Source organism: Pseudophryne corroboree, chromosome 1, assembly GCF_028390025.1.
Source record: "Pseudophryne corroboree isolate aPseCor3 chromosome 1, aPseCor3.hap2, whole genome shotgun sequence".
Classification (NCBI taxonomy): Eukaryota; Metazoa; Chordata; class Amphibia; order Anura; family Myobatrachidae; genus Pseudophryne; species Pseudophryne corroboree.
Window position 1 is genome coordinate 52419380 of NC_086444.1, and position 121896 is coordinate 52541275.

General features: G+C 45.1%; 2 protein-coding genes across 2 annotated transcripts in view; both read left to right on the top strand.

Annotated features, from left to right (window-relative positions):
• The window catches only part of LOC135055485 (phospholipid-transporting ATPase IC-like), a 119526-nt gene extending 113134 nt beyond the window's left edge, over positions 1-6392 (top strand). The window contains exons 25-28 of the mRNA XM_063959615.1: positions 671-916; positions 2378-2516; positions 3940-4070; positions 5554-6392. Of these exons, the coding sequence (XP_063815685.1) occupies positions 671-916; positions 2378-2516; positions 3940-4070; positions 5554-5784 (747 nt within the window). The 3' untranslated portion in view covers positions 5785-6392. The remainder of the gene's footprint in view (positions 1-670; positions 917-2377; positions 2517-3939; positions 4071-5553) is intronic.
• Positions 6393-55190: 48798 nt separating this feature from the next.
• On the top strand, positions 55191-120517 carry LOC135055279 (phospholipid-transporting ATPase IC-like). Its single transcript, XM_063959170.1, has 27 exons — positions 55191-55356; positions 56898-56995; positions 58447-58560; positions 59502-59600; positions 60657-60718; positions 70200-70272; positions 71634-71704; positions 73297-73379; positions 77373-77531; positions 81016-81104; positions 81210-81406; positions 92092-92339; positions 95954-95958; positions 96646-96802; positions 96887-97075; positions 97559-97671; positions 98004-98168; positions 98548-98659; positions 101599-101674; positions 108725-108845; positions 109372-109660; positions 111456-111679; positions 112859-112942; positions 113536-113781; positions 115750-115888; positions 118244-118374; positions 119384-120517. Exons 1-27 carry the CDS (start codon positions 55194-55196, stop codon positions 119612-119614), a joined length of 3738 nt encoding a protein of 1245 aa, XP_063815240.1. The 5' UTR covers positions 55191-55193; the 3' UTR covers positions 119615-120517.
• The last annotated feature ends 1379 nt before the right edge of the window (positions 120518-121896 follow it).

A 121896-nucleotide genomic window follows, 5' to 3' on the forward strand; every position in this document is an offset into this window, starting at 1 on the left:
CAGGCATGTCCAAACTGCGGCCCTCCAGCTGTTGAGAAACTACACATCCCAGCATTCCCTGACACAGCTTCAGCATTCTCTGACAGCAAAACTGTGTCAGGGCATGCTGGGATATGTAGTTTCACAACAGCTGGAGGGCCGCAGTTTGGACACGCCTGCGTTTTTCCGAACACTCCCTGAAAACGGTAAGTTGCCACCCAGAAACGCCCACTCCATGTCAATCACTCTGCGGTCAGCATTGCGACTGAAAAGCTTCGCTAGACCCTGTGTGAAACTACATCGGCCGTTGTAATAGTACGTCGCGCGTGCGCATTGCGCCGCATACGCATGTACAGAAGTTCCCTTTTTTGCCTCATCGCTGTACAGCGAACGAATGCAGCTAGTGATCAACTCGGAATGACCCCCTATAAGTGCCGGACAGAGATATACGAGTGTTGCATAGCAAATTAATCAGCACAGTTTCCTTGTGCGTCCTAGTCAGATTGTGTTTCAACTAAAACAAATTAACTTGCAAACTAAATTTGGCAATCATCTTGCTTAGAGTTCATGGCTACTTAACCCCAGTTGTGATAGAATTCTGGTAGACTTTCCACAATATATAGAGTCTACTAGGTATTTCATCTTTATGATCTAAAACTTTAGCAGAACCGCTGACTCTTCTGTGTTTCAGGATGTCAGTGACAAGCTGAGTCTGCGCTTCCCGCGCTTGTACATCCCCGGGCAAAAAGATCTACTGTTCAACTACAAGAAGTTTTTCCTGAGTTTGTTTCATGGCATAGTGACGTCACTAGTGGTCTTCTTCATACCATACGGTGCGTTCTTGTTAACAATGGGGCAGGACGGAGAGGCCCCTTCGGATTACCAGTCTTTTGCAGTCACGACGGCCACTGCGCTCATAATAACGGTCAATTTCCAGGTAAGACTAACCGCGTTAAAGGGACCAGGCAACCCTATTTGTTTTACATTGTGTTTGTTAAATGCAAAATTTAAGAGATTAATTTATAAAAGAAGAATTCACCTAGTTTATACGGTGGAGCTAGTAGATCTGCATGCAGAGCTCAGCTGTCAGTAGAGTTGCCCTATTTGCATTCCCTTCCCCATAATCCCTTCATCTCCCGGAAACCTTCTGTCAGTTGAAATGAAGTATGAAAAATGAAAATTCTCTCACAATACAGTAGTTTTGCAGTGTGGCTTATTAAAGGCAAGTGATGTGGGACATAATTTGGTCCTCCTGATGGTGGGCGTGCCCTTACCAGAAGCTTGGAACTATACCTGTATGGTATCATTAAGTTTTTGTCGGCGCACGGGATCCTGGCGGTTGTAATACAGACGCCGGGATCCCGGTGTTTGAAAAGCCAATAGGGGTGAGTAAGGAGTGTGTGTCCCCTCCCCCCCCTTCCCAACCCCCTAACCCTCTCTACCCGCAGCCTAACCCTAACCTTCCCCCTTTTGCCTAACCCTAACCAACCCTGTAGGTGTCTAAGCCTAACCCTCCAAGGAGGGTGCCTAACCCTAACACCCCACCCCCGGAACGCAGCCTTACCCTAACCCTCCCCCCTGCAGCCTAAACCTAATCCCTCCCCCCCCGCGGCTTACTTGACTTGTCAGTGTCTGCAATCAGAATTGGGTCTGTATTCTGTTTTTTCTTCATTGAAGCATGAATACACAATATATCAAAAACAAATGAGAACTCTATGCAGTAATGTATTAAATACGAAAAGTATGTGTGTGTATATATATATATATATGTGTGTGTGTGTGTATGTATATATATATATATATGTGTGTGTGTGTGTGTGTGTGTGTGTGTATGTGTGTGTGTATATATATATATATATATATATATATATATTATATATAGAGAGAGAGAGAGTGAGTGTGTGTGTTGTGGCTGAATACATCTTACGGAAGCAACCTGCTTCATGTTAACATTTTAGTTTTATGGGGGGAAATGTATCGAACCTTGGAGAAAGATAAAATACCAGCCATGTAACAGGCTGTTTGAAAAATAACAGGAGCTGATTGGTTGGTACTCTTATCCCTCTCCAAGGTTTGATACATCTCCCCCTCAATGTGAAATTACTTCTGCAAATGATAGTGACGTTTGTTGGCAGTGCCGTTCCCCAGGGCACCTGATGTTATGACATTCCAGAAGAGGAGGCTGGGAACAGAAAGGTGGGGCGCCCAGCACCCCACATGCTGGACGTAGTAGCTGTTCCCTCCCCCTGCACCCTGGGTGGCAGCCGCCAGTTTGTGGAGCGTCTCTGTATTTCCGTATTATGCTGTCTGAAGAAAAGATTTCTCACTTTGTGTCCTTTGTGGGTTTCAGTATTTACTTTCCTTTGCACTAACCAAAAATGTATTCTATTGTGACCAGATCGGGCTGGACACGTCGTACTGGACGTTCGTGAATGCCTTTTCCGTCTTCGGAAGCATTGCTATCTACTTTGGGATAATGTTTGACCTCCACAGCGCTGGGATTCACGTTCTTTTCCCATCCAAGTTCATATTCACAGGTAAATATTCCTCTTTTTGTGCCGGACACTTGGTACACGTAGAGTATAAACCCCATAGACCGATACGTCTGTGCTATGCTGCATGTGTACAGAATATGAGGGTTAGTGCTTCTGAGTACTCTCTGTATGGTTCTGAACCTGCATCATACCATGGCCGCAACTAGGGGGGGGCTAAGGGGGCATGTGCCCCAGGTGCAGAATCTGAGAGGGCGCAGAGATGGGTACTCTGCCTCCCCTCCTTTCTCTCAGCCCTTCTGCCAGGTCCAAGAACCCTCGCTGCATGTGTACAGAATGAGGGTTAGTACTTCTGAGTACTCTCTGTACAGTTCAGAACCTGCATCATGCAAACTGCTCAGTAGAATAAGGTGCCGGCCAATAGTTTTGTTTATCATTAACCAATCGGGTGCTCCTTAAGCAATTTGTTGCCTGTCTGGAATGTACTTGGTGTGAGTGACAAAGATATCTCAGGATATAGCAGGTATGCAACAACGTTTCGAAGTTTTAATACACCTCGTCCTCCATTTACGAAGTGTATTAAAACTTTGAAATGTTGTTGCATACCTGCTGTATCGTGAGAGTTTTTACTGAGTGCCGCCTACATTGTTCTCTTCATATTGGCCCCGCGGCTGCCCCCCTCCTCTGATCCATTCATTTACTAAGCCTACATATGTTAGCAAAGTGCATTGCACACAAGATACAAACACCAAATTACATACATACAGGGCGCAAGAGATTCTGTATCTCTTATAAACCAGAGCGGAAAGGGGAGAACATGGCAGTGGTTAGAAAGTCCACCTTAACAAAAAAACAACAAAAAAACAACTTAAGTTACAAATTTTAAATAAATTAAAAAAAATTAAGTCTAGTACAGTAAGCAACGTTCTCCCAAATTTGCTTTTGGGGGCGGAGTGTACAATACAACTAGAGTTTTGCATATGTATCAAAGCATGGATAGAGAGAAAGTACCAACCAATCAGCTCTTGCTATGTTTATAGTTAGAAAAATGACAAGAGCTGATTGGCTGATACATACGGTTGGTTAATTGTCAAATGCTGTGTGACATTTACACAAGCTTTGGCATGTATAAAAGCAGATAACGTAGAGAGAAACCACTTATCTCTACGGTATCTGCAAACCTCAAACTATTTCACTGTCACCATACAATTGTATGGCGACTGAAACTCATTCAGATGTACTAAAACACGACAAGCACATTTTTGCTGCTTATTGTTTTTCACATTCCGGCACATGTTACCTGACGTTATGTGTTCCTAACTGCAGCGGCTGCTGGGGTTCCGTGCTGAATGCGGGAGATCTTGCAATGGTTGTCTTTATAATCTATTCAGGCATGCTGGCGAGTTTCTTATTGTATAGTTGCAGTAATTATTAATCATGGCACGTTACTCTTGTTTTCACATTTTAGGGGCCGCTCCAAATGCTCTGAGGCAGCCCTATCTCTGGCTCACCATAGTCATAACAGTCGCTATTTGTCTGCTGCCCGTTGTTGCCCTGAGGTTCTTGAGCAAGATGATGCACCCGTCAGCGAGTGATAAAGTAAGTGCTCAATATATTTAAATAATAATGATTTCCACCTGCTGTTTCTATGTGTTGCATCCGTTCTGAAGTGGGCGTGGTTAGAACCACCATCAGCCATATAGAGCGCCAGAATGGTCACAGCAGTAGGAGACGGATGTACTGACTTTGCAGGTGGTGGTGACCTGTGCACTAATGTGTCTGACTGGGCGGCAAATGTAGAAAACGGTGATTAATGTAAAAAAAAGTCTGATAATAGGCAGATTCTTGCAGCCAGATGTATTAAAGAGATTGCTGTGAATAAATCTGAGATCTCTCCAGTGGTGGGCGGCATATTGTAAGATTTTGCTGCTTCTATAGCCCTCTATATAGCCTTCCAAGGCAGTGATCTTGTAGCAGAAATTACTAAGCGGGAAAGCTACTTGTTTTTTTAAATTTCACCACTTGAGAGCCAGTGTCACAGCTGCAGTGATTCGCAGCTCGCTTACGGTGGAACAGGAGACGCAATATGTGGCTAAAGCAGGGATGGGGAACCTTTGGCCCTCCAGCTGTTGAACTACATATACCAGCATGCCCTGCTACAGTTTTGCTATGTGCCCATGCTAAAACTGTTGCAGGGCATGCTGGGATGTGTAGTTCAACAACAGCTGGAGGGCCAAAGGTTCTGCACCCCTGGGCTAAAGTGAAGAACTTGTGCAGTGCTGTGCAATCCTGATTTTTCGCTATATTATATATATATATATATATATATATATATATATATATATATATATATATATATATATATATACTCACACACTCTCGATCTATATCCGTGTATCACCAACTGTCACATTTTAAAAATCTACAGGTGACCTGCAAAAGATGGACCGTGTGGGTTCCTGAGGACCGAGTTTGAGAATGTGTGCCCTAGAGTATCAGAATTTTTTCATGACACCCCTAGGCCAAAAGTTTACTCAGAAAAAATCTTACATTAAATAAGTTGTGCTTATATGCCATTCTTAGGCACGGTTATGTGATGAGGGACAGGATTCGCTCTGGGTTTTCCCACATATTTTATGATTGGAAGTCACAAGCACTGGTTTTGCCTATTATATTGACCATAAGTAATTTGAATTGGCCCTGGACCAACAACCCAGGACACCCCTGCAAGTGCCCCAAGGCACCCCAGTTTGGGAACCACTGCCTTAACCTATGACATCTTTGTTAGATCTTTTTAACATCTATTTGGTGTAATGTTAGACCGCAGTCCACGGATGCTTTAAGGACTTTGCTATGGGATCCAGTAGTTCCGTGTTATGCCCCAGTGTGGTTAGTAAAGTCTTTGAGACTTTGGTTTCAGGTGAAAAGACCCAGGGGGAGATGTTTAAAAGTTTGTAGAGCGCTAAAATACCAACCGCTTGTTCACTCACTGAGCGTGGATACACCCACACCCACCGGGGAAAATTTAGTAGGTGTTACCTATAACAAGTGATGCCAAATATATCAAATCTCTTCTCCTCAGATTCTAAAGAACCTTAAGAAATTCAAAACAGAAGAAGCTCAGTGGAAGCCTCGGGCCAGCACGATGAGGCGTGGCGCATCCAAGAGACGCTCGGCCTATGCCTTCTCCCACCAGCGAGGATATGCAGATCTCATCTCCACAGGGCGCAATATCGCTAAGAAAAGGGCTCCACTGGACGCTGTACTGGGCGCCAATGCAGCAGAGATTATCCAATCGGCAGTAAATGACTGATTTGCAGTCGTTTTTCAATGTTTTTTTTTTTTTTTTAACTCCATCTTGCACATGGAATTTGTGTAGAGAGATATATTTTTATTAAAACCGTTTCCCTCTCAGGATTGTTTTTATACAAATGTAAATTTAACCTGGAGATTTTACAAATGCCCCTTGGCTTTGTAAGAACGTCGTATACAAGACTAATTTATTTTTCCGTATCCATTGTTCTGCAATGATGTCTGCATACTTTTTGCTTTTGGGACGATTAGAGGGAGCCAATCACAGACCTGCGTATATACGAGCTTTACATGATAATGAGGACAGTAGAAGAAAAGACATTAAGAGATTGGCGGCTGTCAGACTAATTGCGCAGTTTAGCTCTCCGTTACTCGTGGTCAAGCATCTTAAACGAAATTATGTTCCAAACAAATTTTTTTTTCTTTATAGAAGATCCTTTTTATTTGGAGCACAGGAACCTGTGAAATTGTTGTTTACGTTTTTAGCCTTTGCATTATTTAATGTTAATAAACTGTAGTAAAGGTTTATTTTTGGCATTCCTTAATAAATGGTCAGTATACAGCAGGGTTCACTTTGGCCGGAAATGTATACTTGTCATCTTGGTGGAAGGAGCTGTATGTGATGGCTTTTTCTTTTTATTTGATCAGTGGAATGTAGCATCTATCTAGTATAGGGGTGCAGTATGATTGACCGCTTTCCGGGATGCCGGCAGTCAAAATACCGACACTAGAATGCCGAAGTGTGAAATACTGACTGTGGTGAGGTAAGTATGTTCCCCATCTCCCCTAACCCTTCCCGCAGCCTAACCCTAACCTCCCCCCCTTAGTGCCTAAACCTAACCCCCCCATCCCTGCAGCCTAAACCTAACCTATTTCTATGCATAGCCACTTGGATCCTTAAAGGGCCATCACCCTTTTTCTCTGTCTGCAGCATACATGGTAGATCAGACTTTGGGGTACATTTTCTAAGCGGTGATAAGAGCGGAGAAGTGAGACAGTGGAGAAGTTGCCCCATCAACCAAACAGCAGCTCTGTATCATTTTATAGTATGCAAATTATAGATGTTACTTCAGTGCTGATTGGTTGCCATGGGCAACTTCTTCACTGGCTCACTTCTCCGCTCTTATCACTGCTTAGTAAATGTTCCCCTTTATCACTGTATTATACTTTGGGGGGAATTCAGTTAGCCGCAATAACCTGTTTTCACAGTAAAAACTGGGCTTTTATTCTGACCCGCGATACGCCACTATTCAGTTGTCCGCAATAAATTACCAGCGATAATTCTCTATAGATTTACCACAAATTTCACTTCACCACCTCTGAGCAGTTGATAACTTTGGGGAAAATCCCTATTTTAAGGTAAAATTGTCAGGATTTGGTTCAGAACCGCTGGGACACCCCCCACCTCCTGAATGACCAACTAGGCACTTTGAAGTCTTTAACTATGTTAATTGGCCAATAATGACCTGTCATTTTTGAGGTAAAAAAATGCCAAATGATGGAAATTGGAGTACAAGGTATGGGATCAGGTATATATATCGGGGTGCTTAATGAGTGGGACAAGTGTTTCTAGGCTTGCAGGTGGGAGTCATTTTTTTGAGGGGATGTTTTTTTAAATGGACTTAAAATGACCCAAATACAGTATTTACTGATATACATTTCTATGTAGCCCCAATTTAATTTTGAGCACTTGCTGAAAAACACTTGCCTTATATAATTTTTTGACTACTTAGAAAAATGCATATAACAGCCATTAGACACCATTTAAGTAAACCAAGGAGTAAATGTAATGAGTCTGAGTTTCCGGAGGTGCAGGACTTCGAGCGAGATTGCACATATTTTTAAAGCAGCAATCATTCACTTTATGGGGCAAAACCAACCTGATTTTACCTTGTAAACAGTGACGGCTCCAGGGGTGGGACTGCAGCACAAAGGTGTAAATAATTGCCACTTTAAATATATAGACCTTCTTGCCCAAAGTCCCGCACCTCCGGCAACTCGGACCCTATTACGTTTACCCCCAAATCTCTTTATTACGACCACTTATAGACTTCTATAATGTTGTCCTATCTTAGTTTGACTTTATTTTAGTTTCACCATTTTCTCCTACACTTTTCTCTGGTTTTAACGGCAAGAATTATCGCACGAATCCAGTTTTCTCAATTGAATAGGGTGAATCGCGGTAGCACGCAAGCCCACAATAAGCCTGTTTTTTTTTTTTTTTCGCTGGCATTTTTTGGCATTGTCCGCAAAAATTCCGATTTGTGGTACTTTACCACATTATTGCAGCTAATTGAATTCTGCCCCTATTCTTTCATTTACTATGCATTGAGATTATAAATAATAATTCGGATTCTGGGATCACAGATTCTGGGGAGAGCACCAGAGAGAGTAGGCTAGGGGATGGACATTTATTGTTGATGTTTGCAGACCATCAATGGTTTTTCTTATTGGGCACTATTTTTACCATTTGATGGCGTCGTTCTGATGCTTTCCGCCATCAAATGGCAATGAATCAATGAGTGTCCGTTGATAACAAATTTTTATTAAATCCTGACAGCTGTGCCACCCCTGGCTCCCTCCTGGCTGCAGCTTGTGTGTCCGACCTGGCCGCAGCTTCGCTCAACCTCAAATCACAGGAGGGGAGTCTCCTACACATCCTTCAGTGACAGACTGTAATCTCTGCCTCCAGCCGGCTGCGCTCTGAGGGCATTATGCATGCACAAATCCGGATAACTGCAAATGTGCTAACCATCGCAATGGCATTACCAGTGAATGCTTTTGATCAGGGCTGGACTGGCCCACAGGGGTAAAGGGAAAACCCCCGATGGGCCCCAGTGCCCAGGGACTCACCTACTCCTCTAAGGATCAGGTTCTAGGCTTTGCACTTGAATTACACATAATAGATATGTTACTTTATACTGCACAGGACTGTGGTGTATTTTCTACAGTGCGTTAATCTTATTAATCTGGTATATTGCATGTGCTATTAGTAATAGTATTACTATTTACTATATATATTTATCAAGGGACCAAGATCATGAACTTTCTAATGGTTATCCAAACCTCTGTGGAGACTGACCACACCCCTACACATGGACCATACTACTGCATTTCCCCCGGTGGGCCTTTTAAACCCCAGTCCGACACTGCTTTTGATGCAATGGTTAGCTACCATCTCATCACAACATTCAATGTAGCAAGGGCTCCACCAGCAGGCTCCACTAGAGGGAGCTTTTACTCCATTTTAAATATTGTGGGTGAGACTGATTCAACTTGGAGAGAAAGTGGAGAGATATGAAGTACCAACCAGCCAGCATTTTCCAATGTGGCCTGTAAAATGACAGAAGCTGATTGGTTGGTACTTTTTTTTTTTTTTAAGTTATTTTATAAGGAACAGCAAGGCCGGTCCTGTCACATAGATTCAGGAAGGCCGCGCGCAACTTCCCAACCCCCCCCCCCCCCCCCCCCCCCACACCTGTCTCCATGGAAATGGAGTGGTGCTGCAAGTCCATGCCCCCCCCTCGGTAGTGTCTGCGTGCCCCCTTTCACGTGCGTATTCCAGCGCGTGCACGCAAATACCGAGGCCGATTTTCGGCCGCACTCTGTCCTTGGGAAACAGTGAACCCTGGGATACAGAGTTTACTTCAGAACGTTCACAATTTATTTAAAGTATTTACAATTAGAAGAAATGAAACTGATCCGTTCATTTAATTAAAATGGGTATTTTTGGGTGAAACGCATAGATATTCACAGTTTTATGGTTCCCCATGATCAGCCGAAGTGAAGACTAGGACACATTGGAGAATTAAGCCATGGGTTTTGATTGGAGCACAGAACTTTCAACACAAGGTTCACACAGCTACAAATCTACTCTTCTGATTAAAGTGAAACGCGTTGTTTAATGAATTACTGTGACATTCAGCTATGTTTAGCTACCAGTGGTCTGTACATACAGCAGAGGCTTGGGGAGCAGAAGCTATGTGGTGGATTATTAACCAAGGTGCGTTTGGAGTCACTGTGGAACTGCACGTGTTTACTTTGGAGGGGTGAGATTAAATTTAGCAGGTGATTAGCAGTTGGAGGGACAAGAATAATCTTTCATAGTCCCTATACGTGTACTGTGCACATTTTTCTCCATCACGCTTCAGTGTCTAACACTGACCACCACTTATATTGTTTAAAGCTGTTTGCTATTAAGCTCCTTTCTATTCCATATTGTGCTATTTTGCTAGAGCCGTGTCTAAATTGTGTTTGGATACAGTAAATTATTTATTAAACTCTATTGTTTTATTTATGTTCATACATCATTCCAGAAAAATAAAAGTAAACACTACTTGCTTGTTCTTTTCTGTATGTTAAGCAGGGGCCCCCCATCCAATGACATAACTGTTTTGGTATTCTCCTTTATCTGTTGACATGGAGGAGGTGAAGGTAACCCAATTAAGGGTAAATAATATGTTAATGTTTTCTATACAAAATATTTTTTTATTTTTAAAGTGTCGTATGATTGCTCAATCTATCTGTAATGTGGTCTTTGTGCAAATCCCCACTGAGCTCTAGAGAGCTGCAGAAGTGTGTCTTTACTATTAGCAGTCATACTGCACAATGGCTGCAGAGGCACTTCCTGTATAACAAAATGGATGGCAGTTATGTACACTGCTCAAAAAAATAAAGGGAACACTTAAACAACACAATGTAACTCCAAGTCAATCACACTTCTGTGAAATCAAACTGTCCACTTAGGAAGCAACACTGATTGACAATCAATTTCACATGCTGTTGTGCAAATGGAATAGACAACAGGTGGAAATTATAGGCAATTAGCAAGACACCCCCAATAAAGGAGTTGTTCTGCAGGTGGTGACCACAGACCACTTCTCAGCTCCGATGCTTTCTGGCTGATGATTTGGTCACTTTTGAAAGCTGGCGGTGCTTTCGCTCTAGTGGTAGCATGAGACGGAGTCTACAACCCACACAAGTGGCTCAGGTAGTACAGCTCATCCAGCATGGCACATCAGTGCGAGCTGTGGCAAGAAGGTTTGCTATGTCTGTCAGCGTAGTGTCCAGAGCATGGAGGCGCTACCAGGAGACAGGCCAGTACATCAGGAGACGTGGAGGAGGCTGTAGGAGGGCAACAACCCAGCAGCAGGACCGCTACCTCCGCCTTTGTGCAAGGAGGAACAGGAGGAGCACTGCCAGAGCCCTGCAAAATGACTTCCAGCAAGCCACAAATGTGCATGTGTCTACTCAAACGATCAGAAACAGACTCTATGAGGGCCCGACGTCCACAGGTGGGGGTTGTGCTTACAGCCCAACACCGTGCAGGACGTTTGGCATTTGCCAGAGAACACCAAGATTGGCAAATTCGCCACTGACGCCATATGCTCTTCACAGATGAAAGCAGGTTCTCACTGAGCACATGTGACAGATGTGACAGAGTCTGGAGACGCCAAGGAGAACGTTCTGCTGCCTGCAACATCCTCCAGCATGACCGGTTTGGCAGTGGGTCAGTATTGGTGTGGGGTGGCATTTCTTTGGGGGGCCGCACAGCCCTCCCATGTGCTCGCCAGAGGTAGCCTGACTGCCATTAGTTACCGAGATGAGATCCGCAGACCCCTTGTGAGAACATATGCTGGTCCGGTTGGACCTGGGTTCCTCCTAATGCAAGACAATGCTAGGCCTCATGTGGCTGGAGTGTGTCAGCAGTTCCTGCAAGACGAAGGCATTGATGCTATGGACTGGCCCGCCCGTTCCCCAGACCTGAATCCAATTGAGCACATCTGGGACATCATGTCTCGCTCCATCCACCAACGCCACGTTGCACCACAGACTGTCCAGGAGTTGGCGGATGCTTTAGTCCAGGTCTGGGAGGAGATCCCTCAGGAGACCATCCGCCACCTCATCAGGAGCATGCCCAGGCATTGTAGAGAGGTCATACAGGCACGTGGAGGCCACACACACACTACTTAGCCTCATTTTGACTTGTTTTAAGGACATTACATCAAAGTTGGATCAGCCTGTAGTGTGTTTTTCCACTTTAATTTTGAGTGTGACTCCAAATCCAGACCTCCATGGGTTAATAAATTTGATTACCATTGATAATTTTTGTGTGATTTTGTGTCAGCACATTCAACTATGTAAAGAACAAAGTATTTAATAAGAATATTTCATTCATTCAGATATAGGATGTGTTATTTTAGTGTTCACTTTATTTTTTTGAGCAGTGTAATTTATGGGATCTGGTCCTTAGGTCGACATGGAAAAAGGTCGACTTGAGTTTTTCACAATTCTTTTCTTTTTTTTGAACCTTTTCATACTCTACGATCCACGTGGACTACAATTGGGAAAGGTAATCTTGCCCGTACATGGCGAGCGAAGCAACACGGTGCACTAATTGGGTTTACGGTCACTTTACGAAGAATACGACACCAAAAAATAAAAACTCATGTCAACCTTTTTCCATGTCTACCTAGTCACTGGTGTCGACCTAATGAATGTTGACCTAGATACAGTCGACCCTATGATCCACACCCATAATTTGTATGTGTATATCTTTTCCTGTCCCTCTTTCTCCCGGTATCCGTTTGGATGGTCGACAGTCATTAGGTCGACCACTATTGGTTGACATGGACATATGGTCGACATATGAAAATGATTGACACATGACAGGTCGACATGTTTTTTTTTATTTTATTTTTTTAGATTTTTTACTTTTTCATACTTTATCATCCACTTGGACTACTATTGGGAACGGTAACCTGCGCGAGACACCTTGCCTGCAGCTGCTCGCCATGCAAGGGGACGCGGTACACTAATTGGGGTTCCTGGTCACGTTACGGAAAAAAATGACACCGAAAACAGTTTAAAAATCCATGTCGATATGTCACGTGTCAACCATTTTCATGTGTCGACTAGTAGTCTATGTCGACCTAATGAATGTCAACCTTAACATGGTCGACCATTCATACCGGAACCCTTTCTCCATGTGTGTATTTCTCACTGCTTCCATTTTGTCTGTGGGTGTAAAAAAGTTGAATGAATAAACACATTCACCCCAAAAAATTATTTTAATAAAGCATGATTTTTGTTATGACACCAATCTAATTGAATAGGTGTTGTGGCCTTCTGTTTTCTGAAGCATTTTTTTCTTCAATAACGGACTTTTAAAAGAAAAGGTATTGCTGCACAATTGGTTACCGCCTGTAGAAATCTTGCATTCTTGCACCGGGTGTGGTATGCATGAGCGGTGGTCAGGAGACCGCCGGTCAGCATACAGACGCCGGTATTCCGGCGGGGAAGGGGGGGAGGTGAGCGCAACAAGCCACGGGTTCTGTTCCCACTCTGAATGTCGTTGAATAGTCCCTGCTGGTCGGCGTGCCGACCGTTGGGATTGTGAGGGGGCGGGATGTAGGGGGAGGTATTGTGACTGGCGGTCTACTGACAGCCCTCATTATAATTCAAAGATCTACTCATGCCTTAAGCCGGGTACTCATTAGACGAATTATAGGACAATCTATCGTTCCAACGCAGATCGAAACGTTATATCGACCACATCACTCAATGTGTACCCGCAATCATGCGCTCCCGGGGGGTCATTCCATAGGTCATTCTATCGGGCGTGCTGAATGCCCAACGGGATGACCCAGGGAACGACGACATGCATTTTAAATGCGGCAGCTAACGATACACTGCATCATGCAGTGTGTATAGATGGCGCCTGTGTGCAATGCTTACATGCCTCCATTATAGATACACTATTGCCTATCCATATCTATGTATTTCATTTGCCTTGAATCATTTCCATAGCTGTATCCAACAACTATTGATAGTGGTGCCATAATCGGAACCCACTCTCCGTATTACACCCCCCTTCCCCCTCTATGCCCCTGACTAGAGTGGGCGACCCTAGATGCTGACCTCAGGGAACAGGTTGACTGGTTAGCCCTGCTGCTAGTGTAGGTGCACAGATGCTTATTGGGTGTAAATGGTCAGTATTCTATAGTAACATGGAATAAAGAGTTTCTGATATACACGTATTTATTTGTGTGATCGTTTAATGAGCATATTGTTTACACAATTCTCAGTATTTTCATTGACCAAATTATCGAAAGATATTGTTCATGGAGAATGTTACCATTTAATGAGGGTTCAAGTATTTATGTTGATGACTTTAGTAATTGTCGTTGTAGTCAGCAGCTATGAAGTGGTTGTACAACATAAGTAGGATGCTTAATTGCCCTACAAATCACACTAAAGGTTTAATATGAGATAATTGCTCTGAGTCAGCGATGCTTTGAGCCTGACTGAGTATTTACTAGAGATGAGCGGGTTTGGTTCCTCGGGATCCGAACCCCCCCCCCCCCCCCCCCGAACTTCACCCATTTTACACGGTTCCGTGGCAGCCTCGGATCTTCCCGCCTTGCTCTGTTAACCAGAACGCGCCCGAACCTCCTCATGCCGCTGTCGGATTCTCGCGAGATTCGTATTCTATATAAGGAGCCGCGCGTCGCCGCCATTTTCACGCGTGCATTGGAGATTGAACGGAGAAGACGTGCAGCGTTCTCTCCCTGAAAAACTCCGTACTCTGTGCTAAGTGTGCTGAAAATATCTGTGCTCAGTGTGCTGCAAATATCTGTGCTCAGTGTGCTGAAAATATCTACGTTCTCTGCCTGAAAACGCTCCATATCTGTGCTCAGTGTGCTGAAAATCTCTGTGCTCAGTGTGCTGCATTGTGGGGACTGGGGACCACCAGTATAATAATATATACTATTCTATAGCTTCTATACTGTATACTATTCTATAGCTTCTATACTGCTTGTCAGGAGGACACGTGTCACAGTTACACCGCTCTGTACTGATATATATAATATATACTATTCTATAGCTTCTATACTGCTTGTCAGGAGGACAAGTGTCACAGTTACAGTCTGTACTCATATTTATATATATATATATATATATATATATATATATATATATATACACACTATTCTATAGCTTCTATACTGCGTGTCAGGAGGACACGTGTCACAGTTACACATTTTCTTCCAGTGATTTGGACCAATAATACCATTGATTAGAATGAATAATTCCTGTAATTTTGTCATTTTCTTCCAGTGATTTGATTTTGGACCAATAATACCATTGATTAGAATGAATAATTCCTGTAATTTTGTCATTTTCTTCCAGTGATTTGGACCAATAATACCATTGATTAGAACGAATAATTCCTGTGATATTGAGGTGTTTGTGTTGCTTAGCTTAGCCACCCAGCGACCATAGTGCACCTCTTTTTCTCTTTTCTTTGCATCATGTGCTGTTTGGGGACTATTTTTTTAAGTGCCTTCCTGTCTGACACTTCCGTATATGTCCAGTGGTACTGCCATTTGATATAATTCCCGACATTACTGCCATTTAATTCCAGTGATTTTGTCATTTTCTTCCAGTGATTTGGACCAATAATACCATTGTCAAAGTCAGAAAAATGTCTCAATGCACGTTGCCATATTTGCACCGCACACTGGTCCGCGCTGCGCGTGCGTACGCTCTCCCGTGGAGGCGCATACCCGCAATAGCGTGCACTCGCAGGCGCGGTATGCGTATTTACGGTAGAGTTTATGTAGTCGTAGCGTGCGACTCATTCGTTACAAATGTTCACAATTAATGTAGTTTATAGATCATGGTCCCTTTGATAGATTCTGAAAGTTTGGTTAAAATACAATGTCCCAGAGCTGAGGAATCCCTCTTTATATCGTACGAAGGGTCTAACAGGAATCATACAGCAGTGTTTGGTACCCATCGGAAGAGTATTTAATTAGCAATATTCCGGTGTTGGTTTGGAGCGTATTAATCGCTCGTGCGAATAGTTATGGACATAAGAAGTTTATGTCCATTTCTATTATTTACACATACTCAGGTATGCGGCGGGAAACCCAGTTTCCCACCCACCTGAGCTGTTGGAAATCGTCACAGCCCACCTGTATGAATCACCCTATGACCTTTTGTTATGATGCAGGGCCGAATTCCTTCGGCCAATGGACAATGGGATTGTAGGACCAGGAGATTGCATTGTGTGTGGGGCATAAATAGGCAGGCCGACCACATCCAGCACTCACTCTTCAACGGTTCTCATTGCTGAAAATCGGGTGCTGGATGTCCAGGCGCATGCGATCGTTTCCCCTTGTGCGTAAGTTTCTCTCCGTAATCATTGTCTTTCTGTGAGCCAATTTCTCTCTATCTCTCTCTCTCTCTCTCTCTCTCCCTCTCTCTCCTCTTTTCTCTTATATCTCCCATAGTATTATAGTATTGTATTGTATTTCATTTAGGTCAGAGTAGTATTGTCTTTTTTTTGTATTTTAGTTTCTGTGGTTAGGAAGTCTCTGTTATATTGTAGTGTATCATTTGTACTGTTATCCCCTTTTACAAGTATATTAGATATAATACAGTTAATAGGCTTTGGAACCTAAACCAGTATCTGTGTGTTTTCTATAGTGTTAAGTGTTCACTTGAGCGTCGGTGACGCTCAAGCAGCTTTGTAGTTAGTCAGGTTACACAAGGTTGCACTTACACCCTGTACTCACATTAAGGTATTCTTTGTATTTCTTTGGTATAAGGTTTAAACATTAAGGTATAGCGTTGTGAGCGTCTGCGCCGCTGGTGATCTCCTCGTGGTCTCGAGCGTCCGCTACGCCATAGCGAATCATTACTCTAGTCATAGCCAATAACGTGTCCTGTGATCACTGGGCCGTGAGCGAACGTGACGCTTGAGCGTCTCGCCTACGGCTGAGCGATCGCTACGCCAATAGCGTACCATTACGGTACTTCTTAAGCAAACAGCGTACAGTGTTCTTAGCTTCATAAAGGGTTGTTATACGACAAAGGAATTTAGCATTGTCAATTGGGGACTCGTCCTATCCTTCTCATATCTGCACTAGGTAGATCAGCAGACATTATCCCTCCAGCAAAGGGTGGGAGGTTGTCTCACAGTGCTGACGGGATAAGCGTCTGCTTCGCTTAGATAAAGAGTGCTGAAGGAATCCGGGAACCGGAAGTAAGAACAAAACGCTTGTGTCTTTTAAAACTGTTTATTTCTCTTCTGTCTTGCGTATACACGCACGCATACATATATCTGCATTTTCTGTTTCATTTTCGTATATCACTATTCCTGCTTGCCAAATTTTATAGTTGATAGAAAGTGCTAAAAAGAGATTTGCTGTTATTTCATAGTAGAGGTGATAGTTAAAGTATAGAACAAACACACGGTTTGTCTGAGATACAAGGCAGTCAGTGTGGATTGCGGTAGATGATCAGGGATCATTTACATTGATAAAAATAGAAATTGTGTTACGGTGGATCTTTATATTGCGTACACGTGTCGCTAACAAAGACTAGCGTACGCAATCCAAAGGCAGACGCACGCAGCGTTCATTACGCAACGTAGCGTCCGGTTACGCCCACGTAGCTCAAGCTGTGATAAAGTGAAGTAACGCAAAGGCGATAATTAACGCAACGCGGTAAATAACGCAAATCTATTTTTGGAAAAATCTGAAATTTAGTATAACAGATCCTGCTCCTAATTGGTAACACTTTTGGCCTAAAGACAATTTCTGCGCAGAAATAGATATAGAAACAAAAGTGTACATGTGTTGAGTGAGTGTGGTTTTGTATACAAAAGTTTATATAACTTTAAGGTGGAACCAAAAGGAAAGCCGGGTACTCGTCAAGGGACATACGTGTAAGTGACATATACGGTGGCTAGGGAGGCATCCCTGGTTAAATAATATTTGAGCATTAGAGTATAGCGGACCATAAGGTAACAAGACCAGGAGGTCATAAGGTAACAAGACCAGGAGGTCATAAGGTAACAGACCAGGAGGTCATAAGGTAACAGGTAAAATAGACAAAGAGGTCCGCTATAAAAGTCCAGTGGCACAACGCCTGGGGTGTTGGTGCAGAACCCATATAGGCCATACAAGCTCTTGCTGAAGGAATCGCGGCCGGAAACATCGATTCCATTGATCTTTCAGTACATGACAAGTAGTGCTCGTGTACTGAACGATTGGACCGCACGTAATTGTGTGCAGTAGTTAGTAATCTGACCTAATACCATTAGAGTAAAGTGGTCACAAACGCTATTTGTACATTCTGACGTGATTTGTGTAATTTTTTATTTTTGGAAGGGAAGTTCGCTGGTCACTCAGGAACTATCCAACAACCGATACTTGCTGGGGAACGCGCCCCAGTAAATAAAAGGTTCACAGGGGCCCTAGGTTGGGTACAGCAGCTCTGGTTACAGTGATTGCAGTACTGGCCAACGTGGGCGAGAAGTAAGTGGGGTACTTGATAAACCACCACCGCCGGCCTGCCCAAGGACATCTTGGTTTGTTTGTAAGGGTTCGCTGAAAACCTTGAGATAAAGATCCAAGGAGGAATAAGCAACGCCTGCAGATTATGGGGGCCATTTGTTCAGGTAGGGGGCGATCAACCTCGGTTCGGGTTGATTCAGAGAACCGACCAGTTGGGTCGGCACGATATGTAATGTGTGAAAAATACGGTAGTCACACAGAGGTTTTATGTGATGAATGGGAGAGAATGACTGTACAAGACAGGGACAAATTCCCAAGAATGGGTAGCTTCAGTCCAGAAGTGTTACAAAATTTAAGGAGGAGGATATGTCTCGTAAAATCAACAAAGAGACGAATTCAACATCATGATTGTTTACAGTTATGGCACCAGGAAGGTGAGATACAGAGAGGTTTGGCTCTGGCGGCAGGATCTGGGGCAGTCAGGAAGCTGATAGCCACAGCTCCTCCTCCACCATACATTGCAGGAGAGAAGTTGATTGCGGAGAGAAACGCACTGGGTTGTAAAACACAAACTCTTAGTAACCCTGTAAATGTTAATGATGTTAACCAAATAACTCATGCAAGTATTAACCCGTGCAAGATGTACCCTGTTTTGAACCTTCCTCAGGAGTGTGATCAAGAAGACGATTCAGCAACAATTTCAGCTCTCTCTCTTGCAGCCACCATAGCAGAGACCACAGTAGGCACAGCGACACCCACGAGATTAGTGAAAGCCCCTAGCGGAGGGATAGGTGAGGTCGTGTCAACGGGTAAGTACGGCACCATGCACTACACTGAAACAATTGTACCACAACAAGCTGTAGAATCTACACAGGAAGAGGCTGTTAGAATTGCTCCTGTAAGGGTAATAGCAGTTCCCAATGGAAAAACAGATGTGTCTGGAGCCACTCCCATAAGGAACATTGCCATGTACACTCCATTTTCCAGAATGGAATTAAGAACAATAGTGTCCGAATTTCCTGACCCCAGAAAGGACTTAGTTGCTAGCCAAAAATACATCAGGGATCTAGGTAACACTGTAGAACCCAACAACAAGGATTGGCAGATACTGCTAAGAGCTTGTTTACCTTCCAATGTTGACGCAACTCAATTTTTAGCTGATTGTGCATTGGATAAAGATGTACCGCTTACAGACGTGTACAACAAGGATAATGTAAAAAGGATAAATTTACAGCTAAAAGAGTATTTCCCAGCCGTTGTTAAATGGAATAAAATATTTTCCATTAAGCAAAAGGAGTCCGAAACGGCAATAGAATATTTTCACCGGGCACTATTAGAAATGGCAAAGTACACGGGTATAGAAGACATAAAGACCAACCCAAACCATCGGGAAGTAGCAGTATCTGTACTGATGGATGGTTTAAAGGAAACATTAAAGACTAGGGTTCAGACCACGCAACCATGCTGGCGAGGTCTGTCAGTGTCCGGCTTGAGAGAGGCTGCTATTGATCACGACAGAAACATCACTAGGCACAGAGAGTCGCAAAGTGATAAGTTGATGTCCGTAAGTATACAGGCGCTGACCACAAGGCAGCCTGCGTATGTACCACCGAATCCTGTGGGTAAGGCAAGTGTAATAACATGTTTTTCTTGTAACAGACCGGGACACTATGCACGAGAATGTAGAACAAAGAATGTACAAAGATCTTTTCAACCCCCTAGACAACAACACAACACACGACATTGGGAGCAGGGTCCACAGAGGCGGAGTTTTGAGCCACATACAGGGGAAACAAAAAGATATCCCCCGAACAGAGATTGGCATGCCTCTGGTAGTTCCCAGCTAACTCCCCCACAAGTAGTTGCTGCCAATGGGATTCAGGGAGGTCAGCATACCCAATAGGGGTGTGGCCATACCTGTAATCTGCACCCAGTTAGGTTGATTGCTAGTCTTGGAAGCGAACCAGAGATTGCAATCAATGTAGCTGGTAAAACTTTAAACTTTCTTGTAGACACAGGGGCGGCCAAGTCAGTGATAAATTCGACAGTGGGCATGAGAACCACTGGTAGGACAATTCCAGCCATGGGAGTAACAGGAGTAGTCCAGCACTACCCTGTTAGCAAACCAGCCGAGATTACAATAGGGCCTTTGCATACCAAGCATTCCTTTTTGCTGGCTACATCTGCACCAACTAATCTCCTGGGAAGAGACTTACTATGTAAAATGGGTTGCGTCATTTATTGTACTCCTGAAGGTGTATTCTTGGACATTCCTGAGAATCACGCTCAGGAAGTACGAGACATGCTAGACTCCCCATCAAAATTAATGTCACATTCCATTATGACAAATAGGAATCCATCCCAAGTAGAAGAGATGACATCTCAGATACCAGAGTCGCTTTGGACAAAAGATGGACAGGACACTGGATTAATGGCAAACGTAGCTCCAGTAGTTGTGCAAGTAAAAGATGGTAGGATAGCTCCAAAAATCCCACAGTATCCTCTGAAGCCAGAGGTGGAGCTAGGAGTTTTTCCCGTAATAGAGCGCTTGCTACAACAGGGCATTCTAGTAAGAACGTCCAGCACCGCAAATAGTCCCATCTTCCCTGTTAAAAAGAGTGGGGGGAGGGGTTACAGGCTAGTGCAGGATCTAAGGGGGATTAACAAAATAGTTGAGAGTCAGTTCCCCGTAGTGCCTAATCCAGCTGTCATCCTAATGCAAATTCCTCCCACTGCCAAATTTTTCACTGTTATTGACCTCTGCTCCGCTTTCTTTTCGGTACCTCTGCACCCTGACAGCCAATATTTGTTTGCATTCACATACAGAGGAGTCCAATACACGTGGACTCGGTTACCCCAAGGTTTCATAGACAGTCCAAGTATATTTTCTCAGGCTTTGCATGATTGTTTACAGTCTTTCCAACCGGAGAGTGGATCAGTGTTGATACAGTACGTGGATGATCTACTACTGTGTTCTGATTCATTGGAAGCTTCCCTGAAGGATACGAAACAGCTCCTGTTTCATCTTTCAGACACAGGTCACAAGGTTTCCAAAGACAAGTTGCAATTATGCCAAGCTAAGGTAAAATATTTGGGACACTGTCTAACACAAGGACTGAGACACCTGACCGCTGATAGAATCCAAGCCATTAGAGACATGACACTGCCACAAACCCAACAACAGATCAGGACGTTTCTAGGAATGTGTGGGTATTGCCGTAATTGGATCCCAGGGTTTTCCATATTGGCGCTACCTCTGCAGGAAATGGTCTCTTCAAACAAACCTGATCGGATTTCGCATACAGACGAATCCGAAACAGCATTTGAGAGACTCAAACAGTGCCTAACGCAGGCACCAGCACTAGGTATGCCAGACTATGGGAAACCCTTTGAACTATACGGAACAGAAAGTGCTGGGTGCGCAGCAGGTGTACTAACACAAAAACACGGTGACGCCAGCAGGCCAATTGCATACTACAGCGCCCAGCTAGATACGGTAGCGCGATCCCTCCCCACATGCTTGCGTAGCGTTGCGGCGATAGCATTGCTAGTGACAAAAAGCGAAGATGTCGTGCTAGGCCACAACCTCACAATCCATACACCGCATGCGGTATCTGCCTTATTGAATTCTGCCCAAACCAGACACGTCTCATCAGCAAGGTTTACGAGATGGGAATTGGCATTAATGGCCCCAGTAAACATCACCATAAGGAGATGCAGTGCATTAAACCCTGCAACATTTCTCCCAGGTGTGCCTGGTCAGACACAAAGGGTGGAAGGTGAGAGTGATGGGGAAGGAGGATTTAATGCAAAGGAAGATACACATGATTGTATGGAATATTTGACCCAAAATTTTACCGCAAGGCCTGACATCAGTGACAATCCACTGGAAGATGCAGAACTCACGTTCTACACGGACGGTAGTTGTCACAGACAGTCAGACTCGGGAGACTTGTGTACTGGATACGCAGTCGTAGATGACCAAGACACCATAGAAGCGGAACCGCTAGGCCCACCTCACTCAGCCCAGGTTGCTGAACTGGTCGCCCTAACCAGAGCATGTGAATTGGCTAAGGGTAAGTCAGCCAATATCTACACCGATTCCAGATACGCGTTCGGGGTAGTCCATGATTTCGGAGCGCTATGGCGGCTCAGAAATTTCATGACGGCGGCTGGTACACCGATAGCGCATGCAGCTTATATAAAAAGGCTTCTAACAGCGATACAGGAACCCGACAGAGTGGCTGTTATCAAATGTAAAGCACATACATATAGCCAAGACCCAGTATCCCTTGGTAACAGCCGAGCAGACGAAGCCGCAAAGCTTGCAGCTGCTACCCCCATACAGACAGACACCACACAACTGATGGTATTTAATACCATCAACACACAAAAGTTGTGTGAGATGCAGAATTTGTGTTCCACACAGGAGAGAGCAGTCTGGAAGGCAAAGGGATATGGCCAGGAGTCCTCAGGGCTCTGGACGGATGGACATGGTAAACCAGTGGCCCCCAGGGCATACCTTCCATGTCTGGCTGAAGCAGCTCACGGGCTGACTCATCTAGGCAAGGAGGGGATGTGCAAATTGGTAAGAGCATACTGGTGCGCCCCAGGATTCTCCTCTCATGCGGGTAAAAGAGCAATGTCATGCCTTACCTGTCTGAGAAAGAATATTGGAAAAGCAATACCTACAGAACCATCCCATATCCCACCTGCCGGCGGCCCTTTCCAGGTAATACAAATTGACTTCATTCAATTACCCCCATGTAGAAATTTGAAATATGTACTTGTCTGTATAGATGTTTTCTCGAATTGGGTCGAAGCTTTTCCAGCAGCTACAAATACCGCTATGTTTACAGCTAAGAAAATTGTGCAGGAATTTGTATGTAGATATGGTATCCCTAGAATCATTGAAAGTGATAGGGGTACCCATTTTACAGGTGATGTCTTTCAAGGAATGTGTAAGTTGATGGGAATTGATAGTAAGCTGCACACTCCGTACCGTCCACAGGCGAGTGCGAAGGTCGAAAGAGTGAACAGCACTATTAAAAATAAATTGAGTAAAGTAATGGCAGAGACAGGATTGACGTGGCCAGAAGCTTTACCCATTGTTTTGTATAGCATCAGAACCACTCCCAGGTCCCCTCTTAACCTGTCCCCTTTTGAAATTCTGTTTGGTCGACAACCGCATGTCATGATTAACCCTCAGGATGATTTGAAATGTAACAATGAAGTAACTGTAAAATACTTGATTAACATGAGTAAACAGTTGAGGAATCAAAATGATAATCTGAAGTTGGTGATTCCTGATTTACCAGATAGTAATTGTCATGACATTGAACCTGGGGATTATGTAATGATACGAAATTTTCTACGCTCAGGTTGTCTTATTGATAGATGGGAAGGACCATACCAGGTCTTATTGACTAGCACCACAGCATTGAAGGTTGCTGAGAGAGAGACTTGGGTCCATTCATCCCACTGCAAAAAGGTTGCCGATCCAGAGAAGTCCCGTGATAAGGAACAGACGGTAGAGGTTGTATCACTGGAGTGTCTGTTCCAGGAGGACTGAGGCGGCACCTGAGCCTTGAAGACCGAAAGCAGTTGTCGACTCCCTTCTCCCTTTTATTGTTTTTCTCCACTTCCCAGCCCCTCTCCCTTAAAATTTCTTTTTCCCCCTTCTCATTCTTCTCTATTTCCTCCTCAAAGATGGACTTGCCCCAAGAGACTGTGATCCGGATTTTGATGTTAACCATGATGTTGACCAGAGCAGTCTGTTCCGGCGAGAGTACCATAGAGGTCGAAAGAGGTTCTGGAATGGGTTCCGATTATGATGATGGAGGCGTAGTTTTCCAAGATCAACCAAACCAACAAGCAAAGGCGAGTATCAGAAAACGATCCGATAGAAGAAATTGTGATGGATTGTTAGCTGAAGAAAATTGTATCTGTAGGCTCTGTGATAATCTGGTTGAAGATGGATGCATAAAGAAATGCCAATCTAGTTTTAATATCCATATGGACCGGCATCCATTGAGTGACTATCACTCTCTAGTGGGTAACGTGTTAAACCAAACAGATTGTTGGGTATGCTCTCAAGTACCTCAGGGTCACAGTAAATCAGGGCTAGTACCATTTCCTTTAACGTTAGGGGAGGTACTTGAGCTAAGTGGTGGGAGACCGGTGGACCGGAGGTTTAACATCTCCAGCCCTCCTAGTTTGAAGCTCCACCAATACCATGTGGATAGGTCCCTCTTATGTTTTAACATCTCCAATCCCAGAAAACCGGGAAATTGGGAAGTGTCATGGAGCAACCTTACCATGACCTTTTCACACAGAGCAGATAGAATGCCTACAGATACAGAGCTGGTACGCCACATAGCCAGTAGAGGAAAATCTTTCCGGTATCGATATACCTTAGGAAATAGGATTACTAGAGTTGGAGAGGTATCACCAGGATACTGTGCACATATCGTACAAACCGATACGTGCATTAGGCAGATGGAAGAATTAGGGTCAGGAGATTTCACCTGGAAGGTTTGTAACATGGTCATGTCCTTCTCCGTCCCCTATGTTCTCCCCGATGATGCATATTTCATATGTGGGAGAAAGGCGTACAAGTGGCTTGCCCCAAACTCTGAAGGATTGTGTTATATTGGAAAAGTATTGCCTGAAGTGATGACTGTTACACATGACAAAATGAAGGACATACACCGTGGTGCCCAAGCTCCTTATACTCACACTCATTACGAGCACCGAGTTAAAAGACAACTGTCAGAAAGGTTAGAGCATCCGGCCTCTGATCTTATCCATGAATCCACCGGGATTCAGGTCCTGGTCGCGTTAGATTTCACTCGCACCGCTCGGGGAGTGATGAATTATAGATACATTTCCGCACTCGCCAATTTGTTAGATAATATCACTGAAATGTATGATGACACGTTTAGATACACTGGAAGAGAACTTCAAGCTTACAAAACAGAACTAGTTCAGCATAGGATGGTTCTTAATTATCTTACAGCAGTAACAGGCGGATATTGTGTTACATTGGCAACACAGTACGGCATAAAGTGTTGCACTTATATCACCAATAGCACCGAGGATCCGGTAGAGGTCATAGACCAAAAGATGGATGATATTCTCCAATTGAAGTGGGAATTTCGTCGAAAACACAATCTCACCCTTGCTGCTGTAGGTAATGAGCTGACTGGTTGGGTGTCATGGTTGAACCCGCGAAATTGGTTCTCCGGTTTGGGAGACTGGGCTCAAGGAGTCATAATGGATGTTGGAAAGTTTCTACTATGTATCTTGGGTGTCGTTATATCGATTGGATTGATATCTAGATGCGGGCAGGCTTTAATGAGGTGCAAACAAAGTACAAAAGTGATGAGCTTGAGGAGTGAGGAAACCGTAATTAACCTGGATTTGATTTATGACCCAATGATAGAAACCAGAATGTGATGAAAATGCGATTATACGGTCCGTTTCTTTCACCTGTTTTTCTGCTTTTCTCCAAGATACAAAGACCCCCTTGGACGGGGAAGTTGACGAGACGCTATACAGACAACAGACAAGCACCAAAGAAGAAGATTTGACAACTTTAAATATGGACACTTGATGAACTTTGCCATGGATCCCCAGTTTCCCTAGTATCTTTAAACTCACGCTAGCCCAACATTTTTTGTAAATCTGATGGCTCAGACAAAGCTATTTGCTCATGCCCAAGGAGCAATACAGCGCAAAGAAGACGACTCTCAACAGATACCGAACACAACTTCGACGACAGATGTACATTTCCCTGACATAGAATATCATTGCATTTTCCATAAGTGTTCTTTATCTTCATCTCTACAACCCTCAGGTAATGACACACATAGACGATAGGGAATACAGGCACAGATATCAGCAACCACATACCTCCCCCATTCATGTATCATCAACTAAAATGTGCTCCCCATTTTGTTCAAAATCCGAAAAGAGCTCGGTAAAGTTTGACAGCCCATCCACAGACCTGTACCACAGGATAAGAAGGAATTCAAATGTATACTTCGCAATACCTCGAAGCTTGATTTACAACACGTACGGCACGATGATACATGACCCCCCAAACATGGATTCATACACACATGCTTCTGCTATCTCACTAGGTCATACCCTCTTCACACCTTCTCCTCTCTCCTCCCCTACCCAACCATGGAAATCAATTAACCCCTGACTTACATTTTTCTCCTTAAATGTTTTGTGGCAGTTATTATTGACTGCCAAAGGGTGGACTGTCAAAGTCAGAAAAATGTCTCAATGCACGTTGCCATATTTGCACCGCACACTGGTCCGCGCTGCGCGTGCGTACGCTCTCCCGTGGAGGCGCATACCCGCAATAGCGTGCAGGCGCGGTATGCGTATTTACGGTAGAGTTTATGTAGTCGTAGCGTGCGACTCATTCGTTACAAATGTTCACAATTAATGTAGTTTATAGATCATGGTCCCTTTGATAGATTCTGAAAGTTTGGTTAAAATACAATGTCCCAGAGCTGAGGAATCCCTCTTTATATCGTACGAAGGGTCTAACAGGAATCATACAGCAGTGTTTGGTACCCATCGGAAGAGTATTTAATTAGTAATATTCCGGTGTTGGTTTGGAGCGTATTAATCGCTCGTGCGAATAGTTATGGACATAAGAAGTTTATGTCCATTTCTATTATTTACACATACTCAGGTATGCGGCGGGAAACCCAGTTTCCCACCCACCTGAGCTGTTGGAAATCGTCACAGCCCACCTGTATGAATCACCCTATGACCTTTTGTTATGATGCAGGGCCGAATTCCTTCGGCCAATGGACAATGGGATTGTAGGACCAGGAGATTGCATTGTGTGTGGGGCATAAATAGGCAGGCCGACCACATCCAGCACTCACTCTTCAACGGTTCTCATTGCTGAAAATCGGGTGCTGGATGTCCAGGCGCATGCGATCGTTTCCCCTTGTGCGTAAGTTTCTCTCCGTAATCATTGTCTTTCTGTGAGCCAATTTCTCTCTATCTCTCTCTCTCTCTCTCCCTCTCTCTCCTCTTTTCTCTTATATCTCCCATAGTATTATAGTATTGTATTGTATTTCATTTAGGTCAGAGTAGTATTGTCTTTTTTTTGTATTTTAGTTTCTGTGGTTAGGAAGTCTCTGTTATATTGTAGTGTATCATTTGTACTGTTATCCCCTTTTACAAGTATATTAGATATAATACAGTTAATAGGCTTTGGAACCTAAACCAGTATCTGTGTGTTTTCTATAGTGTTAAGTGTTCACTTGAGCGTCGGTGACGCTCAAGCAGCTTTGTAGTTAGTCAGGTTACACAAGGTTGCACTTACACCCTGTACTCACATTAAGGTATTCTTTGTATTTCTTTGGTATAAGGTTTAAACATTAAGGTATAGCGTTGTGAGCGTCTGCGCCGCTGGTGATCTCCTCGTGGTCTCGAGCGTCCGCTACGCCATAGCGAATCATTACTCTAGTCATAGCCAATAACGTGTCCTGTGATCACTGGGCCGTGAGCGAACGTGACGCTTGAGCGTCTCGCCTACGGCTGAGCGATCGCTACGCCAATAGCGTACCATTACGGTACTTCTTAAGCAAACAGCGTACAGTGTTCTTAGCTTCATAAAGGGTTGTTATACGACAAAGGAATTTAGCATTGTCACCATTGATTAGAACAAATAATTCCTGTGATATTGAGGTGTTTGTGTTGCTTAGCTTTGCCGTCCAGCGACCACAGTGCACCTCTTTTTCTCTTTTCTTTGCATCATGTGCTGTTTGGGGTCAATTTTTTTAGTGCCATCCTGTCTGACACTGCAGTGCCACTCCTAGATGGGCCAGGTGTTTGTGTCGGCCACTTGGGTCGCTTAGCTTAGTCATCCAGCGACCTCGGTGCAAATTTTAGGACTAAAAATAATATTGTGAGGTGTTCAGAATAGACTGGAAATTATGGTTATTGAGGTTAATAATACTATAGGATCAAAATTACCCTCAAATTCTATGATTTAAGCTGTTTTTGAGGGTTTTTTTAAAAAATAACACCCGAATCCAAAACACACCCGAATCCGACAAAAAAAATTTCAGGGCTGTTTTACCAAAACGCGTCTGAATCCAAAAAAACACGGCCGCGGAACCGAATCCAAAACCAAAACACAAAACCCGAAAAATGTCCGGTGCACATCTCTAGTATTTACGCATATAAGCGTACCGCCTGAGCCACCATTGCGCTGTCAGTACGTTGTATTTGTCCGTACACGCTGCTCTGCATACTGAACTTTGCTTTGATTTCTTTGGTCCTAATTTCAAGATATGTTTTGCTAAATTTCACATTCTGAAACCAATTTGATAGACTGGTTTGAGAACTGAAACACGGCCAGTTAGGTCATCTCTACGTCCAGTATAACCGTGGCCATACAAATGGGGCATCCTGACGTCGGCGCGGCTTCCCTTGGAAATGTATTCTTGGAGAATCACGTGTGAGAACTTGATGAACACCTGCATGCTTACACTACCTATCGGCACGCTCTGGATTAGTCTGCCTGTTATTTGTCGGCGAGCAGAGTTGCACTGCAACATACTTAATTCAAGCACTCCAAGGCCACAAACTAGTCGTACAACATTTTTTAAATATTGTAAATACTTACAGGAGTGTCGCTGTAATACTGTAGCTTATAATGGCAAATAGTCAAAATGGGCTAAGCCTCACGTGTCAAAACATACGGAGATTACGTAAAAATATCCACTCTCCAATAATAATAATAATAATAAAAATATGTGATGCTCCCTGCGCTATTAGGACAGCTCTGTAGTCAGCGCCTGGAGGCGGATCGGCAGTTACCAGGCCAGCTAAGGGGCCAAGACGATGTAACTACATTGGGGCTAATTCAGACCTGATCGTAGATGTGTAAATTTAGCACATCTACCATCAGCTTCCCTGACATGTGACGACGCCCAGCACAGGGCTAGTCCGCCCCACATGTCAGTCCCTGCCACGTCGCACAAGTACAAAAGCACTGCGGCAATGCTTTTGTACTTGAAGAGTAGCTTCCTGGCAGTTAGCTACTTGTCGCTGTGTGGGTCGTAGCGGCTGCGTGTGACATCACGTAGCTGCCGCGGCCCGCCCTCCCCAACAGACCAGGCACGCCTGAGTTGCCCGGACCGTGCCCCCTAAACGGCGGCCAAATGCCAACCGGCCCGCCCAGTGACCGCCTCTGCCTGTCAATCAGGTAGAGGCGATCGCAAGCCTGAGACAGCCGTCGGCTGTCTGGCATGCGCCGGCGCACTGTGGCGCCGGTGCATGCGCAGTTTAGACCTGATTGTAAAACGCACAGCAGCGATCAGCTCTGAATTAGCCCCATTGTGCGTTGCCCTCAGTGGACACTGGAGGGAGGAGAGGTGTTGACTTCAGAGACAAAGAACAGGCTGCAGGCCAGGGATCAAACAGCTGAGGTGAGCTAACTTCAGTGGGGAGAGGGGAGGAGGTAATGAATATAAAATGAGTTTATTCAGGTGGAATGTTGGTGAGAAAAGAATACTGTGGGGGAGATTTAACAAAGCTTGGAGAGAGATATAATACCAACCAATCAGCTCCTAACAGTAATTTTTCAAACACGGCCTTTACACTATACCTACATTGACAATTTCCACTCTCCGGGAGAGGCCCGGAGAGGAGATACAGGTGGGCGGTGATGGAGGTGGGGTGGGCTAATTGTGTGATTAGGCCCTGCCCCCTTACAGGGAAGGTGGTGCATATTTGCATAGGAGGTGGGGCCAAGTGACGGGATTACCATAGAAACACATTATTAGCCCCCCCCCCCCCTCATCGTATTCCCATATTACTCCCCCCATACTGCCCAAGTCTCTAGGAAATGGGTGGGATGCGGCAGGGGTGCCTACTCTTCCATGGGTGCGAGGGACTTTCTGCAAAAATCACGTGTCTCCCACAGGAACCGGGAGAGTAGGCAAGTATCCTGTAAACTGACAGGAGCTGTTTGGTTGGTACTGTGGGTGAGAGATACTAAGGCCTTGGAGAGTGATAAAAGTGGAGAGAGATAAAGTACCAGCCAATCAACTCCTAACTGCCATGTTACAGGCTGTGTTTGAAAAATGACAGAAGCTAGTTGGTAGTTTGTCTCTCTCTACTTTATCTGTCTCCAAGCTTTGATGAATCTTCCCCTGTGTCACAGGCTGACACTGTCATGAAGTGCAACATTTAGCTTTGAGAAAGGAAAAAAATAAGAGAGAAGCCCATAGGCTTCTATGGGATATTGCCAGCAAAAACTGGCGAACCCCGCAGCGGTGCTGATCTGCTGGCAGGGGGTTAGTACATTAGGAGAATGCAGTAAACGGGAGTTTACCGCATTTTCTGTTTTAGTACATCCCACCCAGTATGAGTTACACCCAGCGCAATTAGGGCCGCAATCAGAAATATTGACCTCGGCGCGCAGGGGTGTGGCCATGCCATGTAGGAATTGCAGTTATGTCAGATTTTGAATTTCACACTCCATTAGTAAATGCTTCACTACCTGAAGGGCGCATAACTTGTTGGGGCTCTCCATGCCCCTGGTACCTTGTATTCTTGCTGAGACTGACCAGAGATCACTTTCCAAATCTATAAACAAAATGATTATTTTGCAAAGTTCGGTGAGAGTGGTTGCCTCTCACCTGAATTACCCACACTCCTGTGAGATCAGCTCCCTCCAAGAGAGAATAAAGCAAAGCCTGTGCAGTCTGCAATAGCAGTGGGGGTTTGGAATTCAGGGTTTTCTAGGTTGCACTTATCCAGCTGGAACTCATCACTGAAGGACAGGAAGGGTTTAAAGTCTCATGCACCCTGTTCTCTGGGCACTGATGCCGCATATCAGCCAGCAAGTAGGCCGGAGTCTACTTAGTGCCAGGGACTTATGATATTAGCTGTTCCAGAGAGCCATAGCAGATTGTGGATGCATGCTATTGCAATAGACTGAACATCAGCACTTTAGTGCTGGGACATTAAGTTTCACCTGTCAGTCTAATTAATGTGCCTGTTTGTCCAGGCTTATGTGTTTGAATGTTAAAGTGCAGTATATGTTATATTTTTTTTTTTTACAATCAGTTTTTATTGAAAAATTTAAATATTTGCATTACACGGAGCAAAATGGAATACAACTTGAATAGCATAACACAAAAAGAAGAAATACAGACACTTGGCAATACAAGAGAAAATACGGCCACATACCAATGAATAAATAAGAACGTAAACATTATGGCCAGGCTGAAGTACAATACCTCATATAAAGTTGCGGTGTCTCAGAAAGACATAGGAAATATTCCAAACAAGGTGAATAATAAGAACATGGGGGGAACGGGAAAGGGGGGTCAGAAAGAGAGAAGTAAGAGGAAGAAAAGAGAAAGAATAGTAAAGTACTTTGGGCGGGATGTATTAACATACATCGCCGCCCCTCGCCGGTTACCGCAGCGATGTTGATCGCATATGTACTAACATATGCGATCAACATCGCGATGCGGTGACGGAGGCCCCCCGCGATACCTGTTAGGTGGTCTGCGGGGGGTCTCCGTCACCTCCCCGGGGTCCCCACACTGGCTAGATGCTGGGAAGCAGCAGCAGGCTGCCCCCGGCACCTCCTCCTCCCCCCTGCAGCCGGAAGGACGTCCGGCTGCGTTGCTAGGGGGAGGAGGACACTACCTTCCGGGTCCAGGGCAGCCTGGAGGAAGGTAAGCCAGGGGGAAGGGGGGTCGGCGTCTGCGGCGGGGGTCGACGGTGTCGGCGGGTTGCGGCGGTCGGCGAAAAGAAGCCCATAGGCTTCTATAGGGTTTCGCCATCCAGAGATGGCGAAACCCTGGACGCCGAAAACGCTGCGGTAGGGTCTTAGTAAATATGAAAATGCGGTAAAACCCCCGTTTTCGGGGGTTTTACCGCATTTTTGCTTTAGTACATCCCGCCCTTTGAGAGCTATAGGGGGTCATTCCGAGTTGTTCGCTCGTTATTTTTTTCTCGCAACGGAGCGATTAGTCGCTAATGCGCATGCGCAATGTCCGCAATGCGACTGCGCCAAGTAAATTTGCTATGCAGTTAGGAATTTTACTCACGGCATTACGAGGTTTTTTCTTCGTTCTGGTGATCGTAGTGTGATTGACAGGAAGTGGGTGTTTCTGGGTGGAAACTGGCCGTTTTATGGGAGTGTGTGAAAAAACGCTACCGTTTCTGGGAAAAACGCGGGAGTGGCTGGAGAAACGGGGGAGTGCCTGCGCGAACGCTGGGTGTGTTTGTGACGTCAAACCAGGAACGAAACTGACTGAACTGATCGCAGATGCCGAGTAAGTCTGAAGCTACTCAGAAACTGCTAAGAAGTGTCTATTCGCAATTCTGCTAATCTTTCGTTCGCAATTTTGATAAGCTAAGATTCACTCCCAGTACGCGGCGGCTTAGCGTGTGCAAAGCTGCTAAAAGCAGCTTGCGAGCGAACAACTCGGAATGACCCCCATAATCGGGATCGGTCGCAAAAACCTTCTAGTAAACATAGTTAAATCTTAGCTGTTCGGACTCGCAATAGAATCTTTATATGCTCTGGAAGCCTTATGTTCCATCCAGGGAGACCAAATCGTCAGGAATTCCGACAGTTTATTCACAGAGGTCAGGAGAATTTCTTCCATAGTCTGGAAGTAATCCAATCTGGTAAACCAAGTATTACGGGTGGGTGGGAGAGAGGATCTCCATAAAATAGGTATAGATGCACGGGCAGCATTGCTCAGATGGCGGAGTAGTGAGTATTTGTAGTGAGACAAAGTAGTAGAGGAATGATTTAGTAGCCAAAAAGCAGGAGCCCTGGGAATCTCTATATCTAGTATCGCAGAAAAGACCGCTATAACATCCTCCCAAAAAGTGCGAATGAGCGGACAATCCCACCATATATGTAGTAGTGTCCCCGTCGTGGCCTGACATCTCCAACAGTTAGCGGACACTGAAGGGTACATAGCATGCAAAAGGGAGGGGTGTCTATACCACCGCATTAAGACTTTGTATTGGGTCTCCCTCACCTGGACACACACCGAGCTCCTGTAAGTTTTAAGGAAAATAAGTTCCCACTCTTTGTGGGATCGCGACAGCCACAGGTCTTTCTCCCAGGCACAGGCCGAGGGAGGGAGAGATAGGGAATCAGTGTTTTGGAAAAGTTTATACAGGGTAGACACAGTATGGCTGGGGTCATGAGGGCCAACACACAATCTTTCAAACGCTGACAATTCCCGAGACGCCAGGCGGATTCTGCCACTTGAAGTTAAATAATGCCTAATTTGTAAGCATTTCCAAAAATCTTTCTGAGGTATACCCCATTTCGCCTGAATCTCAGTGAAAAGTTTCACACCAGAGGTCGTCGTCATCTGTCGAACCCTAAAAAGACCCTCCAATGCCCACCCAGAGAAATGAGACAATATAAAACCTGGTAGAAATTCGTCATTCGCCAAGAAGGAAGTCAAGGGACCAAAGTCGGAGGAAATATGAGGCTGGCGACGTAAGACCTTCCAAACAGAAAGAGTGGGGGAAATGGTCGGATGGGGAAGGGGAGGTTTAGGTAAGGCGGGGAGCCAAGGAAAAATGTTGGGGTATTGCTGCATAGATACACCTTCCAAAGCCACCCACTGCTTCGTTTCCCGACACCTGATCCAGTCCAAAATCCTATCCATCAATATTGCATGATAATAAAGTTTTATATCATGTAGCTGAAGACCTCCACAACTTACAGGACGCGTCAGTATGGTTCGTTTGAGCCATGGCCTCTTGCGAGACCACAAAAATTGCTGAGTCAGGAGTTGTATGGACCGGAAGTATATGTTATAATTAAAAGGACACTGCTTCACCGTGAACCTGATTGTCATCAGTCCTAATTTCTTCAACCCTGTTACAAAAAGCTTGGGGTGAATTCAATTGCAGGCGAAGATATCCTCCTGACCGAATCAGTGCGGCAACAGCAGCACTTTACGGCAGCCCAAACTCGCACAAAACTGCTCGCTGCCCCATAGGGTAACGGCACTTTTGTGCGAATTTGGGATTCCGCTAGGTGGGCAAGGGGTGCGAGATGTGGTGTTATTCCCAGCATTTAAATGCTGCTGCAACGGCCATTCGCACCTTTCGCCCGCAATTTAATTCCTCCCATAATCTTATGATATCGCAGAGTTATATAGGCATACACCAGCGGATGACTATGAACAGCCCAGTTACTTATTATTTTATTGTTAGATAGCAGGTACAGCTGTACTCACTATTACATGCACACTGCTGAAGGAACAGAGTGGGGTTTCATACAGCTCCCCAGCCGGTAAGTGTATACTCCAAACAGGTAGCGGTGCAGGAATGCTGGAACAGCTTTATAGCAGGTGTTAACCAGGTCTCTAATTGGAGCTAAGTAGGATCCTCTGTCTCCCACCATCTCACTATACACGGTAAAGACAAAATGTGCCCAGCACATGCTCAACAAAGATCTCGGTAATGACATGTACAGTAAGCTACACATACTTTTATGTTTTACCTCTGATCCTGTTATGAACAATTGTAAAGATTTGCCTCTGTGACTTCCTTAACTTTGTCATATTTCTTGACCTTCCCCGCCCAACTTGGCCACGCCTCCATTGGCAACAACCTTTGCCCCAAAGACTTCACACATATCCCTTGCCCCCATGCCATGCCACCAAAGTATTGAGATATTACTGTATATCTCATGTACACTGACCGGAGAGTTCATGCAGAAAATGAAATTACTGTGAACAGAACGGACTTAATGAAACGGTCTTGAAAGGTGAGCTGTGTAGGTGGACATACTAGTATAGTAGCAACAGCATAGAAACTACATGTTGTCTACAGAAGAGCAGATAAGATGCACCCCAGCGTGGTTATTACATTAATTTAAATTAATATTCTTGCTAAGCAGAAGTGCGGCACTCAGGTCACATGAGCAAATGACAGAAGGCTGAACACCTCTGATCAGTGGCCAATAATACAATTATACAGTATATGGCAGTGTCATGAGGTGCCGGACCTTTGAGCAAGCCTTTACTGTCTGTACCATTATTTCCTATTTTTTGGCTCACAGAATTTCTCTGGTAAAGAGGACATTTGACATTATTAATAATAATTAGAGCTGAGCGGATTCGGTTTTACTCGGATTTACTCGGTTCTCAAAACGGCATCTTATTGGCTATTCAAAACACGTGACATCCGTGAGCCAATAAAATGCCGTTTTGAGAACCGAGTAAATCCGAGTAAAACCGAATCCGCTCATCTCTAATAATAATAATTTGATATATCTAGTGCTTTTCTCCAGCAGAACTCCAAAGGGATTATCCAATTAGCTGTGATAATGCGATTCGCAATCCCAGCTAAAGTTACTGCACCTATCTCCGGAAAAATCAGCTTATTGCAGAATGCGCGCTCATGCTTTTTGCACCTATCCTATTCCAAAATGGCGATAACTGGATTTGTGTGATAATTCTAGCCAACAAAACCAGAGATAAGTAAAGTAGAAGATTGGGAAATCTGCCTGTACCCCCCAAATAGCCAAACTAATATAGAAAAACATTATAGAAATCTATTAGTGCCCATAATAAAACTATTTGATGTCATTAAATTGGATCAAATATTATTGTTATATGCATTTTTTTGTAAGAATGTGAAAAAATGATAGAAAGCTATTTTTTCAGCAAAATAAGTGCTGGGGTATATAAAAATGGGTATAAGTATATATATATATATATATATGGGTCATTTTAGGGGACGTAAAAACAAAGGTGGAAACGGACCAATTACTCCCATCTGCAAGTCTATTAACGTTAGTCCCACTGATAAAGATCCCCACTATACCTGTCCCATACCTTGTGCCCCAATGTCCATCACTTTGCATTTTTTGACCCCCCAAAATGACGTCATTATTGGCCAATTAAAAATAATTAAAAACATCTAAGTGCCTAATTAGTCATTCAGCAGGTGTCCCAGGGGTTCTGAACCAAATCCCGACATTTTTAAATTAAAATAGGATGTTGCACTACTTATCACCTGCTCAGAGATGGTGAAGTGAAATTTGCGATAAACTCTATGGACTCTTTTCGCAGCTAACTGGATACCGAGTTGTCGCAAATGCGATAGAATATTGCGAAACCGCATTATCACAGCTAATTGGATACCCCCCAAGTCGTTTTACAAGCGCCAAAAACAGCACAGAGGTATACAGGGGTGTATCTTCCTATTGGCCAGGATGGCACTTGCCAGGGGCGCCGGCCAAGAGGGGGGCGCCGCCCGGCAGTGCCACCCGCGCCAGGGGGTAGAATTACATAGTAGTTCTCACTGAGTACATCCCTTAGCAGTGCTCATTCCCTGCCGGACTCTCAGAAGCGTATTGCACTCTGACACTCTCTGTGACTACAGTCACAATGATGGTGAATATAGCCGGGGAGCGGGGCACTTCCAGGTATGGGGAGGGGCGAGGCACCTCCTCTTCCTCATCCACTCCCCTTCTCATTGGTCCCACGCGGTCTGTCACTAAACACCAGCCAATACAATCAGCACCAGTCAGCAGTACAGTATGAGCATACAGTACCTGTACAATTTCTGCGGTACCACAGCTGCACTGCATGGTCTATCCTGGCAGTCTGGATCACAGCTTACAAAGAGCTCTGTATGGAGAGGTATCTAGACCAGTGACTGCCTGTCCAGCTGTGTTGAGAGACTACAAGTCCCAGCACACCTTGTCAGTTGGATTTGCTGGGACACGTATTGCAATCACACCTAGAGAGGGGTTTTTAACTGTATGTATGTGTGCATATATCCCCTCGGTGCCCCTGTCCACACCCTCCTTGTAATTCCCCCTTAGTGTCACTGCCCGCACCATCCCTGTAACTGCCGCCTCAGTGACCCTGCTCATACACTCCTGCAATTCCCTCTCAGTGTCCCTGCCTGCACCCTTCCCATAATTCCCCCTCAGTATCCCTGCTCACACCCTCCACGTAATTCCCTCTCAGTGTCCCTTCCCGCACCCTAACCGTAATTCCCACTCAGTCTCCCTGCCTGCCCCCTCCCCGTAATTCCCCCTCAGTCTCCCTGCCTGCCCCCTCCCCGTAATTCCCCCTCAGTCTCCCTGCCTGCACCCTCCCCGTAATTCCCCCTCAGTCTCCCTGCCCGCACCCTCCTCGTAATTCCTCCTCAGTGTCGCTGCTGGCACCCTCCCCGTAATTCCATCTCAGTGTCCCTGCCCGCACCCTCCTCGTAATTCCTCCTCAGCAGGGCTGTAACTAGGTGTGTGCCAGCAGTGCATGGCACACAGCGCACATACACTATGGGCGCAGTACCGCTGGTAACACCCGTAGTTCCGCAATGCAATGTGAGCCTCCGGTAGTTAAAGCCCTGCCCCCACCCTCGGAAACATGAGCTTACAGTACAGCCAGACCACTCGCCCCCCCTCCACCAGAGGTTATAATGAGCCGCGGCAATACTGCCCGATCCCCTCCGCCGCCGCCACCACCGAAGGTTAAAGTGAGCTGCGGGTTGCTGTAGTGCCCGATCCTCCCCTCACCTCGCACCCGCTCCTGCCAGAGTTACAATGCAGTGCATACAACGGCAACCAGGCAGTCATGTCCTCCCCCTCCTGCCTGGAGGTTACAGTGACGATCTTCTGCACTCCTGTAGACCTGTACTCCCAGGGGACATGCCAGCTGAAAATCTCTATTTCTACAACCACACACAGCGGCAGTGAGCGGCCAGCGAGCTCCAGGACTGCACCTAAGCAGCACCTCTGCCCCAGCCTGTGCTTGTCAGTGAGCGGCCTGGTCTCCGGGCAACGGATTGACAGTGTCCCATGAGATCAGGATCATGCAGCAGCCACACAACTACAACTGGGTGAGCAGAACAGCAGCAAGTGGTAGGGACTCTTCATGCCAGCCCTTAGAAAGGTGAGAGGAGTGTCTGGGTCCTGATGCTGTGGAACCACAAGTCCCATCATGCCCTGACAGACATTACATGATAGAGCATGCTTGGACTTGTGGTTCCACCATAGCTGGAGAGCAGACATTGCCTACCTCTGAGTTCTCATGATTTTTGTATAGGGCCGTAGCTAGGTGTGTGCCGAGTGTTCTCGGTAGAGATGAGCGCCTGAAATTTTTCGGGTTTTGTGTTTTGGTTTTGGGTTCGGTTCCGCGGCCGTGTTTTGGGTTCGAACGCGTTTTGGCAAAACCTCACCGAATTTTTTTTGTCGGATTCGGGTGTGTTTTGGATTCGGGTGTTTTTTTCAAAAAACACTAAAAAACAGCTTAAATCATAGAATTTGGGGGTCATTTTGATCCCAAAGTATTATTAACCTCAAAAACCATAATTTACACTCATTTTCAGTCTATTCTGAATACCTCACACCTCACAATATTATTTTTAGTCCTAAAATTTGCACCGAGGTCGCTGTGTGAGTAAGATAAGCGACCCTAGTGGCCGACACAAACACCGGGCCCATCTAGGAGTGGCACTGCAGTGTCACGCAGGATGTCCCTTCCAAAAAACCCTCCCCAAACAGCACATGACGCAAAGAAAAAAAGAGGCGCAATGAGGTAGCTGTGTGAGTAAGATTAGCGACCCTAGTGGCCGACACAAACACCGGGCCCATCTAGGAGTGGCACTGCAGTGTCACGCAGGATGTCCCTTCCAAAAAACCCTCCCCAAACAGCACATGACGCAAAGAAAAAAAGAGGCGCAATGAGGTAGCTGTGTGAGTAAGATTAGCGACCCTAGTGGCCGACACAAACACCGGGCCCATCTAGGAGTGGCACTGCAGTGTCACGCAGGATGTCCCTTCCAAAAAACCCTCCCCAAACAGCACATGACGCAAAGAAAAAAAGAGGCGCAATGAGGTAGCTGTGTGAGTAAGATTAGCGACCCTAGTGGCCGACACAAACACCGGGCCCATCTAGGAGTGGCACTGCAGTGTCACGCAGGATGTCCCTTCCAAAAAACCCTCCCCAAACAGCACATGACGCAAAGAAAAAAAGAGGCGCAATGAGGTAGCTGACTGTGTGAGTAAGATTAGCGACCCTAGTGGCCGACACAAACACCGGGCCCATCTAGGAGTGGCACTGCAGTGTCACGCAGGATGTCCCTTCCAAAAAAACCCTCCCCAATCAGCACATGATGCAAAGAAAAAGAAAAGAAAAAAGAGGTGCAAGATGGAATTGTCCTTGGGCCCTCCCACCCACCCTTATGTTGTATAAACAAAACAGGACATGCACACTTTAACCAACCCATCATTTCAGTGACAGGGTCTGCCACACGACTGTGACTGATATGACGGGTTGGTTTGGACCCCCCCAAAAAAAGAAGCAATTAATCTCTCCTTGCACAAACTGGCTCTACAGAGGCAAGATGTCCACCTCATCTTCACCCTCCGATATATCACCGTGTACATCCCCCTCCTCACAGATTATCAATTCGTCCCCACTGGAATCCACCATCTCAGCTCCCTGTGTACTTTGTGGAGGCAATTGCTGCTGGTCAATGTCTCCGCGGAGGAATTGATTATAATTCATTTTAATGAACATCATCTTCTCCACATTTTCTGGATGTAACCTCGTACGCCGATTGCTGACAAGGTGAGCGGCGGCACTAAACACTCTTTCGGAGTACACACTTGTGGGAGGGCAACTTAGGTAGAATAAAGCCAGTTTGTGCAAGGGCCTCCAAATTGCCTCTTTTTCCTGCCAGTATAAGTACGGACTGTGTGACGTGCCTACTTGGATGCGGTCACTCATATAATCCTCCACCATTCTATCAATGTTGAGAGAATCATATGCAGTGACAGTAGACGACATGTCCGTAATCGTTGTCAGGTCCTTCAGTCCGGACCAGATGTCAGCATCAGCAGTCACTCCAGACTGCCCTGCATCACCGCCAGCGGGTGGGCTCGGAATTCTGAGCCTTTTCCTCGCACCCCCAGTTGCGGGAGAATGTGAAGGAGGAGATGTTGACAGGTCGCGTTCCGCTTGACTTGACAATTTTGTCACCAGCAGGTCTTTCAACCCCAGCAGACCTGTGTCTGCCGGAAAGAGAGATCCAAGGTAGGCTTTAAATTTAGGATCGAGCACGGTGGCCAAAATGTAGTGCTCTGATTTCAACAGATTGACCACCCGTGAATCCTTGTTAAGCGAATTAAGGGCTGCATCCACAAGTCCCACATGCCTAGCGGAATCGCTCCCTTTTAGCTCCTTCTTCAATGCCTCCAGCTTCTTCTGCAAAAGCCTGATGAGGGGAATGACCTGACTCAGGCTGGCAGTGTCTGAACTGACTTCACGTGTGGCAAGTTCAAAGGGCATCAGAACCTTGCACAACGTTGAAATCATTCTCCACTGCACTTGAGACAGGTGCATTCCACCTACTATATCGTGCTCAATTGTATAGGCTTGAATGGCCTTTTGCTGCTCCTCCAACCTCTGAAGCATATAGAGGGTTGAATTCCACCTCGTTACCACTTCTTGCTTCAGATGATGGCAGGGCAGGTTTAGTAGTTTTTGGTGGTGCTCCAGTCTTCTGTACGTGGTGCCTGTACGCCGAAAGTGTCCCGCAATTTTTCTGGCCACCGACAGCATCTCTTGCACGCCCCTGTCGTTTTTTTAAAAATTCTGCACCACCAAATTCAAGGTATGTGCAAAACATGGGACGTGCTGGAATTTGCCCATATTTAATGCACACACAATATTGCTGGCGTTGTCCGATGCCACAAATCCACAGGAGAGTCCAATTGGGGTAAGCCATTCCGCGATGATCTTCCTCAGTTGCCGTAAGAGGTTTTCAGCTGTGTGCGTATTCTGGAAAGCGGTGATACAAAGCGTAGCCTGCCTAGGAAAGAGTTGGCGTTTGCGAGATGCTGCTACTGGTGCCGCCGCTGCTGTTCTTGCGGCGGGAGTCCATACATCTACCCAGTGGGCTGTCACAGTCATATAGTCCTGACCCTGCCCTGCTCCACTTGTCCACATGTCCGTGGTTAAGTGGACATTGGGTACAACTGCATTTTTTAGGAGACTGGTGAGTCTTTTTCTGACGTCCGTGTACATTCTCGGTATCGCCTGCCTAGAGAAGTGGAACCTAGATGGTATTTGGTAACGGGGGCACACTGCCTCAATAAATTGTCTAGTTCCCTGTGAACTAACGGCGGATACCGGACGCACGTCTAACACCAACATAGTTGTCAAGGACTCAGTTATCCGCTTTGCAGTAGGATGACTGCTGTGATATTTCATCTTCCTCGCAAAGGACTGTTGAACAGTCAATTGCTTACTGGAAGTAGTACAAGTGGGCTTACGACTTCCCCTCTGGGATGACCATCGACTCCCAGCGGCAACAACAGCAGCGCCAGCAGCAGTAGGCGTTACACGCAAGGATGCATCGGAGGAATCCCAGGCAGGAGAGGACTCGTCAGACTTGCCAGTGACATGGCCTGCAGGACTATTGGCATTCCTGGGGAAGGAGGAAATTGACACTGAGGGAGTTGGTGGGGTGGTTTGCGTGAGCTTGGTTACAAGAGGAAGGGATTTACTGGTCAGTGGACTGCTTCCGCTGTCACCCAAAGTTTTTGAACTTGTCACTGACTTATTATGAATGCGCTGCAGGTGACGTATAAGGGAGGATGTTCCGAGGTGGTTAATGTCCTTACCCCTACTTATTACAGCTTGACAAAGGGAACACATGGCTTGACACCTGTTGTCCGCATTTCTGGTGAAATACCTCCACACCGAAGAGCTGATTTTTTTGGTATTTTCACCTGGCATGTCAACGGCCATATTCCTCCCACGGACAACAGGTGTCTCCCCGGGTGCCTGACTTAAACAAACCACCTCACCATCAGAATCCTCCTGGTCAATTTCCTCCCCAGCGCCAGCAACACCCATATCCTCCTCATCCTGGTGTACTTCAACACTGACATCTTCAATCTGACTATCAGGAACTGGACTGCGGGTGCTCCTTCCAGCACTTGCAGGGGGCGTGCAAATGGTGGAAGGCGCATGCTCTTCACGTCCAGTGTTGGGAAGGTCAGGCATCGCAACCGACACAATTGGACTCTCCTTGTGGATTTGGGATTTCAAAGAACGCACAGTTCTTTGCGGTGCTTTTGCCAGCTTGAGTCTTTTCAGTTTTCTAGCGAGAGGCTGAGTGCTTCCATCCTCATGTGAAGCTGAACCACTAGCCATGAACATAGGCCAGGGCCTCAGCCGTTCCTTGCCACTCCGTGTGGTAAATGGCATATTGGCAAGTTTACGCTTCTCCTCCGACAATTTTATTTTAGGTTTTGGAGTCCTTTTTTTACTGATATTTGGTGTTTTGGTTTTGACATGCTCTGTACTATGCCATTGGGCATCGGCCTTGGCAGACGACGTTGCTGGCATTTCATCGTCTCGGCCATGACTAGTGGCAGCAGCTTCAGCACGAGGTGGAAGTGGATCTTGATCTTTCCCTAATTTTGGAACCTCAACATTTTTGTTCTCCATATTTTAATAGGCACAACTAAAAGGCACCTCAGGTAAACAATGGAGATGGATGGATTGGATACTAGTATACAATTATGGACGGGCTGCCGAGTGCCGACACAGAGGTAGCCACAGCCGTGAACTACCGCACTGTACTGTGTCTGCTGCTAATATATAGACTGGTTGATAAAGAGATAGTATACTCGTAACTAGTATGTATGTATAAAGAAAGAAAAAAAACCACGGTTAGGTGGTATATACAATTATGGACGGGCTGCCGAGTGCCGACACAGAGGTAGCCACAGCCGTGAACTACCGCACTGTACTGTGTCTGCTGCTAATATATAGACTGGTTGATAAAGAGATAGTATACTCGTAACTAGTATGTATGTATAAAGAAAGAAAAAAAAACCACGGTTAGGTGGTATATACAATTATGGACGGGCTGCCGAGTGCCGACACAGAGGTAGCCACAGCCGTGAACTACCGCACTGTACTGTGTCTGCTGCTAATATATAGACTGGTTGATAAAGAGATAGTATACTCGTAACTAGTATGTATGTATAAAGAAAGAAAAAAAAACCACGGTTAGGTGGTATATACAATTATGGACGGGCTGCCGAGTGCCGACACAGAGGTAGCCACAGCCGTGAACTACCGCACTGTACTGTGTCTGCTGCTAATATATAGACTGGTTGATAAAGAGATAGTATACTCGTAACTAGTATGTATGTATAAAGAAAGAAAAAAAAACCACGGTTAGGTGGTATATACAATTATGGACGGGCTGCCGAGTGCCGACACAGAGGTAGCCACAGCCGTGAACTACCGCACTGTACTGTGTCTGCTGCTAATATATAGACTGGTTGATAAAGAGATAGTATACTCGTAACTAGTATGTATGTATAAAGAAAGAAAAAAAAACCACGGTTAGGTGGTATATACAATTATGGACGGGCTGCCGAGTGCCGACACAGAGGTAGCCACAGCCGTGAACTACCGCACTGTACTGTGTCTGCTGCTAATATATAGACTGGTTGATAAAGAGATAGTATACTCGTAACTAGTATGTATGTATAAAGAAAGAAAAAAAAACCACGGTTAGGTGGTATATACAATTATGGACGGGCTGCCGAGTGCCGACACAGAGGTAGCCACAGCCGTGAACTACCGCACTGTACTGTGTCTGCTGCTAATATATAGACTGGTTGATAAAGAGATAGTATACTCGTAACTAGTATGTATGTATAAAGAAAGAAAAAAAAACCACGGTTAGGTGGTATATACAATTATGGACGGGCTGCCGAGTGCCGACACAGAGGTAGCCACAGCCGTGAACTACCGCACTGTACTGTGTCTGCTGCTAATATATAGACTGGTTGATAAAGAGATAGTATACTCGTAACTAGTATGTATGTATAAAGAAAGAAAAAAAAACCACGGTTAGGTGGTATATACAATTATGGACGGGCTGCCGAGTGCCGACACAGAGGTAGCCACAGCCGTGAACTACCGCACTGTACTGTGTCTGCTGCTAATATAGACTGGTTGATAAAGAGATAGTATACTCGTAACTAGTATGTATGTATAAAGAAAGAAAAAAAAACCACGGTTAGGTGGTATATACAATTATGGACGGGCTGCCGAGTGCCGACACAGAGGTAGCCACAGCCGTGAACTACCGCACTGTACTGTGTCTGCTGCTAATATATAGACTGGTTGATAAAGAGATAGTATACTCGTAACTAGTATGTATGTATAAAGAAAGAAAAAAAAACCACGGTTAGGTGGTATATACAATTATGGACGGGCTGCCGAGTGCCGACACAGAGGTAGCCACAGCCGTGAACTACCGCACTGTACTGTGTCTGCTGCTAATATATAGACTGGTTGATAAAGAGATAGTATACTCGTAACTAGTATGTATGTATAAAGAAAGAAAAAAAAACCACGGTTAGGTGGTATATACAATTATGGACGGGCTGCCGAGTGCCGACACAGAGGTAGCCACAGCCGTGAACTACCGCACTGTACTGTGTCTGCTGCTAATATAGACTGGTTGATAAAGAGATAGTATACTACTAATATTATATACTGGTGGTCAGGTCACTGGTCACTAGTCACACTGGCAGTGGCACTCCTGCAGCAAAAGTGTGCACTGTTTAATTTTAATATAATATTATGTACTCCTGGCTCCTGCTATAACCTATAACTGGCACTGCAGTAGTGCTCCCCAGTCTCCCCCACAATTATAAGCTGTGTGAGCTGAGCAGTCAGACAGATATATAATATATATAGATGATGCAGCACACTGGCCTGAGCCTGAGCAGTGCACACAGATATGGTATGTGACTGACTGAGTCACTGTGTGTATCGCTTTTTTCAGGCAGAGAACGGATATATTAAATAAACTGCACTGTGTGTCTGGTGGTCACTCACTATATAATATATTATGTACTCCTGGCTCCTGCTATAACCTATAACTGGCACTGCAGTAGTGCTCCCCAGTCTCCCCCACAATTATAAGCTGTGTGAGCTGAGCAGTCAGACAGATATATATAATATTATATATAGATAGATAATAGATGATGCAGCACACTGGCCTGAGCCTGAGCAGTGCACACAGATATGGTATGTGACTGAGTCACTGTGTGCTGTGTATCGCTTTTTTCAGGCAGAGAACGGATTATAAATAAAAGTGGTGGTCACTGGTCACTATCAGCAAAACTCTGCACTGTACACTACTGAGTACTCCTAATGCTCCCCAAAATTAGTAAATCAAGTGTCTCTCTAATCTATTCTAATTCTAAACGGAGAGGACGCCAGCCACGTCCTCTCCCTATCAATCTCAATGCACGTGTGAAAATGGCGGCGACGCGCGGCTCCTTATATAGAATCCGAGTCTCGCGATAGAATCCGAGCCTCGCGAGAATCCGACAGCGTCATGATGACGTTCGGGCGCGCTCGGGTTAACCGAGCAAGGCGGGAAGATCCGAGTCGCTCGGACCCGTGAAAAAAAACATGAAGTTCTGGCGGGTTCGGATTCAGAGAAACCGAACCCGCTCATCTCTAGTTCTCGGCCCACAGTACATAGGCACTGAGGACAGAGAACCGCAAGTAATGTGTAAAAGGGAGCTCTGCCTGCTGTAACGTGTAAAAGGGAGCTCTGCCTGCCGTAATGTGTAATAGGGGCTCTACCTGGAGTAATGTGTAAAATGGGGCTCTACCTGGCGTAATGTGTGTAAGTGGCGTCATTTGATTAATGAAGGACACTGTGCAGCGTAATATGAATTGGTATTATTTTGTTGCTACGCCCCTAACACATAAAGCCACACCCCTATAGTTTTGGCGCACACATACAGCGCGCACTGGCGCTATTTTAAATATGGTGGGGGCGCTGAGGCTGTTTCTTGCAAACAGTGCTAAAATGTCTAGTTACGGCACTGCTCCTCAGTGTCCCTGCCTGCACCCTCCCCATAATTCCATCTCAGTGTCCCTGCCCGCACCCTCCTCGTAATTCCTCCTCAGTGTCCCTTCCCGCACCCTCTTTGTAATTGCCCCTCAGTGTCCCTGACCTCAGCCACCCTGTAGCCCCTCCCTCTCATTTTCCCTAACCAAACCCACCTTGTAATTCCCCCTTAGTGTCCCTGACCTCCTTCTTCCTGTGACTCCCTGCTCAGTGTCCCTGCCCACACCCTCCTGTAATTCCACCTCAGTGTCCCTGACCTCAGCTTCTCTGTAACTCCCCCCTCTGTGTCCCTGGGTGGGGGAGGTGGGGGGCGCCAGTTCCTTACTTTGCTAGGGGCGCTCAGACCCCTAGATACACCCCTGGAGGTATAGTATTACAGTAAGAAGAAACAAACAGAAAGACAATGGACATCTTGTAAGCAGCTTTGAATTTCCATCCGATCTCTAGGAGGGCACGCAGGAGATGTCTCAGTAGAAGAGACGCCTCCTGTATTTAGCAGCGGTTCCAGCACTGCAATTGGCGTTGCGAACTGGGATCCAACATCGCAACCACCGATAAGCCTCAGCTTGTGCCGTTGGCCAGAGTAAACGGGGGCTGCGAGTCCAGGAAGTCTGCGTGGTGACACACTCCTGTTTCTAGGAACACAGCCCTCCCTCTGACCCCTCCCCACCCGCTCAATGCCACTGCCTGTCAATAAGGCAGCAGTAGAAGGGAACTACGGGGTGACATTGCAAGACCATCACTGAATCAGGCTCATAGTGTACATAATGAACTTATTAATGCAGGGTTGGTGTGGCCATTCTGGGTAATAAATGCCACAGGTTACATAACCCACCCATGAAAAGTACCTGACTAGACAGCCATTTTGGACCTGCAACATAGGTTACCCTGGGTGGAATAGGCAATATGTAGAAGAGATTACCCAAATTGGGAAGTTGCAGTGTACTAAAGCTAAACCGCAACTTAACTAAACAGAACCACTCTGCAGAATATAATGTAAATGTTCTACCAACAGAACTCATCAAATCACTTTACATCATACAAAGGGTGAGGCAGCCATCTTGTACACACTCAGTTGTTATTGTAATTAATCATTCACCTCAGACCCTGCCCCATGAATTCCCTAACACTCGCACAACACCCTAAGCTCCATTTTCCCAGAAGCCAATTAACATACTAATAATTTTCGGGACTTTGGGCCTTATTCAGGTTTGTTTGCAAACCAAAAAAACAAAACACACAAATGGGCCAAACCATGCTGCACTGCAGGTGGGGCAGATATAACATGTGCAAAAACATTAAATTTGGGTGGGGTGTGTTCAAACTGTAATCTAAATTGCAGTGTAAAAATAAAGCAGCCAGTATTTACCCTGCACAGAAACAATATAACCCACCCAAGTCTAAATCTCTGCACATGTTATATCTGCCCCCCTGCAGTGTCACATGGTTTTGCCCATTTGTGTGCTTTAATGGTTTGCTAACAAACCTGAATAACCCCCTTTGTTGGGAGGAGACCTAAGCACATTAAAACCCACAAAATACAGAGAGAACAAACAAACTCCACACCTATCAGGCATTGATGGAGAATCAAAATCATAAATCCAGTGCTGTGAGGCAGCAATGTTAACCATTGTGCCACCATTCTGCTCCAATGACTAGCACACTAGTAGCAAATGGATACACTTCACCTCTGCTCTCTTCTACCCATAAGTATTTGTACTCTCTAGCAAGTGCAATGTAAAGGGGAAAAAGAACACAGATATTTTTATATGCACTATTGCAGATTTTACAGCCCCCAGTCTTCTAACAGTGCATGTTTTCCAGATCTCCTAGCTGATGCAGAGGTGTATTCACTGCTGGTTGACACATTTTAAAAGGTCCACAGACGGTGCTAATTTTTTCACTTGTGGTACTGAGGAGATCTGGAAAACATGCAGTGATGGGGATCCCTGAGGACTGGAGATGGTAAACACTACACTACAGTACATTGTGAATACACACTAGGCACTTAAGAATCACTGCCTAGCTGGCACTTCTGGCTACACAGAACCTGAAGGGATCGCAGTATTACCTTAGCAGAAGAATGCTCCCTTACCTGTTGAAGTGGAATCATCTCTGCATTTCAGTCACTAAGAATGACTCCGTAGAACTTGTTTGTGTCAATGTAATCACCTACTACCATCCAATCACTGAGATAGACAGGTCACACTTTACAGACACACCTTCCACTGTAGTTATGACTATACGTTATTTATCCCTGGCTGTTGACGCCTGAACACACACAAGGTAAGAGAAGAGGGACTCCTGTGTATATGGTGGGCTGTTAGACATCTATTTAACATAGAGAGTGGCGATTACCTACAGTATGTATATGTGTGAGGTGTTTTAATGGAGAAAATAAATATTAGAGTACCACTCGGTAGGTACAATTATTATCCCCTTACCTTCTCTATCAAATGTACCCCACACCTCTTAGATTGTAAGCTCATGTGGTCAGTGCCATTTTTTAAGCTTTTGTTTCATGTCATTGTGTGTAATTTGTCGCTGTTATTATTAGCCTCTCAGTGTACAGTACTGTGTAGCCGATCAGCACTTTATAAATAGACAATGACTCATTAGAGAATATAAGCAGAGGTGCGATACGTGGTAATTAGCAGCCAGCGCAATCCCAGGAGAGATTATAATGGGGTATAATGCTCATATGGGCGGTCTGGTGGTCTGTAAACCGGCCAGGACCATTTAGGGGTCAGTCTGTCACTATAATGATCGGAAACAAATAAAGTGACTAAGATATAATGTACAAAGATTAGATACAGTTCTTGGTTTATACCAGTAGTTCTCAAACTCGGTCCTCAAGACCCCACACAGGTCACATTATCCAGGTCACCCGGCAGCTGCTCTGTGTGTCACCAACTGTCACAATTTAAAAATCCACAGGTGACCTGGTAAACATGAACCGTGTGGGGTTCTGAGGACAGAGTTTGAGATCCTGTGATTAATACCATTAAAATAGTGCGTGCTGCGTATCTGCCAGAGAATGGGACATATTCTGTGTTATTAAATTACAGATCAACTAATATAAATGGTCATATATCATGATATATCTTTGATGCTTAGCTGTAGAAACTGTAGACATAAAAGAAATGGAATAATAAAAAAAGAAAAGAATAAAGAACATTAAACAGTAGAGATTACAGACTGGAACAACATGAACTGTGGGGACTGTGAAGTCCTGATTTTTCTAATCATTGTCGTCTGTGAAGGCTTGGCTCGTATTTCTCGCTCGCTGTAGGAGGATCCCAGTCTTGGTCAATCATTATCCCGGATGTTTTTTTACTGCTGGTTTTAGATTTAGTTTTAGTTCTAAATTATCAGTTACTGTACATCTGACTATTTGTTTTACTCTACATAGATTTGCTAAGATGCTTTATCATCTTTTCTTTTTATCATGAACATTCGTGAATCATAGAAGGACTAGTTATCCCTTAGTGACACCACATAGACTGCCAGCATTTAATACCAAATGTGTCTACATGACTGTGAACGTCAAACCAAAAAGGGAATATTGTGATTCTCCTCTTCACCCACTGTCCTAAAGTTACGGCTATTGGGGGTCATTCTGAGTTGATCGCTCGCTAGCAGTTTTTAGCAGCCGTGCAAACGTTATGCCGCCGTCCACTGGGAGTGTATTTTAGCTTAGCAGAAGTGCGAACGAAAGGATCGCAGAGCGGCGGCAAAGTTTTTTTGTGCAGTTTTAGAGTAGCTCAAAACCTACTCAGCGCTTGCGATCACTTCAGACTGTTCAGTTCCTGTTTTGACGTCACAAACACGCCCTGCGTTCGCCCAGCCACGCCTGCGTTTTTCCTGGCACGCCTGCATTTTTACGAACACTCCCTGAAAACGGTCAGTTGACACCCAGAAACGCCCTCTTCCTGTCAATCACTCTGCGGCCAGCAGTGCGACTGAAAAGCTTTGCTAGACCCTGTGTGAAACTACATAGTTCATTGTAATAGTACGTCGCGCGTGTGCATTGCGCCGCATGCGCAGAAGTGCCATTTTTTTGCCTCATCGCTGCACAGCGAACGAATGCAGCTAGCGATCAACTCGGAATGACCACCATTGTACTTTAAACTACAAGAATGCTTGCTGAATCTGTCTCCACCCAGTCTGAAAAACTTGTTGGGGGGTTGGGGCAGTGTCGGACTGAGGCATGAAGGGCTTACCGGGGAATGCTGTGGTAGGGGCCCATTTTTAGGGGTGTTTCCAGTCTCCAAAGGGGGTGTGGCCAGCCAATAAATTGGTTTGCCTAAGTAGCCATTAGAGAGTACATGGTCTGGGCCCCATGATAAATAGATAACTACTGCTAGTGCATGCATGATATTGCACCAGATTAATACCAGCAATGCACTGTAGAGAATACACCATAGTCCTGTGCAGTATAATGTAACACATGTATACTGTATAATTCAATTGCACAGTCTGGTACCTGATCCCTAGAGGAGGAGGAGCGCTGCCAGGCAGTGGGGCCCACCGGGGGTTTCCCCTGTACCTCTGTGGGCCAGTACAACCCTGGGTTGGGGTGAGTGGTGAGGTGGACTGCGTCATCACTCAATGGCAATGCCTTCATTTGTGGTATCATGCAAGGGATACCACAATGTACATTGCGTCATTAATCACCCCCTGGACCACCCATTTTACTGGCGAAGTGAGCAGGTCCGGGAACCTGACCCACTCCCCGAGGAACTTGAGGGAGCTTAGACCAAACCCCATTCCAGTAGCATTACTGTTTAGGTAATAATTGTCATGTGAGAAAAAGAGGATGGGTTAATCGCACGGGTCAGTACGGAATGTTGTCAGAATGTAGCTACGTACAGTACATAGGTGGTCATTCCGAGTTGTTCGCTCGCTGCTATTTTTAGCAGATTTGCTAATAGGCTAAAATCCGCGCTAAGTAATTTCACACAAAACTATGCTATTTTACGCACGGGTGAACAAGCTTTTCAGTCGCTCTGTTGATCGGAGAATGATTGACAGGAAGTGGGTGTTTCTGGGTGGTAACTGAGCGTTTTCCGGGCGTGTGCTAAAAAACGCAGGCGTGCCAGCAGAAAACGCAGGAGTGGCTGGGAAAATGGGGGAGTGGCTGGCCGGACGCAGGGCGTGTTTGTGACGTCAAACCAGGAACTAAATGGACTGAGGTGATCGCAATCTAGGAGTAGGTCTGGAGCTACTCAGAAACTGCAACAAATTATTTAGTAGCAATTCTGCTAATCTTTCGTTAGCAATTCTGCTATGCTAAGATACACTCCCAGAGGGTGGCGGCTTTGTGTTTGCATTTCTGCTAAAAGTAGCTAGCGAGTGATCAACTCGGAATGACAACCATTGAGGGGTGCTGCACCCTACGAGAAGATAAACACGAAACAAGATAATATTTAAGGTGCATTAATTCTCTGAGTCAGGTACTGTACCAAGATATAAATTAAATATAAACTTTTAATAGTCACATTAAAATCCCAAAAGCGATGTTTTAAAAAGTGAAATAAAATATACATAGAAAGTGAAAACAGAATATGTAAATAAAAAGTTACTGGGTATAAAACTCAGAATGTCGTGCAATGAATGTCTGTTATAATTGTCCATAGAGCTGTTATATAATTGTACACAATATTATCATGTGAGGGGCAATCATAAATCACCAGTAATAAGGTGATGTAAGAAATGAGTTCTAATGGGGATTAGGTTATAGTTCACTCAATGTATTATTATAATACTAAATTTCCTAATAATGAATTATTATAGCTAGTTGGGTCACCAATTAAATGTAGAGCTAATTATTCCCCCTGTCTTAATATAATTGGTATAGCTGACAGCTAATTAAGAGCTGAATCAGACCACCATATTATGTCATCTGCGATGTGAGAACAGAAGAAAGATCCTCATAAGAGGGAAGAATTAGATCTTCGTGTAATTGTGACCGAACGTGGTATATACATACATATAACTTATTTCATAGTGGTTTCTAGGAGCCTAAACTGATCCTGGAAAGCTGAAAGACAAAAACAAATATCATTTTTAAAAAGTTAAGTAAACGGTTTACATTGGGAATATTATTAAAATATTATTTTTGGCAGAATTTTTTTTTTTTTTCATTTAATTGTTGACCTTTATATATAATTATTTGCTGGAACTTAGGGGTCTATTTACTAAGCCTCTGGTGGAGATAAAGTGGCCGGAGATAAAGTATCAACCAGTCGGCTACTAACTGGGTTTTAAAAATTACAGTTAGGAGGGGATTAGTTGGTACCTTAACTCCAGCCACTTTTGGGGGTCATTCCGAGTTGTTCGCTCGCTAGCTGCTTTTAGCAGCTTTGCACACGCTAAGCCGCCGCCTACTGGGAGTGAATCTTAGCTTATCAAAATTGCGAACGAAAGATTAGCAGAATTGCGAATAGACACTTCTTAGCAGTTTCTGAGTAGCTCCAGACTTACTCGGCAACTGCGATCAGTTCAGTCAGTTTCGTTCCTGGTTTGACGTCACAAACACACCCAGCGTTCGCCCAGACACTCCTCCGTTTCTCCAGCCACTCCCGCGTTTTTACCAGAAACGGTAGCGTTTTTTCACACACACCCATAAAACGGCCAGTTTCCGCCCAGAAACACCCACTTCCTGTCAATCACATTACGATCACCAGAACGAAGAAAAAACCTTGTAATGCCGTGAGTAAAATACCTAACTGCATAGCAAATTTACTTGGTGCAGTCGCACTGCGGACATTGCGCATGCGCATTAGCGACTATTCGCTCCGTTGCGAGAAAAAAGTAACGAGCGAACAACTCAGAATGACCCCCTTTATCTCCACCTGAGGCTTAGTAAATAGACCCCTTAGGGGGTACATTTACTAAGTAGTGATAAGAGCGGAGAAGTGAGCCAGTGGATAAGTTGCCCATGGCAACCAATCAGCACTGAAGAAACATCTATAATTTGCATACTATAAAATGATACAGAGCTGCTGATTGGTTGATGGAGAAATTTCTCCACTGGCTCACTTCTCTGTTTTATCACTGCTTAGCAAGTGTACCCCTTAATCTGTTATAATACATTTCTGCGGTCTGTTATATCCATTATTTAGAAGTACTGAAAAAAAAAACACAACAAAATAACTCACTGCTGGTATCACACTTAAATAAATCTGATCGCTGGACATTTTCTCCCACGTCACTGCGAGGAGCACTGCTCCAAATCACGGGAAACCCCTTATTGAGAAGAACACCCAAGTTCTCAAGCATTCCAGTTAATATATTTGTACTTTAAAGTTATAATAAACCCCCAAAAATATATTATTATATTTTAAAACTCCATATAAGAGGCATTTATCCGCATGAGTGATATCTGATTGTGATGCATTTGGTGAAAAAGAAAATGGAATAGAAGGAAATGTTTCTGCCATATGATCATGTAAAAGGAGCTAACAAATAAAATTGCCTCGCTATATATCATTGTGTGTTAAACGTTTATTGTTGTTTGTCCCGTCTCTCAATCTATGACGTAGAATATTGAAACACGTACAAGAGCCTTAAGTCAATTTTAACAACCAGTATTTCTTGTTTCCCCGGTATAGATTGCGAACAAAGTTCATTTTCTATAGTTCTTGTGCAAAAATAACAACTGCTTTAACCTCAAATGTAAATAATATGATAAACTGAGACTCTGGATGCGATGTAGACAATGTCAACTCAGCTGCTGCTTGCTCTTTTTTTTCCATCAAGCGCACTATAGGAATATTACGTACTAGAAACCTCCAAACCAACCGAAACACCCCTCTCATACACCCTCCCCCCCCCCATCATGTTATCTCTCCTCCAAGGCTCAAGCCTGACCTACGATATATTAATATGTTCAAATCAAAATCACTCTGCCTGATAATGTGGTGTTGGTGTGTCGGATCCATATTCGATAGTAGAGTAATCCCAACACAAAATAAAATGAAGAGCTTTATATGTACTAGTGCTTTGTAACTGTGTCCTCCAGAAGGGGAGGGCTTAGGTGGGATGTGCGCAGAGGCGTCACAAGGGGAGTACTGGGGGTGTCGACTGCACCCGGGTGTCAACCGTCCAGGGAATGACACCGAAATGCCAGCTCCTCCGCAGTGACAGGGAGCCAGCATCTCCTACTGGAACGCAGGCCACGCCCCCGGAGTGATGTAACGGGGACTTCCAGTGAGGACACACCCTTGGGATGTAGCGAATGCAGGCTTACCGCGAGGTCACGACCCGATACTCCCCCTGTATGTGCGTGGTGTTTTGGATGGCATTATTACAGCCGTGTCCATTTGGATGGTCGACCATGTTATGGTCGACCACTATTGGTCAACATTGACATGGTCGACATGGACACATTGTCGACACATGAAAAGGTCGACATCAGTTTTTCACATTTTTTTTGGGGGGGGGGACTTTTCCATACTTTACGATCCATGTGGATTACAATTGGGAACGGTAATCTGTGCCGAGCGCAACGGTAGCTGAGTGAGGCACCTTGCCCGAAGCATGGCGAGCGAAGCGAGCCATGCGTGGGGATGCGGTGCACTAATTGGGGTTCCCCGTCACTTTCCGCAGAAAACGACACCAAAAAAGTAAAAAAAAAACCTAATGTCGACCTTTTCATGTGTCGACCATTTTCAAGTGCCAACGGTTTGTCCATGTCGACCATGCCAATGTCGACCAATAGTGGTCGACCTAATGACTGTCATGGTCGACCATTCATACCGGAACCATTACAGCCCACCCCTTAAGCCTGAGGGGAATATTTATCCCCATTTTTTCGGTCAGTCCCCCACACCCACAGTAGAGTGGCTTCATCTCCCACCTGCTTCCTAGTGCAGCGGGCAGGATAAGGAGATTAACATGTGAACCCCGTCACCAAATGGAGGGGGCCGGGCTAATGAACACAAATTTGCATAATTTAGAACAAGCAAGTCACGCTCCGCAAACAGCCCCATTGTGTATAAGAACGCCCCAAACCCTGTTGATTAGACACATTGCAAAAAGTAATTTTCGTTTTAAAAATGTATACCGAAGTGTAAAAGCAGACCCTGGTAACCACTGGTATCGTTTTGTTTTGCAAGTCCGCTGTATGGCTGACAACTGGCAGACAGCGAGTGATGACGCAGAGAGTCACGATGACGAGGTGCTGCCGTACAGTGATGATGAAACGGACGATGAGCTGGACAGATCGCAGTCTCCTGAGCCAGAAGGAAATGACATCGACACCAGCGCAGAACAGCAGGCACCCAAAGGTCAATGTAAACCAATATTTACAGATCATTTTAATGAAATGTGGCAGTGTAAAAAATAATAATGTTAATATAGCCCATGAATGAAAGCTTGGGCGCTGTATGGCAGCTGTTATCTTATCATTTAAAGAATAGTCTTTTTTTTTTACATTATTATTTTGTGAAGGAAATATCTATGGCAGATGCTGTTTGTCCGCGGGGAGTGATGGGCGCGTTACAGCCCCACCCCCCCATAACATATTGCACACGCAGCAGCATTTATTGGCGCTCACCCGCCTGCAACTTCATCTCTAACCATCAGGTTAATAGAGGCGAACCTTGTGGTTAACATCATAGGATACAATGTAGTCGTTCCCACCACAGATTTCAAAGGCGCCATTGAAGTCTATGGGGAAAGTTTGAGTGTCACTGCAGCCACTCACAGCCAATTACTGGGCAGCTTTTACAGAGGTGCCTTCTAAATTTGCTGGTGGATCTTCTAGTGACAGAAGTCGTCCAGGTCCCGCTCATTCGCGTACAGGAAGTGTATTCGTTAATACCTACACTTCCTGATGTCCGTCTGGTTCAGGCCTTGCGCTTTGTTATTTTTTTAACCCCTGGGATGCCTACTTGGACTGAAGAGGACCTGATCTACATTAGGAATAGGAGAGTATGGATTTTTTTTTACAGGTTACATAGATGCTACAGTGATTTAGAGGGGGGCTATAGGTACCAAAGGGCCATTAATACACTGAATACTTGTGGTTTTCCAAGTAACAGCATGCGGGGGAGGGTTGCTGGGACCCGTAGTGGTGCAAATAATTTTTTACAACCAAAACTAATGGACAGTCAACTCGGCTCCAACTGCCCAGTGGTGCAGAGGATAGCCAAGGGCTTCTACCCTGGCCTTGGGTGCCTTGAGGGGGGGGGGGACCCCTTAATTGGGGCAGCCCCCACTCCCCCAGGAAACCCAGGCCAAGGCTGACTAGTTAAGGGGGGGGGTTAATATTACGGCCAGGGGACCAATATAAACGTGTCCCCCGCCTGTGCCATTATCTCCTTGGCTAGTGGAGCCTGGTGCTGGTTTAAAAAATACGGGGGACCCTTACGTCTATTTCCCCCATATTTCTGGAACCAGGATCGATCCAAGAGCCCGGTGCTGATTCTTAAAATACAGGGGACACCACGCATTATTTCACCTGTATTTTTTTAAACCTGGACCAGTTTAATGAGTCCAGAGCTGGTTATGCTTGTGGGGGGACGGGACCCCACACCTTTTTTCTCTATTTTTTTTTTAGACTTTGTTACACATTTACATACAGGACACGGACACATACACCATCGGGAACGACGAATAACCAAAACACGGGAACATAGTAAATTCACTCATGTCTAATCGATCTCACCCGTGTTTAATCTTGGGCAAACATGAGTGGGATATGATTCTTAATCAATTTACTCTAAGACTCTCGTTGTGTGAGAATAAATAAATTAAGCTCTGGAGAACTCAGTAATTTTAAACACTTATCCTAAAATGTATCTAAATCTCTTCTTTTCCATCTCAGAAAGCAACTGGCAGGTGAAAGCCAATGATCCAAGCTTCTACAAACAGCCGCAATTCATGAAGAAGTCATATTTCTGCCTTAAGAAAAGCAAATATGCCGTATGTATTGTGTTTGTTCTTCCATGGTAAAAGCAATAGGCTTTCTTCTATAGAAGCTTTTATAGAGCACACAGGTGTAACACTAGGTCAGAGTTACTTCCCCACAATAAAAGAATGTGATCAGGACAATAAATGGTTTATAGACGGGAAATGGGATCTGCATATGATCCAGTGCTACAGACATCTGCAGTGCATTAGGGTATGGCCGCAGAAGCATGCCATATACAATATGAAACAGCAATAGGGAACAATAATTCTCTGAGAATTGCATCATCGCATCTTCTGTCCCGACTCCCGCCCAATTCAAGTGCTCTTCCAGGAGTCTGGGTGTCTCCCAAAAATTCTGGAGCCCACCTGACATTCCAGAGAGTACGGCTTGAGGAATTGACCCTTCAGGGCGGTCTGGAAGCTTAATTGTGCCTCACAATTGCACCGCACACAAAAATAATTTTTTTTTTTTTTTTTGCATGATGAGATAGTTACACAGATTCAATGGATGGAAAAGGTGGATTTATGAACTTGTTTCCCGGTCAGCAGGTGTCAGCAGATTTTGCTTTTATTTGTTTTTACAGGAACTTTTGGGGCGTTGGTAGTCATGAGTCAACCTTTACTTTCTAGGGCACAGCTACAACACAATCCAGATGTGATGTGGATGAGCACATTAATATGCACTTAAATAATGTACCCACGAAAGTGACATGCATGAAAGTTACCCATATGTACTTACTCGCATACATAATTTTAGTCATAAATGAGGCTGCGACTAGCTGTGTTTTAAAATATTAGATGGACACATAAATCACCCTGGTATGCTATAAGAGCTAACCTGTTAATAATATTTTGTTCCTAAAGTTGCTTCTTCAGGCTGCTGTTAATGTGTCACATGACTACCATGGTAACCACAGGAACATGACCCATGAAGTAGTGAGCAGAGGGAGGAGCTTATGAATGCTCCTCAGAGTTCCATGTGCACTGTAAAATTATCCCCTCCATCCCTGTCATCACATAACCACAGAGGCACACAGTACACAACACTGAGACGTCACAAATGTGTTCCAACTAAGGAACTGTAGTCAGATGTCCCGAGAGGGCTTGAGGCCTGTACAAAGAATCCAGGTCAGGGCTCTTTGGTGGTCCCCAAGAGGGTGTAGCTCCTCCTCCTCTGCACAGTTCCTGATAGAGGGAATACAATACAACTAATACAAATTAGGAGAGATAAACTACCAACCAATCAGCTCCTGTCATTTTTCAAGCACAGCCTGTAACATTGCAGCTTGGAGCTGATAGGCTGGTAGTTTATCTCTCTCCACTTTATCACACTCCAAGGTTGAGTACTTCTCCCTCATAGAGATTTGGGGTTGCAATATTTTAATGTGATATATTCTGTTTAATGTTTAAACAATGAAGTGTATCTTGTTACAGAATTTATTTTGCATTTAAACTTTATACAGAAAAATGAAATCAAGACGTCCAAGTATAACATAATCACTTTCCTACCGCTGAACTTGTGGGAGCAGTTCCAGAGAATCGCAAACGTCTACTTCCTCTTCCTGCTGATTATTCAGGTAAGAGACTGGAGAGGGTGCTAGTGGTCATTATCAGAGAACGAATCAAACGGAATGTAATAATATTTCCCGTGACAGGGGCAGGGTTCAGAGATGGATGGCATTGCACAGCTGCTATGTCTTAGTATGCACCAGCGGCTGTGTGACATTATGTAACAGCAGCAGGAGGCGTCTTGAGCAGAAGGACAGCCACTGCCGGGTTTTGTGGTCAGCCGCTGCTCCCAAAGACGCAGCATCATATCCCTCTACGTGAACATCGGTTACTCAGGATAGCCGGTGTTTATGCGCTGCCGGGATGAAGCTGTGCTGGGCTGACACCCGGTGTCGGACTGGGGCATGTAAGGCCCACCGGGGGAATGCAGTGGTAGGTGCTCATGTTTAGATGTGTGGCCAGTCTGCAGAGAGGGTGTGGCCTGCCACCTCATTGGTTTGACCAACGATTAGAGAGTGCAATGTCTGGGCCCTTTCATTAATATATACAGTAAATTCAGCTGCTGCATGCATGATAATGTACCAGATTAATAACAGCAATGCACTCTAGAAAATGCACTATAGTCCAGTATAAGGTAACATATGTATAATGTATAATTCAAGTGCACAGTCTGGAACCTGATCCTTAGAGCAGGAGGAGGGCCCCCAGGCAGTGGTTTCCCCTGTTCCCCTGTGGGCCAGTTCAAGTCTGCTGACACCCCTCAGTTTTCAAGACTGCTGTCCGTCACTGCGCCGTCCACCGCCCCCAAACAGCCACAGCAGGTCAATCATCCTGCGGCTCGCGGGGCACTGCAATCTCTCAGAATGGGATCTGCACACACGCCCACACTGCGGCAACTGCGCAGTCGCAGATCTCACACCCTGGGGAATGCGTACATCTCTGAATTAGGCCCACAATATGATTACACAAAATATTAATAATATCTGTGTTTTCTGCTGTCTCATTCCAGACAATCCCCGCTATATCCACTGTCTCGTGGTACACTACCTTCGTGCCGCTGGTGATCGTGCTGGGAATCACCGCAGTGAAAGATATGGCGGATGATATTGTAAGTGTTTTATCTAAAGTCAATGTTGTATTCTAGATATCATCTCGGCTGAAGTTCAATGTGTTCTGTTCATGTATTGTGTAATATGTATTATCAGTAACTGCAAAAGTCAGAGCTGCGTACCAACTCTTAAAGTTTAAAAACCTTTAGAATGTAAGCTCTCACGAGCAGGGCCCTCTTCCTTCATGTGCTTATCCTTTTCTTACTTTAATAATCTTCAACTGCACCAAATCCAGCCGTTGTCTGCCACCCTGATACTTATTTCAGAGTTGTCTGCTGATTTAGTTAGTTTATTTACCCTGTACTTGGCCTATATTGTCTTGTACTGTAAGTCACTGTTTTCCTGTTTTGATTATTTTTTTATGTACTGTGTAATGGGCGCTGCGGATCCCTTGTGGCGCCATATAAATAAAGGATAATAATAATAAAAAACTCAATAATTATCATAATACTCCTGAACAAGTCTTTTTGGGTAAGATGCTGCCTAGAGTTGGGGTAAGTTACAGGGTCAGTTCGTCACATTTGGATGAAAACTTTGATGTTTAAACTGTTTTTGCTCTGGTGAGTGCCCTGTTTTCTCTTCTATGTGAATCTGGACTCCCTATGAGATTTTCAGCTGCGAGAACCCATGGTGTTTGATTGATTATGAAGATGCGAGTGTGGACATCTCTGTATTTACATATATATATATATATATATATATATATATATATATTGTCCTCGCCCCTCCCTATTGAGCCGCAAATCACTGCATTTTGCTGCCAGGGAATGGGGCCTAATAACATGGCCTTTGTAAAAAAAAAAAAAAAAAAGTATGTTTTCGGGTGCTTAGAAACCCTCCCTGCGTGTGCCACTGAGTGCCTAGTTTTATATTTAGCGAGTCCATGTTAATGTTAATATGATCTATTACAATAACAAAGCATTGAATCTACAAAATAATAAAAAGAGAGGTGTAACCATAAAATCTAATGTATAAACGTATTAAATTACAAATATTTGTAACGAACATTGAACCTGTATTTATATTCCACAATGACGCCTGTTTTATTTTTTTAGGCCCGACACAGATTGGACAATACGATAAATAACCGGACGTGTGAAGTTATAAGGGATGGAAGGTAAAAAAAAAAAAATACATATTTCTATTGTTTTTCAGCAATTAAATTTGCACTAGCCCGATGGCAAATAAACGGGTGTGGTTCATAGGGTCGACAGTTTCTAGGTTGACCATGTTTAGGTCGACCACTATTGGTCGACAGTAACAAGGTCGACAGGGTCTCTATGTCGACATGGTCTAGGTCGATAGGTCAACAGGTCGACATGCGTTTTTAATGTTTTTTTGGTGTCGTTTTCTCCGTACAGTGACCGGGAACCCCAATTAGTGCACTTTGTTCGCTCGCCATGCTTCGGGCAAGATGCCTCGCTGCGTTCGGCACAGGTTACTATTCCCAATCGTAGTCCGCGTGGATCGTTAAGTATGAAAAAGTTAAAAAAACACATTTTTAAAAACATGTCGACCTTTTGACCTGTCAACCTAGAGACCCTGTCGACCTTGAAACCCTGTCGATCTAGTTATTGTCGACCAGTAGTGGTCGACCTAAACATTTGTCGACCTAGTTACTATTTTCCCCTTGATCTCTCATAGTCAAACTGGGAATTAATATTATGTCATCTTCCTTCTTGAAACTTTCCATATAGAAGTGACTACAGAAACTTGCACATAAGAGGAGCCAAGTGGGAAGAGGAAAGTAGGATACAAATTTAATGGGCACAATAATAACCGGGGACCCCAAACCAATACCAGGCATACCAAGGAGACTCAGTCATACCCACAAAATTGTTGAGATACAACAGACTGAGACTTTATCAGTATTGAGTAATTACACTGGAGGGACAGCAGGTGGAGCTGTTGTTTATGTGCCCATGTGGCTGCACAGTCATGTCCTCGCTTAGATTACCATAATATTCACAATGGTCCCAAATGTGTAGCTACACCCCAATAATGTACTTGGGCCCACAATGTGTCATGGCAGCCCTGCTCACACACAAGTCAGCTGTGCAAGCAATGGCCTCTGTAAGCCAAAATGTACTTCATTGTCCCCAAGCTCTGTGATGTTTCCAGGCAGCAAATAAAAGGGGGGAATTCAATGCAATTCAATGCATTGGACATGTCCGCCCACACCGCAAGTTTTGCCTCGTCACCCATTGAGGTGCGCAGGAAAACTTGCAATGACAATAATACCATAACTAACAGACATATGTGCAGCCGAGCTTTATGGAGATGTAATTTGATGCTTTCTAATGGGCACAGATGCCGTATACAGTCACGTACATGCATGGGACAGGTAGCAGGATTGCAAAAATTCCAGTAACAATGGGAAACAAAAAGCATTTAAAGATAATCACAGGAGAACAATCTCAAGTTTCACTGTTTAAGCCAAGTCATTAAAAGCAATTATTGGTCTAACCGTCACCTTGAGAAAATATGGAAATTGGTTGATGCTCGCTAAGAATGTTGGTAGGAACGGGTGGTCTTCTGTTTGCCGGCGGTCGGGCTCCCGGCGCTCAGTATACCGGCGCCGGGAGCCCGACAGCCGGCATACCGACACTTATTTTCCCTCATGGGGGTCCACGACCCCCATAGAGGGAGAATAAAATAGTGTGGCGCGCGTAGCGCGCCACCGTGCCCGTAGCGTGGCAAGCGCAGCGAGCCCGCAAGGGGCTCATTTGCGCTCGCCAAGCTGTCGGTAAGCCGGCGGTCGGGCTCCCGGCGCCGGGATGCTGGTCGCCGGGAGCCCGACCGCCGGCCAGCCGTAGTGAACCTTTAGGAACAGGATTGTTAACCACACGTTGCTATCCAATCAGGATGAATAACTGAGATATTGAGGAAATTGGGTTAGAATTATTATTTTTATTGTTTTATTTTATATATTTTACTCAATTGTCATGTCATTGTATATATATATATATATATATATATATATATACACAAGGTTTTCCTCTGTATGTGTGAGAAGGACCTGCTGGCCAACTCGCCAAACAGCAGTTCAACACAGCACTCACTTGAGGCAGTAATGGTGTCTCTCTCTCTGCAAGCAAGCAGCTTGTTCCCCAGGCAATGAGCAATTTCCTGTCCAGTCTGACAGGCTTTTATTATATCCATGCAGGTTTAAGCATTAATTAGCCTTCTCTAATTAAGTCTGCTTTGCAGAAACAGACCTTTTCCTGGTATTTTAAATAGAGATGAGCGCCTGAAATTTTTCGGGTTTTGTGTTTTGGTTTTGGGTTCGGTTCCGCGGCCGTGTTTTGGGTTCGAACGCGTTTTGGCAAAACCTCACCGAATTTTTTTTGTCGGATTCGGGTGTGTTTTGGATTCGGGTGTTTTTTTTAAAAAACAGCTTAAATCATAGAATTTGGGGGTCATTTTGATCCCAAAGTATTATTAACCTCAAAAACCATAATTTACACTCATTTTCAGTCTATTCTGAATACCTCACACCTCACAATATTATTTTTAGTCCTAAAATTTGCACCGAGGTCGCTGTGTGAGTAAGATAAGCGACCCTAGTGGCCGACACAAACACCGGGCCCATCTAGGAGTGGCACTGCAGTGTCACGCAGGATGTCCCTTCCAAAAAACCCTCCCCAAACAGCACATGACGCAAAGAAAAAAAGAGGCGCAATGAGGTAGCTGTGTGAGTAAGATTAGCGACCCTAGTGGCCGACACAAACACCGGGCCCATCTAGGAGTGGCACTGCAGTGTCACGCAGGATGTCCCTTCCAAAAAACCCTCCCCAAACAGCACATGACGCAAAGAAAAAAAGAGGCGCAATGAGGTAGCTGTGTGAGTAAGATTAGCGACCCTAGTGGCCGACACAAACACCGGGCCCATCTAGGAGTGGCACTGCAGTGTCACGCAGGATGTCCCTTCCAAAAAACCCTCCCCAAACAGCACATGACGCAAAGAAAAAAAGAGGCGCAATGAGGTAGCTGTGTGAGTAAGATTAGCGACCCTAGTGGCCGACACAAACACCGGGCCCATCTAGGAGTGTCACTGCAGTGTCACGCAGGATGTCCCTTCCAAAAAACCCTCCCCAAACAGCACATGACGCAAAGAAAAAAAGAGGCGCAATGAGGTAGCTGACTGTGTGAGTAAGATTAGCGACCCTAGTGGCCGACACAAACACCGGGCCCATCTAGGAGTGGCACTGCAGTGTCACGCAGGATGTCCCTTCCAAAAAACCCTCCCCAATCAGCACATGATGCAAAGAAAAAGAAAAGAAAAAAGAGGTGCAAGATGGAATTGTCCTTGGGCCCTCCCACCCACCCTTATGTTGTATAAACAAAACAGGACATGCACACTTTAACCAACCCATCATTTCAGTGACAGGGTCTGCCACACGACTGTGACTGATATGACGGGTTGGTTTGGACCCCCCCCAAAAAAGAAGCAATTAATCTCTCCTTGCACAAACTGGCTCTACAGAGGCAAGATGTCCACCTCATCTTCACCCTCCGATATATCACCGTGTACATCCCCCTCCTCACGGATTATCAATTCGTCCCCACTGGAATCCACCATCTCAGCTCCCTGTGTACTTTGTGGAGGCAATTGCTGCTGGTCAATGTCTCCGCGGAGGAATTGATTATAATTCATTTTAATGAACATCATCTTCTCCACATTTTCTGGATGTAACCTCGTACGCCGATTGCTGACAAGGTGAGCGGCGGCACTAAACACTCTTTCGGAGTACACACTTGTGGGAGGGCAACTTAGGTAGAATAAAGCCAGTTTGTGCAAGGGCCTCCAAATTGCCTCTTTTTCCTGCCAGTATAAGTACGGACTGTGTGACGTGCCTACTTGGATGCGGTCACTCATATAATCCTCCACCATTCTATCAATGTTGAGAGAATCATATGCAGTGACAGTAGACGACATGTCCGTAATCGTTGTCAGGTCCTTCAGTCCGGACCAGATGTCAGCATCAGCAGTCGCTCCAGACTGCCCTGCATCACCGCCAGCGGGTGGGCTCGGAATTCTGAGCCTTTTCCTCGCACCCCCAGTTGCGGGAGAATGTGAAGGAGGAGATGTTGACAGGTCGCGTTCCGCTTGACTTGACAATTTTGTCACCAGCAGGTCTTTCAACCCCAGCAGACTTGTGTCTGCCGGAAAGAGAGATCCAAGGTAGGCTTTAAATCTAGGATCGAGCACGGTGGCCAAAATGTAGTGCTCTGATTTCAACAGATTGACCACCCGTGAATCCTTGTTAAGCGAATTAAGGGCTGCATCCACAAGTCCCACATGCCTAGCGGAATCGCTCCCTTTTAGCTCCTTCTTCAATGCCTCCAGCTTCTTCTGCAAAAGCCTGATGAGGGGAATGACCTGACTCAGGCTGGCAGTGTCTGAACTGACTTCACGTGTGGCAAGTTCAAAGGGCATCAGAACCTTGCACAACGTTGAAATCATTCTCCACTGCACTTGAGACAGGTGCATTCCACCTCCTATATCGTGCTCAATTGTATAGGCTTGAATGGCCTTTTGCTGCTCCTCCAACCTCTGAAGCATATAGAGGGTTGAATTCCACCTCGTTACCACTTCTTGCTTCAGATGATGGCAGGGCAGGTTCAGTAGTTTTTGGTGGTGCTCCAGTCTTCTGTACGTGGTGCCTGTACGCCGAAAGTGTCCCGCAATTCTTCTGGCCACCGACAGCATCTCTTGCACGCCCCTGTCGTTTTTTTAAAAATTCTGCACCACCAAATTCAAGGTATGTGCAAAACATGGGACGTGCTGGAATTTGCCCATATTTAATGCACACACAATATTGCTGGCGTTGTCCGATGCCACAAATCCACAGGAGAGTCCAATTGGGGTAAGCCATTCCGCGATGATCTTCCTCAGTTGCCGTAAGAGGTTTTCAGCTGTGTGCGTATTCTGGAAAGCGGTGATACAAAGCGTAGCCTGCCTAGGAAAGAGTTGGCGTTTGCGAGATGCTGCTACTGGTGCCGCCGCTGCTGTTCTTGCGGCGGGAGTCCATACATCTACCCAGTGGGCTGTCACAGTCATATAGTCCTGACCCTGCCCTGCTCCACTTGTCCACATGTCCGTGGTTAAGTGGACATTGGGTACAACTGCATTTTTTAGGACACTGGTGAGTCTTTTTCTGACGTCCGTGTACATTCTCGGTATCGCCTGCCTAGAGAAGTGGAACCTAGATGGTATTTGGTAACGGGGGCACACTGCCTCAATAAATTGTCTAGTTCCCTGTGAACTAACGGCGGATACCGGACGCACGTCTAACACCAACATAGTTGTCAAGGCCTCAGTTATCCGCTTTGCAGTAGGATGACTGCTGTGATATTTCATGTTCCTCGCAAAGGACTGTTGAACAGTCAATTGCTTACTGGAAGTAGTACAAGTGGGCTTACGACTTCCCCTCTGGGATGATCATCGACTCCCAGCGGCAACAACAGCAGCGCCAGCAGCAGTAGGCGTTACACGCAAGGATGCATCGGAGGAATCCCAGGCAGGAGAGGACTCGTCAGAATTGCCAGTGACATGGCCTGCAGGACTATTGGCATTCCTGGGGAAGGAGGAAATTGACACTGAGGGAGTTGGTGGGGTGGTTTGCGTGAGCTTGGTTACAAGAGGAAGGGATTTACTGGTCAGTGGACTGCTTCCGCTGTCACCCAAAGTTTTTGAACTTGTCACTGACTTATTATGAATGCGCTGCAGGTGACGTATAAGGGAGGATGTTCCGAGGTGGTTAACGTCCTTACCCCTACTTATTACAGCTTGACAAAGGGAACACACGGCTTGACACCTGTTGTCCGCATTTCTGGTGAAATACCTCCACACCGAAGAGCTGATTTTTTTGGTATTTTCACCTGGCATGTCAACGGCCATATTCCTCCCACGGACAACAGGTGTCTCCCCGGGTGCCTGACTTAAACAAACCACCTCACCATCAGAATCCTCCTGGTCAATTTCCTCCCCAGCGCCAGCAACACCCATATCCTCCTCATCCTGGTGTACTTCAACACTGACATCTTCAATCTGACTATCAGGAACTGGACTGCGGGTGCTCCTTCCAGCACTTGCAGGGGGCGTGCAAATGGTGGAAGGCGCATGCTCTTCACGTCCAGTGTTGGGAAGGTCAGGCATCGCAACCGACACAATTGGACTCTCCTTGTGGATTTGGGATTTCGAAGAATGCACAGTTCTTTGCTGTGCTGCTTTTGCCAGCTTGAGTCTTTTCATTTTTCTAGCGAGAGGCTGAGTGCTTCCATCCTCATGTGAAGCTGAACCACTAGCCATGAACATAGGCCAGGGCCTCAGCCGTTCCTTGCCACTCCGTGTGGTAAATGGCATATTGGCAAGTTTACGCTTCTCCTCCGACAATTTTATTTTAGGTTTTGGAGTCCTTTTTTTTCTGATATTTGGTGTTTTGGATTTGACATGCTCTGTACTATGACATTGGGCATCGGCCTTGGCAGACGACGTTGCTGGCATTTCATCGTCTCGGCCATGACTAGTGGCAGCAGCTTCAGCACGAGGTGGAAGTGGATCTTGATCTTTCCCTAATTTTGGAACCTCAACATTTTTGTTCTCCATATTTTAATAGGCACAACTAAAAGGCACCTCAGGTAAACAATGGAGATGGATACTAGTATACAATTATGGACTGCCTGCCGACTGCAGACACAGAGGTAGCCACAGCCGTGAACTACCGTACTGTACTGTGTCTGCAGCTAATATAGACTGGTTGATAAAGAGAAGATGTCTATGTAACTATGTATGTATAAAGAAGACTGAAAAAAATCCACGGTTAGGTGGTATACAATTATGGACGGACTGCCTGCCGAGTGCAGACACAGAGGTAGCCACAGCCGTGAACTACCGTACTGTACTGTGTCTGCAGCTAATATAGACTGGTTGATAAAGAGAAGATGTCTATGTAACTATGTATGTATAAAGAAGAATGAAAAAAAACCACGGTTAGGTGGTATACAATTATGGACGGACTGCCTGCCGAGTGCAGACACAGAGGTAGCCACAGCCGTGAACTACCGTACTGTACTGTGTCTGCAGCTAATATAGACTGGTTGATAAAGAGAAGATGTCTATGTAACTATGTATGTATAAAGAAGAATGAAAAAAATCCACGGTTAGGTGGTATTACAATTATGGACGGACTGCCTGCCGAGTGCAGAGACACAGAGGTAGCCACAGCCGTGAACTACCGTACTGTGTCTGCTGCGACTGGATGATAAATGATATAAAAAATATATATATATCACTACTGCAGCCGGACAGGTATATATTATTTATTATATAATGACGGACCTGCTGGACACTGTCTGTCAGCAGAATGAGTTTTATTTTTATAGAATAAAAAAAAAAAAACACACAAGTGAAGTCACACGACGAGTGTTTAACTTTTTCAGGCAATCACAATATAAGTATACTACTAACTATACTGGTGGTCAGTGTGGTCAGGTCACTGGTCAGTCACACTGGCAGTGGCACTCCTGCAGCAAAAGTGTGCACTGTTTAATTTTAATATAATATGTACTCCTGGCTCCTGCTATAACCTATAACTGGCACTGCAGTAGTGCTCCCCAGTCTCCCCCACAATTATAAGCTGTGTGAGCTGAGCAGTCAGACAGATATATAATATATATAGATGATGCAGCACACTGGCCTGAGCCTGAGCAGTGCACACAGATATGGTATGTGACTGACTGAGTCACTGTGTGTATCGCTTTTTTCAGGCAGAGAACGGATATATTAAATAAACTGCACTGTGTGTCTGGTGGTCACTCACTATATAATATATTATGTACTCCTGGCTCCTGCTATAACCTATAACTGGCACTGCAGTAGTGCTCCCCAGTCTCCCCCACAATTATAAGCTGTGTGAGCTGAGCAGTCAGACAGATATATATAATATTATATATAGATAATAGATGATGCAGCACACTGGCCTGAGCCTGAGCAGTGCACACAGATATGGTATGTGACTGACTGAGTCACTGTGTGTATCGCTTTTTTCAGGCAGAGAACGGATATATTAAATAAACTGCACTGTGTGTCTGGTGGTCACTCACTATATAATATATTATGTACTCCTGGCTCCTGCTATAACCTATAACTGGCACTGCAGTAGTGCTCCCCAGTCTCCCCCACAATTATAAGCTGTGTGAGCTGAGCAGTCAGACAGATATATATAATATTATATATAGATAATAGATGATGCAGCACACTGGCCTGAGCCTGAGCAGTGCACACAGATATGGTATGTGACTGACTGAGTCACTGTGTGTATCGCTTTTTTCAGGCAGAGAACGGATATATTAAATAAACTGCACTGTGTGTCTGGTGGTCACTCACTATATAATATATTATGTACTCCTGGCTCCTGCTATAACCTATAACTGGCACTGCAGTAGTGCTCCCCAGTCTCCCCCACAATTATAAGCTGTGTGAGCTGAGCAGTCAGACAGATATATATAATATTATATATAGATAATAGATGATGCAGCACACTGGCCTGAGCCTGAGCAGTGCACACAGATATGGTATGTGACTGAGTCACTGTGTGCTGTGTATCGCTTTTTTCAGGCAGAGAACGGATTATAAAGTAAACTGCACTGTCCTCACTAGTAAACTCTCTCCACTCAGTCTCTACACTTCTACAGTAACAGTACTCCTCCTAGTCAGCTCCAGTAAATCTCTCTCAGTCTCTTATAATCTAAATGGAGAGGACGCCAGCCACGTCCTCTCCCTATCAATCTCAATGCACGTGTGAAAATGGCGGCGACGCGCGGCTCCTTATATAGAATCCGAGTCTCGCGATAGAATCCGAGCCTCGCGAGAATCCGACAGCGTCATGATGACGTTCGGGCGCGCTCGGGTTAACCGAGCAAGGCGGGAAGATCCGAGTCGCTCGGACCCGTGAAAAAAAACATGAAGTTCTGGCGGGTTCGGATTCAGAGAAACCGAACCCGCTCATCTCTAATTTTAAATCTTGGACATATATACCTGTCCTCAAACACAATTCCACTGCTTTTATCACAATATATATTAAATACGGGTGTTGAAAAACTATTCCATCTGGTAAATGAGATGAATGATTCTTTCCACAAAATCGTTGTTTATTGTTGGTAAACCCGCTGGTCATAATTGTCTGTAGAACTGAGGGTAAATAAAAGTCTGCTATGGCCGTCTTTTTACCATACTGGTTCCTACTTTGTATGTCCAAAAGGTTAGTTTACCTTCCAATTATCCTGGTCTGTACCACACATTCTACTCTGGTCTATAATAGACGTCTTGGGAATACTCATATTCCCTTAATTTATTGGCATGTGTAGCTTGAAACTTACCTTACTGTAGTCTACATAATTCAACCAATCTGTGACGTAGGATAGTGCAACAGGCTGAGTGTCCTAATACATTACTATACAGAACGCCTTACTAATATACAGGAGTTCTCACATCATCTGTGTTTCCTTTCCTCTTGGTTACTGGTAAAGACGATGCATTGTTGTTTCCACGCACAGACCTAACACTGATACTCATCACTTTCACTTATATCAAGGTTTAAGAAAAGCAAATGGAAAGACCTTGGTGTCGGGGACATCATACGAATTAGCAGGGATGAGTTTGTTCCGGTTAGTATCATTTAATAATTATTATTACAGTCCTTCTGCAAAAGCAATTCATGTAAAGAACTCTGACATTCACTGCTATATACATATTGCCTACAAACGCCATGGTGTGGTACAATCAGGGAAAACTATTCAGACAGATTGGGGCTGATGCAGAGCAGAATAGCCAGTCCGCTTGCAGAGCATATTTGACGTGTTTTCGCACTGCGGATGCTCTGGAACCAAATGTATGCAACTACAGCCGTTGCAGGAATGGATTTCATATGCATCTAAAGCACATCCTTACTGGGCTGTAGCAGGGAGTACGGGTGCCCCCTGAGTACGTTTGGATGGAACTGCAGGCTAGGTGAGTTGTGCGGAATTTTAAATACACAATTTTCCAGATAGGGCTGGTGCAAGTGCACACTGACGATGTTAACAGGTATCCACTATCCATTAAAGTGAACATATAGGAGCGGCCAAGGTGTAGATACCATACCCTCCAACTGTACCTTTTTGACAAGTACAGTACCTTTTTTTTATGGTCTGTACCGATTTTTGGCTCTCCAAACTTCCATTGAAAGTACAGGAAAAGGGGCGTGGCCATTCACTCGTGGCCACGCCCTCTTTTCTAATTTGTACCGATTTTTATGTTTAAAATGTTGGAGGGTATGAGATACTTGTAGCACTCAGTATACCCAATACACAAATTTGGTTCCAAGAAGCAATTACAGCCATCTTCTGTTCAACTTTCCATCAGCCCCGTTATGGTTAACGATACAGTCACTATGAAACCGTCTCGCTGCAGCGCAGCCAACACCCACACAAACTAGAGGAAAACGTCCATGTTGTGTCCAGCTAGCGGTCAATACGCCTGGTACTGATGCCTGGACACTTCAGTCCTCGGTGTCGAAAGTTATTTACCACAGTGTCAACTTTAAATGCTAGACGAACCATGGATATAGTAGGCTTGTTTTTTGCCGGGTGACATTGTCAAGAGGTACTGGGGTCTATTCATGAAGCAGTGATAAGAGTGTAGAAGTGAACCAGTGGAGAAGTTGCCCATGGCAACCAATCAGCTCTTAAGTAACACTTAGCAAGTGCTTTCCATCAAATTATACGGAGCAGCTGATTGGTTGCCATGGACAACTTCTCCATTGGCTCACTTCACTGCTTCATGAATAGCCCCCACTATTGGTACTGATGCTTGTATTAGTCAATGGGTCGCTACTTTGACGATCGATCTATAAAAGGCTATTACATTCTGGTGATTATAATGATCGGAAAATAGAGTCCTGATTCCTATTTATATAACTACAAATGCTCCTGGGTCCTGTTGCCACTCAGTTATTAAGCTTTTCTCATGCTGTCCTTCCATGTTACAGGCTGACGTTCTGCTGCTGTCCAGCTCTGAACCCAACAGCCTGTGCTACGTGGAGACAGCGGAACTGGACGGGTAGGAAACACTATAATATTGTAACGTAATATTAGTAACCTTGGAAACACATACCATTGTCTGCCAGAAGGAAAACAAAGGATGTAATTTAGAGTTTACAGTATGTAACTAATGAGCCTTTTTTTAAAATAACTTGCTACTTTCTTAAAACATACACCTGTACAAACTGTACCTGCCCGACCTCCCATGTGTCCAGATTTTGGAGTGAGTGTGGAACCCTCCTACATCGTGCCCACTCCCTAGAGAAATTACAGGATTTGCAGAATTGCATAGATGGAGTGGGTCCCCTCACATCCAGCAGCCATCACCAGCTTGCCCGCAGGTAGTCTCCCTGGGGCTGAATAATAACATTTGGCAAGTGTGGTACAAACTCCAAAGTGTAGACAATCAAGCTGAAGTAGTTCCCCAGTTGGGTCTATCCGTCCACATTTACTTAGGGCCTGGACAGATCATGTAATGATAATATATCATTATTTATATTCACTGTAATTTTTGTAATAAGTGTCTGATGGACTGTTAGGGGTATATTCAATACCTGTCGGATCCTTTCCGACAGAAAGAATCCGAAAGGTCAGTATTCAGTGCCACGGCCAAACCCGACAGGTTTGGCCCGTTCCCGACACTGCCAATCCGACTTTTTTTAAAGTCGGATTGACATTGTCGGAAACGGGGCTAAAATCTGTCGGGTTTGGGCGCGCTCCCGACAATACACGCGGCTCGGCGGATGAAGCCTCCAATCCGAGTGTATTCCGTCAGGCTTCCGACGAGTCGGAATAAACTGGGCCCTAATAAATAGGTCAGAACCCCTTCCGACCTAACTTTCTGACAGGATGGCAGCTTCCGACACTTATTGTATACAGCCCTAAGTCCTAATAGTGCAGTGGTGTTGCTTTAGGCCTCTTGGCCCGGGCACAAGATCTAAATCCCTGTAACCTGCCAGCGCTGTCTCCATTACCCCCGATATAATGCAGCCCTTAGCGTTAGGCTGTAATATATATATATATATATATATATATATATATATAGGGCAGTGTGGAAGCTGCATTGCACAAAGAGCTTATTGCAAAGTAATTAATCACCTACATCTCGGAGAGATAACGTCCTTTGTACATATAACCTGATCCCCTGTTATTATTTTTTACAATGCAGCACTAATGAATCCTGAATCTATTCTATAATTTAATTCCTGAGTGACAGTAAAAGCCATACAGTGCAATTCCGTGCTTGCTTGTAACAGGAAAGTGCCGGTAGGCTCCATATGGCCCCACATTTTGGCTGACAACAGAATTCTACCCTCTTCACTAACCTGCATTGGAGACCTACACCCCGAAACTACATGTGTCCCAGCATTGTTCTGTTCTGCGTTTTACATAAGGCTCTATTTACTAAGCCTTGGATGGAGGATAAGTTACCAGCCAATCAGCTCCAAACTGTCATTTTTCAAACACAGCCTGTAACATGACAGTTAGGAGCTGATTGGCTGGTACTTTATCTCCGTCCACTTTATCTCTCTCCAAGGCTTAGTAAATAGAACCCAAAGTTACTAAATTCCAAGCAACCTGATGGATGTTTATTGTGTCTTTTTGTATCAGTGAAACAAACTTGAAGTTCAAAATGTCCCTTGAAGTAACGGATATGTGCCTGAAAGAAGAAAACGAGCTTGTGGGATTTGATGGTGAGCTTGTTGTCATTTCATAAATCATTTCTATGACAATTTGACACTAGTGCGGCTCCTCGCGTGCAGCGCGCTGACCACAACACATGGGCCCTCATTTCCGAGTTCACTCGCCAGCTGCTTTTAGCAGCCGTGCAAACGCTAAGCCGCCTCCCACTGGGAGTGTATTTTAGCTTAGCAGAAGTGCGAATGAAAGGATCGCACAGCGGCTACAAAATAATTTTGTGCAGTTTCAGAGTAGCTCCAGACCTACTCAGCGCTTGCGATGACTGCAACTATTCAGTTCCTGTTTTGACGTCTCAAACACGCCCTGCATTCGGCCAGCCACACCTGCCTTTTTCCTGGCACGCCTGCGTTTTTACACACACTTCCTGAAAACGGTCAGTTCACACCCAGAAACGCCCACTTCCTGTCTATCAATCTGCGTCCAGCAGTGCCACTGAAAAGCATCGCTAGACCTTGTGTAAAAAAACATCAGCTCTTGTGAAAGTACGTCGCACATGCGCATTGCGCCGCATACGCATGTGCTGAAGTGCCACTTTTTTGCCTAATCGCTGCGCTGCAAACGAAAACAGCTAGCGAACAACTCGGAATGACCCCCAAGATTCCCACAATCACAGTGTCGACAGCAAAAGGTCAACATTGATGTCATTGTCAACATGGTAAAAATGTCAACATTTTTAATGTCAAGACATTGACAGAATGTTGACGTTTCCATTAGGTTTAGGGTTGCCATTAGGGACAGAATTACAGGAAAAACACTATGTCGACATCAGTGTCAAAATTCTGATAAGACATATCTTTTTTAAGTTTAGATTTAACAGTTTGACTCCTTCAATGTCTAGGATCAGACCTGGGGGTTTATTTAATAAGTCTACGAAAGTTCGAGTTTTGTTCCTGCAGAAGCATATGGAAAGTAACCAGAGTATATAATACCCCTTTCACACCACCTAAGGGGGGGAAGCACACCCGGGAGCCTGATACGGGAGGTCCCAGGGTGCGACCCACCTCAGGTGCCCCACCACTGCTGTCTGCAACCCGACACACTGCCGGGTTGGTGACGTCAGTGGTGACGGCGCTTAGAGATCACATGATCCCATTCACACCGCACAGCGAGCCAGGTTGAACATGAGTTCAACCCTGCTCGCTACCAGGGTTGAAATACCTGGTCGCTCCACCTGGTATTTTTTCCCTGGCACCTTTCCGACCGCACATGAACACGGGTTATGCGCGCTCATGTGCCAATAAATAACCCGTGTTCATAGTTGGCGGTCTGAAAGGGGTATTAGTAATTTATCACATTTGCAGCTGGATGTAACAGCATCCGAGTTTGCCCGAGGCGCGGGTTACCGCCGAACTCGGTCATTTTTTTAAAGCAGCTGTCATTTACAAGGCAAAACCACACCTTGTAAATGACTGCTGTGTTAAAAAAAATGTCCAGGTTTGGCCGGCGTTGCGCACCTCCGGCAAACTCACATGCCATTACATCCCGCCGTTGGAATCAGAAGATTCCTAATCCATATGAATATGTAATCTCATCTGGTGGTTCTCCCCTAGACTTTCCTGTGTACATTTTATTTCTTAAGTGTCAGGTTTCCGAAGCCTTTCGGCATTTAAACCGACAATAATGTTAATTGCAAACCTGAGCGTGTTTTGCGTTTAATATTATTAGCGTTTTAAATCCTGTAGGCAAAACCACTTACAGCTGAGCAAAAAATCACGATATTCATTCCTGCCAACTCCACCCCTCTCTCTATCTAAATGTCTGCCCCTCCCTAGATGTATGTTCCTTGCTCAGCAACCTACATGTACTTGCCTATAATTAACCTCCCCTTACATCATAAATAATTCATAATTATCTCAGCTCTACATTTTTTTTCCCTTTACTACAGTGGTTCCCGAACTCGGTCCTCAAGGCAGAGGTGTCACTTACTTTAAGTACACCCGATGCAATGCTGGGACAATGGGGCAGGGCTTCGTGGAAAAGGGGTGGGGCTTCATGGGAGGGGGCAGAGTTTTGCATCCTGTCCTCCTCCTTTTTTCGTCATTCCGGGTGTTCGGGAGGTGGGGCTGCCCCCTGGGGAGTGTCGTGACTGCAGTGCCGGCTCCTACACAGTGGGAGTAATTCCAAGTTGATCGCAGCAGGATTTTTTTTAGCAATTGGGTAAAACCATGGCCCTCATTCCGAGTTGATCGGTCGCAAGGCGAATTTAGCAGAGTTACACACGCTAAGCCTACGCCTACTGGGAGTGTATCTTAGCTTCTTAAAATTGCGACCGAAGTATTCGCAATATTGCGATCAGAAACTACTTAGCAGTTTTAGAGTAGCTCCACACTTACTCTGCCTGTGCGATCAGTTCAGTGCTTGTCGTTCCTGGATTGACGTCACAAACACACCCAGCGTTCGCCCAGACACTCCCCCGTTTCTCCGGCCACTCCTGCGTTTTTTCCGGAAACGGTAGCGTTTTTATCCACACGCCCCTAAAACGCCGTGTTTCCGCCCAGTAACACCCATTTCCTGTCAATCACACTACGATCGCCGGAGCGATGAAAAAGCCGTGAGTAAAAATACTATCTTCATTGTTAAATTACTTGGCGCAGTCGCAGTGCGAATATTGCGCATGCGTACTAAGCGGATTTTCATTGCGATGCGAAGAAAAAGAACGAGCGAACGACTCGGAATGAGGGCCCATGTGCACTGCAGGGAAGGCAGATATAACATGTGCAGAAAGAGTTAGATTTGGGTGAGTTATTTTGTTTCTGTGCAGGGTAAACACTGGCTGCTTTATTTTTACACTGCAGATTAGATTGCAGATTGAACACACCCCACCCAAATCTATCTCTCTCTGCACGTGTTATATCTGCCCCTCCTGCAGTGCACATGAGGGGTAATTCCAAGTTGATCGCAGCAGGAATTTAGTTAGCAATTGGGCAAAACCATGTGCACTGCAGGGAAGGCAGATATAACATTTGCAGAGAGAGTTATATTTGGGTGGGTTATTTTGTTTCTGTGCAGGGTAAATACTGGCTGCTTTATTTTTACACTGCAATTTAGATTTCAGCTTGAACACACCACACCCAAATCTAACTCTCTCTGCACATGTTATGTCTGTCCCCCCTGCAGTGCACATGGTTTTGCCCAACTGCTAACAAAAATCCTGCTGCGATCAACTTGGAATTACCCCCAGTGTCAGGAGTCAAGTGTGGCACATAATGTAACAGTGCAGCACTCGGCTCCTGTCACTGAGCAGGAGCTGGCACCCCCTCCCCCCCTTGTGATGCTACTGCCTCAAGGACCTCCAACAGTTCATGTTTTCCAGGTCTTCTCACAGAATCACAGGTGGAATAATTGTCTCCACCAGTGGATCTTTTAAAATGTGTCAGTGAGTAACGAGTACACCTGTGCACCTGCTAGGTGACCTGCAAAACATGACCTGTTGTGGGTCCTTGAGGACCGAGTTTGTGAACCACTAGTTTACAAGTTAAATGAGAGCATTCATTTAGGCCAGGGGTTCTCAAACTCGGTCCTCAGGACCCCACACAGTGCATGTTTTGCAGGTCTCCTCACAGAATCACAAGTGACATAATTAGCTCCACCTGTGGACCTTTTCAAATGTGTCAGTGAGTAATTAATACACCTGTGCACCTGCTGGGTTACCTGCAAAACATGCACTGTGTGGGGTCCTGAGGACCGAGTTTGAGAACCACTGATTTAGGCAAATATGCAAGTTATGTTTCCGTCATACTTGCCTACCTGACCCTCTCCATGAGGGAGTAAATGCTCTGTTCCTGGACTTTCCTGGTAATGTATGATTGCCATCACCTGTGGTGAAACACCTTTATTATCAATTATCTAGCTCACCACAGGTGATGGTAATCATACATTACCAGGAAAGTCCAGGAACAGAGCATTTTCTCCCTCATGGAGAGGGTCAGGTAGGCAAGTATGGTTTCCATCTCTTATCTCTTTTGTTCCTGATTTTAATTTTCCAGGACTGATCGACTGTGAAGGGCCAAATAACCGTCTGGATAAGTTTGTGGGCACATTATTCTGGAGAGGATCTAGTTCTGGGCTGGACAATGACAAGATTCTGCTCCGCGGCTGTACTGTCCGCAATACGCTCTACTGCCACGGACTGATCATTTATGCAGGTAACCGTCCCACTCGTTTTTAAAACAAAGGGGGAGATGTATCAAAGCTTGGAGAGGGGTAACTGCCATGTTACAGGCTGTGAGGCATATGTACAAGGGAGAGAGTGGACGGAGATAAAATACCAGCCAATCAGCTCTTAACTGCCATATCACAGGCTGTGTTTGAAAAATGACAGTTAGGAGCTGATTGGTTGCTACTTTATCTCCTTCACACTTTATCTCTCTCCAAGACTTTGTACATATGCCCCTTAGTTTGAAAAATGACAGCTAGGAACTGATTGGTTGGTACTTTTTGGTCTGCCAAGCTTTGATAATTCTCCCCCAAAATGAGGTAGTTATTTATGAGTCAGCAAATTAGATCATATAGAGTGGGGTTTGCAAGTTTGGGCACCCCGGGCAAAAATCCATTTTAATGTGCAAAAAGAAGCCAAGGAAAGATGGAAAAATCTCCAAAAGGCATCAAATTACAGATTAAACATTCTTGTAACATGTCAAAAAAAAAGTTTGATTTTATTTCCATCATTTACACTTTCAAAAGAACAGAAAACAAAAAATAGAGAACAAATTTTTGTGTAACCAGAACAAGTGCGCTCAACAGCACCCCAATGGACGAGCAGGTGAAGTGGCTTCTACCCAAACCACTAAACAATACACAAACAAACTTTATCCTTCGGCGCTTTTAGATCGGATGAATGACAGTTTCTAAACTCTGCCTCCTCCTCAGGTGTTTCTCCAAAGCGGACAAATTCTCCCAGCTTCTATATGCTCAAGAGATAAAGAAGCGGAAATCTCATAGTGTATCACCCTTTCAATAATTTTCACACACAGGGTTAGTAATATAGCCTCCTACCGGATTTGGTGGTCTACTGACTAAGTAGACAATAACACTTTTACTGGAGCGGCTACAGCCTGTTATGTATCCCCTCCTTCCTTTAATATTCTTTCAATACTCCTCCATTGCATATGGAATAAAAGAAAAGCTTCCAATAGTGTAATAAATGTAATAAAATCCCCCCAAAAAAGAACACAGTGCAAATAGCAAATTATGGATGGACTCTCACCCGGTCATATGGTCTACCATGTAAAAAGTAGACATAAGCGTATTATTAAACAGTGTCACAGGCGTTCCTGAATACCCACTGTACCATCTGACCTCTGGGGAGCTTCACCAAAACAGTCCTCATCCAACGCGTTTCGATACCTAAGTAACTTCCTCAAGGCAGGAAGATACTTGGGTATTGAAACGCATTGGCTGAGGACTTTTTTTGACATGTTATAAAAATTTCTTATCTGTAATTTGATGCCTTTTAGAGATTTTTCCATCTTTCCTTTTCTTCTTTTTGCACATTAAAATGATTTTTTGCCTGGGGTGCCCAGACTTTCAATCCCCACTGTAACTGTATATAGTTTAAATATGAAAGTACTTGTACTAATGGTTTATTAATGTTTAGTAATGTATGAAAAGATATAAATCAGTGTGGCAGGCTATAGGCACAATGTTGGTGCTTCTTCAGGCCTCTATTAATGATTTATGGTTTCTTATACCCTTGCGTCGCTCTACCGTCCCTTTACTGAATTTCAGGGGCAGCAGGCGACCGCTTCACAGGCTAAAAAGCTTCTTCTCCGTATCAGTGGCCAACACACAATGTGGTGGTGCAAGACAGATGTTTAAAGCACTGTATACGTGACATTGGTGGGTCTATTTACTAAGCCTTGGATGGCGATAACATGGATGGAGATAAAGTACCAGCCAATCAGCTCCTAACTGTCATTTTTCAAACACAGCCTGTGACATGGCAGTTGGGAGCTGACTGGTTGGTACGTTATCTCCATCTGCTTTATATCCATCCAAGGCTTAGTAAATAGACCCCGTGGTCCCTTTATAAGGATCTGATTCTTTGTCAGAGGCAGCTGCAATGTTGGACACAGTGAAGCGAGTCGCATCGCACATACGTCCAGAGTAGCGGTACAGATTTGGATGCACAGTAGCAGAAGTGTATTAGAAATTCATGAGGCGTCCTGGGCAGGCAACAGGGGAAGGGGAGCCGGTTTATTGCCGCAGCCTGGTCCGCACTTATTCTTTTGCCGTGGCCAATTTTCGTTATACGGTGGCAGCGTCTCGCGGCATTTCCATATCAGCGCGCCTTTAGACACAACATCAAAATTTGCTGTTTCTACATCTGACCGTGGACTCCTGTGCGGTTTCCGATGCAGCCGCTTACAGCGACATACCCGCATCTGTTTGGCCACCACCTTCTACCTCTCAGGAATGCCGACTGAATTTCACAGAACGTACTGCGTCTCTGATCGCTAACAATCGGGAGGTATGCGCAGACTTAAAACATCCAACTGCATTCGTCATCGACTCAACTACATAATCTGCACTTGTCATTGGACGGATGCAATGTTTAATGGTATGACCGATGCTGCCATTTAAAAACACACCAAGCGGTATTTGAGTGTCCAGGGACGCCGCAAGTGTCCGTCTCAGTCCTTGCACAATGGGATGCACAGATGTACACCAGGGAAGGGCTTGTAGTGGAATTAGCATAAAGTCACAGACGCGACTGCAGCAATACACACACACGTATGCTGAAGTATCTGACTCAGACCCTAAGAGTTTTAGATGCCCCCTAACCATTGGCTGCCTAGATTTCCCCCGCCTCTGATGCTGGCTCTTACCTCTAAACTTGGAACATCTGTGTGAGTGCTTTATCACCCCCCATGTGTGTGCGGCCCATAGCCCAAGCTGTACAAAGCACTTCTCAGTCATGTGGTGGATGTAGGGGGTCATTCCGAGTTGTTCGCTCGCTAGCAGATTTTAGCAGCATTGCACACGCTAGGCCGCCGCCCTCTGGGAGTGAATCTTAGCTTAGCAGAATTGCGAATGAAAGATTAGCAGAATTGTGAATAGAAATTTCTTAGCAGTTTCTGAGTAGCTCGAGACTTACTCCTACACTGCGATCAGCTCAGTCAGTTTCGTTCCTGGTTTGACGTCACAAACACACCCTGCGTTCGGCCAGCCACTCCCCCGTTTCTCCAGCCACTCCCGCATTTTATCCTGGCACGCCTGCGTTTTTCCGCACACTCCCTGAAAACGGCCTGTTTTCACCCAGAAACACCCACTTCCTGTCAATCACACTACGATCACTTCAACGATGAAAATTCTCAGTTCGGACGTGAGTAAATCTACTAAGTTTTGTGCTAAAATACTTAGCGCATGCGCACTGCGTACCATGCGCATGCGCATTTTTGCCTTAATCGCTCCGTTGCGAAAATCGTCAACGAGCAAACAACTCGGAATAACCCCCATAGTGTGAGCACCCCCGATAATCTGAAAGCCCCCATAGCTTGGTTTGAGATAAATTCAATCTAATTATTTGCAGAGAGTCTTTCGTGCAAAGAAAGTTTATTTCCGGAACCTTAATTATCCTATATAGTCTACATGCAATGCTCTAAATTGTGTTGTTATTGTGTTTCCTAGGTTGCGACACTAAAATTATGAGAAACAGCGGGAAAACTACTTTGAAAAGAACAAAAATTGATTATCTCATGAACAACATGGTGTACCTGGTAAATAGCCGCTTGTAACAGAGATCTAGTTCATTTCTTAGACTGAACGCATTTTACCTGTCAGAAATAGAACAGAAACTCAGCTTGTACCTTTGTGCCCCCCAGATCTTTGTGCTGCTGATTCTGGCTGCTGCTGGCCTCGCCATCGGAGAGACGTTCTGGGAAAGTAGCTTTAACAACGGGACTATGTCTTGGTACCTGTATGATGGAAACGACTATTCACCAAACTATCGAGGATTCCTTGGGTTTTGGGGATATATAATTGTCCTGAACACTATGGTGCCCATATCTCTCTATGTCAGGTAATGCACTACGTAATGGACCCCTAAGTAGCCTTTAATGTCTTTCATTTAAATTTGTTCAAGTGTGTACCCAGCATTGCTGTTGGACTGATTCTGAGTCGTCAGCTAAGCAAAATAAAGGAAATAATTTTGCACCTGGACAAGCCGCACTGCAATGCAAGGGGGCAGATACATTTATTCTTTTTGCATGCAGGGTAAACCCTTCTGCTTTTGCATGGACCACACAGAAAAGAGAAAATGCAGGTGCACGCTCTGTGTGGGGGGTATTAAATTAAGTGCCGTTTCTTCGACTGGCCGGAAAAAAACAGCACTAATTTGACACAGAGTACTCAATTGTGGGCATTTTTATCCATTTTTTAAATATATTCGCCCATTTCACTTTTTTTTTCCGATGAATCAGCATGGCCGAATTCGCCAAAACACATGTATCGGCGGCGAATTCACCACTACATGTGGTTTTCAGCAATGTCGGATTTTTCAACCAGTTGAAATAACGGCAAGGGCATTGAATAGGTTGAATGTAAATTCGACCTAAAAACGGGCTAAAAGTGCAAACAGCACTAATTGAATACTAAACTGACTGCTAATCAGAACAATTATGATAACTCTGCTAGTGTGATGTTTTGGGGTGGTTGGGTTGTGCTGGCCCGGGAGGTACCGTGCGCTGAACCTTAGGAATGTTAGGGAGCCACCTGATGAGGTCACCTGGTCGTGATAGGTGTGCCAATATTTTTTGGCCAAAAATCATGCTACGAACCACAAGTTACTCCATGTTAAATTGCAGAGTTTATTCTAATTGTTCTGCTTAGCATTGTTTAGTACTAAGTACAAAAACGCTGCGTTGTAAGCAGATCAGTCGATATCGGGCTTTTGAGTACCCTATTGTCGCACAGCGTGGCTGCATATTTTTAATACATATTTACTAAGTAGGATAGCTTACAGGGGCAGTATGTGCATGTCCTACCCATTTCCACTCCGTTCAAGATGACACACAGATGTTTCCACTTGGTGTGTTGCTGCGTTTGCTACCCAGAGCCGGCCTTAGGTATAGGCAAACTAGGCAAATGCCTAGGGCATTTGGTATGCTTAGGGGCACCAGCAGCTTCTGTTGATTAAAATGATATGCGGCATGCCTATATTCTGTGTGTGACTGCGGCTGTATCTGCATACGAAATGCTATGTTGCAGTGTATTCCTGGAAATCACTGTAATGTAGCATTTCGTATGCAGATACAGCCACAGTCGCACACAGAATATAGGCATGCTGCATATCATTTTAATCAACAGAAGCTGCTTGTGCATCCCAGCCACATAGTAATGCAAATAAGATGCATTTTCATAAACAAAAGGCGCCCGACGTTAGCAGAGCTGCCAGCTGACTCATGCCAGGCATCTCCTTCAGAACTAGCGGCGGTGCTAGGGGGCACCAGCCAAAATCTTGCTTAGGGCATCATATTGGTTAGGGCCGGCTCTGTTGCTACCACATAGCGCACACATCGCGGTACCACTATGCTGTGGCAGGCAGCGCTCTGATACTCACGCGGGTCTCCTATGCTAAGCGAATGGAGCTCCCGCTATGCTGCGACTCGCGTGGTGACACTGTAAGCAGACACATCTGTATGGTACAGTGGAAATCATTTGCAGATTCTGGTACATTTCAGGCTGACAGTACCAACACAAGCATCCAAGTGCCGCCCCCAAACAAGTGCTGCCCCTAGGCCCGTGCCTCACGGAAATTCCCCACTGGTTCCGGATCCTCAGCATCATGCTGTAGACTTCCAGGAGTGTCATGTGATTGTCTACATCTGGTTCTGTGCTATGATGGAGGCTGACCTTTGGTGTGGGGAGCATGCTATTCTTACTCATGTGTTAGCACAAGGGAAAGAGTCACCTGTTGCTCATTACTCAGGACCATAAACTGCTACTGTGACAGATACACGCAGATACATGAAGAAGCTGTCATAGCAGGAATTCATCTTTAAAAAATCATTACATTAAATCCTGCAGCACAAAATTATCAACAATGACCTGTTCATTACATTTCCACCAGTGACGTGCAATGAGGTGAGGCAGAGCCTTTCCTGTCATACTAACGTAAAATTTAAATACCAGAGTTTTGACTATATAAAGTATATGAAAAATCCAAAGATTACATTATAAATGTCTTCTTTGTATTAGTCAAAACTCAGGAGCAAAAAGTCTATGGCAAGTGGGGCAGTGCCCCCCCCCACCTCCCCCCACCACCACCACCTATTACGCACATCTCTGATCAAAACTCCAGTTTATACTGCTGCACCTGTGTATAATGCCCACGTGTATATACTGCTGCACCTGTGCATAATGCCCACATGTATATACTGCTGCACCTGTGTATAATACCCATGTGTATATACTGCTGCACCTGTGTATAATACCCATGTGTATATACTGCTGCACCTGTGTATAATACCCATGTGTATATACTGCTGCACCTGTGCATAATGCCCACTTGTAAATACTGCTGTACCTGTGTATAATGACCACGTATATACTGCTGCACCTATGTATAATTCCCACATGTATATACTGCTGCACCTGTGTATAATGCCCACATGTATATACTGCTGCACCTGTGTATGATGCCCACATGTATATACTGCTGCACCTGTGTATAATGCCCACATGTATATACTGCTGCACCTGTGTATAATGCGCACATGTATATTCTGTTGCGCCTGTGTATAATTCCTACATGTATATACCGCTGCACCTGTGTATAATGCCCACATGTATATACTGCTGCACCTGTGTATAATGCCCACATGTATATACTGCTGCACCTGTGTATAATGCCCACGTGTATATACTGCTGCACCTGTGCATAATGCCCACATGTATATACTGCTGCACCTGTGTATAATACCCATGTGTATATACTGTTGCACCTGTGTATAATACCCACATGTATATACTGCTGCACCTGTGTATAATGCCCACATGTATATACTGCTGCACCTGTGTATAATTCCTACATGTATATACCGCTGCACCTGTGTATAATACCCACATGTATATACTGCTGCACCTGTGTATAATGTCCACATGTATATACTGCTGCACCTGTGTATAATGCCCAGATGTATATACTGTTGCACCTGTGTATAATGCCCACATTTATATACTGCTGCACCTGTGTATAATGCCCACATGTATAGACTGCTGCACCTGTGTATAATGCCCACATGTATATACTGCTGCACCTGTGTATAATGCCCACATGTATATACTGCTGCACCTGTGTATAATGCCCACACGGTTATACTGCTGCACCTGTGTATAATGCCCACATGTATATTCTGTTGCGCCTGTGTATAATTCCTACATGTATATACCGCTGCACTTGTGTATAATGCCCATATGTATATACTGCTGCACTTGTGTATAATGCCCATATGTATATACTGCTGCACCTGTGTATAATGTCCACATGTATATACTGCTGCACCTGTGTATAATGTCCACATGTATATACTGCTGCACCTGTGTATAATGACCACATGTATATACTGCTGCACCTGTGTATAATGCCCACATGTATATACTGCTGCACCTGTGTATAATGCGCACATGTATATTCTGTTGCGCCTGTGTATAATTCCTACATGTATATACCGCTGCACCTGTGTATAATGCCCACATGTATATACTGCTGCACCTGTGTATAATGCCCACATGTATATACTGCTGCACCTGTGTATAATGCCCACATGTATATACTGCTGCACCTGTGTATAATTCCTACATGTATATACTGCTGCACCTGTGTATAATTCCTACATGTATATACCGCTGCACCTGTGTATAATGCCCACATGTATATACTGCTGCACCTGTGTATAATGTCCACATGTATATACTGCTGCACCTGTGTATAATGCCCAGATGTATATACTGTTGCACCTGTGTATAATGCCCACATTTATATACTGCTGCACCTGTGTATAATGCCCACATGTATAGACTGCTGCACCTGTGTATAATGCCCACATGTATATACTGCTGCACCTGTGTATAATGCCCACATGTATATACTGCTGCACCTGTGTATAATGCCCACACGGTTATACTGCTGCACCTGTGTATAATGCCCACATGTATATTCTGTTGCGCCTGTGTATAATTCCTACATGTATATACCGCTGCACTTGTGTATAATGCCCATATGTATATACTGCTGCACTTGTGTATAATGCCCATATGTATATACTGCTGCACCTGTGTATAATGTCCACATGTATATACTGCTGCACCTGTGTATAATGACCACATGTATATACTGCTGCACCTGTGTATAATGCCCACATGTATATACTGCTGCACCTGTGTATAATGCCCACATGTATATACTGCTGTACCTGTGTATAATGCCCACATGTATATAGTACTGCTGCACCTGTGTATAATGCCCACATGTATATACTGCTGCACCTGTGTATAATGCCAACATGTATATACTGCTGTTTCTGTGTATAATGCCCACATGTATATACTGCTGCACCTGTGTATAATGCCCACATGTATATACTGCTGTACCTGTGTATAATGCCCACTTGTATATAGTACTGCTGCACCTGTGCATAATGCCCACATGCACCCTTGGGCTCATATATTGTGTGTAAATCTGGCTCTAGTACTAGCCAGTGCCTCCTTAGCCATTGACCTCACCGCACGTCTCTGATTTCCACCTTCATTCACGTTACAGTAGCTTTTATGTAATTTTCAGATCAGCTGTGTCACGTCTAAGCACATACAGTACTTGGTTTTGCCTTTAAAAAAAATCACAGCTTTGAATCTCCGGGCTAAATCTCGGCACTTTCCGCATATCACAGACTATAACATTTGTCAGATTGTGTCAGGTAGTTAGGTTTATCTCTGTTAAAGGCAGTAAGGAGCGATGGTTTTAATTTAAACCTTGCAGCGCCACCTCCTGGTGGAGTCTTCTGAACGTCTGCTCCTTCTCTATGCAGCATCAGTAAGTAGTTCTTAAATCTTTTTAGGCACCCGTCTCTGTCTGGTATTGATAATATTCAAAGAAGCTCGTTAAACTCAGCTGAAATCAAGGAGCATTATCTGACTGTAAGAGCACACCTGGGTAGGTTTAGCATGTGGCTCACTGCATCTGTATTCATCACGTTTGATTCCATTGCTGAATTCCTTCATTGCACATAGGTGTATAATTTGTAATATGCTCCTTACTGGAGATCACTGCTTTTTGGTTGGTCTTTTTTTAGTTTGCATGGATATCTATCAACTTCTCTAATTTACCTACAAAGCATCAATCAGTCTCCCTCCCCCCTACACCCCTGTGCTGCTCCCTATTTATTATTGTTATTTATAAACAGTTCCTTTATAGCGCAGCATATTCCGTGCGCTTTACAATTGGGGCAACAGTAAAAGAACAAAACTTGGTAATAACAGACAGACATAGAGGTAGGAGGGCCCTGCTCGCAAGATTACAAGCCCATACCTCCCAACATGACCCTCTCCAGGAGGGACAGAATGCTCTGCTCCCGGACTTCCCTCTTAATTTATGATTGCCATCACCTGTGCTGAAACACCTTTCTTATCCACTAACCTGTTGATCACAGGTGCAGACAATCATAAATAAAGAGAAAAGTTCAGAAGCAGAGCATTGTGTCCCTCCTGGAGAGGGTCATGTTGGGAGGTATGCAAAACTCCTGTCTTTGTGGAAGCCTACCTCCCAGCTTCCTACGTCTCCAACCACTGCATTCTCTAATGGGCCCTACACATTGATAGATCCGCCGCTGAGCTGCCCGACAGCAGAGACGGCGGACGGGCGACCCGGCAGCCGGGGGGTCAGTGAAGGGGGGTGTGAAGTTTCTTCACTCCCCCTGTCACCCGGCTCCATAGCAGTGCAGGCAAATATGGACAATCTCGTCCATATTGGCCTGCATGCACAAGCGACGGGGCACGAGCGATGAACGAGCGCGGGGCCGCGCATCGTTCATCGCTGGTGCCTCCACACTGCACGATATGAACGAGTTCTCGTTCATTAATGAACGAGAACGTTTATATCGTGCAGTATCATCTGCCAGTGTGTAGGGCCCATAACTCTCCCTCTTCGTTGCCACCTTATTCAATGCACCATTCTCACTAATGAGTTGTTTAAGAAGAACAGCCTTATATTTCTCTGTGGCAATGGAACCTCATTGTGATTGCACATTTAAGAGCTGGTGGAGAAATTATAGTTATCATATGGATTGGGGTACCATACTATCCATTTAAACCGGGACACTCATGAGTTACACTTGTTCTTTGGCTGCAGACCTCAAGCCTGACGTTCACCTGGTTTTAATCAGCCACAGAACCTGTGTAATCCATGAGTGTCCTGGATTATAGGGATCCAGAATGAATAACCTTGAAACAAAACATTATTCAATCCAGCCTGAACCTGTTAACCCATGTGCATACCTCCCAACATGGCCCTCTCCAGGAGGGACAACATGCTCTGCTCCTGGACTTTTCTCTTAATTTGTGATTGCCAACACCTGTTTTGAACAGGTAAATGGATAAGGACGGTGTTTCATAAGAGGTGATGGCAGTCATATATTAAGAGGGAAGTCCAGGAGCAGAGCATTATGTCCCTCCTGGAGAGGGACATGATAGGAGGTATGCATGTGTGGACTATACAGATCTTGCTTTCTCCAGGGCAAGTCATTTGATCCTATCAGGTGTCTTTCTCGCTCTGACATAAGTGATCACAGCTGAATGCTGCTACTAGCCACAAGACAAGAACTGTAGACAGGTACTTAGTGGATGGATATGACTGTAGGCTGTAAGCTGGCCACACACCAGTGATGGAAACACCACCCTTAAAGTGGTTGCAAACCAAGGCTTAGGGGGCAGGCTGGACAGGCCACCCCTCCTGAAATCCCAACTCTTCTCTTCCGAGAATGTGTAGGGGCAATAGCTGTGGGGTCCCCTTGACCTTGCATCCTGGGTGGTGGCATGGGTTGCACTGCTCTTGGTAAGACCCTGTTTCAAATTTCTATATGGGACCTTACCATGATACTATGGCCCTCATTCCGAGTTGTTCGCTCGCTAGCTGCTTTTAGCAGCATTGCACACGCTAAGCCGCCGCCTTCTGGGAGTGTATTTTAGCATAGCAGAATTGCGAACGAAAGATTAGCAGAATTGCGAATAGAAAATTCTTAGCAGTTTCTGAGTAGCTCCAGACTTAAGGCCCATACACACTTGACGATAAAATGAGCGACGTCGTTCATTTCAGCCCTCATCAACGACGTCGCTCATTATATCGTCAAGTGTGTATGCATCCGACGACCACCGATGCGCGGCCCCGCGGGACGTTAACGACCCTCGCTTATCTGTAGAGCATGTATGCTCAATTTCCACTATGGTCGTTACCGACCAGAGACGTCGTTGAATGTGTATGGTGTGAACGACCAACGACCAAGCCACTGTTCACCAGCCCTGTTCCCAGCTCATTATTTTAATAAACTGTTCAGCTTGGATGCTTCAACGATGAATGGTCTTTTTGGTCTTTGGTCTTTGGTAGTGTGTATGCTCATGTCGTTTGCTCAGCTGTTCAAGGGAAGTTCAAGGGAAGTCGTTAACGATGTGTGCATTGTCAAGTGTGTATGGGCCTTTACTCCTACATTGCGATCAGTTCAGTCAGTTTCGTTCCTGGTTTGACGTCACAAACACACCCAGCGTTCGGCCAGACACTCCCCCGTTTCTCCAGCCACTCCCGCGTTTTTCCCTGAAACGCCTGCGTTTCTCCCGCACACTCCCAGAAAACGTTTCCACCCAGAAACACCCACTTCCTGTCAATCACTCACCGATCAGCAGAACGATGAAAAAACTTTGTTACGCCGTGAGTAAAATACCTAACTTTTGTGTAAAATAACTGAGCGCATGCGCTATGTGAACCTTGTGCATGCGCAGTAAGCGACTAATCGCAGTATAGCGAAAATCGGCAACGAGCAAACAACTCGGAATGACCCCCTATGTTCTGTTCCTGCCACCCACCAGTCAACAAATTCAATAACTGAATTGTTGTTGTTGTTGTTGTCAGCAAACCAGCTCAGAACTGAGATAATGACTTGGACCTAAATTAATTTGCATGCTGCAATGGGGTGTATTTCCATAATTAGCATGGTGCTATTCCCAAGTGTACTCAGATTCAGGAATGGTACATTGGTGGTTAAGAAGCCAGATGGTAGTACTCAGTGGTGCAAGTAGAAATTTTTTCTTAGTGGTAGTGATAGTAAAAATGGGCGTGGTCACGTATCATGAGGGGCGTGGTCACACAAAACTAGGTGAGTGGCTACATGACATTAGGGGCAATGCAACATTATGACACACACTGTAATGCCCCTTACATATTATGCCAAACACCGTAATGCCCATTACACATTATGCCACACACCGTAATGCCCATTACACATTATGCCACACACTGTAATGCCCATTACACATTATGCCAGACACCGTAGCACCCATTACACATTATGCCACACACTGTAATGCGTTACATATTATACCACACATCGTAATGCCTATTACATATTATGCCACACACAGGTATACCACTGACACCATTTTATGTCCCACACACAAAATTGCCCCTTATAAATTATTCCCCAGAGGTGGGCGGGTGGCCCAAATTTTCTTAATGATACTCCGTACCACCCCGTACCACCCTACTTTCAGCACTGGTAGTACTACAAATCCATACTCATTTATCCCTTTCCCATGCACTGTATATGAGTAGATGTCCCACCAGAACCCACCAGAACCTGAGCAACCCCCCTCCTCCATTTCTCAACCTCCCCTCTCCTTCCCTCCTACCAACTCTGACATCTTTGTTCCCTGTATCTGGAGAGGAAGTCATGGTCCTCATCCGGTCCTCACCCCCCTTCACCTCCCCACTTGACCCTATTCCCTCCCGCCTTCTCTGCTTCCTTTCTTCTTCTGCCTGTTCCCATCTTGCCCATCTACTCAATCTCTCCCTCTCATCAGGCACCGTCCCTTCTGCCTTCAAGCATGCACTTGTCTCCCCTATTCTTAAAAAACCCACCCTTGATCCAACCAATCTCTCCAACTACCGACCCATCTCTATTCTCCCTTTTGCCTCCAAACTTCTTGAGCGTATTGTCTGCAACCGCCTCACTGTCTTTCTTTCTTCCCATTCACTGCTTGACTCTTTCCAGTCTGGTTTCCGTCCTCAGCACTCCACTGAAACTGCCCTCACGAAAGTTTGCAATGACCTCCTTGCTGCTAAATCCAGGGGCCACTACTCTCTGCTTATTCTCCATGACCTCTCTGCTGCTTTCGATACTGTAGACCACCCTCTCCTCCTGCAAATCCTTTACTCCTTTGGTTTGCGTGATACTGTTCTCACCTGACTGTCCTCCTACCTTTCTGACCATTCCTGCTCTGTCTTCTCTCATGACTCTACCTCCCCCCCACTTCCTCTACCAGTAGGTGTCCCCCAAGGTTCTGTTCTTGGGCCTCTCCTTTTCTCTCTCTACACATCCTCATTAGGTGAGCTCATTAGCTCTTTTGACTTAAAATATCATCTCTACGCTGACAATACTCAAATCTACCTTTCCTCCCCTGCTCTCCTCACTCGTATCTCCAACTGTCTCTCTGCTATCTCCTCCTGGATGTCCCAGCGCTTTCTTAAACTTAATATGTCTAAGACTGAGCTGATCATCTTCCCTCACTCCCGCATAACCTCACCTCCCACAATTTAATTATCCATTGATGGCACAACTATCTCCTCTAGCCCCCAAGTGCGATATCTTGGAGTAATCCTTGACTTCTCCCTCTCCTTCAAACCACACATTCAGTACCTCTCAAAAACCTGCCATTTCCACCTCAAAAACATCTCCACTGGTCATCTCCAGCTTCACTGGCTACCCTTCCGAATCAGAATCCAAATCAAGCTTCTCACACTCACCTACAAAGCACTCACCCACTCTTTTCCCTCTTACATCTCTGACGTTATCTCCCTTTACACTCCCATCCGTCCTCTTCGCTCTGCTAATGCACGCCGTCTCTCCTGCCAACTGATTACCTCCTCCCACTCCTACCTACAAGATTTTGCACGTGCTGCTCCCTATCTCTGGAATTCTCTACCTCTCCCCGTCCGACTCTCCACCTCTCTACAAAACTTCAAATGGACTCTCAAGACCCACTTCTTCACCAACCCAGCCAACTCTCCTCCTAACCCTCTTGTCTATGCTCACTGTCTACCCCGTCTGTGTCACTCCGGGCTGTTAGCCTTTTAGATTGTAAGCTCGCAAGAGCAGGGACTTCTTTCCTCATGTACCTTTCCTTTTCTTACTTACACTATCTTATACTCCATACTCCCTTTGATGGCACCTAACCCCGGGTTTTCTATACCTGTCCTATATTGTCTTTTACTGTAAGTGCTGTTTTCTTGTTTGCTCATTTGATTATGTACTGTGTAATGGGCGCTGTGGATCCCTTGTGGCGCCATAGAAATAAAGGATAATAATAATAATAATAATAATAATGTCTGTTACAAGAACTGTATTGGGAGTTTTCATTTTGTAGCATCTTTGAAATACACATTAACCGCATTTGATTTCAGAGAGCAAAATGCACTCGCTAATGAAGGATATATTTTCTTTTTAGTGTTGAAATGATTCGCTTGGGGCAAAGTTTCTTCATAGACTGGGATTTACACATGTACTACCCCAAGAAAGACACCCCGGCCAAAGCCAGGACAACGTCACTGAATGAACAGCTGGGCCAGATCGAGTATATATTCACCGACAAGACCGGGACTCTGACTCAGAACATAATGACGTTTAAGAAGTGCAGTATAAACGGGAACACCTATGGTAAGTACAGTGATGAACACCAAATTAAAATTAAAAACTGCTGCGGAGAGAGGTGGCTCCCTAGAAGTGTTAGGGTTGTTGTCCTTTCATTACGTTGCTATGGGGTCCACAAAGTTCTAGTGCTCCTGCTCCACACATCATGTCCTCCTCCTCTTGTGTTCTTCTCTGACTCCTCTGTATTGACAGCATTGGGACTTCATGATGTTACATGCTTGTGGGGCCGGATTAAAGTCCACATGGGCCTGTGGCTAAAAATGATCAAGGGCCTATTGTGAGAAGTTGAGGAGGTGTGGCTAATGTCGTGTGGGTGTGGCCAGTGACATTTGGGCGTGTACACTGCCTACACTATACGCCCCAATGTCTCCCAAAATTCATAAAAGTAGAAAAACAGCCTCGCTTTGTGAGGAAATAAAAAATATAACTTAAATTCTTATCATTTATGGCAACTATGTGATCAGCTGGGTAGTTAAACATCATCATGCTGTAATGGTGATGGGCCTATTTTTATCTGGGGCCTGGAGCTGTAACTCCATCCGCCCTATTGTTAATTTGGCCCTGCATGCGTGGCATATCAGGGAGATGGGGGCTGGCAGCCTTCTTGAGATAGCCAGGAGTTCAGTGCCACCGGAACGGGAAGCCATGTGTGGCAGGGTCAAATAACAGGCAGCCGTAGTGCGCTCTCTGTCTGGAATCCTAGGTGGCAGCACTGTTTGCCTGACCCTCTGCGCAGTTGTCTATATAACAACCAAACTTTCCAATGGTCCGAAGCACCAGCGTAAAATAAATAATTGGCAATACTGTAATTCCTTATTTATTAAATAATATGTAAAAATGAAGGATTCATATACAAAAATGAAAACAGAAAACTAAAATCTATGATGCGTATAAAGAACAGGGAAGTATTATAGTATCTTGCAGAAGTATTCATACCTCTGACAAATGATCTCATTTTGAGGCATAATGAATCCTACAGTGCCATCTTGTTCTTTGAGATATTTTTTTTATTTTTTTTTATTTAATATTTTTATTGAAGAGAAGTCGAATATGCTGGTACAAGACAAATAGGAGATGATGACTCCAAATGAAATATTCAAAATCACATACATGTTATCCCATGGGGAATAACCAAATGTAACATCAACAGGGAAATACATCATCAATACCATATATATATATATCGACAACAATTTTTCTATGTTTGAACGAAAAGTAAAGAGAAGGATAGAAGGAGAGAATCAAAGAAGAAGAGAATAAGAGAGAGAGGAAGAAAGGGGAAGGGGGGATGGGAGAGTGGGGGATCATCATAGCAACATACAAGGTAGAGTCATGTCGTGGGAGGTAGCACCCCCTAACTGCAATCTTTACCAACTTTACAACTGTGGACAGTATAATACCTTGTTTGCTTATTGAGACCCATTTGACAGAGGGTATCACACTCCGGCAGTAGAGGGCATAGTATAGGTGAACCAAGGATCCCATATCCTCCTATATTTCTCTGACCTGTCCCGTAAGGAGGCCGTGATTTTCTCCATCATGGAAATATGCCATATTTTAGCTATCAACATGCTCCTAGGAGGGGGAGTGTTTTTTTTCCAATTTTTAGCTATCACACATCTGGCGGCGTGTAGAATTTGGAGTACCAGACTGCTCGCCTGGGTGTCTAAGTTGGACAAAGGTAGGCCCAGGAGGGCCGACCAAGGGCCCAATGCTACTTGCGAGTGGAAAATGGAGCCAATGAGGGTTTCCACCTGGGCCCAGAACGTGCATATTTTGGGGCAGGACCACCAGATGTGCTTAAAGTCTCCAGTCTGGCCGCACCCGCGCCAACACAATGGGGACGACCCAGGAAAAATCTTATGCAGTGTTGCAGGGACCCGATACCATCTAGTATAGACTTTATAGGAATTTTCCTTCACTAAGGAGGAAATTGAGGACTGGGCTACATTTTGCCTGATGATTTCCCATGAGTCCTCTGCAGGGGGTGGGCCAAGGTCCTGTTCCCATTTACGCTCATGGGGAAGTATGTTCGCTGCCTTCAGAGAACGTAGTAGACCATTAAGTATGGAGATAATACCCTGCCGCATGGGAGAATAAATACACAAACGTTCCAGGGGGGTGGAGATATTTTTATTTTTAACCGCCGGTACAGAAATTTTTTTGTTTTCTTAATGTGCCTTTGTTTTACTGTTCTAGAACGGTTTTCATAGTTCATTGCGCTTAGCTCACAGACTCTGTATTATGTCTACCTACAGTATGCCTTTCATTGTTTAACAGACACATTTATGTTCTGCTGTACAGTAAAAGAGATAAAATGCTGAATGTCTCTTCCAGGTGAACAAAAGAAACTGACTGGAAAGCAACTCAATGAGGTCAGTACGCTGCTGCCTTAAAGCTAAAATAAGTGGGAGCGCACTATACGTAAACGTAATGCTAAATGTACAGAAATATAAGGATATTATGATCACTTTTAATTCTAAATTGATCAAACAACTAGAGTTGTAGTTCATTGGAATGTATATGTGCAGGGCAGTAGACAGCCTGACAGGGCCCAGGTACTTTTCAGGGGGTGTGGCCTAATCACAGGAGGTGTGGTCATGCACTCCTAGGAAAAAAAAGACATTTTTTTTTTAATTTAAAACGCCTCCCTGGCCACACGGCAGTGTTTGCTGGACTGCAGAGAAAAGCTGCTGCTGCAAGGTAAGTGGGGAAGGACCTGGGCCCCCACTGGGCCCCTCCATAAGACCTGGCCCTGGGTAATTAGTCCCCCACCACCACCTCAGTGCCACTGCATATGTGCTTGCCGTATATACATGTACTGTTCTAGATCTTTTCAAAGACATGGGAGACAATGGATAAAAACACTTGCTGGTGAAATATTTTTTTTTCCCTCCAATGTTTTTTCTTTTTACCAATTCCGTCATATAGAAGAATAGGTATACTAGCAGTGATAACGCTACTGGCATTATTGCCGGTGAAGACTTCCCCATTCTTTTAGGAAAGTATTGCCAAGATATTGTACAACAGCAATGAATATTCTTTTAATGCCAACCCAGTACATTGGTAAGACCATTGGAAAAAAAAAAAAGTAAATACATTTTTCTGAGCCGGTCTATTTGAAATGATTATTGTTCCAATTACTAGAAAATACATTTTTAATTTCTCAGGAGGGTGATTAATATAACTTATTAGATTCAGCTATAACTTCAGAAGATTTAGCTTGACAGATTTTGCAAAATCCACCCATTTTCTTATGCAGCATCTCAGACAGACAAATGGGGTCAATGCTGAACGATCCATATATAAATTCTATAAACAATAACAAAACCTTGTCTGTACTAATGGCGCTATATCAGAAGATTACATATCTTGCGGCCATAATATACACAGTATGTGTGTGAGAGTCAGTAGCGGATCTTGCCACGGGCAAGCAGGACTTTTGCCCGGGGCGCCGCCTTCCGGAGGGCGCTGGCGCCATCCGGAGGGCGCCGCACCGTGGCAAGATCCGCCACTGCTGCCCGCTGTGTCCCCCGTCCGCCTCCGCTGCCCGCTGCCGTCCCCGTCCGCCTCCTGTGAAGGGAACTAGACGCTAGTTTCCCTTCGTGGAGAGTAACTTTGCTGAGCGGTGCGCGATGACGTCATTGCGCACCGCACAGCAAAGGTCCTCTCCACGAAGGGAACTAGACGCATAGCGTCTAGTTTCCCTTCGTGGAGAGGACCTTTTGCTGTGCGGTGCGCGATGACGTCATCGTTGGGTACAAAGCGAATCGGTGCTGGGCGATGGATTTAACGAAGAATCCATTCGCACAGCCGATCGCAAGGAGATTGACAGGAAGAAGGCGTTTGTGGGTGTCAACTGACCATTTTCTGGAAGTGTTTGGAAAAACGCAGGCGTGTCCAAGCGTTTGCAGGGCGGGTGTCTGACGTCAATTCCAGCCACAAAAAGACTGAAGTGATCGCAGCGGCTGAGTAAGTCCAGAGCTACTCAGAAACTGCAAAAAACTTTTTCATCCCGCTCGGCTACACACGCGTTCACACACTTGCAAAGCGAAAATACACTCTCCTGTGGGCGGCAACTACGCGTTTGCACGGCTGCAAAAAGTAGCTAGCGGGCGATCAACTCGGAATGAGGGCCTTTATCTCCACCCAAGGCTTAGTAAATAGACCCCTAAATAACTGGGAAAACAGAAAGGTCACTCTGCTCACATTCTCCTGAGTATGAGGCAACGGCCAAGGTTTTTATTCTGTTTTAGAACATATTTTAAGTTGTGTGATGCATAAAATTTAATTTTAAGGGAAAAAAAACCTTATTTTTTAGATGTCTAACATCATCTGTTTTTATTTCCAGCAAGTGGACTTCAGCTGGAACATGTTAGCTGACCCTAACTTCACATACAATGACAAGGACTTAATTGAACAAATCCGTTACGGAAATGATCCAAATGTTTGCCAGTTTTTTAAGCTAATCGCCCTGTGCCACACTGTAATGGTGGATAAGACAGACGGTGAGTACCACTTCCGGTGTTTGCATTCAGAATATCTAGTGACAAGCTGCTTAACCAAGTCTGTCTCTGACCCTTTTATAGAAGGCGACATACGCTACGAAGCAGCGTCTCCAGATGAAGGTGCGCTGATCACAGCCGCCAGGAATTTTGGCTATGTCTTCCTATCCAGAACACAGAGTACAATCACCATTAGTGAGCTCGGGAAAGAAGTGACTTATGAACGTCTTGCTATTATGGACTTCAATAGTGATAGAAAGCGCATGTCTATAGTAGGTAAGCCACGTATTGTACAATATCGCATAGCTGTGTATTTGCTAAAAATGGCTTCGTTTTATTTATATAACAAAGATACATGAGGTAAAATGAGCTGAATTAGTCCATTCGCTCACAGTGAACGTAATTTGGTGTAATACAGAGGTAAGCTTCATGTCCAAAAGTGTACAAAAATGGACACGTACCTCAGCTACCATTTTGTTATGTGAAGGGCCTATACAACACATGAGCATTTTTACACGTTTATTTGAGAAGAGCAATTAATACCTTAATACTCCCATGTTTCCTTATACCACCCCCAGTTTTTACACCATCTTTGCACAGGAACATGAGCCACAATTATATAAGAAGCAGATTTTCTGATGGAAAATGACAAAGACATTGGGAGTTATTCTAAAACAGAAATTAAGTGGCTAAATCAAATCTTATTTACTATATTTGTGTGACATCTTTAATGCAAACAATGTATATATTCACTTACAGTCCGAGGACCAGACGGGAAAATAAAACTGTACTGCAAGGGAGCTGACACAGTCATCTATGCTCGTTTGCATCCAGGCAACCCAATGAAAGAGGAGACTCAGGAAGCTTTAGATGTACGGAGGTTTTCTATTTTATATATATCTATATGGGACCAAATATAATAGCCTGCCACTTGCAGGAGCCATCAGTTTTGCGATACCTGCGAGATAGTCATTAGGTTTACGTGAAACCTGCAGAAGTGAATGAAGGACCACACAATACAAAGGAGAGGCCACATGTGGGCCCCACAGAGACTGGTCTGACATGTCTCCTTTGTAGAATTTGATTGCAGATTTCAGCAGTAGTCCCTTGGCACTATAGTCCACATGTTAATCATTTTACACTACACTGCAATGTCAGCCTATGGGCAGTTGTGACACTACGTAACTATATAACTTTATATCAGGTGTTTGCCAATGAGACCCTGAGGACCCTCTGCCTCTGCTACAAGGACATCAGCCAGGTGGAGTTTGAGAAGTGGCACAAGAAGTACAAGGCTGCCAGCATAGCGATAGCCAACCGTGATGAGGCGCTGGATGCAGTATACGAAGAGATTGAGACCAACCTAGTGGTAGGTGACACAAGAGCTGATGATGACTTGTAGCATCCTTGCAATCTGTCCCGGATAGTGCTGCAGGGTTCTGAAATCAGTGGGGCTCACCCGGCCTCACGAAAGAGTTGGCCCATCTCCCTCTGTCGCCCACTTCAGTTGGCGGTTGTCCAGGGGTATGATGAAGTGATTCCCCCAACCCCACCCATCAGAGAGAGTATGACATCTCTGTATCAACCCCGTATGTTTATCCTCTTACAAAAGCATAGTTGTATGTATGTAAGTATGTAAATAGGCCTTGGCAAAGCCCCCACCTTGTTGTAGGCTGTTCCCTGCTTTTCACGTGGGAACTATTGGAGTCCTGGTTTTGGATTTATGGATTTATCTCATGTATTCATAGTTACTGGGAGCCACAGCTATTGAAGACAAGTTACAGGACGGAGTGCCCCAGACAATCTCCATACTGGCCAAGGCCGACATAAAGATCTGGGTCCTAACTGGGGACAAGAAAGGTGAGTGTGCTGTGTAAACCCTTGTGCAGGTTACAGATGGAGGGGACTTTGTTGCACGGTCTGCTTTGCATCACCCTGTAGCTTTCACAGCTAATTCCCAGGCACTTCAATGCAAACATCTGTAACATATAACTGTATGGGATTATAGTGGGCTGGTTGTTCCTAACTCTGTATCAGGGCCACCAGGAATACGGCCTGGCCCCAGTATTAAAGGGGAAAGACCAAATGAGTGTAGGCATGCACTGAATATCAGAGCTTGCTGTACATGCTGCGCCGCATTGTCACCTCGTATCGTGGGTGTATCTACGAACCCTTACTAACTGGGACCCTCATACAGACTCGGGTAATTCACACTTCCTTCCCCCCCTTTTGGCACCCTCTTTCTACATAGCAGGAACTGCCTACTTCTACTCATCAACCCTCATATCTACCTTATACGCACCACTGCCCACCTCTTATCAGTGTGACCAGCAGATAGGTACAACGCTGGCCAGAATGTTCTGAAATGGGGTCCTATAGTTCTACTTGCAGGAAGTCATTGTTGATTAAAATGTGGCATTTGGGTGGAGATAGACAGTTCCAACCAATGAAATCTGGATATCTAGATGAGGGACATGAGACTGAACAATGCAGAAGAGCTGAAGGCCGCTATTGAAACATCCTGGTCTTCCATATCACCTCAGCAGTTCCATAGGCTGATAGAATCCATGCCACGCCGCATTGAGGCAGGAATTCATGCAAAAGTGGCCCAAACCAAATACTGAGCATTTGCTGACATTTCTGTATTTAAAATCCTTTTTTTATTGATCTTATGTAATATTCAAATTTTCTGAGATTTTGGATTTGGGTTTATCTGAAGCTGTAAACCACAATCATCAAAATTATACAAAAACAGGCTTAAAATATCTCACTTTGCATGTAGTGAGTCTATATAATGTGTTAGTTTCACCTTTTAAGTTGAATTACTGAAATAAATAAACTTTTACACAATATCCTAATTTTGTATGTACAAAATACTTGGGACCGGAAGCATTTTGGATATTGGATTTTTCTGTACTTTGGAATAATTGCATACCATAATGAGATATGTTGGGGATGAGACCCAAGTCTAGACACAGAATGACTTTGTTTCATATACACCCTATATACACACAGCCTGACAGTAATTTTATACGGGTTCCGGGTGATGAGTTGACAGTAATTATTAGGTTTTACTCGGTTCTCAAAACGGCATCTAATTGGCTCACGGATGTCACGTGTTTTGTATAGCCAATAAGATTCGGTTTTGAGAACCGAGTAAAACCGAGTAAAACCGAATCCGCTCATCTCTAATTATTACGTCATCAGTCAATAGCTCGTCCCCATACGGTTGACATGCATTAGTCCAACATGTACAAAAGTTCGACAGTGCTGAAGGTCAATAGGTTCAAAAAGTTGAGAGGTTCATATGGTCAACATGACGACGGTTGACACACACAATTGACAAAAGTCTGTTTTTTATTTTGTTTTACTTTTTCATCCTTTAAACTAATTGTACAATTAAAATTGTACAATTTGCGTCGACCATTTCCACGTCAACATTTTGCTTGGGTCGACTTCTTTTTACCTCTTGGCATTTTGTATTGTCTACCTTTTTCATGTCGATCTACTGACCCGGCCAACCTACTTCATGTCAACCATATGGAGTTGACCTAGTGACTACCGACCTGTTTCAGGTCAACCTTATGATTCCCCCCCCACCCCCCCTTTTATACAATCTTTTTAATTATTTTGCACATGAAAAAAGTTTGTGTCGATTGCCCCATCGGGTGTGGTATTTAAGGTCGACAGTCACTAGGTCGACAATGTCTAGGTCGGCCACTATTGGACGACAGTAATTTGGTCGACAGGGTATCTAGGTCGACAGGGTCTTTAGGTCGTCATGTTCTAGGTTGACAGGTCAAAAGGTCGACATGAGTTTTTATGTTATTTTGGTGTCGTTTTCTTCGTAGAGTGACCGGGAACCCCAATTAGTGCACCGCGTCCCCTCGCATGGCTCGCTTCGCTCGCCATGCTTCGGGCATGGTGCCTTCACTTCGCTCGGCACAGATTACCATTCCAATCGTAGTCCACGTAGATCATTAAGTATGAATAGGTTAAAAAAAAAGAAAGAAATTGTGAAAAACTCATGTCGACCTTTTGACCTGTCGACCTAGAACACGTCGACCTAAAGACCCTGTCGACCTAGACACGCTGTCTACCTAGTTACTGTCGACCAATACTGGTCGACCTAGACATTGTCGACCTAGTTACTGTCGACTTAGAGACCGGTCCCGCCCCATCAGAAAGGAAAGGTGTCACTATCTCAGTCTCGCTCAAAATATTCCGTATTCCGGAATATTCTGTATTTTAGAATTTTGGATATGAGAGACGCAACCTGTAAACAACCTAAATCTGCATAGATTGTGTAAAGCCACCACTGATCTGTGCGTATATAAATATCAAAGACACCTATAGTTCCAAATACAAAATCCAGTTTAGTCTATTATGCATACATAAATCCGCTCATGTTCCTCACTGTCTCCCATTAATCTATCTTATTTTTAACACCTAGGGGGATATTCAATTACCCACGGTACCCACGGTTTCCCCGAACGTGTGTTTTTCACACAAAAAACTTTTTGTTTTACGGGAGATCTAATTGGATACCCCGTTAAAAAAATATCAGTGAAGCATCAGGAAAAATGCAAAACTCTCCCATTTTTTGCTTCATCATGGGATATAGGATACCGCCCTAACTGTATATTACTAATCCACAGAACAAGCGTTATTTATGCAGTGAAAGTGATACATGCTCATGTTATACTGGATTACTGGAATCAGTTTCATTTGAAGTTAAACATTATATCTCCTGGCTAATGTCTGATAACAAGTAATGAAAATACTGTTGTTCATTTCAGAAACGGCTGAAAATATCGGATTTGCTTGTAAGCTCTTAACAAATGAATCTATTATCACTTACGGAGAAGAAGTCAAGTAAGTACTTAATATGTTCTGTGAATATATAATTCTAGATTGTAGTAGATAATTGGCCTGCCCTGGCTCCACAGAATCTATACAGGGTACTGCAATGCGTTTTACCACCAATATTGAATAAGAGCATTTGCTATATACTATGTCAGGGGTGCCAAAACCGGTCCTCAAGGACCCCTAATGTGTGAGAACATCCAAACTCCACTCATATAGGGCCCTGGTCTGTATCAAACTTATAACCCCAGTGCTGTGAAACAACAGTGCTTACCACTGTGCCACCATATTATCCCCGCAGTCAATTTCAGGTAGTTGAAGTGCCTGAAACTTATGAAGAGATTTGGCAATACCTGCACATTTATGCATACTTATTAATATTATCTTCTATAATAATATAAACGTTCCTAGAATTATACCAATAGTATTCCAGGCAATTTCCAAATTGTTTTTCTCAATATTCTGTATAATGGCCCTCATTCCAAGTTGATCGCTCGCTAGCTGCTTTTAGCAGCATTGCAAACGCTAGGCCGCCGTCCTCTGGGAGTGTATCTTAGCTTAGCAGAATTGTGAACGAAAGATTAGCAGAATTGCTAGTAAATATTTTCTTTCAGTTTCTGAGTAGCTCCAGACCTACTCCTAGATTGCGATCAGCTCGGTCCGTTTAGTTCCTAGTTTGACGTCACAAACACGCCCTGCGTTCGGCCAGCCACTCCCCCGTTTCACCAGCCACTCCCGCGTTTTTCCCTGACACGCCTGCGTTTTTTAGCACACTCCCGGAAAATGCTCAGTTACCACCCAGAAACGCCCCTTTCTGTCAATCATTCACCGATCAGCAGTGTGACTGAAAAGCGCCGCACGAACACCAGCAAAACTGCTAAGTTTTTAGTTAAATAACTAAGCGCATGCGCGCTGCGTACCATGCGCATTTAGCAACAAATCGCAGGATAGCGAAAATCGGCAACGAGCGAACAACTTGGAATGACCACCCATATTCTCTCTGTGAGAAACATTTACAACTGCAAGTAAATAAATCAAGACATAGGAGTCTATTTACTAATCCTTGGATGGAGATAAAGTAGACGGAGATAAACAACCAACCAACCAGCTCCTAACTGTCATTTTTCAAACACAGCATGTAAAAAATAAATAAATAATAAGAATTTACTTACCGATAATTCTATTTCTCGTAGTCCGTAGTGGATGCTGGGAACTCCGTAAGGACCATGGGGAATAGCGGCTCCGCAGGAGACTGGGCACAAAAGTAAAAGCTTTCTGACTAGCTGGTGTGCACTGGCTCCTCCCCCTATGACCCTCCTCCAAGCCTCAGTTAGGATACTGTGCCCGGACGAGCGTACATAATAAGGAAGGATTTTGAATCCCGGGTAAGACTCATACCAGCCACACCAATCACACTGTACAACCTGTGATATGAAACCCAGTTAACAGTATGATAAACGTAGGAGCCTCTGAAAAGATGGCTCACAACATAAAACAACCCGATTTTTTTGTAACAATAACTATATACAAGTATTGCAGACAATCCGCACTTGGGATGGGCGCCCAGCATCCACTGCGGACTACGAGAAATAGAATTATCGGTAAGTAAATTCTTATTTTCTCTGACGTCCTAGTGGATGCTGGGAACTCCGTAAGGACCATGGGGATTATACCAAAGCTCCCAAACGGGCGGGAGAGTGCGGATGACTCTGCAGCACCGAATGAGAGAACTCCAGGTCCTCCTCAGCCAGGGTATCAAATTTGTAGAATTTAGCAAACGTGTTTGCTCCTGACCAAGTAGCTGCTCGGCAAAGTTGTAAAGCCGAGACCCCTCGGGCAGCCGCCCAAGATGAGCCCACCTTCCTTGTGGAATGGGCTTTAACAGATTTTGGCTGTGGCAGGCCTGCCACAGAATGTGCAAGCTGAATTGTACTACAAATCCAACGAGCAATCGTCTGCTTAGAAGCAGGAGCACCCAGCTTGTTGGGTGCATACAGGATAAACAGCGAGTCAGATTTTCTGACTCCAGCCGTCCTGGAAACATATATTTTCAGGGCCCTGACTACGTCCAGCAACTTGGAGTCCTCCAAGTCCCTAGTAGCCGCAGGTACCACAATAGGCTGGTTCATGTGAAACGCTGAAACCACCTTAGGGAGAAATTGAGGACGAGTCCTCAATTCTGCCCTGTCTGAATGAAAAATTAGGTAAGGGCTTTTATATGATAAAGCCGCCAATTCTGAGACACGCCTGGCTGATGCCAGGGCTAATAGCATGACCACCTTCCATGTGAGATATCTTAATTCCACAGTGGTGAGTGGTTCAAACCAATGTGATTTTAGGAACCCTAAAACCACATTGAGATCCCAAGGTGCCACTGGAGGCACAAAAGGAGGCTGTATATGCAGTACCCCCTTGACAAACGTCTGAACTTCAGGTACTGAAGCCAGTTCTTCTGGAAGAAGATCGACAGGGCCGAAATTTGAACCTTAATGGATCCTAATTTTAGGCCCATAGACAGTCCTGTTTGCAGGAAATGTAGGAAACGACCCAGTTGAAATTCCTCTGTAGGGGCCTTCTTGGCCTCACACCACGCAACATATTTTCGCCAAATGCGGTGATATTGTTTTGCGGTTACATCCTTCCTGGCCTTGATCAGGGTAGGGATGACTTCATCTGGAATGCCTTTTTCCTTCAGGATCCGGCGTTCAACCGCCATGCCGTCAAACGCAGCCGCGGTAAGTCTTGGAACAGACAAGGTCCCTGCTGGAGCAGGTCCTTTCTTAGAGGTAGAGGCCACGGGTCCTCCGTGAGCATCTCTTGCAGCTCCGGGTACCAAGTTCTTCTTGGCCAATCTGGAGCCACGAGTATAGTTCGTACTCCTCTCCTTCTTATGATTCTCAGTACTTTTGGTATGAGAGGCAGAGGAGGGAACACATACACCGACTGGTACACCCACGGTGTTACCAGAGCGTCCACCGCTATTGCCTGAGGGTCCCTTGACCTGGCGCAATATCTGTCCAGTTTCTTGTTGAGACGGGACGCCATCATGTCCACCTTTGGTTTTTCCCAACGGTTTATAATCACTTGGAAGACTTCTGGATGAAGTCCCCACTCCCCCGGGTGGAGGTCGTGTCTGCTGAGGAAGTCTGCTTCCCAGTTGTCCACTCCCGGAATGAACACTGCTGACAGTGCTATCACATGATTTTCCGCCCAGCGGAGAATCCTTGCAGCTTCTGCCATTGCCCTCCTGCTTCTTGTGCCGCCCTGTCTGTTTACGTGGGCGACAGCCGTGATCAATACCGGTTGACCCTGAAGCAGAGGCCTTGCTTGACTTAGGGCATTGTAAATGGCCCTTAGTTCTAGGATATTTATGTGAAGAGACGTTTCCATGCTTGACCACAAGCCCTGGAAATTTCTTCCCTGTGTGACTGTTCCCCAGCCTCTCAGGCTGGCATCCGTGGTCACCAGCATCCAATCCTGAATGCCGAATCTGCGGCCCTCTAGAAGATGAGCACTCTGTAACCACCACAGGAGAGACACCCTTGTCCTTGGAGATAGGGTTATCCGCTGATGCATCTGAAGATGCGATCCGGACCATTTGTCCAGCAGATCCCACTGAAAAGTTCTTGCATGGAATCTTCCGAATGGAATCGCTTCGTAAGAAGCCACCATTTTTCCCAGGACTCTCGTGCATTGATGCACTGACACTTGTCCTGGTTTTAGGAGGTTCCTGACTAGCTCGGATAACTCCCTGGCCTTCTCCTCCGGGAGAAACACCTTTTTCTGGACTGTGTCCAGAATCATCCCTAGGAACAGTAGACGTGTTGTTGGAATCAGCTGTGATTTTGGGATATTTAGAATCCACCCGTGCTGACGTAGCACTACCTGAGATAGTGCTACTCCAACCTCTAACTGTTCCCTGGACCTTGCCCTTATCAGGAGATCGTCCAAGTAAGGGATAATTAAGACGCCTTTTCTTCGAAGAAGAATCATCATTTCGGCCATTACCTTGGTAAAGACCCGTGGTGCCGTGGACAATCCAAACGGCAGCGTCTGAAACTGATAATGACAGTTTTGTACCACAAACCTGAGGTACCCTTGGTGAGAAGGGTAGATTGGGACATGGAGATAAGCATCTTTGATGTCTAGAGATACCATATAGTCCCCTTCTTCCAGGTTCGCTATCACTGCTCTGAGTGACTCCATCTTGAATTTGAACCTTTTTATGTAAGTGTTCAAGGATTTTAGATTTAAAATTGGTCTCACCGAGCCGTCCGGCTTCGGTACCACAAACAGCGTGGAATAATACCCCTTTCCCTGTTGTAGGAGGGGTACCTTGATTATCACCTGCTGGGAATACAGCTTGTGAATAGCTTCCAATACTGCCTCCCTGTCGGAGGGAGACGTTGGTAGAGCAGACTTCAGGAACCGGCGAGGGGGAGACGTCTCAAATTCCAATTTGTACCCCTGTGATACTACCTGCAGGATCCAGGGGTCCACTTGCGAGTGAGCCCACTGCGCGCTGAAATTCTTGAGACGGGCCCCCACCGTGCCTGAGTCCGCTTGTAGAGCCCCAGCGTCATGCTGAAGACTTGGCAGAAGCGGGGGAGGGCTTCTGCTCCTGGGAAGAGGCTGCCTGGTGCAGTCTTTTTCCCCTTCCTCTGCCCCGGGGCAGAAATGAGTGGCCTTTTGCCCGCTTGCCCTCATGGGGACGAAAGGACTGAGTTTGAAAAGACGGTGTCTTTTTCTGCTGAGAGGTGACCTGGGGTAAAAAGGTGGATTTTCCAGCCGTTGCCGTGGCCACCAGGTCCGATAGACCGACCCCAAATAACTCCTCCCCTTTATACGGCAATACTTCCATATGTCGTTTGGAATCCGCATCACCTGACCACTGTCGCGTCCATAACGCTCTCCTGGCAGAAATGGACATCGCACTCACTCTAGATGCCAGGGTGCAAATATCCCTCTGTGCATCTCGCATATATAGTAATGCATCTTTTAAATGCTCTATAGTTAATAATATACTGTCCCTATCCAGGGTATCAATATTTTCAGTCAGGGAATCCGACCAAGCCACTAGAGCGCTGCACATCCAGGCTGAGGCGATTGCTGGTCGCAGTATAACACCAGTATGTGTGTATATACCTTTTAGGATATTTTCCAGCCTTCTATCAGCTGGTTCCTTGAGGGCGGCCGTATCAGGAGACGGTAACGCCACTTGTTTTGATAAGCGTGTGAGCGCCTTATCTACCCTAGGGGGTGTTTCCCAACGTGCCCTAACCTCTGGCGGGAAAGGGTATAGTGCCAATAATTTATTAGAAATCAGCAGTTTTTTATCGGGGGAAACCCACGCTTTATCACACACCTCATTTAATTCATCTGATTCAGGAAAAACTACTGGTAGTTTTTTCACACCCCACACAATACCCTTTTTTGTGGTACTTGTAGTGTCAGAAATGTTCAATGCCTCCTTCCTTGCCGTGATCATGTAACGTGTGGCCCTACTGGACATTACGTTTGTCTCCTCACCGTCGACACTGGATTCAGTATCCGTGTCTGGGTCTGTGTCGACCATCTGAGGTAACGGGCGTTTTAGCGCCCCTGACGGTGTCTGAGACGCCTGAACAGGCACTAATTGATTTGCCGGCTGTCTCATGTCGTCAACAGTTTTTTGCAAAGTGCTGACATTGTCACGTAATTCTTTAAATACGACCATCCAGTCAGGTGTCGACTCCCTAGGGGGTGACATCACTAACACAGGCAATTGCTCTGCTTCCACATCATTTTCCTCCTCATACATGTCGACACAATCGTACCGACACCCAGCACACACACAGGGAATGCTCTGATAGAGGACAGGACCCCACGAGCCCTTTGGGGAGACAGAGGGAGAGTTTGCCAGCACACACCAGAGCGCTATATATATATATATATACAGGGATAACCTTATATAAGTGTTTCTCCCTTTATAGCTGCTGTTTTATATTAGCTGCCAATAGTGCCCCCCCCCTCTCTTGTTTTACCCTGATTCTTGTAGCAGGACTGCAGGGGAGAGTCAGGGAGCCGTCCTTCCAGCGGAGCTGTGAAAGAAAATGGCGCTTGTGTGCTGAGGAGAAAGGCTCCGCCCCCTTCACGGCGGCCTTTTCTCCCGCTTTTTTCAGGAAAACTGGCAGGGGTTAAATGCATCCATATAGCCCAGGAGCTATATGTGATGCATTTCTTTAGCCATATAAGGTTTTTACAGTGTTTTATTGCGTCTCAGGGCGCTCCCCCCCAGCGCCCTGCACCCTCAGTGACCGGAGTGTGAAGTGTGCTGAGAGCAATGGCGCACAGCTGCAGTGCTGTGCGCTACCTTATTTGAAGACAGGAACGTCTTCTGCCGCCGATTTCTCCGGACCTCTTCGCTCTTCTGGCTCTGTAAGGGGGCCGGCGGCGCGGCTCCGGGACCCATCCAGGCTGAACCTGTGATCGTCCCTCTGGAGCTAATGTCCAGTAGCCAAGAAGCCCAATCCACTCTGCACGCAGGTGAGTTCGCTTCTTCTCCCCTTAGTCCCACGATGCAGTGAGCCTGTTGCCAGCAGGACTCACTGAAAATAAAAAACCTATTTAAACTTTTACTCTAAGCAGCTCAGGAGAGCCACCTAGCATGCACCCTTCTCGTTCGGGCACAAAAATCTAACTGAGGCTTGGAGGAGGGTCATAGGGGGAGCAGCCAGTGCACACCAGCTAGTCAGAAAGCTTTTACTTTTGTGCCCAGTCTCCTGCGGAGCCGCTATTCCCCATGGTCCTTACGGAGTTCCCAGCATCCACTAGGACGTCAGAGAAATATAAATAACATGACAGTTGGAGCTGTTTGGTTGGTACTTTATCACCATGCAATTTATCACTTTCCGTGGCTTGATAAATCTTGGCCACTGTCTGTAACATTGCAGTTAGGAGCTGATTGGCTGGTACTTTATCTCTCTCCACTTTCTCTTTCTACAAGGCTTAGTAAATAGACCCCATACTAACACTTTCGCCGCTAAGCCAAACGTGTCTGATCTGTGTTGCTTCTTACAGCACCTTAATACAGAGAAGAATAGATCTACAGGCGGGAGAAGGGAACCACGAGCAACTGAACAATGAACGGAACTCTCAGTCCAATAAAAACCGTACTCTGATCATTACAGGTTCATGGCTGGTGAGTAAACGCGGTGCGAATAAGTGTAAATAAAGTGAAAGGTGCACAATATAGGGGGAATGTACTTCTTCAGTCGAATGAACACAGGTGCCCGTTTTAGCCTACTATTAAACTGGGTGTAGTATGGTATGCCGGCGACCAGCATACCGGCGTCGGAAGCCCGACCGCCGGCATACCAACAGCGTGGTGAGCGCAAAGGAGCCCTTGCAGGCTCGCTGTGCTCGCCACGCTGCGGGCATGGTGGCGCGCTACGCGCGCCGCGCTATTTATTCTCCCTCCAGGGGGGGCGTGGACCGCCACGAGGGAGAAAAAGTGTCGGTATGCCGGCTGTCGGGATTCCAGCGCCGGTATACTGTGCGCCGGGATCCCGACAGCCGCAACCTGAAGACCACCCATTAAACCCTTGCAATATGAATAGCATCGCTTTCCCATACAATGTATTTGTCCACTATAATTCCTGTTTATTCAGCAACTATTGTGTCTGCTACATTATACAAATTTCAAACAATGAGAGTTCTTATCACAGAATGAAATCTTGCTGGAAAAGAAAAAGAAGAAAAGAAGACGTCTGAAGCTGAAATTTCCCAAGACTGCAGAACAGAGGAAGAAGGACGTGCAGGAGAAAAGCAAAATCAATGTCTTGAAAGAGCAGCGGCAGAGGAGTTTCGTAGACCTGGCGTGCGAGTGCAGTTCCGTCATCTGCTGTAGAGTGACTCCGAAACAAAAGGCTATGGTCGTAGACTTGGTGAAGAAATACAAGAAGGCCATCACCTTGTCCATCGGAGATGGGGCCAATGATGTCAGCATGATAAAGAGTAAGAGAGTTACTGGGTTACCTGCAAAATGTTCATTTTAATTTCAACATATAGATTAGTCCTTGCATGGAATGGGCAACCAACAAAGTCAGGAAACATTCCGCAATCAAACTGTTCCGCCAACCCTCTGACTTAAGCATGCATGTGTATCTTAAAGATTATGTTCACCAAAACAGCTCCTCTTCCTCCAACTAGCAAAATTGGTAACGGCTCTACCAGAGATATGGGGCTTGGGGAGAAGGGGACAGAAGCCAGGCAATGTCAGGTCAGTTTCCTGAACATGGTCTTCTGAGAACAGATATGGGTCGTCGTCTGGGCAAATGCTCAGAACAGAGAGGAGATCTGGAACTCGGAGGATGGAGCTGTATCACAAGGGCCTAGTCCAAGTTGGACAAAGTCCTGATAAAGAGCTGTTGAATTTGAAATATGCATATTTAACATATATGAACCCACAGCATAAATACTGAACAGCGGGATCGGTATACACCAACCTAAATATGGGAGCTGGTAGCTGACTACGTTCATGTTTTAAAAATTGTTTACAAAATTGTCTACGTCTAATATGGCAGTTATGCCACGTGCTGCAAATTGTGCCATAGTGTTGGCAAGGTTTAGGATTAGGCACAGGCCTGAGCATAGGGGCAGTATTGGTGGAGAGGTGGCTCTTTCCCTGTGTGGCATGTATGCCAAAATAATTATCTGCCATCTGAGAAGAAAAACAAACTGAGGGAATGGGGTAAAGAACAATTAAGTTTAACAGAGGTGCGGATGAACTGTGCTTATATCCACATGTAAATGTCTCCCCAATCCCTCCTTCGGGTTCAGTATGATTTACCGGCAGCGGGGATGCTATACCCCTCCATCCCCTTTCACTTATATAAACCTATCTGCCCCGGTGGCTGCCAGGACTGTATTACAGTCAATGTTATCTAAACTACAGCACCATATTCCTGAAAAGTTTAAATAAAGCCAGCACTATATATATATATATATATATATATATATAGACCAAAATCCGGCACTCCACGAGAACAGCATAGATTACTTGGCTCGGTGCCCTCCAGAGAACATGTCCAATGGCGTGTCTCACATATCTTTCCAAAGGCGGCACTCCGAACGGATACATAAAGTGCAAGGAAACACTGTCATGCAGTTTCCTTGAACTTTATTTATCCTTTCGGAGTGCCGCCTTTGGAAAGATATATATATATATATATATATATATATATAAAATCTCCAAACAGAGGGACGGCACTCATAGGATTTTATAATGAATTGTATTAAAAAAATAGAAGAAAAGATCCAATGCTTACATCATCAACGTTTCGGTGTAGACCACCGTCATCAGGATGTAGACAAATACACAACAACACAGACCAATGGTAAACATGAATCATGCCCTTGAATGCTTGGCTTGATTCTATGGAAACTACACCTAGGGTATACCTAGTAAAACTCAATGTGGGTGGTCTGGAGTCCTACCACAGCCCTGTGCCATCCTTTATGAAGGGTCCCTGTTCCTTACATGTCTTTCCTAGTGTTTGGTGAAGTCCCTCTGTGGTGGCTGACAACACCCCTTGAGCTTGGGTCCTTAACACTGCATTCCCTGGTGGGCCCTTCATGCCCCAGTTCAACACTGCAAGGGTCAGACACCCTTGGTGAGAGGTATTACTCCGTTTAGACATTAGACTTTGTGTCCCTTGATAAGTAAGGAACTTATTTAGGCGATGGATCCAAACCTTGGTTCCAGCAAGTTGCTTTGCTCATCAGTGGCTTGTCTTTGTGTACTTTGCAGCTGCCCATATAGGTGTCGGTATAAGTGGACAGGAAGGAATGCAAGCAGTCATGTCCAGCGACTACTCCTTTGCTCAGTTCCGGTTCCTCCAAAGGCTGCTTCTGGTCCATGGCCGCTGGTCGTACATCCGCATGTGCAAGTTCCTCAGTTACTTCTTCTACAAGAACTTTGCCTACACGCTAGTCCACTTCTGGTATGCCTTCTTCAACGGCTATTCAGGCCAGGTATGTTGCAGAAGGGATTCCTACTAAACAATTTTGATGATTGATGATGTAAAAAATTAGTTTTAAATGTCGTTTTGATATGAATACAAATATGTATTACCCAAACAAAGCCGGACTGGTGTCGCCTTCATTAGAAAAATGTCTTGTGAAATCGTATTAATGTGGTCCTTAATAAGTTACAATAGTTTTCCTCTCAAGTGTATTCAGCTATAAAGTCTATCACGACTATTGATTTGAGCTGCTTGGATCTTTCTTGTTTTATCAGTAGCTTCAGCAGATGCAAATTTAGTTGCACCTTATTGTATTCAGTTTCATTGTGTTCCCTATTTATCAGGTCATTGGAATGATCCGTGAGCCAACAAAAATTAGCATATCCTGTGGGAGCAGTGACTTGTCCGTTCGTACCATTACGTTATAAAAAATCAGGTTGCGTGAGACATGGCAGTGTCCCCCAATAGTAGTGATGTGAGGCTCCTGTGAAACAGATGAGGGAAGATTATGGAACACCTCTGTATAAAACAAAGTTCTCACAACCGGATCACATTGAACTGCTATGGCCACAACTTTACTGCATTCTTAGACAAAACCCTGAAGTTAGGTAGCCATAGCCAATGTGGCTAAGTGACTATTGATGGCCTGTAACCTTTAGCAGCCATTTTTATTGAGATCAATGGATGCACAACTTCCCAAAGGCCTATTCTGGCTCCAAGATGATCTTACTAGAACCTAAAATCTATATTATGTTATGTTATGAAAGTATATTAACTAAGAGTTGGCATCTCATAATTATTTATCATGTATTGGTCATGAAATTCTTCAGTGATGTCACAGGTCCCCATGAATATTAGCTGAGTCCAGGGGTGCTTAGGGGGGATTTTAAAGTCCCAGGTCCTGGAAATGCGAAAGCGGATTAGCCACTCCCGATGTGATGTGACCTTCGGCGGGCAGAATCGGTGGACAAGCCCCAAATGCCCAACAGGCCACACCCCCTTTGTATAGAGTCAGCATTTTTCATGGCAATTCTGGTTGAGACCACAAAATGTCCTCATGCACTATATGTAGACAGCGTGTGATGTTTAAAATACCTTGGATTATTATTATTTTTTAAATATATTTCAATTTGTTTGGATTTTTCTTGAAACCATTTTTTTTATTTCCAACCCTATCTTACATTACCAGACGGTATATGACACGACTTTCATGACTCTCTACAACCTATTATACTCCAGTCTTCCTGTAATCGTGGTCGGACTAACGGATCAGGTATACAGTCATACACTTTACAATGCAGATTGTAACTGAATTTTTCAAATGTTGAGTATAGCATTTTTTAAGAATATAGAATGATATTGTAGATATTCCAAGTGGAATAATTTCCCGTTGACTAGCAATTTACATAAAAACTGTTGAAAGAGGAGTGCGCTACTGCACAAACTCCAGTCTTCCTGTTCTCCAGGGAGGCTTCATGCACTATCCCAAGATGCCCACTGAGATCACTATTGAGCATGTGCTGGAGCCATCTTGAGTCAGCATAAGACTGTGAAGAATGTGGGAGACAGAAATCTCCTGCTTAGCTCATATGAGAGACCTGCAATTGCCCTCATATAAAGGGGTTCCAGCATCCCTTCACTGTTCCCTGGTTGCAGTATTCACCAGCTTGTAAACTATATTGACACCCCGCTCCTTTCAAGTTCCACTCCATCACCTGTGTGCATGTAACAGTGAGTACGGCTGTACCTGCTATCTATTAATAAAACAACAGGCGAGGCAACATTTACTCACATGGGGCTGTTTAGGGCATGGGGCTGTTGATGTATTTCTGCAGTCGATCAATGTGTCTACTCTTTGTACAACAGGACGTCAGCGACAAGTTGAGCATGCAGTGTCCCAGCCTGTACATTCCTGGACAAAAAGGACAATTGTTCAACTTCACGAAATTCTTCTTCAGTCTGTTATACGGTACTCTGACATCGCTCGTCATCTTCTTCATCCCATACGGCGCTTTCTGGCAAATGACGACGGAGGATGGGTTGGTGAATTCCGATTACCAAACATTTGCATTCACAACTGCTACTTCACTCATTATTATCGTTAATTTCCAGGTAAGTACATTGCAAAGGTGTTTATTTTTTTACTGATTATTAGAACATAAAACCTGATTTGTACAAATAAATGTTTTGGTAGAATATGTCTATTAAGTATTGATAAAGGCAACCCCAGGACAGGGCAAACCTCGTTGATCGCAGCTCAAGTACACACTCAATCGGTCAGCATCAGGTTCATTCACGGCTGCAGTCAGTGACCAGAAAAACAAAGAGAGTGAAGTAGGATATAGCAGAAGCAGAAGCATTTAATTTGAAAAAAACAGTACAATATAAAGAAGCTCAAATCTGCATACAATGACGTAATTTCCTGACACATAGGGGGTCATTCCGAGTTGATCGCTAGCTGTTTTCGTTTGCTGCGCAGCGATCAGGCAGAAAAAGGCACTTCTGAGCATGCGTATGCGGCGCAATGCGCAAGCGCGCCGTACTATTACAACGAACAATGTAGTTTCACACAAGGTCTAGCGAAGCATTTCAGTCGCACTGCTGGCCGCAGAATGATTGACAGGAAGAGGGCGTTTCTGGGTGTCAACTGACCATTTTCAGGGAGTGTTTGAAAAAACGCAGGCGTGCCAGGAAAAACGCAGGCATGGCTGGGCGAACGCAGGGCGTGTTCGTGACGTCAAAACAGGAAATGAACAGTCTGAAGTGATCGCAAGCGCTGAGTAGGTCTGAAGCTACTCTGAAACTGCACAAAAAAATTTTGTAGCCGCTCTGCGAACCTTTCGTTCGCACTTCAGCTAAGCTAAAATACACTCCCAGAGGGCGGTGGCTTAGCGTTTGCACGGCTGCTAAAAACAGCTAGTGAGCGAACAACTCGGAATGACCACCATAGCTCTATCTTATTGGCTAACAAAACCTTATCTTATACGTCATATATCTAGAAACTTCTATAATTAACATATGAACTTATTGGGTTAACTATGGGGAATTTTGCTAAAAACAAGACATACATTTGTCTGATATTGTGTCACACCTGCCTTACCACAAACGGGACAGATACCTTTGTGAAACCTACATGTCTAGCTGCTGATAGTTACATTTCAATCAGGAAAGTACCAAAAAATAGATTGGGGGGTGTTCACGTTTTTACCACGATTGGGAATAGAAAGCAATTTATCACGGATTTGGTTTCACCTGCCTAGGACTGCCGGCATCTAGGCTAATTGGATATCCCCGGGTGAGGTAACTGCAATTCACCACAGCTAATAAGATACCACCCTAAGGGCTATATTCAATTAGGGTCGAAAACTGCCGTCTGTCGAAAAGACGTCAGTTTTCTACTTTTTAAGGTCGAATAGTGAATCGATCTATTCAGTCCCAGCAGTTTTTATTCGCCAAGTCGTGGAATTCAACTTGTCGAATAGTACGTGAATTGGCGGTATAGCTGCCGATTCACGTACTTTTGAGTGAAACGGGGCCAAATTCAACAGGATTTGGCCCCGTTTCCGGCCATCTCAGTCCGACATTAAAAAATGTCCGACTAGGATGAGGGACCTTACAGGAGGGAGAGCAACGTTACAGCACAGCGCTGCAGCAGGATGTCTCACAGCCGCGCCGCTCACGGCAGCGTCCACCCGGCTCCAGCAAGTGAGGTCACGCTTGCTGGAGCCGGGTGGACACTGCCGTGAGGTCGGGCGGCTGTATGACATCCTCCTGCAGCGCTACTGTAGTGCTGATCTTCTCCGTCTGCCCGCCGGCTGTCCCCGCTGGTCTCCCCGCGGCTCCCCCCCTCCCTCTCCTCTCCTCCTCTGGGTCCCTCATCTCAATTCGACTTTTTAAAAGTCGAATTGTGATGAGATTGAATAGGGGTTGTCGGATCCATTCCGACAAATGCATGTCGGAATGGATCCGACCCCAATTGAATATACCCCTATGACTTTATAGCTCATTACTGTCTGTTATCTTATATTTGTGATATTGCATGTTAACTGTTCTATTTCTCCCTGTATGTTTTCCATGCAGATTGGGATAAACATGTCGTACTGGACCTTCTTATACAGCTTCTCAGTGTTTGGGACTATTGTGATTTACTTTTCACTTACATACGACTTACAAAGTAGCGGAATGCATCTCCTCTTTACGTCCTTGTTAACCATGACAGGTAAGTACTATGCTCTCATGGGGATGTAGTTAATATGCCGACGGTGGGAGTACCAACGCCGGGATCTTGACCGCCAAGACAGCTGACAGCTGCAACAAGGCTATTCCCACGACACCCACAGCGTGGGAATAGAAGCTGTGGCGAGCGCGGTGTTCCACCGAGCCCACAGTGTGGCGAGCTGCCGGCATTTTGTTGGCCGGGATCCCATACCCAACACCTCTCATGAATAGGGTGCAGTCAGAACAACAGAAGGGGTTTGGACAAGATGTTGGTCATTCTGAAGTGGATCTGTGCAAAATGACATTTATTAAGAAAAATAAAAGATATTTGTTTAAAAAAAATTGTGGCAACAAAGATTTTATACTGAGAGACTGTGTCGGACTGGGGTATGAAGGGCCACCGGGGGAATGCAGTTGTAGGGGCCCATGTTTAGGGGTGTGGCCAGTCTCCAGAGGAGGTGTGGCCAGCTGCCACAGAGGCTAGGCTAACCAGTAGAGAGTGCATGGTTTGGGCCCCTTGATAAATATATCAAGTATAAGTACAGTATAAGGTACAGTAACATATGTATATGTATAGTTCAAGTGCACAGTTTGTAACTTCATCCATAGAGAAGGAGATGGGGCCCCCAGGCAGTGGGGCCCACTGGGGGTTTCCCCCCTCTACTCCCTGTGGGCCAGTCCAACCCTGGGCATAAGCACTGGACTGGTGCCGAGTGGATGGGGGGTGCAGAGACTAATTACATGGGCCCAGACTTGCTGGAGGGACCCAGGTTCACCGCCTCCCAAGTATACTTACCTTGATCCAGGTAGCCGGTCCCTCCTTCACAGTGCCATCTTCCCAGTGACAAGTTCGGGAAGTTGGCGCTGCACAGTGAAAGCAAAGACTCTGGCGCTGTGCGCCATCTTCCTGAATATCACTTGAAAGATGGCGCTGGCCAAGGAGGAAGGACCCGTCTCCCATAAGCAATGTAAAGTGCCTGCATGGGGGTGTGGACACGCCCCCTATTTAGGCCATGCCCCTATGCAGTACTGGGGCCCAGCACTGCTCTCTATGGCCCTGGGCATAAGATAAGAGTAAACTGTTACCCAATGGGGGACATTTGTCAAAGCTTAGAGAGATAAGTGGAGAGAGCATTTCAGGGAGAATGTGAAAGTAACACATATATGCACAGACGTGGACTTCTACATTTGAGAGACTTACATCCGAATGTAAATGAGCCCCAAAGCAGTTTGTAAGATCTACTTGCTGATGAAAAGTCTCTGATACATTTCAGGGCTTGCTCGTGTATTGTGTTTTACAAGTGGTTCCATATTAGTGGCCACAAGAAACCTTGGGGCAGATATGTTAACCTGGAGAAGGCATAAGGAAGTGATAAACCAGTGATAAATGCAAGGTGATAAACATACCAGCCAATCAGCTCCAATATGTAAATTAACAGTTAGGAGTTGATTGGCTGGTGTGTTTATCACCTTGCACTTATCACTGGTTCATCACTTCTTCATGCCTTCTCCAGGTGAATACATCTGCCCCCTTATTTGAAAATGCATATAGCTATAGGGATCATTGTATATCTCTGATTTCTGTTTTTCCCAAAGAATATAACAGCTACATAATGGGGGGTATTGCTATAGAGTCATCAGGGAGTTAGGGAGATTGCTACTTTTTCAGGAAGTCTCCCCGACAATGGGCCTAATTCAGACCTGATAGCAAGGTTGCGTTTTTGTACAGCGAGCAATCAGGTCTAAACTGCGCATGTGTATGCACCGCAATGCGCAGGCGCATCGCATGGGTACAAAGCGGATCGCCGCTCAGCGATGGGTTTGTGTGAAGGATCCATTCGCACGGGAGTTCGCAAGGGGATTGACAGGAAGAGGGCATTTGTGGGTGGCAACTGACCGTTTTCTGGGAGTGGTTGGAAAAACGCAGGCGTGTCCAAGCGTTTGCAGGGCGGGTGTCTGACGTCAATTCCGGGACCGGACAGGCTGATGTGATCGCAGCAGCTGAGTAAATTCTGGGCTGCACAGAGACTGCACAAGATCTGTTTGTACAGCTCCGCTGCACATGCAATCGCAACTTGCAATGCTAAAATACACTCCCATATGGGCGGCGACTATGCGAATCCAGGACTGAAAAAAAAACCTACCTGTCTGAATTAGGCCCAATAAGGAGTTGGCAAGTGTGGTACAGGATAAGCTGAAAATATGGGCGCACGTTGTCCACATGCGTTCAATGATAAACCATGCACAAAATTATAATTTTCCTCTTATTTTATCTTTTTGTTAAAGTTGGATATAAAGGACTTGTAATTAGACTTTAGTGGGGCTTAATAACACAACATTCTTCATTCCAAACCAGGAACTATTACAAATGCCTTAAGACAACCCAACGTCTGGTTAACCATCATTCTAACAACTGGCATATGTCTGCTTCCTGACCTGGCACTGAATTTTATGGCAAAGATAATCAGCCCGTCCGCCAGTGACAAAGTAAGTTAAATATATGATGTTCTTTATATATTTATAGAATCACCACTATTTGCTATATTCTCCATTGAAGAGGACAATGTTCATGGAATAGATAGCAGGAGGGTACTCAGCCAGGGCCACCATGATGCTTCTTAGGCTCTGGTAATAAGTGGGTATGGTCATGGTGTGGGTGGGTATGTGGGTGGGGGCGGAGGGTCGCACATCACATTGTGAAACTCTAGGCCCATTCATAGACGCTAATGGTGGTGCGTCGGTGAAGGCGGCATGGGCACATCATGTTTGGTGCATGGCTTCACCTCTTTGGCAAACCCGGTACTTAGTGCACAATGCCCCCTTTCCCCCTTATTAGTACCAATGTATATTCTTGAAGAACTGAAAGGTCAGTAGCAGAGATGCCACTTGAGGGGGTCTATTGTGAGCGTGATTGGATCTGGGGGAGTTGTTTCTTTTGAGAACAAAATGGAGGGGGCCTTGGTGACTGGTGGGCCAGCATTGCATAACCTTGCGGCCCCACAGTGGCTGCTGTAGCAGCTGTGGTTTCACCCCCTGGTCAGGGCAATCAGAGAACAAGGAAGGTGCAAGACAAGGCGAGTCAGCAACAGGGGATTATCCACAAAGATGTTTCAGTGGCCACAAGACAAACTATAGATTTAGATGCAAAACAATTAGCCAATCAGTGACCGTAAATACTCAATGCACTTATTAGTGACATATGTATATTATATAAGGATTTGTGTCCTGTAGCTCATTATAAAATGGAGGTAGGTCCAAATATTTCCTACGTATAACATTTTTTACTTGTAAGGAAAATAAGATATTCTCCGCATGCTGATTGTACAATTTAAATTTTTCTTTCTGCACCACAAAATGTTTTTATTCCCAGGCTCGCATACAGTATTATACCCAGTAGTTTATATTGTTTGAACACTCTAACTAGCCCTAAATGGTGAACAGTCATCAAATTAGACTTTTGAATATATGCTTATGTGACACCTTTGCTTCTCTTAAGGTCCTGAAAAATCCAGAAAAATACAAACACAGAGAGCCTCCAGCATATGAAGCGGTTGGTGCTATCCAGCGCGGTGCATCTATCCGTCGATCGGCGTATGCGTTCTCCCAGCAGAGAGGATACGGCGACCTCATCTCCAGCGGACGTAGCATACGTAACAGGAAGGCAACAACAAACGGTGGTTTAGACCGAAATGTTACAGGCAGTAATGGAGTTGCTACAATCAGCTGATATAACAGAATAAGAAGGACTATGAAGGACTATCAGAAGTGGGCGAAAGACAGCCGGACAAGTGCTTGTGTTTACATGGTCCCCGGTGACCACAATCTTTAATTATACTGTACTTCACTATAAGCCTTTTGTTACATAATGATCCTAATAGGTAAAGTGTGAGTACATTTTGCTTTGAAGAGTGATGTCACATCTAGGTCCTAACTTTATATCCATTTCCTGAGACTCCTACTTCCATGGTTCCTTTATTGCTACACACTGAGCCAACAATACTGATGTGCCATCAGACTAACATGAATTACAAATGAACAGAGCTGATTACAAAGGAGAGAAGCCAAGTAGGAAATAAATTAATGTGGCGTCAAATAATAATGAAATGAATAAATCATAGTGACGGGGTGAGGCCAGGTTGGGCATGCGAGCGGGTCCACGAGCTGAAAGCTTGTGCCACCATTATCCTGAAAACACTACGGTGCGATAACACAGCCACCCGGTCCATGCTAAGGCTCCCAGTCAACCTTGAGAAATATGCCAGGGCTTCCAGCAAAGATGACACCGATGGGCCTCTGAAATCATCGTTCCCTCTGAAGATTACAGGTATTCAGCCTACTGCTGAGGCAGGAGAACCAAGGAGAGACAGAGTAGGAGAAGCCAAGCAGAGTCCCTGCAATGGAGGACACCACAGATCCAATCATAAGGAAAATGGCACAATGGCTTGTTGGTTCTTCTAGTGTGGGCAAAGAGCCATGGTCCTGGAGATTTCCTGGAGAAATTGTTTACAGAACACTGTGGTAAAGAGACACTCACTGAGCAACTTGGAACCGGCGCATCGGTCCCAAATTCACTCCCAGACCCCATCCCTCTCTCCAAATGTTTCTCCATAAAATCTCTCCCGCCCCCCCCCCCCCCCCCCCTTTCCTCCCAAACTCCTCTGTTCCAGAGATCCTGTATTTTACCTGGTGAGGTATAGGGGCCACTGTTCAATGAATATGACAGAATAATGGTATTCCCTATTGTGTCAGCAGATGTACCATGCTAAATCCGTCCAAGTGAACAGATGGCTCCGCGTGCTTCAACTTCAATGCTCCATGCTATACCCGGCCAGGCTGCTTATTTTGCTGGATGGCCATCGAGATTTTTCACCACCAAGATGCATGCAGAAGACCAGGAATACTGACAGAGATGAGATTTACATGTACCCTACCCTCAATGCACTAATACTGTCTCTGGGTAGAAGGGCTGCACCACAAGTGTCACCCCAGTGACTTCTACATTCAGGACTGTGACTGACTGCACTTTCTGGTTTATATAAATTCACTTTTTTTCTTCTATATGTTGCTAAAGTTTTTTAATTGTTTTAAGATGCCTTGTTCACAGGATGGGGAAGGGGACAGTTGGGGTACTACTTGCAGGCTTAGTCCAGGAGCTCATTTACACAGATACACTGTAATGTCTTATTACTAAAAGAGAAAGACTCAGCTACTGTTTACAGCAATATCAGTTGGAGCAGTGAATCCGCAATCAGCCAATCAGAAGCAGCCCCTGTATTCTGGAATTTCATACCCTGCTCTAGAACACTTTCTCTAACGTCCTAAGTGGATGCTGGGGACTCCGTCAGGACCATGGGGAATAGCGGCTCCGCAGGAGACAGGGCACAAAAATAAAGCTTTAGGATCAGGTGGTGTGTACTGGCTCCTCCCCCTATGACCCTCCTCCAAGCCCCAGTTAGGTTTTTGTGCCCGTCCGAGCAGGGTGCAATCTAGGTGGCTCTCTTAAAGAGCTGCTTAGAAAAAGTTTTTTAGGTTTTTTATTTTCAGTGAGTCCTGCTGGCAACAGGCTCACTGCATCGAGGGACTTAGGGGAGAGAATTTCAACTCACCTGCGTGCAGGATGGATTGGATTCTTAGGCTACTGGACACCATTAGCTCCAGAGGGAGTCGGAACACAGGTCTCACCCTGGGGTTCGTCCCGGAGCCGCGCCGCCGACCCCCCTTACAGATGCTGAAGATTGAAGGTCCGGAAACAGGCGGCAGAAGGCTCTTCAGTCTTCATGAAGGTAGCGCACAGCACTGCAGCTGTGCGCCATTGTTGTCACACACTTCACACCAAGCGGTCACGGAGGGTGCAGGGCGCTGCTGGGGGCGCCCTGGGCAGCAATACTTTATTACCTTAAGGCAAAAGAATACATCACATATAGCCATTAAGGCTATATGTATGTATTTAACCCATGCCAGTTATCTAAATCCACGGGAGGAAAGCCCGCCGAAATAGGGGGCGGGGCT

What these genes read in the sequence shown, in the direction of transcription:
- LOC135055279 (XM_063959170.1), top strand. Translation starts at nt 55,194, where the DNA reads ATGGCTGACAACTGGCAGACAGCGAGTGATGACGCAGAGAGTCACGAT. An exon ending in CGGACTGATCATTTATGCAG is followed by an intron (nt 77,532 to 81,015) that starts GTAACCGTCCCA and finishes TGTGTTTCCTAG; the next exon opens with GTTGCGACACTAAAATTATG. An exon ending in AGATTGAGACCAACCTAGTG is followed by an intron (nt 98,169 to 98,547) that starts GTAGGTGACACA and finishes ATGTATTCATAG; the next exon opens with TTACTGGGAGCCACAGCTAT.